This window comes from Oncorhynchus clarkii, unplaced genomic scaffold (assembly GCF_045791955.1).
Source record: "Oncorhynchus clarkii lewisi isolate Uvic-CL-2024 unplaced genomic scaffold, UVic_Ocla_1.0 unplaced_contig_11072_pilon_pilon, whole genome shotgun sequence".
NCBI lineage: Eukaryota > Metazoa > Chordata > Actinopteri > Salmoniformes > Salmonidae > Oncorhynchus > Oncorhynchus clarkii.
The window spans coordinates 156,425-284,979 of NW_027257930.1; the positions used below are offsets into that span (position 1 = coordinate 156,425).

The 128,555-nt window shown below is 39.9% G+C and overlaps 1 protein-coding gene across 1 annotated transcript; it reads right to left on the bottom strand.

Moving 5' to 3' along the window:
* Positions 1–26,032: 26,032 nt before the first annotated feature.
* Positions 26,033–98,909, bottom strand: LOC139393690 (NLR family CARD domain-containing protein 3-like). Its single transcript, XM_071142034.1, has 8 exons — positions 98,827–98,909; positions 98,412–98,496; positions 98,054–98,282; positions 96,148–97,912; positions 95,690–95,863; positions 27,116–27,289; positions 26,882–26,928; positions 26,033–26,571 (listed from the first exon to the last, which is right to left on the bottom strand). The coding sequence occupies exons 1-8, from the start codon at positions 98,892–98,894 to the stop codon at positions 26,033–26,035; spliced, it is 3,081 nt and encodes a 1,026-aa protein (XP_070998135.1). The 5' UTR covers positions 98,895–98,909.
* Between the last annotated feature and the right edge of the window lie 29,646 nt (positions 98,910–128,555).

Genomic DNA, 128,555 nt, shown 5'->3' on the forward strand with positions numbered 1-128,555 from the left:
CGGGGGAGTTGGCGGGACGTTTAAATTCTCTGTTCTTGGAGTGTTTGGAAAACCTTTCATACAAAAAGACAGAATACTGTCTGTTTCATCGGTTCCTCCGGTGTCGTTCAGAGTCCCTAATGCATCCATGTCACCCGTTGTGTCAGTTGTCCATCATACCTAAAAAATAAAATAAAATAAATTAAATAATAATAATCAAAATAAAATCGTTGTCCCCCCTGTTTAAAACACAAATAACTCGTGTTTAATATTACAATAATATCACGATAATATTCAAAAAAAACTTAAAATATATTTTTCACTTACCTCCAGAAATATCCATTAGGAGGGCTTCACAGACTATGTTATCTGTCCTGGGACTGCTGCCTGGTGTCTTACGAAGTCGTTCAGAGTGCCCACTTAGATTAGAGGGCTTCACAGACTATGTTATCTGTCCTGGGACTGCTGCCTGGTGTCTTACGAAGTCGTTCAGAGTGCCCACTTAGATTAGAGGGCTTCACAGACTATGTTATCTGTCCTGGGACTGCTGCCTGGTGTCTTACGAAGTCGTTCAGAGTGCCCACTTAGATTAGAGGGCTTCACAGACTATGTTATCTGTCCTGGGACTGCTGCCTGGTGTCTTACGAAGTCGTTCAGAGTGCCCACTTAGATTAGAGGGCTTCACAGACTATGTTATCTGTCCTGGGACTGCTGCCTGGTGTCTTACGAAGTCGTTCAGAGTGCCCACTTAGATTAGAGGGCTTCACAGACTATGTTATCTGTCCTGGGACTGCTGCCTGGTGTCTTACGAAGTCGTTCAGAGTGCCCACTTAGATTAGAGGGCTTCACAGACTATGTTATCTGTCCTGGGACTGCTGCCTGGTGTCTTACGAAGTCGTTCAGAGTGCCCACTTAGATTAGAGGGCTTCACAGACTATGTTATCTGTCCTGGGACTGCTGCCTGGTGTCTTACGAAGTCGTTCAGAGTGCCCACTTAGATTAGAGGGCTTCACAGACTATGTTATCTGTCCTGGGACTGCTGCCTGGTGTCTTACGAAGTCGTTCAGAGTGCCCACTTAGATTAGAGGGCTTCACAGACTATGTTATCTGTCCTGGGACTGCTGCCTGGTGTCTTACGAAGTCGTTCAGAGTGCCCACTTAGATTAGAGGGCTTCACAGACTATGTTATCTGTCCTGGGACTGCTGCCTGGTGTCTTAAGAAGTCGTTCAGAGTGCCCACTTAGATTAGAGGGCTTCACAGACTATGTTATCTGTCCTGGGACTGCTGCCTGGTGTCTTACGAAGTCGTTCAGAGTGCCCACTTAGATTAGAGGGCTTCACAGACTATGTTATCTGTCCTGGGACTGCTGCCTGGTGTCTTACGAAGTCGTTCAGAGTGCCCACTTAGATTAGAGGGCTTCACAGACTATGTTATCTGTCCTGGGACTGCTGCCTGGTGTCTTACGAAGTCGTTCAGAGTGCCCACTTAGATTAGAGGGCTTCACAGACTATGTTATCTGTCCTGGGACTGCTGCCTGGTGTCTTACGAAGTCGTTCAGAGTGCCCACTTAGATTAGAGGGCTTCACAGACTATGTTATCTGTCCTGGGACTGCTGCCTGGTGTCTTACGAAGTCGTTCAGAGTGCCCACTTAGATTAGAGGGCTTCACAGACTATGTTATCTGTCCTGGGACTGCTGCCTGGTGTCTTACGAAGTCGTTCAGAGTGCCCACTTAGATTAGAGGGCTTCACAGACTATGTTATCTGTCCTGGGACTGCTGCCTGGTGTCTTACGAAGTCGTTCAGAGTGCCCACTTAGATTAGAGGGCTTCACAGACTATGTTATCTGTCCTGGGACTGCTGCCTGGTGTCTTACGAAGTCGTTCAGAGTGCCCACTTAGATTAGAGGGCTTCACAGACTATGTTATCTGTCCTGGGACTGCTGCCTGGTGTCTTACGAAGTCGTTCAGAGTGCCCACTTAGATTAGAGGGCTTCACAGACTATGTTATCTGTCCTGGGACTGCTGCCTGGTGTCTTACGAAGTCGTTCAGAGTGCCCACTTAGATTAGAGGGCTTCACAGACTATGTTATCTGTCCTGGGACTGCTGCCTGGTGTCTTACGAAGTCGTTCAGAGTGCCCACTTAGATTAGAGGGCTTCACAGACTATGTTATCTGTCCTGGGACTGCTGCCTGGTGTCTTACGAAGTCGTTCAGAGTGCACACTTAGATTAGAGGGCTTCACAGACTATGTTATCTGTCCTGGGACTGCTGCCTTGTGTCTTACGAAGTCGTTCAGAGTGCCCACTTAGATTAGAGGGCTTCACAGACTATGTTATCTGTCCTGGGACTGCTGCCTGGTGTCTTACGAAGTCGTTCAGAGTGCCCACTTAGATTAGAGGGCTTCACAGACTATGTTATCTGTCCTGGGACTGCTGCCTGGTGTCTTACGAAGTCGTTCAGAGTGCCCACTTAGATTAGAGGGCTTCACAGACTATGTTATCTGTCCTGGGACTGCTGCCTGGTGTCTTACGAAGTCGTTCAGAGTGCCCACTTAGATTAGAGGGCTTCACAGACTATGTTATCTGTCCTGGGACTGCTGCCTGGTGTCTTACGAAGTCGTTCAGAGTGCCCACTTAGATTAGAGGGCTTCACAGACTATGTTATCTGTCCTGGGACTGCTGCCTGGTGTCTTACGAAGTCGTTCAGAGTGCCCACTTAGATTAGAGGGCTTCACAGACTATGTTATCTGTCCTGGGACTGCTGCCTGGTGTCTTACGAAGTCGTTCAGAGTGCCCACTTAGATTAGAGGGCTTCACAGACTATGTTATCTGTCCTGGGACTGCTGCCTGGTGTCTTACGAAGTCGTTCAGAGTGCCCACTTAGATTAGAGGGCTTCACAGACTATGTTATCTGTCCTGGGACTGCTGCCTGGTGTCTTACGAAGTCGTTCAGAGTGCCCACTTAGATTAGAGGGCTTCACAGACTATGTTATCTGTCCTGGGACTGCTGCCTGGTGTCTTACGAAGTCGTTCAGAGTGCCCACTTAGATTAGAGGGCTTCACAGACTATGTTATCTGTCCTGGGACTGCTGCCTGGTGTCTTACGAAGTCGTTCAGAGTGCCCACTTAGATTAGAGGGCTTCACAGACTATGTTATCTGTCCTGGGACTGCTGCCTGGTGTCTTACGAAGTCGTTCAGAGTGCCCACTTAGATTAGAGGGCTTCACAGACTATGTTATCTGTCCTGGGACTGCTGCCTGGTGTCTTACGAAGTCGTTCAGAGTGCCCACTTAGATTAGAGGGCTTCACAGACTATGTTATCTGTCCTGGGACTGCTGCCTGGTGTCTTACGAAGTCGTTCAGAGTGCCCACTTAGATTAGAGGGCTTCACAGACTATGTTATCTGTCCTGGGACTGCTGCCTGGTGTCTTACGACGTCGTTCAGAGTGCCCACTTAGATTAGAGGGCTTCACAGACTATGTTATCTGTCCTGGGACTGCTGCCTGGTGTCTTACGAAGTCGTTCAGAGTGCCCACTTAGATTAGAGGGCTTCACAGACTATGTTATCTGTCCTGGGACTGCTGCCTGGTGTCTTACGACGTCGTTCAGAGTGCCCACTTAGATTAGAGGGCTTCACAGACTATGTTATCTGTCCTGGGACTGCTGCCTGGTGTCTTACGACGTCGTTCAGAGTGCCCACTTAGATTAGAGGGCTTCACAGACTATGTTATCTGTCCTGGGACTGCTGCCTGGTGTCTTACGAAGTCGTTCAGAGTGCCCACTTAGATTAGAGGGCTTCACAGACTATGTTATCTGTCCTGGGACTGCTGCCTGGTGTCTTACGAAGTCGTTCAGAGTGCCCACTTAGATTAGAGGGCTTCACAGACTATGTTATCTGTCCTGGGACTGCTGCCTGGTGTCTTACGAAGTCGTTCAGAGTGCCCACTTAGATTAGAGGGCTTCACAGACTATGTTATCTGTCCTGGGACTGCTGCCTGGTGTCTTACGAAGTCGTTCAGAGTGCCCACTTAGATTAGAGGGCTTCACAGACTATGTTATCTGTCCTGGGACTGCTGCCTGGTGTCTTACGAAGTCGTTCAGAGTGCCCACTTAGATTAGAGGGCTTCACAGACTATGTTATCTGTCCTGGGACTGCTGCCTGGTGTCTTACGAAGTCGTTCAGAGTGCCCACTTAGATTAGAGGGCTTCACAGACTATGTTATCTGTCCTGGGACTGCTGCCTGGTGTCTTACGAAGTCGTTCAGAGTGCCCACTTAGATTAGAGGGCTTCACAGACTATGTTATCTGTCCTGGGACTGCTGCCTGGTGTCTTACGAAGTCGTTCAGAGTGCCCACTTAGATTAGAGGGCTTCACAGACTATGTTATCTGTCCTGGGACTGCTGCCTGGTGTCTTACGAAGTCGTTCAGAGTGCCCACTTAGATTAGAGGGCTTCACAGACTATGTTATCTGTCCTGGGACTGCTGCCTGGTGTCTTACGAAGTCGTTCAGAGTGCCCACTTAGATTAGAGGGCTTCACAGACTATGTTATCTGTCCTGGGACTGCTGCCTGGTGTCTTACGAAGTCGTTCAGAGTGCCCACTTAGATTAGAGGGCTTCACAGACTATGTTATCTGTCCTGGGACTGCTGCCTGGTGTCTTACGAAGTCGTTCAGAGTGCACACTTAGATTAGAGGGCTTCACAGACTATGTTATCTGTCCTGGGACTGCTGCCTGGTGTCTTACGAAGTCGTTCAGAGTGCCCACTTAGATTAGAGGGCTTCACAGACTATGTTATCTGTCCTGGGACTGCTGCCTGGTGTCTTACGAAGTCGTTCAGAGTGCCCACTTAGATTAGAGGGCTTCACAGACTATGTTATCTGTCCTGGGACTGCTGCCTGGTGTCTTACGAAGTCGTTCAGAGTGCCCACTTAGATTAGAGGGCTTCACAGACTATGTTATCTGTCCTGGGACTGCTGCCTGGTGTCTTACGAAGTCGTTCAGAGTGCCCACTTAGATTAGAGGGCTTCACAGACTATGTTATCTGTCCTGGGACTGCTGCCTGGTGTCTTACGAAGTCGTTCAGAGTGCCCACTTAGATTAGAGGGCTTCACAGACTATGTTATCTGTCCTGGGACTGCTGCCTGGTGTCTTACGAAGTCGTTCAGAGTGCCCACTTAGATTAGAGGGCTTCACAGACTATGTTATCTGTCCTGGGACTGCTGCCTGGTGTCTTACGAAGTCGTTCAGAGTGCCCACTTAGATTAGAGGGCTTCACAGACTATGTTATCTGTCCTGGGACTGCTGCCTGGTGTCTTACGAAGTCGTTCAGAGTGCCCACTTAGATTAGAGGGCTTCACAGACTATGTTATCTGTCCTGGGACTGCTGCCTGGTGTCTTACGAAGTCGTTCAGAGTGCCCACTTAGATTAGAGGGCTTCACAGACTATGTTATCTGTCCTGGGACTGCTGCCTGGTGTCTTACGAAGTCGTTCAGAGTGCCCACTTAGATTAGAGGGCTTCACAGACTATGTTATCTGTCCTGGGACTGCTGCCTGGTGTCTTACGAAGTCGTTCAGAGTGCCCACTTAGATTAGAGGGCTTCACAGACTATGTTATCTGTCCTGGGACTGCTGCCTGGTGTCTTACGAAGTCGTTCAGAGTGCCCACTTAGATTAGAGGGCTTCACAGACTATGTTATCTGTCCTGGGACTGCTGCCTGGTGTCTTACGACGTCGTTCAGAGTGCCCACTCAGATTAGAGGGCTTCACAGACTATGTTATCTGTCCTGGGACTGCTGCCTGGTGTCTTACGAAGTCGTTCAGAGTGCCCACTTAGATTAGAGGGCTTCACAGACTATGTTATCTGTCCTGGGACTGCTGCCTGGTGTCTTACGAAGTCGTTCAGAGTGCCCACTTAGATTAGAGGGCTTCACAGACTATGTTATCTGTCCTGGGACTGCTGCCTGGTGTCTTACGAAGTCGTTCAGAGTGCCCACTTAGATTAGAGGGCTTCACAGACTATGTTATCTGTCCTGGGACTGCTGCCTGGTGTCTTACGAAGTCGTTCAGAGTGCCCACTTAGATTAGAGGGCTTCACAGACTATGTTATCTGTCCTGGGACTGCTGCCTGGTGTCTTACGAAGTCGTTCAGAGTGCCCACTTAGATTAGAGGGCTTCACAGACTATGTTATCTGTCCTGGGACTGCTGCCTGGTGTCTTACGAAGTCGTTCAGAGTGCCCACTTAGATTAGAGGGCTTCACAGACTATGTTATCTGTCCTGGGACTGCTGCCTGGTGTCTTACGAAGTCGTTCAGAGTGCCCACTTAGATTAGAGGGCTTCACAGACTATGTTATCTGTCCTGGGACTGCTGCCTGGTGTCTTACGAAGTCGTTCAGAGTGCCCACTTAGATTAGAGGGCTTCACAGACTATGTTATCTGTCCTGGGACTGCTGCCTGGTGTCTTACGAAGTCGTTCAGAGTGCCCACTTAGATTAGAGGGCTTCACAGACTATGTTATCTGTCCTGGGACTGCTGCCTGGTGTCTTACGAAGTCGTTCAGAGTGCCCACTTAGATTAGAGGGCTTCACAGACTATGTTATCTGTCCTGGGACTGCTGCCTGGTGTCTTACGAAGTCGTTCAGAGTGCCCACTTAGATTAGAGGGCTTCACAGACTATGTTATCTGTCCTGGGACTGCTGCCTGGTGTCTTACGAAGTCGTTCAGAGTGCCCACTTAGATTAGAGGGCTTCACAGACTATGTTATCTGTCCTGGGACTGCTGCCTGGTGTCTTACGAAGTCGTTCAGAGTGCCCACTTAGATTAGAGGGCTTCACAGACTATGTTATCTGTCCTGGGACTGCTGCCTGGTGTCTTACGAAGTCGTTCAGAGTGCACACTTAGATTAGAGGGCTTCACAGACTATGTTATCTGTCCTGGGACTGCTGCCTGGTGTCTTACGAAGTCGTTCAGAGTGCCCACTTAGATTAGAGGGCTTCACAGACTATGTTATCTGTCCTGGGACTGCTGCCTGGTGTCTTACGAAGTCGTTCAGAGTGCCCACTTAGATGAGAGGGCTTCACAGACTATGTTATCTGTCCTGGGACTGCTGCCTGGTGTCTTACGACGTCGTTCAGAGTGCCCACTTAGATTAGAGGGCTTCACAGACTATGTTATCTGTCCTGGGACTGCTGCCTGGTGTCTTACGAAGTCGTTCAGAGTGCCCACTTAGATTAGAGGGCTTCACAGACTATGTTATCTGTCCTGGGACTGCTGCCTGGTGTCTTACGAAGTCGTTCAGAGTGCCCACTTAGATTAGAGGGCTTCACAGACTATGTTATCTGTCCTGGGACTGCTGCCTGGTGTCTTACGAAGTCGTTCAGAGTGCCCACTTAGATTAGAGGGCTTCACAGACTATGTTATCTGTCCTGGGACTGCTGCCTGGTGTCTTACGAAGTCGTTCAGAGTGCCCACTTAGATTAGAGGGCTTCACAGACTATGTTATCTGTCCTGGGACTGCTGCCTGGTGTCTTACGAAGTCGTTCAGAGTGCCCACTTAGATTAGAGGGCTTCACAGACTATGTTATCTGTCCTGGGACTGCTGCCTGGTGTCTTACGAAGTCGTTCAGAGTGCCCACTTAGATTAGAGGGCTTCACAGACTATGTTATCTGTCCTGGGACTGCTGCCTGGTGTCTTACGAAGTCGTTCAGAGTGCCCACTTAGATTAGAGGGCTTCACAGACTATGTTATCTGTCCTGTGACTGCTGCCTGGTGTCTTACGAAGTCGTTCAGAGTGCCCACTTAGATTAGAGGGCTTCACAGACTATGTTATCTGTCCTGGGACTGCTGCCTGGTGTCTTACGAAGTCGTTCAGAGTGCCCACTTAGATTAGAGGGCTTCACAGACTATGTTATCTGTCCTGGGACTGCTGCCTGGTGTCTTACGAAGTCGTTCAGAGTGCCCACTTAGATTAGAGGGCTTCACAGACTATGTTATCTGTCCTGGGACTGCTGCCTGGTGTCTTACGAAGTCGTTCAGAGTGCCCACTTAGATTAGAGGGCTTCACAGACTATGTTATCTGTCCTGGGACTGCTGCCTGGTGTCTTACGAAGTCGTTCAGAGTGCCCACTTAGATTAGAGGGCTTCACAGACTATGTTATCTGTCCTGGGACTGCTGCCTGGTGTCTTACGAAGTCGTTCAGAGTGCCCACTTAGATTAGAGGGCTTCACAGACTATGTTATCTGTCCTGGGACTGCTGCCTGGTGTCTTACGAAGTCGTTCAGAGTGCCCACTTAGATTAGAGGGCTTCACAGACTATGTTATCTGTCCTGGGACTGCTGCCTGGTGTCTTACGAAGTCGTTCAGAGTGCCCACTTAGATTAGAGGGCTTCACAGACTATGTTATCTGTCCTGGGACTGCTGCCTGGTGTCTTACGAAGTCGTTCAGAGTGCCCACTTAGATTAGAGGGCTTCACAGACTATGTTATCTGTCCTGGGACTGCTGCCTGGTGTCTTACGAAGTCGTTCAGAGTGCCCACTTAGATTAGAGGGCTTCACAGACTATGTTATCTGTCCTGGGACTGCTGCCTGGTGTCTTACGAAGTCGTTCAGAGTGCACACTTAGATTAGAGGGCTTCACAGACTATGTTATCTGTCCTGGGACTGCTGCCTGGTGTCTTACGAAGTCGTTCAGAGTGCACACTTAGATTAGAGGGCTTCACAGACTATGTTATCTGTCCTGGGACTGCTGCCTGGTGTCTTACGAAGTCGTTCAGAGTGCCCACTTAGATTAGAGGGCTTCACAGACTATGTTATCTGTCCTGGGACTGCTGCCTGGTGTCTTACGAAGTCGTTCAGAGTGCCCACTTAGATTAGAGGGCTTCACAGACTATGTTATCTGTCCTGGGACTGCTGCCTGGTGTCTTACGAAGTCGTTCAGAGTGCCCACTTAGATTAGAGGGCTTCACAGACTATGTTATCTGTCCTGGGACTGCTGCCTGGTGTCTTAAGAAGTCGTTCAGAGTGCCCACTTAGATTAGAGGGCTTCACAGACTATGTTATCTGTCCTGGGACTGCTGCCTGGTGTCTTACGAAGTCGTTCAGAGTGCCCACTTAGATTAGAGGGCTTCACAGACTATGTTATCTGTCCTGGGACTGCTGCCTGGTGTCTTACGAAGTCGTTCAGAGTGCCCACTTAGATTAGAGGGCTTCACAGACTATGTTATCTGTCCTGGGACTGCTGCCTGGTGTCTTACGAAGTCGTTCAGAGTGCCCACTTAGATTAGAGGGCTTCACAGACTATGTTATCTGTCCTGGGACTGCTGCCTGGTGTCTTACGAAGTCGTTCAGAGTGCCCACTTAGATTAGAGGGCTTCACAGACTATGTTATCTGTCCTGGGACTGCTGCCTGGTGTCTTACGAAGTCGTTCAGAGTGCCCACTTAGATTAGAGGGCTTCACAGACTATGTTATCTGTCCTGGGACTGCTGCCTGGTGTCTTACGAAGTCGTTCAGAGTGCCCACTTAGATTAGAGGGCTTCACAGACTATGTTATCTGTCCTGGGACTGCTGCCTGGTGTCTTAAGAAGTCGTTCAGAGTGCCCACTTAGATTAGAGGGCTTCACAGACTATGTTATCTGTCCTGGGACTGCTGCCTGGTGTCTTACGAAGTCGTTCAGAGTGCACACTTTTCTTTTTTTAATATATAAATTGAAAGATCAGTGTAATCTGTGTGGGTAGCTGGACAGGTAGGATGGCTGACAGTGAAGGTGAACAGGTGATCACGTGTCAGGTGACAGAGGAATGGATGAGACTGAGGCAGGAATTCCTTTAACCATAAAGTGGTATATTTACTGAGTAGTCTGTGCTGCATCACAAAGGAAACAAATAACATGTATCCAATCAAATTCATAATCAAAGATCAAATCATATCATTCATTATTAACATAATTTAGGGAATTCAAAAGTCCAGTTCATTAAGAAGTCAATAGTAATCATCCGCGAGTCATTTAGGCTCGTAACTATTTATCATAAATCATGAAAGAATACAAACAGTGAATACAATACAATCTATAATCCCCATTATCAAAGTCAATCAGTTAGCAAACAATGACGTTTCTCATTTCACTCTTTCAATTGTCTTCATGTGTACATATAATTCATTTCAATACATATGAACCATATCGATTGCATAATTGGCCTATGAGGATCCGTAGGGCCGTGATCATTGACAATTCACATTACACAATATGTTTGAAGCTGCGCTCCAAGCCGCGCTCCGCGGTAATAACTATTAACAATAACTGATGGCCCATCTCCGGATCGCAACAGATAGTTCAGATGAAAGGTAACAGAGTCGGTGGCCTTACGTGGATTCATGGACGCACAGAACTTCTGGATCAGATGGAGTTAAGGAAGAGAAAGCAGCGAGATCAGGCGATGGCAATTTCCTCCTTTTATGGAGTTGAGATCTCTATCGGACATTTCCACCTGACCTAATTAAACGCCCCTGGCCCAGCTGAGTAAATGGACATGAATTAAAGTATTATTCCACCAACTCCATGGGCCTTTTCTACATAAATATTCTTGGGTATGTGATTATTTGGACTTACGCCTAAAATGGTGTGATCGTGAAGGGCTACGTAAAGGACAGGGCGCAGTTTGCTTCTGAGAATCCACGTCTAACAGTCGCTTCCCAATCACTTATGTCCAGTAGCCTTCAGAAATATCCATTAGGAGGGATTCACTTATTCACATCTCTTTTTAAATCTGTCCTGGCAGCTAAATATTCGGGGCTGTGGGTTTGCGCTAAAGCTGTGGTAACATAGTGTTAAAGTATATGCTCCGCGTTCTGTCCCTAACTAGGAGGTGTTTCGAGACATTTTTTGTTTTATAATGGTTACATGTTCAGTACACACCCCTGCATTCTATATTATAAAGTAGGCTGTTGGTCTTTGAGGTCCGTTATGTCAATTTGCCTTTATACATCTCATTGACCTACTGTCAACTCCCTCAGTTGTAAACATCTACAATAATCATTAGACGTACGGGTCAGAGTTATCATCCCCCGTGTCGGGGTTTGTACAGAGTTGTTTAAATCTGCTCTTTGCTCCCCCCTTACATGGGTAATAATCTCCAAGCTGCTCTAAACGGTGATGTTTTTGGTGTCTCTAGGTTCATCTCTAGACTGTTGAATGAGGCCTGTTACAACTTTCTTTCAGAACCTTTAAAGGGAGTTTGTGAAACCATTCAGTCGTGGATGTATGTAAAACATATTTAACACGTATTGCAGGTTACAGAAGCCTCCTGTTGTACTATGAATCCCCACTCATCCCTGTTAGATCTTGATGTGTTGGCTCTCTATGTATGTACATGTTACAGAAGCCTCCTGTTGTACTATGAATCCTCCTCATCCCTGTTAGATCTTGATGTGTTGGCTCTCTATGTATGTACATGTTACAGAAGCCTCCTGTTGTACTATGAATCCCCACTCATCCCTGTTAGATCTTGATGTGTTGGCTCTCTATGTATGTACATGTTACAGAAGCCTCCTGTTGTACTATGAATCCCCCTCATCCCTGTTAGATCTTGATGTGTTGGCTCTCTATGTATGTACATGTTACAGAAGCCTCCTGTTGTACTATGAATCCCCACTCATCCCTGTTAGATCTTGATGTGTTGGCTCTCTATGTATGTACATGTTACAGAAGCCTCCTGTTGTACTATGAATCCCTCCTCATCCCTGTTAGATCTTGATGTGTTGGCTCTCTATGTATGTACATGTTACAGAAGCCTCCTGTTGTACTATGAATCCCCCTCATCCCTGTTAGATCTTGATGTGTTGGCTCTCTATGTATGTACATGTTACAGAAGCCTCCTGTTGTACTATGAATCCCCACTCATCCCTGTTAGATCTTGATGTGTTGGCTCTCTATGTATGTACATGTTACAGAAGCCTCCTGTTGTACTATGAATCCCTCCTCATCCCTGTTAGATCTTGATGTGTTGGCTCTCTATGTATGTACATGTTACAGAAGCCTCCTGTTGTACTATGAATCCCTCCTCATCCCTGTTAGATCTTGATGTGTTGGCTCTCTATGTATGTACATGTTTATAATCCACATAGTGTGAATATTGTTTTCCATAAAGTTAATAACCCCCCTAAACCCCCTCTTCCCCTATCGTTAAAGCGTGAGATACATTTTTAAAACCCGTGATTTAATTCAAAATATTTAGTACCTACATTTTAACACATGTTATAATTCCAAAATGTTTACTATTTCTTACAGATAAAGGGTCCGGTTAGCCCTGACCATTATCCGTTTCCAATTCACCAACTCAAAGACGCTTGCCCGCTCCATCATAACTCCGTAAGTTTTCCCTCCCTGTGTAGATCAACCGTCCTGCATGTAAATCCTGGGTATGCCCACATCATTAATTAATAAGATGTGTAGAAAACTGTTTAGCCATAGTTAAAGGCCTTTCATAAAGAGGCTGTCATGATTGCCTGTGCCACACGTTTAACACGTATTGCTTGTTACCGAATACTACTGTTGTACATTTAATATCCCCTAGCAGATTTCGTTGCATTTGCACAAATTCTGTCCTGTTACTGTGGTCTTTTTAAAAGTCAATAAATATGTGTGTAAAGTGTACATGTTTGTTTCACTGTAGATTTGTTTAAGCCCTCCTAGAAACACCTAATTTCATCCCACAGCATTAATTAATGAGCTGTGTAGAAGCTGTTTAGCCATAGTTAAAGGCCTTTCATAAAGCGGCTGTCATGATGAACCTGAATCTGAAATTACCTTTAGGATCTTTTCTTTGGGGTTCTAATCTCCCCAGGTGTACAGGCCCTGAAAATCCTTAGGCTGGAGCAATCTGGAAGCTCTGTGCCTGTACATATAAAGAGAACTAAATAGGAAACTAGGCTGAGAAACATTATTTAGATGGCTGTTTAATTGTTGTTTAATTAAAGCTTGAAATGGACACAATGCCAAGGGACCTTGTTTCTAACACACACACACACACACACACAGACACACACACACACACACACACACACACACACACACACACACACACACACACACACACACACACACACACACACACACACACACACATTCCTGCTTCATAGATAACAACCATAAGGGCAATAAAACTGGGGGTGGGGGACATACACGTTCCAAAAGTTCAAACACTCAACCCCCCCAGTTCAACCAGGCCCCTAGACATCAATCACCATGACTACTTCAAAGGATGCCATATAGATATAAAATAACACACACCCTCTTAACACGTGACCACAGGAACAGGATGGCCTGGCCGGAGGCCCATATTTGGACATGTGTACGTCATCATGACACAGGGTCATAAATCAATTACTTTGACCCGTGCCGTCTACTTTATTCTCTCTGGCATCCTATGACTGTGCCACGTTGAAAGTCACTTAGATTTTCATTAAGGCCATTCTATGCTAATGTTTGTCTATGGAGACTGTATGGCTGTGTGCTCGATTTTATACACCTGACAGGTGTGGCTGAAATAGCCGAATCCACAAATTTGAAGGGGTGTCCACATACTTTTGTATATATATATATATATTATGTTGTTGTAAGTAACCTTTATTTAACTAAGCAAGTCATTTAATTAAGAAAAAAATATTTATTACAATGACGGTCTACCGGGGAACAGTGGGTTAACTGCCTTGTTCAGGGGAACAGTGGGTTAACTGCCTTGTTCAGGGGAACAGTGGGTTAACTGCCTTGTTCAGGGGAACAGTGGGTTAACTGCCTTGTTCAGGGGAACAGTGGGTTAACTGCCTTGTTCAGGGGAACAGTGGGTTAACTGCCTCGTCCAGGGGAACAGTGGGTTAACCGCCTTGTTCAGGGGAACAGTGGGTTAACCGCCTTGTTCAGGGGAACAGTGGGTTAACTGCCTTGTTCAGGGGAACAGTGGGTTAACTGCCTTGTTCAGGGGAACAGTGGGTTAACTGCCTTGTTCAGGGGAACAGTGGGTTAACTGCCTTGTTCAGGGGAACAGTGGGTTAACTGCCTTGTTCAGGGGAACAGTGGGTTAACTGCCTTGTTCAGGGGAACAGTGGGTTAACTGCCTTGTTCAGGGGAACAGTGGGTTAACTGCCTCGTCCAGGGGAACAGTGGGTTAACTGCCTTGTTCAGGGGAACAGTGGGTTAACTGCCTTGTTCAGGGGAACAGTGGGTTAACTGCCTTGTTCAGGGGAACAGTGGGTTAACTGCCTTGTTCAGGGGAACAGTGGGTTAACTGCCTTGTTTAGGGGAACAGTGGGTTAACTGCCTTGTTCAGGGGAACAGTGGGTTAACTGCCTTGTTCAGGGGAACACTGGGTTAACTGCCTTGTTCAGGGAAACAGTTGGTTAAAACTTGTTAAGGATATGGCAGACATATGCCCCCTTTGGAGGGATTGGGTACCCCTAGTAAACTGAAAAAAAAATCTGTCAAAAATTGCTAATATATGCATATAATAATTATTATTGGATAGAAAACACTCTAAAGCTTCTAAAACCGTTGGAATTATGTCTGTAAGTATAGCAGAACTCACAGGGCAGGCATTCTTCCAAACTAGTTTTTGTGGTCATGAAAGTTGGAGCAACTTTGACGTCATCGCCCCCACCCTTCCCAACCAGCTATGATTCTGGGGAGACTTTGTCTTCCACTAGATGTCCTCATTCAGTAGAGCTTTTAATCGTTCAAATCCCGCAAAAATTGGCCCTATGGGAGTGATTTGAGTAAGTGCCACGAGAAAAAAACCTGTGCGTTAGGGCGCGAATTGGTCACGGCCATTCCTTTGTTCCAGCACTCAAGAGAAGGACAGACGATGGCCGATTGAATTGAAATTTGTTTTGTGTGTTAAAAACATCATAAAGCTTGCTTCTGCACTTAGTCTGACCTGTTTAGTCGACATATAATATGTAATTTTGAAGTTTTGATGCGCAACTTTTCCGGACCAGAGGACATTTTGGGTGCATTTCAGCTGATGTTATTAGCAGTAGCTAATACAAAGACGCAAGACTTGAAACCAAACTATGTATTGGGTAAGTATGAAGCCTTCCACAACATTCTGAACGAAGACCATCAAAGGTAAGGGAATATTTATGCTTAAATCTGTGTTTCTGTCGACTCCAACATTACTGAGAAATGTAGCTTGTATCTGAGCGCCGTCTCAGCATATTGAATAGTGTGCGATTTCTGTAACGTTAAAAATAAATGTAACAAAGCGGTTGCATAAAGAAGCAGTGTATCTTTCTAACTATATGTAGAACATGTATATTTAGTCAAAGTTTATGATGTCTATTTACGTTATCTTGCCGCGCTACCTAGATTTCCTGCGGACATTTTTGAGTAATTTCTGACCATGAACTCAATGTAAATGGACATTTATGGATATAAATGGCATATTATTGAAAAAAAAAAAATGTACTGTGTAACATGTCCTATTACTGTCATCTGATGAAGATTTTCAAAAGGTTAGTGAATGATTTATTTTTTAATCCTGCGTTTTTTTGATAGCATGTTTTGGCTATTCAAATGAGCTGTGTCTGGTGGTGGTTTGACATAAATATGTACTATGTTTTCGCCGTAAAACATTTTAGAAATCTGACTTGCTGGCTAGATGAACAAGGTGTTTATCTTTAATTTGAGCCATTGGACTTGTTAATGTGTGGAGGTTAAATATTTTTAAGAATATTTTTGCGTTCCATGCGCCACCGTTTCAGCTGAACGTGGGAGGGTTGATTCCCAATTGGGAACCAATATCGTAGACAGGTTAAAAATCCTTCTTTAAAACTTCTCTAGGATAGGGGGCAGCATTTTCACTTTGGATGAATAGCGTGCCCAGAGTGAACTGCCTCCTTCTCTGTCCCAGATGCTAATATATGCATATTATTATTACTATTGGATATAAAACACTCGTTTTATATATACGTTTCTAAACCTGTTTGAATGATGTCTGTGAGTATAACAGAACTCATATTGCAGGCAAACACCTGAGAAAAAATCCAAACAGGAAGTGAGTATTCTGAGGCTGGTCGATTTTCAACTCATTGCCTATTCAAATCCCAGTAAGATATGGATCTGTTTGCACTGCCTACACCTTCCACTAGATGTCAACAGTTTGTAGAACGTTGAATGAAGCCTCTACTGTGATGTGGGGCTGGATGGGAGGTGTTTGAGTCAGTGGTCTGGCAGAGAGCCAGTTCCTGATCATGCGCATTCCACATGATATCGCCTTACTTCTGTAGACACAAAGGAATTCTCCGGTTGGAACGTTATTGAATATTTATGATAACAACATCTTGAAGATTGATTCTCTACTTAGTTTGAGAAGTTTAGTCGACCAGTAATATAACTTTATGAAGTTTTCGCCTGGACCTGCGCAAGCGTTTGGACATGTGTAGCAAAAGTAGCTACTTGTACATAATTAATGGCCATTATCGAAAAAACAAACAATTTATTGTGGAACTAGGATTCCTGTGAGTGCATTATGATGAAGATCATCAAAGGTAAGGGAATATTTATGATGTAATTTCGTATTTCTGTTGACTCCAACATGGCGGAGAAATGTTGTTTATATCTGAGCGCCGTCTCAGATTATTGCATGGTTTGCTTTTTCCGTAAAGTTTTTTTGAAATCTGACACAGCGGTTGCATTAACTTTTTATGGCTGCAATCCCGATATCGGGATAAGTGTCATCAACAACCGCTGAATAGCATAGCGCTACGTACAATAAATATTACTACAAATATTTATATTAATGAAATCACAAGTGCAATATAGGAAAACACAGTTTAGCCTTTTGTTAATCCACCTGTCGTGTCAGATTTTGAAATTATACAGCGAAAGCAATCCCAGCGTTTGTGTAAGTTTATCGATCGCACGATAAAACATTAGTTACAGTTAGCATCAGGTAGATCGATCACGAAAATCAGAAAAGCAATCAAATTAAAAATTTACCTTAGATGATCTTCGGATGTTCACTCACGAGACTCCCAGTTACACAACATTTTTCAAAATAAAAGCCTGAAACTATGTATGAAGACTGTTGACAGCTTTGGGGAAGCGATAGGAAAAGGAAACCGGTTCATATCCATAACAATGGAGCAAAGGGAGGCTTTGGAAAATAGAAGCCACTTCCTGTTTAGATTTTCCTCAGGGTTTCTACTGCAATATCAGTTCTGTATAACTCACAGACAATACTCACAGACAATATTTTGACCGTTTTGGAAACTTTAGAGTGTTTTCTATCCAATAACAATAATATAATGCATATATTAGCAACTGAGACTGAGGAGCTGGCCGTTTACAATGGGCACCTTTTCATCCAAGCTACTCAATACTGCCCCTGCAGCCATAAAAAGTTCACCTTTCTCCTCCCTTTCATCTACAATTGACAAATAAGGAATCATAGCTTTCACCTGGATTCACCTGGTCAGTCTGTCATGGAAAGAAAGGTGTCCTTATTGTTTTATACATTCATGGATTTTGTTATGTAGCCTATTGTTTTATCTTTATTCAACCTGCCATCTACCCACCTGGGGGCTGAGGGTTATGAGAGAACCCCCACATCACTAGCTTCTCTTTATACAACCTGCAATCTACCCACCTGGGGACTGAGGGTTATGAGAGAACCCCCACATCACTAGCTTCTCTTTATTCAACCTGCCATCTACCCACCTGGGGACTGAGGGTTATGAGGGTTATGAGAGAACCCCCACATCACTAGCTTCTCTTTATTCAACCTGCCATCTACCCACCTGGGGACTGAGGGTAATGAGAGAACCCCCACATCACTAGCTTCTCTTTATTCAACCTGACAACTACCCACCTGGGGACTGAGGGTTATGAGGGTTATGAGAGAACCCCCACATCACTAGCTTCTCTTTATTCAACCTGCCATCTACCCACCTGGGGACTGAGGGTTATGAGAGAACCCCCACATCACTAGCTTCTCTTTATTCAACCTGCCATCTACCCACCTGGGGACTGAGGGTTATGAGAGAACCCACACATCACTAGCTTCTCTTTATTCAACCTGCCATCTACCCACCTGGGGACTGAGGGTTATGAGAGAACCCCCACATCACTAGCTTCTCTTTATTCAACCTGTCATCTACCCACCTGGGGACTGAGGGTTATGAGAGAACCCCCACATCACTAGCTTCTCTTTATTCAACCTGCCATCTACCACCTGGAGACTGAGGGTTATGAGAGAAACCCCACATCACTAGCTTCTCTTTATTCAACCTGTCATCTACCCACCTGGGGACTGAGGGTTATGAGAGAACCCCCACATCACTAGCTTCTCTTTATTCAACCTGCCATCTACCCACCTGGGGACTGAGGGTTATGAGAGAACCCCCACATCACTAGCTTCTCTTTATACAACCTGTCATCTACCCACCTGGGGACTGAGGGTTATGAGAGAACCCCCACATCACTAGCTTCTCTTTATTCAACCTGCCATCTACCACCTGGAGACTGAGGGTTATGAGAGAAACCCCACATCACTAGCTTCTCTTTATTCAACCTGTCATCTACCCACCTGGGGACTGAGGGTTATGAGAGAACCCCCACATCACTAGCTTCTCTTTATTCAACCTGCCATCTACCCACCTGGGGACTGAGGGTTATGAGAGAACCCCCACATCACTAGCTTCTCTTTATACAACCTGTCATCTACCCACCTGGGGACTGAGGGTTATGAGAGAACCCCCACATCACTAGCTTCTCTTTATTCAACCTGCCATCTACCCACCTGGGGACTGAGGGTTATGAGAGAACCCCCACATCACTAGCTTCTCTTTATTCAACCTGCCATCTACCACCTGGAGACTGAGGGTTATGAGAGAACCCCCACATCACTAGCTTCTCTTTATTCAACCTGCCATCTACCCACCTGGGGACTGAGGGTTATGAGAGAACCCCCACATCACTAGCTTCTCTTTATTCAACCTGCCATCTACCCACCTGGGGACTGAGGGTTATGAGAGAACCCCCACATCACTAGCTTCTCTTTATTCAACCTGCCATCTACCCACCTGGGGACTGAGGGTTATGAGAGAACCCCCACATCACTAGCTTCCCTTTATTCAACCTGCCATCTACCCACCTGGGGACTGAGGGTTATGAGAGAACCCCCACATCACTAGCTTCCCTTTATTCAACCTGCCATCTACCCACCTGGGGACTGAGGGTTATGAGAGAACCCCCACATCACTAGCTTCTCTTTATTCAACCTGCCATCTACCCACCTGGGGACTGAGGGTTATGAGAGTACCCCCACATCACTAGCTTCTCTTTATTCAACCTGCCATCTACCCACCTGGGGACTGAGGGTTATGAGAGAACCCCCACATCACTAGCTTCTCTTTATTCAACCTGCCATCTACCCACCTGGGGACTGAGGGTTATGAGAGAACCCCTACATCACTAGCTTCTCTTTATTCAACCTGTCATCTACCCACCTGGGGACTGAGGGTTATGAGAGAACCCCACATCACTAGCTTCTCTTTATTCAACCTGTCATCTACCCACCTGGGGACTGAGGGTTATGAGAGAACCCCCACATCACTAGCTTCTCTTTATTCAACCTGCCATCTACCCACCTGGGGACTGAGGGTTATGAGAGTACCCCCACATCACTAGCTTCTCTTTATTCAACCTGCCATCTACCCACCTGGGGACTGAGGGTTATGAGAGAACCCCCACATCACTAGCTTCTCTTTATTCAACCTGCCATCTACCCACCTGGGGACTGAGGGTTATGAGAGAACCCCCACATCACTAGCTTCTCTTTATTCAACCTGCCATCTACCCACCTGGGGACTGAGGGTTATGAGAGAACCCCACATCACTAGCTTCTCTTTATTCAACCTGCCATCTACCCACCTGGGGACTGAGGGTTATGAGAGAACCCACACATCACTAGCGTGTATGTTCTGCAGCCTTGTAAAGATAAGGAGGGGATGACTGGGAGGCAGGTTGGCATTTACTGTCATGAATCTTGCCCTGGAGGCAGTTCAGCAAAGAGGTCACTAGTTGGCACAGGCACAAAGTAATACAATCAGATTTTAATTCTAACCTTAACCCTGACCACACTGCTAATCCTTCTCTTAAATTAAGACCATAAAACAACATTATTTTCCACAGCCAATTTTGACTTTGTAGCTGGCATGTCTAGAGGAAATCACACAGTTCTGGCTCCAGGTCAAGATTCATGACAAACATCAACCTGTGACTGGCAGAGGCAATGAAGAATCGAACCCAACTGTTTTCACAATGAACAGGCTTTTTCTTGATTCAATTATGTTTAATTATGAAAAGTACAATATATCCTTGTATACAAGTACAACTATGGAGCGTATGTCCATATATAACACACAACAAATGATCACATTGGTATTTTAACAGTGTTATTGTTAGAGTTTAAATGTTTAAACAGAGGATCCATCTAAAACAGTATAAAACAAGATGATAAACAGAGGATCCATCTAAAACAGTATAAAACAAGATGATAAACAGAGGATCCATCTAAAACAGTATAAAACAAGATGATAAACAGAGGATCCATCTAAAACAGTATAAAACAAGATGATAAACAGAGGATCCATCTAAAACAGTATAAAACAAGATGATAAACAGAGGATCCATCTAAAACAGTATAAAACAAGTGCAGTATGTTCTGAGAATGTTACTTTAACGTCAACCCATAACGTCACACTATAACTTCATGGGAGTCTTGTGGAAAGACTGCATGTTGTTTTGGGTGGATTGAGTGACGTCTTCATCAACATTTGCAGAATATTCCTGTAATATTTTCACCTCTTGTCAGACGCCAACAGTCTAGTCGGCTGCAGACATTCATAAGGAGTTCTAGTAGTTTATTTGCCATTTGCAGGTATTAAAAGTAATACATACATTGTAATTCCTTGTTGGAGCTCTCTCACATATAGGACAGTACATACCAGAGGAGGCTGGTGAGGGGAGGACGGCTCATAATAATGTCTGGAACAGAGTGAATGAAATGGAACACATGGAAACCACGTGTTTGATACCATTCCACTTATTCCCCTCCAGCCATTACAAGCCTGTCCTCCCCAATTAAGGTCCCACCAACCTCCTGTGGTACAAACACAAACAGTAAAATGTATCATAAAAAATGCAAAGTGGTAAAATCAGTGAAAAAGCTGTTCTGTGTTTGTGTTGGTGTGTGTGTGTGTGTCCAGTGTGTGTGTGTGTGTCCAGTGAGTGTGTTTCCTGTGTGTTTGTGTCCAGTGTGTGTATGTCCAGTGTGTGAGTGTGTATGTGTGTGTGTGTGTTTGTGTTGGTGTGTGTGTCCAGTGAGTGTGTTTCCTGTGTGTTTGTGTCCAGTGTGTGTGTGTCAAGTGTGTGTGTGTCCTGTGTGTGATTGTGTGTGTGTCCGCTGTGTGTGTGTGTGTTTGTGCTGGTGTGTGTGTCCAGTGTGTGAGTGTGTGTCCAGTGTGTGAGTGTGTGTCCAGTGTGTGTGTGTGTGTCTCAGTGTGTGTGTGTGTGTTTGTGTTGGTGTGTGTGTCCAGTGAGTGTGTTTCCTGTGTGTTTGTGTCCAGTGTGTGTATGTCCAGTGTGTGAGTGTGTATGTGTGTGTGTGTGTTTGTGTTGGTGTGTGTGTCCAGTGAGTGTGTTTCCTGTGTGTTTGTGTCCAGTGTGTGTGTGTCAAGTGTGTGTGTGTCCTGTGTGTGATTGTGTGTGTGTCCGCTGTGTGTGTGTGTGTTTGTGCTGGTGTGTGTGTCTCAGTGTGTGAGTGTGTGTCCAGTGTGTGAGTGTGTGTCCAGTGTGTGTGTGTGTGTCTCAGTGTGTGTGTGTGTGTTTGTGTTGGTGTGTGTGTCCAGTGAGTGTGTTTCCTGTGTGTTTGTGTCCAGTGTGTGTGTGTCAAGTGTGTGTGTGTCCTGTGTGTGATTGTGTGTGTGTCCGCTGTGTGTGTGTGTGTTTGTGCTGGTGTGTGTGTCCAGTGTGTGAGTGTGTGTCCAGTGTGTGAGTGTGTGTCCAGTGTGTGTGTGTGTGTCCAGTGTGTGTGTGTCCAGTGTATGTGTGTCCAGTGTGTGTGTGTCCAGTGTGTGTGTGTCCAGTGTGTGTGTGTCTGTCTCAGTGTGTGTGTGTGTGTCTCAGTGTGTGTGTGTGTGTGTCCAGTGTGTGTGTGTGTCTGTCCAGTGAGTGTGTTTCCTGTGTGTTTGTGTCCAGTGTGTGTATGTCCAGTGTGTGAGTGTGTATGTGTGTGTGTGTGTTTGTGTTGGTGTGTGTGTCCAGTGAGTGTGTTTCCTGTGTGTTTGTGTCCAGTGTGTGTGTGTCAAGTGTGTGTGTGTCCTGTGTGTGATTGTGTGTGTGTCCGCTGTGTGTGTGTGTGTTTGTGCTGGTGTGTGTGTCCAGTGTGTGAGTGTGTGTCCAGTGTGTGAGTGTGTGTCCAGTGTGTGTGTGTGTGTCCAGTGTGTGTGTGTCCAGTGTGTGTGTGTCCAGTGTGTGTGTGTCCAGTGTGTGTGTGTCCAGTGTGTGTGTGTCTGTCTCAGTGTGTGTGTGTGTGTCTCAGTGTGTGTGTGTGTGTGTCCAGTGTGTGTGTGTGTCTGTCCAGTGAGTGTGTTTCCTGTGTGTTTGTGTCCAGTGTGTGTATGTCCAGTGTGTGAGTGTGTATGTGTGTGTGTGTGTTTGTGTTGGTGTGTGTGTCCAGTGAGTGTGTTTCCTGTGTGTTTGTGTCCAGTGTGTGTGTGTCAAGTGTGTGTGTGTCCTGTGTGTGATTGTGTGTGTGTCCGCTGTGTGTGTGTGTGTTTGTGCTGGTGTGTGTGTCCAGTGTGTGAGTGTGTGTCCAGTGTGTGAGTGTGTGTCCAGTGTGTGTGTGTGTGTCCAGTGTGTGTGTGTCCAGTGTGTGTGTGTCCAGTGTGTGTGTGTCCAGTGTGTGTGTGTCCAGTGTGTGTGTGTCTGTCTCAGTGTGTGTGTGTGTGTCTCAGTGTGTGTGTGTGTGTGTCCAGTGTGTGTGTGTGTCTGTCCAGTGAGTGTGTTTCCTGTGTGTTTGTGTCCAGTGTGTGTATGTCCAGTGTGTGAGTGTGTATGTGTGTGTGTGTGTGTGTGTGTCCCATATATGTGTGTCCAGTGTGTGTTTGTGTGTGTGTGTCCAGTGTGTGTGTGTCCTGTCTATGTTTCCAGAGTGTGTGTGTGTGTGTATGTTTGTGTGTGTCCAGTGTGTGTGTGTCCATTGTGTGTCCATCCAGTGTGTGAGTTTGTATGTGTGTGTGTGTGTGTGTGTGTCCATTGTGTGTGTGTCCAGTGTGTGTGTGTGTGTGTGTGTGTGTGTGTGTCCAGTGTGTGTCCCATATGTGTGTGTTTGTGTGTGTGTGTGTCCAGTGTGTGTGTGTCCTGTCTATGTTTCCAGAGTGTGTGTGTGTGTATGTTTGTGTGTCCAGTGTGTGTGTGTGTGTCATAGTGTTTGTGTGTGTGTGTCCAGTATCTGTGTGTGTTTGTGTGTCCAGTGTGTGTCCAGTGTCTGTGTATGTGTGTGTGTGTGTGTGTCTCAGTGTGTGTGTGTGTGTCTCAGTGTGTGTGTGTGTGTCCAGTGTGTGTGTGTGTGTCTGTCCAGTGTGTGTTTGTGTGTGTGTTTGTGCTGGTGTGTGTGTCCAGTGTGTGTCCATTGTATGTGTGTCCAGTGTGTGTGTCTCAGTGTGTGTGTGTGTGTCCAGTGTGTGTGTGTGTCCAGTGAGTGTGTTTCCTGTGTGTTTGTGTCCAGTGTGTGTATGTCCAGTGTGTGAGTGTGTATGTGTGTGTGTGTGTGTGTGTGTCCCATATGTGTGTGTCCAGTGTGTGTTTGTGTGTGTGTGTCCAGTGTGTGTGTCCTGTCTATGTTTCCAGAGTGTGTGTGTGTGTGTATGTTTGTGTGTGTCCAGTGTGTGTGTCCATTGTGTTACCGTCCAGTGTGTGTGTGTGTGTGTGTGTGTGTGTGTCCATTGTGTGTGTGTCCAGTGTGTGAGTGTGTGTGTGTGTGTGTGTGTGTCCAGTGTGTGTCCCATATGTGTGTGTGTGTGTGTCCTGTCTATGTTTCCAGAGTGTGTGTGTATGTTTGTGTGTCCAGTGTGTGTGTGTGTCATAGTGTTGGTGTGTGTGTTTGTGTGTCCAGTGTGTGTCCAGTGTTTGTGTATGTGACCTGTGTGTGCGTGTTTGTGTCCAGTGTGTTTGTGTGTCCAGTGTTTGTATGTGTGTGTGTGTCCAGTGTTTGTGTGTGTGTGTCCCCTGAGTGTTCAGTGTGTGTTTGTGTGTGTCTGTTTTCTGTGTGTGTGTCCTGTATGTGTGTATGTCCAGTGTGTGTGTCCAGTGTGTGAGTGTGTGTGTTATGTGTGTGTGTCCAGTGTGTGTGTCCAGTGTGTGTGCGTCAGTGTGTGTCTTTGTGTCTTTGTGTTTTTCCAGTGTGTGTGTGTTCTGTGTGTGTATCTGTCCAGTGTGTGTTTGTGTGTGTGTGTGTGTTTGTCCTGTGTATGTGTCCTGTGTATGTGTCCAGTGTGTGTGTGTGTGTGTGTGTGTGTGTGTGTGTGTGTGTGTTTGTGTGTGTGTGTGTTTCAAATGTATGTGTGTGTGTGTCCTAGTGTTTGTGTGTCCTAGTGTTTGTGTGTGTCTTGTGTGTGTGTGTGTGTGTGTGTCCAGTATCTGTGTGTGTGTTTTCTGTGTGTGTGTGTCCTGTGTGTGTGTGTGTGTTTCCAATGTGTGTGTCCAGTGTGTGTGTGTGTGTGTGTGTGTCCAGTGTGTGTGTCCATTGTGTTACCGTCCAGTGTGTGTGTGTGTGTGTGTGTGTGTCCATTGTGTGTGTGTCCAGTGTGTGAGTGTGTGTGTGTGTGTGTGTGTGTCCAGTGTGTGTCCCATATGTGTGTGTGTGTGTGTCCTGTCTATGTTTCCAGAGTGTGTGTGTATGTTTGTGTGTCCAGTGTGTGTGTGTGTCATAGTGTTGGTGTGTGTGTTTGTGTGTCCAGTGTGTGTCCAGTGTTTGTGTATGTGACCTGTGTGTGCGTGTTTGTGTCCAGTGTGTTTGTGTGTCCAGTGTTTGTATGTGTGTGTGTTTCCAGTGTGTTTGTGTGTCCAGTGTTTGTGTGTGTGTGTCCCCTGAGTGTTCAGTGTGTGTTTGTGTGTGTCTGTTTTCTGTGTGTGTGTCCTGTATGTGTGTATGTCCAGTGTGTGTGTCCAGTGTGTGAGTGTGTGTTTTATGTGTGTGTGTCCAGTGTGTGTGTCCAGTGTGTGTGCGTCAGTGTGTGTCTTTGTGTCTTTGTGTTTTTCCAGTGTGTGTGTGTTCTGTGTGTGTATCTGTCCAGTGTGTGTTTGTGTGTGTGTGTGTGTTTGTCCTGTGTATGTGTCCTGTGTATGTGTCCAGTGTGTGTGTGTGTGTGTGTGTGTGTGTGTGTGTGTGTTTGTGTGTGTGTGTGTTTCAAATGTATGTGTGTGTGTGTCCTAGTGTTTGTGTGTCCTAGTGTTTGTGTGTGTCCTGTGTGTGTGTGTGTGTGTCCAGTATCTGTGTGTGTGTTTTCTGTGTGTGTGTGTCCTGTGTGTGTGTGTGTGTGTTTCCAATGTGTGTGTCCAGTGTGTGTGTGTGTGTGTGTGTGTCCAGTTTGTGTTTGTGTCCAGTGTTTTTCAGTCCAGTGTGTGTGTGTGTGTCTGTCCAGTGTGTGTCCAGTGTGTTTCAGTCCAGTGTGTGTGTGTGTCCTGTGTGTTTCAGTCCAGTGTGTGTGTGTGTGTGTGTGTGTGTCTGTCCAGTGTGTGTGTCCAGTTTGTTTCAGTCAAGTGTGTGTTTGTGTGTGTGTGTGTCTGTCCAGTGTGTGTGTCCAGTGTGTTTCAGTCAAGTGTGTGTGTGTGTGTGTGTGTGTGTGTGTGTGTGTCTGTCCAGTGTGTGTGTCCAGTGTGTTTCAGTCAAGTATGTGTGTGTGTGTGTGTGTGTCTGTCCAGTGTGTGTCCAGTGTGTTTCAGTGTGTGTGTGTGTGTGTGTGTGTGTGTGTATATTATTATTATTTATTTATTATTTACAGACACAGAGACACCGAGTCGCCATCAAAAGAAACCCCAAACCCAGGATAGATGGGCTCAGTGAATGTGGAGGTGAATGTGATCAGGTGGGTCAGTGTGTCAGAGGAGGCTCTATAGAAGGACAGAGTGCCGGCTGGCCAGTCCAGATACATTCCTACTCTGTGGGAGCTGGAGGAGGGGACGTCTATGGTAGTGAGATTATTATTGTGATAGGCAGAGTAACTGTTGTCATTGCAGACCAGACTCCAGGACTTGTCATTGTATCCAAGACAACAGTCCTCACCCCATCCTCTTCCTCTCCTGTTGATTCCTTTATATGTCACTCCTATAACAGCCCCTTCCCCAATCCACTCTCCCTCCCAGTAACAGCGCCCAGTCAGACCCTCTCTACACAGCACCTGTTTCCAGTCCTCAAATCTCTCTGGGTGATCAGGATACGGCTGCTTCTCTCTCCTACATGTCACCTTTCTGTTCTCCTCAGACAGAGAGAGGCGTCTGTTTACTGTGTTTGGGTCCAGGGTGAGATCACAGACATCTGATGGATGAAACCAGACACAATATTAGAAATCATCATCATTCACATTAGAATGTTAATTCACTTTTCACTAATTAATTTAATGTAGATGTTTCTAGGTATCAAAAGGAGAAGTTAAGGTAACTTGAGACTTGTTGAATGATCATATGTTATACTGTAAGGTAATATAAAACACACTTATTACCATTAATTACACACACACACACACACACACACACACACACACACACACACACACACACACACACTTTGGCTTAACTTGAATTAAGACTTATTCTTAGTCATATTCTTCACATCAGTCAACACTCACATTTTCTAAGCCCAGGTTTTATTCTGTTCTCTCCACCATGTTCCACACTGTAGCGGTAAGCAGAAGAACAGACAGTCATTGAGGGATACACCTGAACTCACACACTGGACACACAAGCACACACACAACATTGTCCAGATAATTCTGTCCAAGTGGTGGTCAGAATGTTTGTCTTAACCAGCCTGATAAGTTCAACATGTCTGATATGAACATTGACATTAACCCTCTACATACTTGAGTTTCTCCAGTCTGCAGTGTGGATCCTCCAGTCCAGCAGAGAGCAGTCTGACTCCTGAGTCTCCTGGGTGATTGTAGCTCAGGTCCAGCTCTCTCAGGTGTGAGGGGTTTGACCTCAGAGCTGAGACCAGAGAAGCACAGCCTTCCTCTGTGACTAGACAGCCTGACAGCCTGCAAAGAGTCAAATCATATTAAAATCACACTGCTATTCTTTGGTGGTGAAAATAGTGGCAGTATATTTTTTCAACATTTTCAGATACATCAGTGTCCTGAAACCTTCCATATCTATTCATCATCAGAGATTACAACAAAACATGCTAACCTCTCACCATTATCAATAACAGAGACTACAACAAAACATGCTAACCTCTCACCATTACCAATAACAGAGACTACAACAAAACATGCTAACCTCTCACCATTACCAATAACAGAGGCTACAACAAAACATACTAACCTCTCACCATTACCAATAACAGAGGCTACAACAAAACATGCTAACCTCTCACCATTACCAATAACAGAGGATACAACACAACACTCTAACATCACACCATTACCAATAACAGAGGCTACAACAAAACATGCTAACCTTTCACCATTACCAATAACAGAGGATACAACAAAACATGAAAACCTCTCACCATAACCAATAACAGAGGCTACAACAAAACATGCTGACCTCTCACCATTACCAATAACAGAGGCTACAACAAAGCATACTAACCTCTCACCATTACCAATAACAGACTACAACAAAACATGCTAACCTCTCACCATTACCAATAACAGAGGCTACAACAAAACATGCTAACCTCTCACCATTACCAATAACAGAGGATACAAAAAAACATACTAACCTCTCACCATTACCAATAACAGAGGCTACAACAAAACATGCTAACCTCTCACCATTACCAATAGCAGACTACAACAAAACATGCTAACCTCTCAACATTACCAATAACAGAGGCTACAACAAAACATGCTAACCTCTCACCATTACCAATAACAGAGGCTACAACAAACATGCTAACCTCTCACCTTTACCAATAACAGAGATTACAACAAAACATGCTAACCTCTCACCATTATCAATAACAGAGGATACAACAAAACATGCTAACCTCTCACTATTACCAATAACAGAGGATACAACAAAACATGCTAACCTCTCACCATTACCAATAACAGAGGCTACAACAAAACATACTAACCTCTCACCATTACCAATAACAGAGGCTACAACAAAACATGATAACCTCTCACCATTACCAATAACAGAGGATACAACACAACACTCTAACCTCACACCATTACCAATAACAGAGGCTACAACAAAACATGCTAACCTTTCACCATTACCAATAACAGAGGATACAACAAAACATGAAAACCTCTCACCATAACCAATAACAGAGGCTACAACAAAACATGCTGACCTCTCACCATTACCAATAACAGAGGCTACAACAAAGCATACTAACCTCTCACCATTACCAATAACAGAGGCTACAACAAAACATGCTAACCTCTCACCATTACCAATAACAGAGGCTACAACAAAACATGCTAACCTCTCATAATTACCAATAACAGAGGCTACAACAAAACATGCTAACCTTTCACCATTACCAATAACAGAGGATACAACAAAACATGAAAACCTCTCACCATAACCAATAACAGAGGCTACAACAAAACATGCTGACCTCTCACCATTACCAATAACAGAGGCTACAACAAAGCATACTAACCTCTCACCATTACCAATAACAGAGGCTACAACAAAACATACTAACCTCTCACAATTACCAATAACAGACTACAACAAAACATGCTAACCTCTCACCATTACCAATAACAGAGGCTACAACAAAACATGCTAACCTCTCACCATTACCAATAACAGAGGCTACAACAAAACATGCTAACCTCTCACCTTTACCAATAACAGAGATTACAACAAAACATGCTAACCTCTCACCATTATCAATAACAGAGACTACAACAAAACATGCTAACCTCTCACCATTACCAATAACAGAGACTACAACAAAACATGCTAACCTCTCACCATTACCAATAACAGAGGCTACAACAAAACATACTAACCTCTCACCATTACCAATAACAGAGGCTACAACAAAACATGCTAACCTCTCACCATTACCAATAACAGAGGATACAACACAACACTCTAACATCACACCATTACCAATAACAGAGGCTACAACAAAACATGCTAACCTTTCACCATTACCAATAACAGAGGATACAACAAAACATGAAAACCTCTCACCATAACCAATAACAGAGGCTACAACAAAACATGCTGACCTCTCACCATTACCAATAACAGAGTCTACAACAAAGCATACTAACCTCTCACCATTACCAATAACAGACTACAACAAAACATGCTAACCTCTCACCATTACCAATAACAGAGGCTACAACAAAACATGCTAACCTCTCACCATTACCAATAACAGAGGATACAAAAAAACATACTAACCTCTCACCATTACCAATAACAGAGGCTACAACAAAACATTCTAACCTCTCACCATTACCAATAGCAGACTACAACAAAACATGCTAACCTCTCAACATTACCAATAACAGAGGCTACAACAAAACATGCTAACCTCTCACCATTACCAATAACAGAGGCTACAACAAACATGCTAACCTCTCACCTTTACCAATAACAGAGATTACAACAAAACATGCTAACCTCTCACCATTATCAATAACAGAGGATACAACAAAACATGCTAACCTCTCACTATTACCAATAACAGAGGATACAACAAAACATGCTAACCTCTCACCATTACCAATAACAGAGGCTACAACAAAACATACTAACCTCTCACCATTACCAATAACAGAGGCTACAACAAAACATGATAACCTCTCACCATTACCAATAACAGAGGATACAACACAACACTCTAACCTCACACCATTACCAATAACAGAGGCTACAACAAAACATGCTAACCTTTCACCATTACCAATAACAGAGGATACAACAAAACATGAAAACCTCTCACCATTACCAATAACAGAGACCACAATAAAACATGCTAACCTCTCACCATTATCAATAACAGAGACTACAACAAAACATGCTAACATCTCACCATTACCAATAACAGAGACTACAACAAAACATGCTAACCTCTCACCATTACCAATAACAGAGGCTACAACAAAACATACTAACCTCTCACCATTACCAATAACAGAGGCTACAACAAAACATGCTAACCTCTCACCATTACCAATAACAGAGGATACAACACAACACTCTAACATCACACCATTACCAATAACAGAGGCTACAACAAAACATGCTAACCTTTCACCATTACCAATAACAGAGGATACAACAAAACATGAAAACCTCTCACCATAACCAATAACAGAGGCTACAACAAAACATGCTGACCTCTCACCATTACCAATAACAGAGGCTACAACAAAGCATACTAACCTCTCACCATTACCAATAACAGACTACAACAAAACATGCTAACCTCTCACCATTACCAATAACAGAGGCTACAACAAAACATGCTAACCTCTCACCATTACCAATAACAGAGGATACAAAAAAACATACTAACCTCTCACCATTACCAATAACAGAGGCTACAACAAAACATGCTAACCTCTCACCATTACCAATAGCAGACTACAACAAAACATGCTAACCTCTCAACATTACCAATAACAGAGGCTACAACAAAACATGCTAACCTCTCACCATTACCAATAACAGAGGCTACAACAAACATGCTAACCTCTCACCTTTACCAATAACAGAGATTACAACAAAACATGCTAACCTCTCACCATTATCAATAACAGAGGATACAACAAAATATGCTAACCTCTCACTATTACCAATAACAGAGGATACAACAAAACATGCTAACCTCTCACCATTACCAATAACAGAGGCTACAACAAAACATACTAACCTCTCACCATTACCAATAACAGAGGCTACAACAAAACATGATAACCTCTCACCATTACCAATAACAGAGGATACAACACAACACTCTAACCTCACACCATTACCAATAACAGAGGCTACAACAAAACATGCTAACCTTTCACCATTACCAATAACAGAGGATACAACAAAACATGAAAACCTCTCACCATAACCAATAACAGAGGCTACAACAAAACATGCTGACCTCTCACCATTACCAATAACAGAGGCTACAACAAAGCATACTAACCTCTCACCATTACCAATAACAGAGGCTACAACAAAACATGCTAACCTCTCACCATTACCAATAACAGAGGCTACAACAAAACATGCTAACCTCTCATCATTACCAATAACAGAGGCTACAACAAAACATGCTAACCTTTCACCATTACCAATAACAGAGGATACAACAAAACATGAAAACCTCTCACCATAACCAATAACAGAGGCTACAACAAAACATGCTGACCTCTCACCATTACCAATAACAGAGGCTACAACAAAGCATACTAACCTCTCACCATTACCAATAACAGAGGCTACAACAAAACATACTAACCTCTCACAATTACCAATAACAGACTACAACAAAACATGCTAACCTCTCACCATTACCAATAACAGAGGCTACAACAAAACATGCTAACCTCTCACCATTACCAATAACAGAGGCTACAACAAAACATGCTAACCTCTCACCTTTACCAATAACAGAGAATACAACAAAACATGCTAACCTCTCACCATTATCAATAACAGAGACTACAACAAAACATGCTAACCTCTCACCATTACCAATAACAGAGACTACAACAAAACATGCTAACCTCTCACCATTACCAATAACAGAGGCTACAACAAAACATACTAACCTCTCACCATTACCAATAACAGAGGCTACAACAAAACATGCTAACCTCTCACCATTACCAATAACAGAGGATACAACACAACACTCTAACATCACACCATTACCAATAACAGAGGCTACAACAAAACATGCTAACCTTTCACCATTACCAATAACAGAGGATACAACAAAACATGAAAACCTCTCACCATAACCAATAACAGAGGCTACAACAAAACATGCTGACCTCTCACCATTACCAATAACAGAGGCTACAACAAAGCATACTAACCTCTCACCATTACCAATAACAGACTACAACAAAACATGCTAACCTCTCACCATTACCAATAACAGAGGCTACAACAAAACACGCTAACCTCTCACCATTACCAATAACAGAGGATACAAAAAAACATACTAACCTCTCACCATTACCAATAACAGAGGCTACAACAAAACATGCTAACCTCTCACCATTACCAATAGCAGACTACAACAAAACATGCTAACCTCTCAACATTACCAATAACAGAGGCTACAACAAAACATGCTAACCTCTCACCATTACCAATAACAGAGGCTACAACAAACATGCTAACCTCTCACCTTTACCAATAACAGAGATTACAACAAAACATGCTAACCTCTCACCATTATCAATAACAGAGGATACAACAAAACATGCTAACCTCTCACTATTACCAATAACAGAGGATACAACAAAACATGCTAACCTCTCACCATTACCAATAACAGAGGCTACAACAAAACATACTAACCTCTCACCATTACCAATAACAGAGGCTACAACAAAACATACTAACCTCTCACCATTACCAATAACAGAGGATACAACACAACACTCTAACCTCACACCATTACCAATAACAGAGGCTACAACAAAACATGCTAACCTCTCACCATTACCAATAACAGAGGATACAAAAAAACATACTAACCTCTCACCATTACCAATAACAGAGGCTACAACAAAACATGCTAACCTCTCACCATTACCAATAGCAGACTACAACAAAACATGCTAACCTCTCAACATTACCAATAACAGAGGCTACAACAAAACATGCTAACCTCTCACCATTACCAATAACAGAGGCTACAACAAACATGCTAACCTCTCACCTTTACCAATAACAGAGATTACAACAAAACATGCTAACCTCTCACCATTATCAATAACAGAGGATACAACAAAACATGCTAACCTCTCACTATTACCAATAACAGAGGATACAACAAAACATGCTAACCTCTCACCATTACCAATAACAGAGGCTACAACAAAACATACTAACCTCTCACCATTACCAATAACAGAGGCTACAACAAAACATGATAACCTCTCACCATTACCAATAACAGAGGATACAACACAACACTCTAACCTCACACCATTACCAATAACAGAGGCTACAACAAAACATGCTAACCTTTCACCATTACCAATAACAGAGGATACAACAAAACATGAAAACCTCTCACCATAACCAATAACAGAGGCTACAACAAAACATGCTGACCTCTCACCATTACCAATAACAGAGGCTACAACAAAGCATACTAACCTCTCACCATTACCAATAACAGAGGCTACAACAAAACATGCTAACCTCTCACCATTACCAATAACAGAGGCTACAACAAAACATGCTAACCTCTCATAATTACCAATAACAGAGGCTACAACAAAACATGCTAACCTTTCACCATTACCAATAACAGAGGATACAACAAAACATGAAAACCTCTCACCATAACCAATAACAGAGGCTACAACAAAACATGCTGACCTCTCACCATTACCAATAACAGAGGCTACAACAAAGCATACTAACCTCTCACCATTACCAATAACAGAGGCTACAACAAAACATACTAACCTCTCACAATTACCAATAACAGACTACAACAAAACATGCTAACCTCTCACCATTACCAATAACAGAGGCTACAACAAAACATGCTAACCTCTCACCATTACCAATAACAGAGGCTACAACAAAACATGCTAACCTCTCACCTTTACCAATAACAGAGATTACAACAAAACATGCTAACCTCTCACCATTATCAATAACAGAGACTACAACAAAACATGCTAACCTCTCACCATTACCAATAACAGAGACTACAACAAAACATGCTAACCTCTCACCATTACCAATAACAGAGGCTACAACAAAACATACTAACCTCTCACCATTACCAATAACAGAGGCTACAACAAAACATGCTAACCTCTCACCATTACCAATAACAGAGGATACAACACAACACTCTAACATCACACCATTACCAATAACAGAGGCTACAACAAAACATGCTAACCTTTCACCATTACCAATAACAGAGGATACAACAAAACATGAAAACCTCTCACCATAACCAATAACAGAGGCTACAACAAAACATGCTGACCTCTCACCATTACCAATAACAGAGGCTACAACAAAGCATACTAACCTCTCACCATTACCAATAACAGACTACAACAAAACATGCTAACCTCTCACCATTACCAATAACAGAGGCTACAACAAAACATGCTAACCTCTCACCATTACCAATAACAGAGGATACAAAAAAACATACTAACCTCTCACCATTACCAATAACAGAGGCTACAACAAAACATGCTAACCTCTCACCATTACCAATAGCAGACTACAACAAAACATGCTAACCTCTCAACATTACCAATAACAGAGGCTACAACAAAACATGCTAACCTCTCACCATTACCAATAACAGAGGCTACAACAAACATGCTAACCTCTCACCTTTACCAATAACAGAGATTACAACAAAACATGCTAACCTCTCACCATTATCAATAACAGAGGATACAACAAAACATGCTAACCTCTCACTATTACCAATAACAGAGGATACAACAAAACATGCTAACCTCTCACCATTACCAATAACAGAGGCTACAACAAAACATACTAACCTCTCACCATTACCAATAACAGAGGCTACAACAAAACATGATAACCTCTCACCATTACCAATAACAGAGGATACAACACAACACTCTAACCTCACACCATTACCAATAACAGAGGCTACAACAAAACATGCTAACCTTTCACCATTACCAATAACAGAGGATACAACAAAACATGAAAACCTCTCACCATAACCAATAACAGAGGCTACAACAAAACATGCTGACCTCTCACCATTACCAATAACAGAGGCTACAACAAAGCATACTAACCTCTCACCATTACCAATAACAGAGGCTACAACAAAACATGCTAACCTCTCACCATTACCAATAACAGAGGCTACAACAAAACATGCTAACCTCTCATAATTACCAATAACAGAGGCTACAACAAAACATGCTAACCTTTCACCATTACCAATAACAGAGGATACAACAAAACATGAAAACCTCTCACCATAACCAATAACAGAGGCTACAACAAAACATGCTGACCTCTCACCATTACCAATAACAGAGGCTACAACAAAGCATACTAACCTCTCACCATTACCAATAACAGAGGCTACAACAAAACATACTAACCTCTCACAATTACCAATAACAGACTACAACAAAACATGCTAACCTCTCACCATTACCAATAACAGAGGCTACAACAAAACATGCTAACCTCTCACCATTACCAATAACAGAGGCTACAACAAAACATGCTAACCTCTCACCTTTACCAATAACAGAGATTACAACAAAACATGCTAACCTCTCACCATTATCAATAACAGAGACTACAACAAAACATGCTAACCTCTCACCATTACCAATAACAGAGACTACAACAAAACATGCTAACCTCTCACCATTACCAATAACAGAGGCTACAACAAAACATACTAACCTCTCACCATTACCAATAACAGAGGCTACAACAAAACATGCTAACCTCTCACCATTACCAATAACAGAGGATACAACACAACACTCTAACATCACACCATTACCAATAACAGAGGCTACAACAAAACATGCTAACCTTTCACCATTACCAATAACAGAGGATACAACAAAACATGAAAACCTCTCACCATAACCAATAACAGAGGCTACAACAAAACATGCTGACCTCTCACCATTACCAATAACAGAGGCTACAACAAAGCATACTAACCTCTCACCATTACCAATAACAGACTACAACAAAACATGCTAACCTCTCACCATTACCAATAACAGAGGCTACAACAAAACATGCTAACCTCTCACCATTACCAATAACAGAGGATACAAAAAAACATACTAACCTCTCACCATTACCAATAACAGAGGCTACAACAAAACATGCTAACCTCTCACCATTACCAATAGCAGACTACAACAAAACATGCTAACCTCTCAACATTACCAATAACAGAGGCTACAACAAAACATGCTAACCTCTCACCATTACCAATAACAGAGGCTACAACAAACATGCTAACCTCTCACCTTTACCAATAACAGAGATTACAACAAAACATGCTAACCTCTCACCATTATCAATAACAGAGGATACAACAAAACATGCTAACCTCTCACTATTACCAATAACAGAGGATACAACAAAACATGCTAACCTCTCACCATTACCAATAACAGAGGCTACAACAAAACATACTAACCTCTCACCATTACCAATAACAGAGGCTACAACAAAACATGATAACCTCTCACCATTACCAATAACAGAGGATACAACACAACACTCTAACCTCACACCATTACCAATAACAGAGGCTACAACAAAACATGCTAACCTTTCACCATTACCAATAACAGAGGATACAACAAAACATGAAAACCTCTCACCATTACCAATAACAGAGACCACAATAAAACATGCTAACCTCTCACCATTATCAATAACAGAGACTACAACAAAACATGCTAACATCTCACCATTACCAATAACAGAGACTACAACAAAACATGCTAACCTCTCACCATTACCAATAACAGAGGCTACAACAAAACATACTAACCTCTCACCATTACCAATAACAGAGGCTACAACAAAACATGCTAACCTCTCACCATTACCAATAACAGAGGATACAACACAACACTCTAACATCACACCATTACCAATAACAGAGGCTACAACAAAACATGCTAACCTTTCACCATTACCAATAACAGAGGATACAACAAAACATGAAAACCTCTCACCATAACCAATAACAGAGGCTACAACAAAACATGCTGACCTCTCACCATTACCAATAACAGAGGCTACAACAAAGCATACTAACCTCTCACCATTACCAATAACAGACTACAACAAAACATGCTAACCTCTCACCATTACCAATAACAGAGGCTACAACAAAACATGCTAACCTCTCACCATTACCAATAACAGAGGATACAAAAAAACATACTAACCTCTCACCATTACCAATAACAGAGGCTACAACAAAACATGCTAACCTCTCACCATTACCAATAGCAGACTACAACAAAACATGCTAACCTCTCAACATTACCAATAACAGAGGCTACAACAAAACATGCTAACCTCTCACCATTACCAATAACAGAGGCTACAACAAACATGCTAACCTCTCACCTTTACCAATAACAGAGATTACAACAAAACATGCTAACCTCTCACCATTATCAATAACAGAGGATACAACAAAATATGCTAACCTCTCACTATTACCAATAACAGAGGATACAACAAAACATGCTAACCTCTCACCATTACCAATAACAGAGGCTACAACAAAACATACTAACCTCTCACCATTACCAATAACAGAGGCTACAACAAAACATGATAACCTCTCACCATTACCAATAACAGAGGATACAACACAACACTCTAACCTCACACCATTACCAATAACAGAGGCTACAACAAAACATGCTAACCTTTCACCATTACCAATAACAGAGGATACAACAAAACATGAAAACCTCTCACCATAACCAATAACAGAGGCTACAACAAAACATGCTGACCTCTCACCATTACCAATAACAGAGGCTACAACAAAGCATACTAACCTCTCACCATTACCAATAACAGAGGCTACAACAAAACATGCTAACCTCTCACCATTACCAATAACAGAGGCTACAACAAAACATGCTGACCTCTCATCATTACCAATAACAGAGGCTACAACAAAACATGCTAACCTTTCACCATTACCAATAACAGAGGATACAACAAAACATGAAAACCTCTCACCATAACCAATAACAGAGGCTACAACAAAACATGCTGACCTCTCACCATTACCAATAACAGAGGCTACAACAAAGCATACTAACCTCTCACCATTACCAATAACAGAGGCTACAACAAAACATACTAACCTCTCACAATTACCAATAACAGACTACAACAAAACATGCTAACCTCTCACCATTACCAATAACAGAGGCTACAACAAAACATGCTAACCTCTCACCATTACCAATAACAGAGGCTACAACAAAACATGCTAACCTCTCACCTTTACCAATAACAGAGAATACAACAAAACATGCTAACCTCTCACCATTATCAATAACAGAGACTACAACAAAACATGCTAACCTCTCACCATTACCAATAACAGAGACTACAACAAAACATGCTAACCTCTCACCATTACCAATAACAGAGGCTACAACAAAACATACTAACCTCTCACCATTACCAATAACAGAGGCTACAACAAAACATGCTAACCTCTCACCATTACCAATAACAGAGGATACAACACAACACTCTAACATCACACCATTACCAATAACAGAGGCTACAACAAAACATGCTAACCTTTCACCATTACCAATAACAGAGGATACAACAAAACATGAAAACCTCTCACCATAACCAATAACAGAGGCTACAACAAAACATGCTGACCTCTCACCATTACCAATAACAGAGGCTACAACAAAGCATACTAACCTCTCACCATTACCAATAACAGACTACAACAAAACATGCTAACCTCTCACCATTACCAATAACAGAGGCTACAACAAAACACGCTAACCTCTCACCATTACCAATAACAGAGGATACAAAAAAACATACTAACCTCTCACCATTACCAATAACAGAGGCTACAACAAAACATGCTAACCTCTCACCATTACCAATAGCAGACTACAACAAAACATGCTAACCTCTCAACATTACCAATAACAGAGGCTACAACAAAACATGCTAACCTCTCACCATTACCAATAACAGAGGCTACAACAAACATGCTAACCTCTCACCTTTACCAATAACAGAGATTACAACAAAACATGCTAACCTCTCACCATTATCAATAACAGAGGATACAACAAAACATGCTAACCTCTCACTATTACCAATAACAGAGGATACAACAAAACATGCTAACCTCTCACCATTACCAATAACAGAGGCTACAACAAAACATACTAACCTCTCACCATTACCAATAACAGAGGCTACAACAAAACATACTAACCTCTCACCATTACCAATAACAGAGGATACAACACAACACTCTAACCTCACACCATTACCAATAACAGAGGCTACAACAAAACATGCTAACCTTTCACCATTACCAATAACAGAGGATACAACAAAACATGAAAACCTCTCACCATTACCAATAACAGAGACCACAATAAAACATGCTAACCTCTCACCATTATCAATAACAGAGACTACAACAAAACATGCTAACCTCTCACCATTACCAATAACAGAGACTACAACAAAACATGCTAACCTCTCACCATTACCAATAACAGAGGCTACAACAAAACATACTAACCTCTCACCATTACCAATAACAGAGGCTACAACAAAACATGCTAACCTCTCACCATTACCAATAACAGAGGATACAACACAACACTCTAACATCACACCATTACCAATAACAGAGGCTACAACAAAACATGCTAACCTTTCACCATTACCAATAACAGAGGATACAACAAAACATGAAAACCTCTCACCATAACCAATAACAGAGGCTACAACAAAACATGCTGACCTCTCACCATTACCAATAACAGAGGCTACAACAAAGCATACTAACCTCTCACCATTACCAATAACAGACTACAACAAAACATGCTAACCTCTCACCATTACCAATAACAGAGGCTACAACAAAACATGCTAACCTCTCACCATTACCAATAACAGAGGATACAAAAAAACATACTAACCTCTCACCATTACCAATAACAGAGGCTACAACAAAACATGCTAACCTCTCACCATTACCAATAGCAGACTACAACAAAACATGCTAACCTCTCAACATTACCAATAACAGAGGCTACAACAAAACATGCTAACCTCTCACCATTACCAATAACAGAGGATACAAAAAAACATACTAACCTCTCACCATTACCAATAACAGAGGATACAACACAACACTCTAACCTCACACCATTACCAATAACAGAGGCTACAACAAAACATGCTAACCTTTCACCATTACCAATAACAGAGGATACAACAAAACATGAAAACCTCTCACCATAACCAATAACAGAGGCTACAACAAAACATGCTGACCTCTCACCATTACCAATAACAGAGGCTACAACAAAGCATACTAACCTCTCACCATTACCAATAACAGAGGCTACAACAAAACATACTAACCTCTCACAATTACCAATAACAGACTACAACAAAACATGCTAACCTCTCACCATTACCAATAACAGAGGCTACAACAAAACATGCTAACCTCTCACCATTACCAATAACAGAGGCTACAACAAAACATGCTAACCTCTCACCTTTACCAATAACAGAGATTACAACAAAACATGCTAACCTCTCACCATTATCAATAACAGAGACTACAACAAAACATGCTAACCTCTCACCATTACCAATAACAGAGACTACAACAAAACATGCTAACCTCTCACCATTACCAATAACAGAGGCTACAACAAAACATACTAACCTCTCACCATTACCAATAACAGAGGCTACAACAAAACATGCTAACCTCTCACCATTACCAATAACAGAGGATACAACACAACACTCTAACATCACACCATTACCAATAACAGAGGCTACAACAAAACATGCTAACCTCTCACCATTACCAATAGCAGACTACAACAAAACATGCTAACCTCTCAACATTACCAATAACAGAGGCTACAACAAAACATGCTAACCTCTCACCATTACCAATAACAGAGGCTACAACAAACATGCTAACCTCTCACCTTTACCAATAACAGAGATTACAACAAAACATGCTAACCTCTCACCATTATCAATAACAGAGGATACAACAAAACATGCTAACCTCTCACTATTACCAATAACAGAGGATACAACAAAACATGCTAACCTCTCACCATAACCAATAACAGAGGCTACAACAAAACATGCTGACCTCTCACCATTACCAATAACAGAGGCTACAACAAAGCATACTAACCTCTCACCATTACCAATAACAGACTACAACAAAACATGCTAACCTCTCACCATTACCAATAACAGAGGCTACAACAAAACATGCTAACCTCTCACCATTACCAATAACAGAGGATACAAAAAAACATACTAACCTCTCACCATTACCAATAACAGAGGCTACAACAAAACATGCTAACCTCTCACCATTACCAATAGCAGACTACAACAAAACATGCTAACCTCTCAACATTACCAATAACAGAGGCTACAACAAAACATGCTAACCTCTCACCATTACCAATAACAGAGGATACAAAAAAACATACTAACCTCTCACCATTACCAATAACAGAGGATACAACACAACACTCTAACCTCACACCATTACCAATAACAGAGGCTACAACAAAACATGCTAACCTTTCACCATTACCAATAACAGAGGATACAACAAAACATGAAAACCTCTCACCATAACCAATAACAGAGGCTACAACAAAACATGCTGACCTCTCACCATTACCAATAACAGAGGCTACAACAAAGCATACTAACCTCTCACCATTACCAATAACAGAGGCTACAATAAAACATGCTAACCTCTCACCATTACCAATAACAGAGGCTACAACAAAACATGCTAACCTCTCATCATTACCAATAACAGAGGCTACAACAAAACATGCTAACCTTTCACCAATACCAATAACAGAGGATACAACAAAACATGAAAACCTCTCACCATAACCAATAACAGAGGCTACAACAAAATATGCTGACCTCTCACCATTACCAATAACAGAGGCTACAACAAAGCATACTAACCTCTCACCATTACCAATAACAGAGGCTACAACAAAACATACTAACCTCTCACAATTACCAATAACAGACTACAACAAAACATGCTAACCTCTCACCATTACCAATAACAGAGGCTACAACAAAACATGCTAACCTCTCACCATTACCAATAACAGAGGCTACAACAAAACATGCTAACCTCTCACCATTACCAATAACAGAGGATACAAAAAAACATACTAACCTCTCACCATTACCAATAACAGAGGATACAACACAACACTCTAACCTCACACCATTACCAATAACAGAGGCTACAACAAAACATGCTAACCTCTCACCATTACCAATAACAGAGGCTACAACAAAACATGCTAACCTCTCATCATTACCAATAACAGAGGCTACAACAAAACATGCTAACCTTTCACCAATACCAATAACAGAGGATACAACAAAACATGAAAACCTCTCACCATAACCAATAACAGAGGCTACAACAAAATATGCTGACCTCTCACCATTACCAATAACAGAGGCTACAACAAAGCATACTAACCTCTCACCATTACCAATAACAGAGGCTACAACAAAACATACTAACCTCTCACAATTACCAATAACAGACTACAACAAAACATGCTAACCTCTCACCATTACCAATAACAGAGGCTACAACAAAACATGCTAACCTCTCACCATTACCAATAACAGAGGCTACAACAAAACATGCTAACCTCTCACCTTTACCAATAACAGAGATTACAACAAAACATGCTAACCTCTCACCATTATCAATAACAGAGACTACAACAAAACATGCTAACCTCTCACCATTACCAATAACAGAGACTACAACAAAACATGCTAACCTCTCACCATTACCAATAACAGAGGCTACAACAAAACATACTAACCTCTCACCATTACCAATAACAGAGGCTACAACAAAACATGCTAACCTCTCACCATTACCAATAACAGAGGATACAACACAACACTCTAACATCACACCATTACCAATAACAGAGGCTACAACAAAACATGCTAACCTTTCACCATTACCAATAACAGAGGATACAACAAAACATGCTAACCTCTCACCGTTACCAATAACAGAGGCTACAACAAAACATGCTGACCTCTCACCATTACCAATAACAGAGGCTACAACAAAGCATACTAACCTCTCACCATTACCAATAACAGACTACAACAAAACATGCTAACCTCTCACCATTACCAATAACAGAGGCTACAACAAAACATGCTAACCTCTCACCATTACCAATAACAGAGGATACAAAAAAACATACTAACCTCTCACCATTACCAATAACAGAGGCTACAACAAAACATGCTAACCTCTCACCATTACCAATAGCAGACTACAACAAAACATGCTAACCTCTCAACATTACCAATAACAGAGGCTACAACAAAACATGCTAACCTCTCACCATTACCAATAACAGAGGCTACAACAAACATGCTAACCTCTCACCTTTACCAATAACAGAGATTACAACAAAACATGCTAACCTCTCACCATTATCAATAACAGAGGATACAACAAAACATGCTAACCTCTCACTATTACCAATAACAGAGGATACAACAAAACATGCTAACCTCTCACCATTACCAATAACAGAGGCTACAACAAAACATACTAACCTCTCACCATTACCAATAACAGAGGCTACAACAAAACATGATAACCTCTCACCATTACCAATAACAGAGGATACAACACAACACTCTAACCTCACACCATTACCAATAACAGAGGATACAACAAAACATGAAAACCTCTCACCATTACCAATAACAGAGACCACAATAAAACATGCTAACCTCTCACCATTATCAATAACAGAGACTACAACAAAACATGCTAACCTCTCACCATTACCAATAACAGAGACTACAACAAAACATGCTAACCTCTCACCATTACCAATAACAGAGGCTACAACAAAACATGCTAACCTCTCACCATTACCAATAACAGAGGCTACAACAAAACATACTAACCTCTCACCATTACCAATAACAGAGGCTACAACAAAACATGCTAACCTCTCACCATTACCAATAACAGAGGATACAACACAACACTCTAACATCACACCATTACCAATAACAGAGGCTACAACAAAACATGCTAACCTTTCACCATTACCAATAACAGAGGATACAACAAAACATGAAAACCTCTCACCATAACCAATAACAGAGGCTACAACAAAACATGCTGACCTCTCACCATTACCAATAACAGAGGCTACAACAAAGCATACTAACCTCTCACCATTACCAATAACAGACTACAACAAAACATGCTAACCTCTCACCATTACCAATAACAGAGGCTACAACAAAACATGCTAACCTCTCACCATTACCAATAACAGAGGATACAAAAAAACATACTAACCTCTCACCATTACCAATAACAGAGGCTACAACAAAACATGCTAACCTCTCACCATTACCAATAGCAGACTACAACAAAACATGCTAACCTCTCAACATTACCAATAACAGAGGCTACAACAAAACATGCTAACCTCTCACCATTACCAATAACAGAGGCTACAACAAACATGCTAACCTCTCACCTTTACCAATAACAGAGATTACAACAAAACATGCTAACCTCTCACCATTATCAATAACAGAGGATACAACAAAACATGCTAACCTCTCACTATTACCAATAACAGAGGATACAACAAAACATGCTAACCTCTCACCATTACCAATAACAGAGGCTACAACAAAACATGATAACCTCTCACCATTACCAATAACAGAGGATACAACACAACACTCTAACCTCACACCATTACCAATAACAGAGGCTACAACAAAACATGCTAACCTTTCACCATTACCAATAACAGAGGATACAACAAAACATGAAAACCTCTCACCATAACCAATAACAGAGGCTACAACAAAACATGCTGACCTCTCACCATTACCAATAACAGAGGCTACAACAAAGCATACTAACCTCTCACCATTACCAATAACAGACTACAACAAAACATGCTAACCTCTCACCATTACCAATAACAGAGGCTACAACAAAACATGCTAACCTCTCACCATTACCAATAACAGAGGATACAAAAAAACATACTAACCTCTCACCATTACCAATAACAGAGGCTACAACAAAACATACTAACCTCTCACAATTACCAATAACAGACTACAACAAAACATGCTAACCTCTCACCATTACCAATAACAGAGGCTACAACAAAACATGAAAACCTCTCACCATTACCAATAACAGAGGCTACAACAAAACATGCTAACCTCTCACCATTACCAATAACAGAGGATACAACAAAACATGCTAACCTCTCACTATTACCAATAACAGAGGATACAACAAAACATGCTAACCTCTCACCATTACCAATAACAGAGACTACAACAAAACATACTAAACTCTCACCATTACCAATAACAGAGGCTACAACAAAACACGCTAACCTCTCACCATTATCAATAACAGAGGCTTCAACAAAACATGCTAACCTCTCACCATTACCAATAACAGAGACTACAACAAAACATGCTAACCTCTCACCATTATCAATAACAGAGACTACAACAAAACATGCTAACCTCTCACCATTATCAATAACAGAGACTACAACAAAACATGCTAACCTCTCACCATTACCAATAACAGAGACTACAACAAAACATGCTAACCTCTCACCATTACCAATAACAGAGACTACAACAAAAACATACTAACCTCTCACCATTACCAATAACAGAGGCTACAAACAAAAAGACTAACCTCTCACCATAACCAATAACAGAGGCTACAACAAAACATGCTAACCTCGCACCATTCCCAATAACAGAGGCAACAACAAAACATACTAACCTCTCACCATTACCAATAACAGAGGCTACAACAAAACATACTAACCTCTCACCATTACCAATAACAGAGGATACAACACAACACTCTAACCTCTCACCATTACCAATAACAGAGGCTACAACAAAACATACTAACCTCTCACCATTACCAATAACAGAGGATACAACAAAACATGCTAACCTCTCACCATTACCAATAACAGAGGCTACAACAAAACATGCTAACCTCTCACCATTACCAATAACAGAGACTACAACAAAAACATACTAACCTCTCACCATTACCAATAACAGAGGCTACAACAAAACATGCTAAACTCTCACCATTACCAATAACAGAGGCTACAACAAAACATGAAAACCTCTCACCATTACCAATAACAGAGGCTACAACAAAACATGCTAACCTCTCACCATTACCAATAACGGAGGATACAACAAAACATGCTAACCTCTCACCATTACCAATAACAGAGGATACAACAAAACATGCTAGCCTCTCACCATTACCAATAACAGAGACTACAACAAAAACATACTAACCTCTCACCATTACCAATAACAGAGGCTACAAAAAAAAGACTAACCTCTCACCATAACCAATAACAGAGGCTACAACAAAACATGCTAACCTCTCACCATTACCAATAACAGAGGCTACAACAAAACATACTAACCTCTCACCATTACCAATAACAGAGGCTACAACAAAACATACTAACCTCTCACCATTACCAATAACAGAGGATACAACACAAAACTCTAACCTCTCACCATTACCAATAACAGAGGCTACAACAAAACATGCTAACCTCTCACCATTACCAATAACAGAGGATACAACAAAACATGCTAACCTCTCACCATTACCAATAACAGAGGATACAACAAAACATGCTAACCTCTCACCATTACCAATAACAGAGGCTACAACAAAACATGCTAACCTCTCACCATTACCAATAACAGAGGCTACAACAAAACATGAAAACCTCTCACCATTACCAATAACAGAGGATACAACAAAACATGCTAACCTCTCACCATTACCAATAACAGAGGCTACAACAAAACATGCTAACCTCTCACCATTATCAATAACAGAGACTACAACAAAACATGCTCAGCTCTCACCATTACCAATAACAGAGGATACAACAAAACATGAAAACCTCTCACCATTACCAAAAACAGAGGATACAACAAAACATGCTAACCTCTCACCATTAGCAATAACAGAGGATACAACAAAACATACTAACCTCTCACCATTACCAATAACAGAGGCTACAACAAAACATGCTAACCTCTCACCATTACCAATAACAGAGGCTACAACAAAACATGAAAACCTCTCACCATTACCAATAACAGAGGATACAACAAAACATGAAACCTCTCACCATTACCAATAACTTAGGATACAACAAAATATGCTAACCTCTCACCATTACCAATAACAGAGGATACAACAAAACATGCTAACCTCTCACCATTACCAATAACAGAGCCTACAACAAAACATGCTAACCTCTCACCATTACCAATAACAGAGGATACAACAAAACATGAAAACCTCTCACCATTACCAGTAACAGAGGATACAACAAAACATGCTAACCTCTCACCATTACCAATAACAGAGGATACAACAAAACATGCTAACCTCTCACCATTACCAATAACAGAGATTACAACAAAACATGCTAACCTCTCACCATTACCAATAACAGAGGATACAACAAAACATGCTAACCTCTCACCATTACCAATAACAGAGCCTACAACAAAACATGCTAACCTCTCACCATTACCAATAACAGAGGATACAACAAAACATGCTAACCTCTCACCATTACCAATAACAGAGGATACAACAAAACATGAAACCTCTCACCATTACCAATAACTTAGGATACAACAAAACATGCTAACCTCTCACCATTACCAATAACAGAGGCTACAACAAAACATGAAAACCTCTCACCATTACCTATAACAGAGGATACAACAAAACATGAAACCTCTCACCATTACCAATAACAGAAGATACAACAAAACATGCTAACCTCTCACCATTACCAATAACAGAGGCTACAACAAAACATGCTAACCTCTCACCATTACCAATAACAGAGGATACAACAAAACATGAAACCTCTCACCATTACCAATAACAGAGGATACAACAAAACATGCAAACCTCTCACCATTACCAATACCAGAGGCTACAACAAAACATGCTAACCTCTCACCATTACCAATAACAGAGGCTACAACAAAACATGCTAACCTCTCACCATTACCAATAACAGAGGATACAACAAAACATGCTAACGTCTCACCATTACCAATAACAGAGGCTACAACAAAACATGCTAACCTCTCACCATTACCAATAACAGAGACCACAATAAAACATGCTAACCTCTCACCATTATCAATAACAGAGACTACAACAAAACATGCTAACCTCTCACCATTACCAATAACAGAGCCTACAACAAAACATGCTAACCTCTCACCATTACCAATAACAGAGGATACAACAAAACATGCTAACCTCTCACCATTACCAATAACAGAGGATACAACAAAACATGCTAACCTCTCACCATTACCAATAACAGAGACTACAACAAAACATGCTAACCTCTCACCTTTACCAATAACAGAGATTACAACAAAACATGCTAACCTCTCACCATTACCAATAACAGAGGATACAACAAAACATGCTAACCTCTCACTATTACCAATAACAGAGGATACAACAAAACATGCTAACCTCTCACCATTACCAATAACAGAGACTACAACAAAACATACTAAACTCTCACCATTACCAATAACAGAGGCTACAACAAAACACGCTAACCTCTCACCATTATCAATAACAGAGGCTACAACAAAACATGCTAATCTCTCACCATTACCAATAACAGAGACTACAACAAAACATGCTAACCTCTCACCATTACCAATAACAGAGGCTACAACAAAACATACTAACCTCTCACCATTACCAATAACAGAGGCTACAACAAAACATACTAACCTCTCACCATTACCAATAACAGAGGATACAACACAACACTCTAACCTCTCACCATTACCAATAACAGAGGCTACAACAAAACATACTAACCTCTCACCATTACCAATAACAGAGGATACAACAAAACATGCTAACCTCTCACCATTACCAATAACAGAGGCTACAACAAAACATGCTAACCTCTCACCATTACCAATAACGGAGGATACAACAAAACATGCTAACCTCTCACCATTACCAATAACAGAGGATACAACAAAACATGCTAACCTCTCACCATTACCAATAACAGAGACTACAACAAAAACATACTAACCTCTCACCATTACCAATAACAGAGGCTACAAAAAAAAGACTAACCTCTCACCATAACCAATAACAGAGGCTACAACAAAACATGCTAACCTCTCACCATTACCAATAACAGAGGCTACAACAAAACATACTAACCTCTCACCATTACCAATAACAGAGGCTACAACAAAACATACTAACCTCTCACCATTACCAATAACAGAGGATACAACACAACACTCTAACCTCTCACCATTACCAATAACAGAGGCTACAACAAAACATGCTAACCTCTCACCATTACCAATAACAGAGGATACAACAAAACATGCTAACCTCTCACCATTACCAATAACAGAGGATACAACAAAACATGCTAACCTCTCACCATTACCAATAACAGAGGCTACAACAAAACATGCTAACCTCTCACCATTACCAATAACAGAGGCTACAACAAAACATGAAAACCTCTCACCATTACCAATAACAGAGGATACAACAAAACATGCTAACCTCTCACCATTACCAATAACAGAGGATACAACAAAACATGAAAACCTCTCACCATTACCAAAAACAGAGGATACAACAAAACATGCTAACCTCTCACCATTAGCAATAACAGAGGATACAACAAAACATACTAACCTCTCACCATTACCAATAACAGAGGCTACAACAAAACATGCTAACCTCTCACCATTACCAATAACAGAGGCTACAACAAAACATGAAAACCTCTCACCATTACCAATAACAGAGGATACAACAAAACATGAAACCTCTCACCATTACCAATAACTTAGGATACAACAAAATATGCTAACCTCTCACCATTACCAATAACAGAGGATACAACAAAACATGAAAACCTCTCACCATTACCAAAAACAGAGGATACAACAAAACATGCTAACCTCTCACCATTAGCAATAACAGAGGATACAACAAAACATACTAACCTCTCACCATTACCAATAACAGAGGCTACAACAAAACATGAAACCTCTCACCATTACCAAAAACAGAGACCACAATAAAACATGCTAACCTCTCACCATTATCAATAACAGAGGCTACAACAAAACATGCTAACCTCTCACCATTACCAATAACAGAGGCTACAACAAAACATGAAAACCTCTCACCATTACCAATAACAGAGGATACAACAAAACATGAAACCTCTCACCATTACCAATAACTTAGGATACAACAAAACATGAAAACCTCTCACCATTACCAATAACAGAGGATACAACAAAACATGAAACCTCTCACCATTACCAATAACTTAGGATACAACAAAATATGCTAACCTCTCACCATTACCAATAACAGAGGATACAACAAAACATGAAAACCTCTCACCATTACCAAAAACAGAGGATACAACAAAACATGCTAACCTCTCACCATTAGCAATAACAGAGGATACAACAAAACATGCTAACCTCTCACCATTACCAATAACAGAGGCTACAACAAAACATGCTAACATCTCACCATTACCAAAAACAGAGACCACAATAAAACATGCTAACCTCTCACCATTATCAATAACAGAGGCTACAACAAAACATGCTAACCTCTCACCATTACCAATAACAGAGGCTACAACAAAACATGAAAACCTCTCACCATTACCAATAACAGAGGATACAACAAAACATGAAACCTCTCACCATTACCAATAACTTAGGATACAACAAAATATGCTAACCTCTCACCATTACCAATAACAGAGGATACAACAAAACATGCTAACCTCTCACCATTACCAATAACAGAGCCTACAACAAAACATGCTAACCTCTCACCATTACCAATAACAGAGGATACAACAAAACATGCTAACCTCTCACCATTACCAATAACAGAGGATACAACAAAACATGAAACCTCTCACCATTACCAATAACTTAGGATACAACAAAACATGCTAACCTCTCACCATTACCAATAACAGAGGCTACAACAAAACATGCAAACCTCTCACCATTACCAATACCAGAGGCTACAACAAAACATGCTAACCTCTCACCATTACCAATAACAGAGGCTACAACAAAACATGCTAACGTCTCACCATTACCAATAACAGAGGCTACAACAAAACATGCTAACCTCTCACCATTACCAATAACAGAGACCACAATAAAACATGCTAACCTCTCACCATTATCAATAACAGAGACTACAACAAAACATGCTAACCTCTCACCATTACCAATAACAGAGCCTACAACAAAACATGCTAACCTCTCACCATTACCAATAACAGAGGATACAACAAAACATGCTAACCTCTCACCATTACCAATAACAGAGGATACAACAAAACATGCTAACCTCTCACCATTACCAATAACAGAGACTACAACAAAACATGCTAACCTCTCACCTTTACCAATAACAGAGATTACAACAAAACATGCTAACCTCTCACCATTACCAATAACAGAGGATACAACAAAACATGCTAACCTCTCACTATTACCAATAACAGAGGATACAACAAAACATGCTAACCTCTCACCATTACCAATAGCAGAGACTACAACAAAACATACTAAACTCTCACCATTACCAATGACAGAGGCTACAACAAAACACGCTAACCTCTCACCATTATCAATAACAGAGGCTACAACAAAACATGCTAATCTCTCACCATTACCAATAACAGAGACTACAACAAAACATGCTAACCTCTCACCATTACCAATAACAGAGGCTACAACAAAACATACTAACCTCTCACCATTACCAATAACAGAGGCTACAACAAAACATACTAACCTCTCACCATTACCAATAACAGAGGATACAACACAACACTCTAACCTCTCACCATTACCAATAACAGAGGCTACAACAAAACATACTAACCTCTCACCATTACCAATAACAGAGGATACAACAAAACATGCTAACCTCTCACCATTACCAATAACAGAGGCTACAACAAAACATGCTAACCTCTCACCATTACCAATAACAGAGACTACAACAAAAACATACTAACCTCTCACCATTACCAATAACAGAGGCTACAACAAAACATGCTAACCTCTCACCATTACCAATAACAGAGGCTACAACAAAACATGAAAACCTCTCACCATTACCAATAACAGAGGCTACAACAAAACATGCTAACCTCTCACCATTACCAATAACGGAGGATACAACAAAACATGCTAACCTCTCACCATTACCAATAACAGAGGCTACAACAAAACATACTAACCTCTCACCATTACCAATAACAGAGGCTACAACAAAACATACTAACCTCTCACCATTACCAATAACAGAGGATACAACACAACACTCTAACCTCTCACCATTACCAATAACAGAGGCTACAACAAAACATACTAACCTCTCACCATTACCAATAACAGAGGATACAACAAAACATGCTAACCTCTCACCATTACCAATAACAGAGGCTACAACAAAACATGCTAACCTCTCACCATTACCAATAACAGAGACTACAACAAAAACATACTAACCTCTCACCATTACCAATAACAGAGGCTACAACAAAACATGCTAACCTCTCACCATTGCCAATAACAGAGGCTACAACAAAACATGAAAACCTCTCACCATTACCAATAACAGAGGCTACAACAAAACATGCTAACCTCTCACCATTACCAATAACGGAGGATACAACAAAACATGCTAACCTCTCACCATTACCAATAACAGAGGATACAACAAAACATGCTAACCTCTCACCATTACCAATAACAGAGACTACAACAAAAACATACTAACCTCTCACCATTACCAATAACAGAGGCTACAAAAAAAAAGACTAACCTCTCACCATAACCAATAACAGAGGCTACAACAAAACATGCTAACCTCTCACCATTACCAATAACAGAGGCTACAACAAAACATGCTAACCTCTCACCATTACCAATAACAGAGGATACAACAAAACATGCTAACCTCTCACCATTACCAATAACAGAGGATACAACAAAACATGCTAACCTCTCACCATTACCAATAACAGAGGCTACAACAAAACATGCTAACCTCTCACCATTACCAATAACAGAGGCTACAACAAAACATGAAAACCTCTCACCATTACCAATAACAGAGGATACAACAAAACATGCTAACCTCTCACCATTACCAATAACAGAGGATACAACAAAACATGAAAACCTCTCACCATTACCAATAACTTAGGATACAACAAAATATGCTAACCTCTCACCATTACCAATAACAGAGGATACAACAAAACATGCTAACCTCTCACCATTACCAATAACAGAGCCTACAACAAAACATGCTAACCTCTCACCATTACCAATAACAGAGGATACAACAAAACATGCTAACCTCTCACCATTACCAGTAACAGAGGATACAACAAAACATGCTAACCTCTCACCATTACCAATAACAGAGGATACAACAAAACATGCTAACCTCTCACCATTACCAATAACAGAGGCTACAACAAAACATGCTAACCTCTCACCATTACCAAAAACAGAGACCACAATAAAACATGCTAACCTCTCACCATTATCAATAACAGAGGCTACAACAAAACATGCTAACCTCTCACCATTACCAATAACAGAGGATACAACAAAACATGCTAACCTCTCACCATTACCAATAACAGAGGCTACAACAAAACATGCTAACCTCTCACCATTACCAATAACAGAGGCTACAACAAAACATGAAAACCTCTCACCATTACCAATAACAGAGGATACAACAAAACATGCTAACCTCTCACCATTACCAATAACAGAGGATACAACAAAACATGAAAACCTCTCACCATTACCAATAACTTAGGATACAACAAAATATGCTAACCTCTCACCATTACCAATAACAGAGGATACAACAAAACATGCTAACCTCTCACCATTACCAATAACAGAGCCTACAACAAAACATGCTAACCTCTCACCATTACCAATAACAGAGGATACAACAAAACATGCTAACCTCTCACCATTACCAGTAACAGAGGATACAACAAAACATGCTAACCTCTCACCATTACCAATAACAGAGGATACAACAAAACATGCTAACCTCTCACCATTACCAATAACAGAGGCTACAACAAAACATGCTAACCTCTCACCATTACCAAAAACAGAGACCACAATAAAACATGCTAACCTCTCACCATTATCAATAACAGAGGCTACAACAAAACATGCTAACCTCTCACCATTACCAATAACAGAGGCTACAACAAAACATGAAAACCTCTCACCATTACCAATAACAGAGGATACAACAAAACATGAAACCTCTCACCATTACCAATAACTTAGGATACAACAAAATATGCTAACCTCTCACCATTACCAATAACAGAAGATACAACAAAACATACTAACCTCTCACCATTACCAATAACAGAGGATACAACACAACACTCTAACCTCTCACCATTACCAATAACAGAGGCTACAACAAAACATACTAACCTCTCACCATTACCAATAACAGAGGATACAACAAAACATGCTAACCTCTCACCATTACCAATAACAGAGGCTACAACAAAACATGCTAACCTCTCACCATTACCAATAACAGAGACTACAACAAAAACATACTAACCTCTCACCATTACCAATAACAGAGGCTACAACAAAACATGAAAACCTCTCACCATTACCAATAACAGAGGCTACAACAAAACATGAAAACCTCTCACCATTACCAATAACAGAGGCTACAACAAAACATGCTAACCTCTCACCATTACCAATAACGGAGGATACAACAAAACATGCTAACCTCTCACCATTACCAATAACAGAGGATACAACAAAACATGCTAACCTCTCACCATTACCAATAACAGAGACTACAACAAAAACATACTAACCTCTCACCATTACCAATAACAGAGGCTACAAAAAAAAAGACTAACCTCTCACCATAACCAATAACAGAGGCTACAACAAAACATGCTAACCTCTCACCATTACCAATAACAGAGGCTACAACAAAACATGCTAACCTCTCACCATTACCAATAACAGAGGATACAACAAAACATGCTAACCTCTCACCATTACCAATAACAGAGGATACAACAAAACATGCTAACCTCTCACCATTACCAATAACAGAGGCTACAACAAAACATGCTAACCTCTCACCATTACCAATAACAGAGGCTACAACAAAACATGAAAACCTCTCACCATTACCAATAACAGAGGATACAACAAAACATGCTAACCTCTCACCATTACCAATAACAGAGGATACAACAAAACATGAAAACCTCTCACCATTACCAATAACTTAGGATACAACAAAATATGCTAACCTCTCACCATTACCAATAACAGAGGATACAACAAAACATGCTAACCTCTCACCATTACCAATAACAGAGCCTACAACAAAACATGCTAACCTCTCACCATTACCAATAACAGAGGATACAACAAAACATGCTAACCTCTCACCATTACCAGTAACAGAGGATACAACAAAACATGCTAACCTCTCACCATTACCAATAACAGAGGATACAACAAAACATGCTAACCTCTCACCATTACCAATAACAGAGGCTACAACAAAACATGCTAACCTCTCACCATTACCAAAAACAGAGACCACAATAAAACATGCTAACCTCTCACCATTATCAATAACAGAGGCTACAACAAAACATGCTAACCTCTCACCATTACCAATAACAGAGGCTACAACAAAACATGAAAACCTCTCACCATTACCAATAACAGAGGATACAACAAAACATGAAACCTCTCACCATTACCAATAACTTAGGATACAACAAAATATGCTAACCTCTCACCATTACCAATAACAGAAGATACAACAAAACATGCTAACCTCTCACCATTACCAATAACAGAGCCTACAACAAAACATGCTAACCTCTCACCATTACCAATAACAGAGGATACAACAAAACATGCTAACCTCTCACCATTACCAATAACAGAGGATACAACAAAACATGAAACCTCTCACCATTACCAATAACTTAGGATACAACAAAACATGCTAACCTCTCACCATTACCAATAACAGAGGCTACAACAAAACATGAAAACCTCTCACCATTACCTATAACAGAGGATACAACAAAACATGAAACCTCTCACCATTACCAATAACAGAAGATACAACAAAACATGCTAACCTCTCACCATTACCAATAACAGAGGCTACAACAAAACATGCTAACCTCTCACCATTACCAATAACAGAGGATACAACAAAACATGAAACCTCTCACCATTACCAATAACAGAGGATACAACAAAACATGCAAACCTCTCACCATTACCAATACCAGAGGCTACAACAAAACATGCTAACCTCTCACCATTACCAATAACAGAGGCTACAACAAAACATGCTAACCTCTCACCATTACCAATAACAGAGGATACAACAAAACATGCTAACGTCTCACCATTACCAATAACAGAGGCTACAACAAAACATGCTAACCTCTCACCATTACCAATAACAGAGACCACAATAAAACATGCTAACCTCTCACCATTATCAATAACAGAGACTACAACAAAACATGCTAACCTCTCACCATTACCAATAACAGAGCCTACAACAAAACATGCTAACCTCTCACCATTACCAATAACAGAGGATACAACAAAACATGCTAACCTCTCACCATTACCAATAACAGAGGATACAACAAAACATGCTAACCTCTCACCATTACCAATAACAGAGACTACAACAAAACATGCTAACCTCTCACCTTTACCAATAACAGAGATTACAACAAAACATGCTAACCTCTCACCATTACCAATAACAGAGGATACAACAAAACATGCTAACCTCTCACTATTACCAATAACAGAGGATACAACAAAACATGCTAACCTCTCACCATTACCAATAACAGAGACTAAAACAAAACATACTAAACTCTCACCATTACCAATAACAGAGGCTACAACAAAACACGCTAACCTCTCACCATTATCAATAACAGAGGCTACAACAAAACATGCTAATCTCTCACCATTACCAATAACAGAGACTACAACAAAACATGCTAACCTCTCACCATTACCAATAACAGAGGCTACAACAAAACATACTAACCTCTCACCATTACCAATAACAGAGGCTACAACAAAACATACTAACCTCTCACCATTACCAATAACAGAGGATACAACACAACACTCTAACCTCTCACCATTACCAATAACAGAGGCTACAACAAAACATACTAACCTCTCACCATTACCAATAACAGAGGATACAACAAAACATGCTAACCTCTCACCATTACCAATAACAGAGGCTACAACAAAACATGCTAACCTCTCACCATTACCAATAACAGAGACTACAACAAAAACATACTAACCTCTCACCATTACCAATAACAGAGGCTACAACAAAACATGCTAACCTCTCACCATTACCAATAACAGAGGCTACAACAAAACATGAAAACCTCTCACCATTACCAATAACAGAGGCTACAACAAAACATGCTAACCTCTCACCATTACCAATAACGGAGGATACAACAAAACATGCTAACCTCTCACCATTACCAATAACAGAGGCTACAACAAAACATACTAACCTCTCACCATTACCAATAACAGAGGCTACAACAAAACATACTAACCTCTCACCATTACCAATAACAGAGGATACAACACAACACTCTAACCTCTCACCATTACCAATAACAGAGGCTACAACAAAACATACTAACCTCTCACCATTACCAATAACAGAGGATACAACAAAACATGCTAACCTCTCACCATTACCAATAACAGAGGCTACAACAAAACATGCTAACCTCTCACCATTACCAATAACAGAGACTACAACAAAAACATACTAACCTCTCACCATTACCAATAACAGAGGCTACAACAAAACATGAAAACCTCTCACCATTACCAATAACAGAGGCTACAACAAAACATGCTAACCTCTCACCATTACCAATAACGGAGGATACAACAAAACATGCTAACCTCTCACCATTACCAATAACAGAGGATACAACAAAACATGCTAACCTCTCACCATTACCAATAACAGAGACTACAACAAAAACATACTAACCTCTCACCATTACCAATAACAGAGGCTACAAAAAAAAAGACTAACCTCTCACCATAACCAATAACAGAGGCTACAACAAAACATGCTAACCTCTCACCATTACCAATAACAGAGGCTACAACAAAACATACTAACCTCTCACCATTACCAATAACAGAGGCTACAACAAAACATACTAACCTCTCACCATTACCAATAACAGAGGATACAACACAACACTCTAACCTCTCACCATTACCAATAACAGAGGCTACAACAAAACATGCTAACCTCTCACCATTACCAATAACAGAGGATACAACAAAGCATGCTAACCTCTCACCATTACCAATAACAGAGGATACAACAAAACATGCTAACCTCTCACCATTACCAATAACAGAGGCTACAACAAAACATGCTAACCTCTCACCATTACCAATAACAGAGGCTACAACAAAACATGAAAACCTCTCACCATTACCAATAACAGAGGATACAACAAAACATGCTAACCTCTCACCATTACCAATAACAGAGGCTACAACAAAACATGCTAACCTCTCACCATTATCAATAACAGAGACTACAACAAAACATGCTAAGCTCTCACCATTACCAATAACAGAGGATACAACAAAACATGAAAACCTCTCACCATTACCAAAAACAGAGGATACAACAAAACATGCTAACCTCTCACCATTAGCAATAACAGAGGATACAACAAAACATACTAACCTCTCACCATTACCAATAACAGAGGCTACAACAAAACATGCTAACCTCTCACCATTACCAATAACAGAGGCTACAACAAAACATGAAAACCTCTCACCATTACCAATAACAGAGGATACAACAAAACATGAAACCTCTCACCATTACCAATAACTTAGGATACAACAAAATATGCTAACCTCTCACCATTACCAATAACAGAGGATACAACAAAACATGCTAACCTCTCACCATTACCAATAACAGAGCCTACAACAAAACATGCTAACCTCTCACCATTACCAATAACAGAGCATACAACAAAACATGCTAACCTCTCACCATTACCAGTAACAGAGGATACAACAAAACATGCTAACCTCTCACCATTACCAATAACAGAGGATACAACAAAACATGCTAACCTCTCACCATTACCAATAACAGAGGCTACAACAAAACATGCTAACCTCTCACCATTACCAAAAACAGAGACCACAATAAAACATGCTAACCTCTCACCATTATCAATAACAGAGGCTACAACAAAACATGCTAACCTCTCACCATTACCAATAACAGACGCTACAACAAAACATGAAAACCTCTCACCATTACCAATAACAGAGGATACAACAAAACATGAAACCTCTCACCATTACCAATAACTTAGGATACAACAAAATATGCTAACCTCTCACCATTACCAATAACAGAGGATACAACAAAACATGCTAACCTCTCACCATTACCAATAACAGAGCCTACAACAAAACATGCTAACCTCTCACCATTACCAATAACAGAGGATACAACAAAACATGCTAACCTCTCACCATTACCAATAACAGAGGATACAACAAAACATGAAACCTCTCACCATTACCAATAACTTAGGATACAACAAAACATGCTAACCTCTCACCATTACCAATAACAGAGGCTACAACAAAACATGAAAACCTCTCACCATTACCTATAACAGAGGATACAACAAAACATGAAACCTCTCACCATTACCAATAACAGAAGATACAACAAAACATGCTAACCTCTCACCATTACCAATAACAGAGGCTACAACAAAACATGCTAACCTCTCACCATTACCAATAACAGAGGATACAACAAAACATGCTAACGTCTCACCATTACCAATAACAGAGGCTACAACAAAACATGCTAACCTCTCACCATTACCAATAACAGAGACCACAATAAAACATGCTAACCTCTCACCATTATCAATAACAGAGACTACAACAAAACATGCTAACCTCTCACCATTACCAATAACAGAGCCTACAACAAAACATGCTAACCTCTCACCATTACCAATAACAGAGGATACAACAAAACATGCTAACCTCTCACCATTACCAATAACAGAGACTACAACAAAAACATACTAACCTCTCACCATTACCAATAACAGAGGCTACAACAAAACATGCTAACCTCTCACCATTACCAATAACAGAGGCTACAACAAAACATGAAAACCTCTCACCATTACCAATAACAGAGGATACAACACAACATGCTAACCTCTCACCATTACCAATAACAGAGGCTACAACAAAACATACTAACCTCTCACCATTACCAATAACAGAGGATACAACAAAACATGCTAACCTCTCACCATTACCAATAACAGAGGCTACAACAAAACATGCTAACCTCTCACCATTACCAATAACAGAGACTACAACAAAAACATACTAACCTCTCACCATTACCAATAACAGAGGCTACAACAAAACATGCTAACCTCTCACCATTACCAATAACAGAGGCTACAACAAAACATGAAAACCTCTCACCATTACCAATAACAGAGGCTACAACAAAACATGCTAACCTCTCACCATTACCAATAACGGAGGATACAACAAAACATGCTAACCTCTCACCATTACCAATAACAGAGGATACAACAAAACATGCTAACCTCTCACCATTACCAATAACAGAGACTACAACAAAAACATACTAACCTCTCACCATTACCAATAACAGAGGCTACAAAAAAAAAGACTAACCTCTCACCATAACCAATAACAGAGGCTACAACAAAACATGCTAACCTCTCACCATTACCAATAACAGAGGCTACAACAAAACATACTAACCTCTCACCATTACCAATAACAGAGGCTACAACAAAACATACTAACCTCTCACCATTACCAATAACAGAGGATACAACACAACACTCTAACCTCTCACCATTACCAATAACAGAGGCTACAACAAAACATGCTAACCTCTCACCATTACCAATAACAGAGGATACAACAAAACATGCTAACCTCTCACCATTACCAATAACAGAGGATACAACAAAACATGCTAACCTCTCACCATTACCAATAACAGAGGCTACAACAAAACATGCTAACCTCTCACCATTACCAATAACAGAGGCTACAACAAAACATGAAAACCTCTCACCATTACCAATAACAGAGGATACAACAAAACATGCTAACCTCTCACCATTATCAATAACAGAGACTACAACAAAACATGCTAAGCTCTCACCATTACCAATAACAGAGGATACAACAAAACATGAAAACCTCTCACCATTACCAAAAACAGAGGATACAACAAAACATGCTAACCTCTCACCATTACCAATAACAGAGGCTACAACAAAACATGCTAACCTCTCACCATTACCAATAACAGAGGCTACAACAAAACATGAAAACCTCTCACCATTACCAATAACAGAGGATACAACAAAACATGAAACCTCTCACCATTACCAATAACTTAGGATACAACAAAATATGCTAACCTCTCACCATTACCAATAACAGAGGATACAACAAAACATGCTAACCTCTCACCATTACCAATAACAGAGCCTACAACAAAACATGCTAACCTCTCACCATTACCAATAACAGAGCATACAACAAAACATGCTAACCTCTCACCATTACCAGTAACAGAGGATACAACAAAACATGCTAACCTCTCACCATTACCAATAACAGAGGATACAACAAAACATGCTAACCTCTCACCATTACCAATAACAGAGGCTACAACAAAACATGCTAACCTCTCACCATTACCAAAAACAGAGACCACAATAAAACATGCTAACCTCTCACCATTATCAATAACAGAGGCTACAACAAAACATGCTAACCTCTCACCATTACCAATAACAGAGGCTACAACAAAACATGAAAACCTCTCACCATTACCAATAACAGAGGATACAACAAAACATGAAACCTCTCACCATTACCAATAACTTAGGATACAACAAAATATGCTAACCTCTCACCATTACCAATAACAGAGGATACAACAAAACATGCTAACCTCTCACCATTACCAATAACAGAGCCTACAACAAAACATGCTAACCTCTCACCATTACCAATAACAGAGGATACAACAAAACATGCTAACCTCTCACCATTACCAACAACAGAGGATACAACAAAACATGAAACCTCTCACCATTACCAATAACTTAGGATACAACAAAACATGCTAACCTCTCACCATTACCAATAACAGAGGCTACAACAAAACATGAAAACCTCTCACCATTACCTATAACAGAGGATACAACAAAACATGAAACCTCTCACCATTACCAATAACAGAAGATACAACAAAACATGCTAACCTCTCACCATTACCAATAACAGAGGCTACAACAAAACATGCTAACCTCTCACCATTACCAATAACAGAGGATACAACAAAACATGCTAACGTCTCACCATTACCAATAACAGAGGCTACAACAAAACATGCTAACCTCTCACCATTACCAATAACAGAGACCACAATAAAACATGCTAACCTCTCACCATTATCAATAACAGAGACTACAACAAAACATGCTAACCTCTCACCATTACCAATAACAGAGCCTACAACAAAACATGCTAACCTCTCACCATTACCAATAACAGAGGATACAACAAAACATGCTAACCTCTCACCATTACCAATAACAGAGGATACAACAAAACATGCTAACCTCTCACCATTACCAATAACAGAGACTACAACAAAACATGCTAACCTCTCACCTTTACCAATAACAGAGATTACAACAAAACATGCTAACCTCTCACCATTACAAATAACAGAGGATACAACAAAACATGCTAACCTCTCACTATTACCAATAACAGAGGATACAACAAAACATGCTAACCTCTCACCATTACCAATAACAGAGACTACAACAAAACATACTAAACTCTCACCATTACCAATAACAGAGGCTACAACAAAACACGCTAACCTCTCACCATTATCAATAACAGAGGCTACAACAAAACATGCTAATCTCTCACCATTACCAATAACAGAGACTACAACAAAACATGCTAACCTCTCACCATTACCAATAACAGAGGCTACAACAAAACATACTAACCTCTCACCATTACCAATAACAGAGGCTACAACAAAACATACTAACCTCTCACCATTACCAATAACAGAGGATACAACACAACACTCTAACCTCTCACCATTACCAATAACAGAGGCTACAACAAAACATACTAACCTCTCACCATTACCAATAACAGAGGATACAACAAAACATGCTAACCTCTCACCATTACCAATAACAGAGGCTACAACAAAACATGCTAACCTCTCACCATTACCAATAACAGAGACTACAACAAAAACATACTAACCTCTCACCATTACCAATAACAGAGGCTACAACAAAACATGCTAACCTCTCACCATTACCAATAACAGAGGCTACAACAAAACATGAAAACCTCTCACCATTACCAATAACAGAGGCTACAACAAAACATGCTAACCTCTCACCATTACCAATAACGGAGGATACAACAAAACATGCTAACCTCTCACCATTACCAATAACAGAGGATACAACAAAACATGCTAACCTCTCACCATTACCAATAACAGAGACTACAACAAAAACATACTAACCTCTCACCATTACCAATAACAGAGGCTACAAAAAAAAAGACTAACCTCTCACCATAACCAATAACAGAGGCTACAACAAAACATGCTAACCTCTCACCATTACCAATAACAGAGGCTACAACAAAACATACTAACCTCTCACCATTACCAATAACAGAGGCTACAACAAAACATACTAACCTCTCACCATTACCAATAACAGAGGATACAACAAAACATGCTAACCTCTCACCATTACCAATAACAGAGGATACAACAAAACATGAAACCTCTCACCATTACCAATAACTTAGGATACAACAAAATATGCTAACCTCTCACCATTACCAATAACAGAGGCTACAACAAAACATGAAAACCTCTCACCATTACCTATAACAGAGGATACAACAAAACATGAAACCTCTCACCATTACCAATAACAGAAGATACAACAAAACATGCTAACCTCTCACCATTACCAATAACAGAGGCTACAACAAAACATGCTAACCTCTCACCATTACCAATAACAGAGGATACAACAAAACATGCTAACCTCTCACCATTACCAATAACAGAGGATACAACAAAACATGCTAACCTCTCACCATTACCAATAACAGAGGCTACAACAAAACATGCTAACCTCTCACCATTACCAATAACAGAGGCTACAACAAAACATGAAAACCTCTCACCATTACCAATAACAGAGGATACAACAAAACATGCTAACCTCTCACCATTACCAAAAACAGAGGCTACAACAAAACATGCTAACCTCTCACCATTATCAATAACAGAGACTACAACAAAACATGCTAAGCTCTCACCATTACCAATAACAGAGGATACAACAAAACATGAAAACCTCTCACCATTACCAAAAACAGAGGATACAACAAAACATGCTAACCTCTCACCATTAGCAATAACAGAGGATACAACAAAACATGCTAACCTCTCACCATTACCAATAACAGAGGATACAACAAAACATGCTAACGTCTCACCATTACCAATAACAGAGGCTACAACAAAACATGCTAACCTCTCACCATTACCAATAACAGAGACCACAATAAAACATGCTAACCTCTCACCATTATAAATAACAGAGACTACAACAAAACATGCTAACCTCTCACCATTACCAATAACAGAGCCTACAACAAAACATGCTAACCTCTCACCATTACCAATAACAGAGGATACAACAAAACATGCTAACCTCTCACCATTACCAATAACAGAGGATACAACAAAACATGCTAACCTCTCACCATTACCAATAACAGAGACTACAACAAAACATGCTAACCTCTCACCTTTACCAATAACAGAGATTACAACAAGACATGCTAACCTCTCACCATTACAAATAACAGAGGATACAACAAAACATGCTAACCTCTCACTATTACCAATAACAGAGGATACAACAAAACATGCTAACCTCTCACCATTACCAATAACAGAGACTACAACAAAACATACTAAACTCTCACCATTACCAATAACAGAGGCTACAACAAAACACGCTAACCTCTCACCATTATCAATAACAGAGGCTACAACAAAACATACTAACCTCTCACCATTACCAATAACAGAGGATACAACAAAACATGCTAACCTCTCACCATTACCAATAACAGAGGCTACAACAAAACATGCTAACCTCTCACCATTACCAATAACAGAGACTACAACAAAAACATACTAACCTCTCACCATTACCAATAACAGAGGCTACAACAAAACATGCTAACCTCTCACCATTACCAATAACAGAGGCTACAACAAAACATGAAAACCTCTCACCATTACCAATAACAGAGGCTACAACAAAACATGCTAACCTCTCACCATTACCAATAACGGAGGATACAACAAAACATGCTAACCTCTCACCATTACCAATAACAGAGGATACAACAAAACATGCTAACCTCTCACCATTACCAATAACAGAGACTACAACAAAAACATACTAACCTCTCACCATTACCAATAACAGAGGCTACAAAAAAAAAGACTAACCTCTCACCATAACCAATAACAGAGGCTACAACAAAACATGCTAACCTCTCACCATTACCAATAACAGAGGCTACAACAAAACATACTAACCTCTCACCATTACCAATAACAGAGGCTACAACAAAACATACTAACCTCTCACCATTACCAATAACAAAGGATACAACAAAACATGCTAACCTCTCACCATTACCAATAACAGAGGATACAACAAAACATGAAACCTCTCACCATTACCAATAACTTAGGATACAACAAAATATGCTAACCTCTCACCATTACCAATAACAGAGGCTACAACAAAACATGAAAACCTCTCACCATTACCTATAACAGAGGATACAACAAAACATGAAACCTCTCACCATTACCAATAACAGAAGATACAACAAAACATGCTAACCTCTCACCATTACCAATAACAGAGGCTACAACAAAACATGCTAACCTCTCACCATTACCAATAACAGAGGATACAACAAAACATGCTAACCTCTCACCATTACCAATAACAGAGGATACAACAAAACATGCTAACCTCTCACCATTACCAATAACAGAGGCTACAACAAAACATGCTAACCTCTCACCATTACCAATAACAGAGGCTACAACAAAACATGAAAACCTCTCACCATTACCAATAACAGAGGATACAACAAAACATGCTAACCTCTCACCATTACCAAAAACAGAGGCTACAACAAAACATGCTAACCTCTCACCATTATCAATAACAGAGACTACAACAAAACATGCTAAGCTCTCACCATTACCAATAACAGAGGATACAACAAAACATGAAAACCTCTCACCATTACCAAAAACAGAGGATACAACAAAACATGCTAACCTCTCACCATTAGCAATAACAGAGGATACAACAAAACATGCTAACCTCTCACCATTACCAATAACAGAGGATACAACAAAACATGCTAACGTCTCACCATTACCAATAACAGAGGCTACAACAAAACATGCTAACCTCTCACCATTACCAATAACAGAGACCACAATAAAACATGCTAACCTCTCACCATTATAAATAACAGAGACTACAACAAAACATGCTAACCTCTCACCATTACCAATAACAGAGCCTACAACAAAACATGCTAACCTCTCACCATTACCAATAACAGAGGATACAACAAAACATGCTAACCTCTCACCATTACCAATAACAGAGGATACAACAAAACATGCTAACCTCTCACCATTACCAATAACAGAGACTACAACAAAACATGCTAACCTCTCACCTTTACCAATAACAGAGATTACAACAAGACATGCTAACCTCTCACCATTACAAATAACAGAGGATACAACAAAACATGCTAACCTCTCACTATTACCAATAACAGAGGATACAACAAAACATGCTAACCTCTCACCATTACCAATAACAGAGACTACAACAAAACATACTAAACTCTCACCATTACCAATAACAGAGGCTACAACAAAACACGCTAACCTCTCACCATTATCAATAACAGAGGCTACAACAAAACATGCTAATCTCTCACCATTACCAATAACAGAGACTACAACAAAACATGCTAACCTCTCACCATTACCAATAACAGAGGCTACAACAAAACATACTAACCTCTCACCATTACCAATAACAGAGGCTACAACAAAACATACTAACCTCTCACCATTACCAATAACAGAGGATACAACACAACACTCTAACCTCTCACCATTACCAATAACAGAGGCTACAACAAAACATACTAACCTCTCACCATTACCAATAACAGAGGATACAACAAAACATGCTAACCTCTCACCATTACCAATAACAGAGGCTACAACAAAACATGCTAACCTCTCACCATTACCAATAACAGAGACTACAACAAAAACATACTAACCTCTCACCATTACCAATAACAGAGGCTACAACAAAACATGCTAACCTCTCACCATTACCAATAACAGAGGCTACAACAAAACATGAAAACCTCTCACCATTACCAATAACAGAGGCTACAACAAAACATGCTAACCTCTCACCATTACCAATAACGGAGGATACAACAAAACATGCTAACCTCTCACCATTACCAATAACAGAGGCTACAACAAAACATGCTAACCTCTCACCATTACCAATAACAGAGGCTACAACAAAACATGCTAACCTCTCACCATTACCAATAACAGAGGCTACAACAAAACATGAAAACCTCTCACCATTACCAATAACAGAGGATACAACAAAACATGCTAACCTCTCACCATTATCAATAACAGAGACTACAACAAAACATGCTAAGCTCTCACCATTACCAATAACAGAGGATACAACAAAACATGAAAACCTCTCACCATTACCAATAACAGAGGATACAACAAAACATGCTAACCTCTCACCATTACCAATAACAGAGGCTACAACAAAACATGCTAACCTCTCACCATTACCAATAACAGAGGCTACAACAAAACATGCTAAGCTCTCACCATTACCAATAACAGAGGATACAACAAAACATGAAAACCTCTCACCATTACCAATAACAGAGGCTACAACAAAACATGCTAACCTCTCACCATTACCAATAACAGAGGATACAACAAAACATGCTAACCTCTCACCATTACCAATAACAGAGGATACAACAAAACATGCTAACCTCTCACCATTACCAATAACAGAGGCTACAACAAAACATGCTAACCTCTCACCATTACCAATAACAGAGGCTACAACAAAACATGAAAACCTCTCACCATTACCAATAACAGAGGATACAACAAAACATGCTAACCTCTCACCATTATCAATAACAGAGACTACAACAAAACATGCTAAGCTCTCACCATTACCAATAACAGAGGATACAACAAAACATGAAAACCTCTCACCATTACCAAAAACAGAGGATACAACAAAACATGCTAACCTCTCACCATTAGCAATAACAGAGGATATAACAAAACATACTAACCTCTCACCATTACCAATAACAGAGGCTACAACAAAACATGCTAACCTCTCACCATTACCAATAACAGAGGCTACAACAAAACATGAAAACCTCTCACCATTACCAATAACAGAGGATACAACAAAACATGAAACCTCTCACCATTACCAATAACTTAGGATACAACAAAATATGCTAACCTCTCACCATTACCAATAACAGAGGATACAACAAAACATGCTAACCTCTCACCATTACCAATAACAGAGCCTACAACAAAACATGCTAACCTCTCACCATTACCAATAACAGAGGATACAACAAAACATGCTAACCTCTCACCATTACCAGTAACAGAGGATACAACAAAACATGCTAACCTCTCACCATTACCAATAACAGAGACCACAATAAAACATGCTAACCTCTCACCATTATCAATAACAGAGGCTACAACAAAACATGCTAACCTCTCACCATTACCAATAACAGAGGCTACAACAAAACATGAAAACCTCTCACCATTACCAATAACAGAGGATACAACAAAACATGAAACCTCTCACCATTACCAATAACTTAGGATACAACAAAATATGCTAACCTCTCACCATTACCAATAACAGAGGATACAACAAAACATGCTAACCTCTCACCATTACCAATAACAGAGCCTACAACAAAACATGCTAACCTCTCACCATTACCAATAACAGAGGATACAACAAAACATGCTAACCTCTCACCATTACCAATAACAGAGGATACAACAAAACATGAAACCTCTCACCATTACCAATAACTTAGGATACAACAAAACATGCTAACCTCTCACCATTACCAATAACAGAGGCTACAACAAAACATGAAAACCTCTCACAATTACCTATAACAGAGGATACAACAAAAATGAAACCTCTCACCATTACCAATAACAGAAGATACAACAAAACATGCTAACCTCTCACCATTACCAATAACAGAGGCTACAACAAAACATGCTAACCTCTCACCATTACCAATAACAGAGGATACAACAAAACATGAAACCTCTCACCATTACCAATAACAGAGGATACAACAAAACATGCAAACCTCTCACCATTACCAATACCAGAGGCTACAACAAAACATGCTAACCTCTCACCATTACCAATAACAGAGGCTACAACAAAACATGCTAACCTCTCACCATTACCAATAACAGAGGATACAACAAAACATGCTAACGTCTCACCATTACCAATAACAGAGGCTACAACAAAACATGCTATCCTCTCACCATTACCAATAACAGAGACCACAATAAAACATGCTAACCTCTCACCATTATCAATAACAGAGACTACAACAAAACATGCTAACCTCTCACCATTACCAATAACAGAGGCTACAACAAAACATGCTAACCTCTCACCATTACCAATAACAGAGGCTACAACAAAACATGAAAACCTCTCACCATTACCAATAACAGAGGATACAACAAAACATGAAACCTCTCACCATTACCAATAACTTAGGATACAACAAAATATGCTAACCTCTCACCATTACCAATAACAGAGGATACAACAAAACATGCTAACCTCTCACCATTACCAATAACAGAGCCTACAACAAAACATGCTAACCTCTCACCATTACCAATAACAGAGGATACAACAAAACATGCTAACCTCTCACCATTACCAGTAACAGAGGATACAACAAAACATGCTAACCTCTCACCATTACCAATAACAGAGGATACAACAAAACATGCTAACCTCTCACCATTACCAATAACAGAGGCTACAACAAAACATGCTAACCTCTCACCATTACCAATAACAGAGACCACAATAAAACATGCTAACCTCTCACCATTATCAATAACAGAGGCTACAACAAAACATGCTAACCTCTCACCATTACCAATAACAGAGGCTACAACAAAACATGAAAACCTCTCACCATTACCAATAACAGAGGATACAACAAAACATGAAACCTCTCACCATTACCAATAACTTAGGATACAACAAAATATGCTAACCTCTCACCATTACCAATAACAGAGGATACAACAAAACATGCTAACCTCTCACCATTACCAATAACAGAGCCTACAACAAAACATGCTAACCTCTCACCATTACCAATAACAGAGGATACAACAAAACATGCTAACCTCTCACCATTACCAATAACAGAGGATACAACAAAACATGAAACCTCTCACCATTACCAATAACTTAGGATACAACAAAACATGCTAACCTCTCACCATTACCAATAACAGAGGCTACAACAAAACATGAAAACCTCTCACAATTACCTATAACAGAGGATACAACAAAAATGAAACCTCTCACCATTACCAATAACAGAAGATACAACAAAACATGCTAACCTCTCACCATTACCAATAACAGAGGCTACAACAAAACATGCTAACCTCTCACCATTACCAATAACAGAGGATACAACAAAACATGAAACCTCTCACCATTACCAATAACAGAGGATACAACAAAACATGCAAACCTCTCACCATTACCAATACCAGAGGCTACAACAAAACATGCTAACCTCTCACCATTACCAATAACAGAGGCTACAACAAAACATGCTAACCTCTCACCATTACCAATAACAGAGGATACAACAAAACATGCTAACGTCTCACCATTACCAATAACAGAGGCTACAACAAAACATGCTAACCTCTCACCATTACCAATAACAGAGACCACAATAAAACATGCTAACCTCTCACCATTATCAATAACAGAGACTACAACAAAACATGCTAACCTCTCACCATTACCAATAACAGAGCCTACAACAAAACATGCTAACCTCTCACCATTACCAATAACAGAGGATACAACAAAACATGCTAACCTCTCACCATTACCAATAACAGAGGATACAACAAAACATGCTAACCTCTCACCATTACCAATAACAGAGACTACAACAAAACATGCTAACCTCTCACCATTACCAATAACAGAGGCTACAACAAAACATACTAACCTCTCACCATTATCAATAACAGAGACTACAACAAAACATACTAACCTCTCACCATTGCCAATAACAGAGACTACAACAAAACATACTAACCTCTCACCATTACCAATAACAGAGGCTACAACAAAACACGCTAACCTCTCACCATTACCAATAACAGAGGCGACAACAAAACATGCTAACCTCTCACCATTACCAATAACAGAGACTACAACAAAACATGCTAACCTCTCACCATTACCAATAACAGAGGCTACAACAAAACATGCTAACCTCTCACCATTACCAATAACAGAGGATACAACAAACCATGATAACCTCTCACCATTACCAATAACAGAGGCTACAACAAAACATGCTAACCTCTCACCATTACCAATAACAGACGATACAACAAAACATACTAACCTCTCACCATTACCAATAACAGAGGATACAACAAAATATGCTAACCTCTCACCATTACCAATAACAGAGGATACAACAAAACATGCTAACCTCTCACCATTACCAATAACAGAGCCTACAACAAAACATGCTAACCTCTCACCATTACCAATAACAGAGGATACAACAAAACATGCTAACCTCTCACCATTACCAGTAACAGAGGATACAACAAAACATGCTAACCTCTCACCATTACCAATAACAGAGGCTACAACTAAACATGCTAACCTCTCACCATTACCAATAACAGAGGCTACAACAAAACAGGAAAACCTCTCACCATTACCAATACAGAGGATACAACAAAACATGAAACCTCTCACCATTACCAATAACAGAGGATACAACAAAACATGCTAACCTCTCACCATTACCAATAACAGAGGCTACAACAAAACATGCTAACCTCTCACCATTACCAATAACAGAGGATACAACAAAACCTGCTAACCTCTCACCATTACCAATAACAGAGGATACAACAAAACCTGCTAACCTCTCACCATTACCAATAACACAGGCTACAACAAAACATGCTAACCTCTCACCATTACCAATAACAGAGGCTACAACAAAACATACTAACCTCTCACCATTACCAATAACAGAGGATACAACAAAACATGCTAACCTCTCACCATTACCAATAACAGAGGATACAACAAAACATGCTAACCTCTCACCATTACCAATAACAGAGACTACAACAAAACATACTAACCTCTCACCATTACCAATAACAGAAGCTACAACAAAACATACTAACCTCTCACAATTATCAATAACAGAGACCACAACAAAACATACTAACCTCTCACCATTACCAATAACAGAGACTACAACAAAACATACTAACCTCTCACCATCACGAATAACAGAGGCTACAACAAAACATGCTAACCTCTCACCATTATCAATAACAGAGGATACAACAAAACATGCTAACCTCTCACCATTACCAATAGCAGAGCCTACAACAAAACATGCTAACCACTCACCATTACAAATAACAGAGGCTAAAACAAAACATGCTAACCTCTCACCATTACCAATAACAGAGGATACAACAAAACCTGCTAACCTCTCACCATTACAAATAACAGAGGCTACAACAAAACATGCTAACCTCTCACCATTACCAATAACAGAGGCTACAACAAAACATACTAACCTCTCACCATTACCAATAACAGAGGCTACAACAAAACATGCTAACCTCTCACCATTACCAATAACAGAGACTACAACAAAACATGCTAACCTCTCACCATTACCAATAACAGAGGCTACAACAAAACATGAAAACCTCTCACCATTACCAATAACAGAGGCTACAACAAAACATGAAAACCTCTCACCATTACCAAAAACAGAGGATACAACAAAACATGCTAACCTCTCACCATTACCAATAACAGAGGCTACAACAAAACATGAAAACCTCTCACCATTACCAATAACAGAGACTACAACAAAACATGCTAACCTCTCACCATTACCAATAACAGAGGCTACAACAAAACATGCTAACCTCTCACCATTACCAATAACAGAGGATACAACAAACCATGATAACCTCTCACCATTACCAATAACAGAGGCTACAACAAAACATGCTAACCTCTCACCATTACCAATAACAGAGGATACAACAAAACATACTAACCTCTCACCATTACCAATAACAGAGGATACAACAAAATATGCTAACCTCTCACCATTACCAATAACAGAGGATACAACAAAACATGCTAACCTCTCACCATTACCAATAACAGAGCCTACAACAAAACATGCTAACCTCTCACCATTACCAATAACAGAGGATACAACAAAACATGCTAACCTCTCACCATTACCAGTAACAGAGGATACAACAAAACATGCTAACCTCTCACCATTACCAATAACAGAGGCTACAACTAAACATGCTAACCTCTCACCATTACCAATAACAGAGGCTACAACAAAACAGGAAAACCTCTCACCATTACCAATACAGAGGATACAACAAAACATGAAACCTCTCACCATTACCAATAACAGAGGATACAATAAAACATGCTAACCTCTCACCATTACCAATAACAGAGGCTACAACAAAACATGCTAACCTCTCACCATTACCAATAACAGAGGATACAACAAAACCTGCTAACCTCTCACCATTACCAATAACAGAGGATACAACAAACCCTGCTAACCTCTCACCATTACCAATAACACAGGCTACAACAAAACATGCTAACCTCTCACCATTACCAATAACAGAGGCTACAACAAAACATACTAACCTCTCACCATTACCAATAACAGAGGATACAACAAAACATGCTAACCTCTCACCATTACCAATAACAGAGGATACAACAAAACATGCTAACCTCTCACCATTACCAATAACAGAGACTACAACAAAACATACTAACCTCTCACCATTACCAATAACAGAAGCTACAACAAAACATACTAACCTCTCACAATTATCAATAACAGAGACCACAACAAAACATACTAACCTCTCACCATTACCAATAACAGAGACTACAACAAAACATACTAACCTCTCACCATCACGAATAACAGAGGCTACAACAAAACATGCTAACCTCTCACCATTATCAATAACAGAGGATACAACAAAACATGCTAACCTCTCACCATTACCAATAACAGAGCCTACAACAAAACATGCTAACCACTCACCATTACAAATAACAGAGGCTAAAACAAAACATGCTAACCTCTCACCATTACCAATAACAGAGGATACAACAAAACCTGCTAACCTCTCACCATTACAAATAACAGAGGCTACAACAAAACATGCTAACCTCTCACCATTACCAATAACAGAGGCTACAACAAAACATACTAACCTCTCACCATTACCAATAACAGAGGCTACAACAAAACATGCTAACCTCTCACCATTACCAATAACAGAGACTACAACAAAACATGCTAACCTCTCACCATTACCAATAACAGAGGCTACAACAAAACATGAAAACCTCTCACCATTACCAATAACAGAGGCTACAACAAAACATGAAAACCTCTCACCATTACCAAAAACAGAGGATACAACAAAACATGCTAACATCTCACCATTACCAATAACAGAGGCTACAACAAAACATGAAAACCTCTCACCATTACCAATAACAGAGGATACAACAAAACATGAAACCTCTCACCATTACCAATAACTTAGGATACAACAAAATATGCTAACCTCTCACCATTACCAATAACAGAGGATACAACAAAACATGCTAACCTCTCACTATTACCAATAACAGAGCCTACAACAAAACATGCTAACCTCTCACCATTACCAATAACAGAGGATACAACAAAACATGCTAACCTCTCACCATTACCAGTAACAGAGGATACAACAAAACATGCTAACCTCTCACCATTACCAATAACAGAGGCTACAACAAAACATGAAAACCTCTCACCATTACCAATAACAGAGGATACAACAAAACATGAAACCTCTCACCATTACCTATAACAGAGGATACAACAAAACATGAAACCTCTCACCATTACCAATAACAGAAGATACAACAAAACATGCTAACCTCTCACCATTACCAATAACAGAGGCTACAACAAAACATGCTAACCTCTCACCATTACCAATAACAGAGGATACAACAAAACATGAAACCTCTCACCATTACCAATAACAGAGGATACAACAAAACATGCTAACCTCTCACCATTACCAATACCAGAGGCTACAACAAAACATGATAACCTCTCACCATTACCAATAACAGTGGCTACAACAAAACATGCTAACCTCTCACCATTACCAATAACAGAGGATACAACAAAACATGCTAACGTCTCACCATTACCAATAACAGAGGCTACAACAAAACATGCTAACCTCTCACCATTACCAATAACAGAGGATACAACAAAACATGCTAACCTCTCACCATTATCAATAACAGAGGCTACAACAAAACATGCTAACCTCTCACCATTACCAATAACAGAGGATACAACAAAACATGCTAACCTCTCACCATTATCAATAACAGAGGCTACAACAAAACATGCTAACCTCTCACCATTACCAATAACAGAGACCACAATAAAACATGCTAACCTCTCACCATTATCAATAACAGAGACTACAACAAAACATGCTAACCTCTCACCATTACCAATAACAGAGCCTACAACAAAACATGCTAACCTCTCACCATTACCAATAACAGAGGATACAACAAAACATGCTAACCTCTCACCATTACCAATAACAGAGGATACAACAAAACATGCTAACCTCTCAGCATTACCAATAACAGAGGATACAACAAAACATGCTAACCTCTCACCTTTATCAATAACAGAGGATACAACAAAACATGCTAACCTCTCACCATTACCAATAACAGAGCCTACAACACAACCTGCTAACCTCTCACCATTACAAATAACAGAGGCTACAACAAAACATGCTAACCTCTCACCATTACCAATAACAGAGGCTACAACAAAACATACTAACCTCTCACCATTACCAATAACAGAGGCTACAACAAAACATGCTAACCTCTCACCATTACCAATTACAGAGACTACAACAAAACATGCTAACCTCTCACCATTACCAAAAACAGAGGATACAACAAAACATGCTAACCTCTCACCATTACCAATAACAGAGGCTACAACAAAACATGCTAACCTCTCACCATTACCAATAACAGAGGATACAACAAAACATGAAACCTCTCACCATTACGAATAACAGAGGATACAACAAAACATGCTAACCTCTCACCATTACCAATACCAGAGGCTACAACAAAACATGATAATCTCTCACCATTAACAATAACAGAGGCTACAACAAAACATGCTAACCTCTCACCATTACCAATAACAGAGGATACAACAAAACATGCTAACGTCTCACCATTACCAATAACAGAGGCTACAACAAAACATGCTAACCTCTCACCATTACCAATAACAGAGACCACAATAAAACATGCTAACCTCTCACCATTATCAATAACAGAGACTACAACAAAACATGCTAACCTCTCACCATTACCAATAACAGAGGATACAACAAAACATGAAACCTCTCACCATTACCAATAACAGAAGATACAACAAAACATGCTAACCTCTCACCATTACCAATAACAGAGGCTACAACAAAACATGCTAACCTCTCACCATTACCAATAACAGAGGATACAACAAAACATGAAAACCTCTGACCATTACCAATAACAGAGGCTACAACAAAACATGAAAACCTCTCACCATTACCAATAACAGAGGATACAAGAAAACATGCTAACCTCTCACCATTACCAATAACAGAGGCTACAACAAAACATACTAACCTCTCACCATTACCAATAACAGAGGCTACAACAAAACATGCTAACCTCTCACCATTACCAATAACAGGCTACAACAAAACATACTAACCTCTCACCATTATCAATAACAGAGGATACAACAAAACATACTAACCTCTCACCATTACCAATAACAGGGGATACAACAAAACATGCTAACCTCTCACCATTACCAATATCAGAGGATACAACAAAACATGCTAACCTCTCACCATTACCAATAACAGAGGCTACAACAAAACATGCTAACCTCTCACCATTACCAATAACAGAGGATACAACCAAACATACTAACCTCTCACCATTACCAATAACAGAGGATACAACAAAACATGCTAACCTCTCACCATTACCAATAACAGAGGATACAACAAAACATGCTAACCTCTCACCTGTACCAATAACAGAGACTACAACAAAACATGCTAACCTCTCACCATTACCAATAACAGAGGATACAACAAAACATACTAACCTCTCACCATTACCAATATCAGAGGATACAACAAAACATGCTAACCTCTCACCATTACCAATAACAGAGGCTACAACAAAACATGCTAACCTCTCACCATTACCAATAACAGAGGATGCAACAAAACATGCTAACCTCTCACCATTACCAATAAGAGGCTACAACAAAACATGCTAACCTCTCACCATTACCAATAAGAGGCTACAACAAAACATGCTAACCTCTCACCATTACCAATAATAGAGGCTACAACAAAACATGCTAACCTCTCACCATTACTAATAACAGAGGCTACAGCAAAACATGCTAACCTCTCACCATTACCAATAACAGAGGATACAATAAGACATGCTAACCTCTCACCATTACCAATAACAGAGGATACAACAAAACATGCTAACCTCTCACCATTACCAATAACAGAGGATACAACAAAACATACTAACCTCTCACCATTACCAATAACAGAGGATACAACAAAACATGCTAACCTCTGACCATTACCAATAACAGAGGATACAACAAAACATGCTAACCTCTCACCATTACCAATAACAGAGGATACAACAAAACATACTAACCTCTCACCATTACCAATATCAGAGGATACAACAAAACATGCTAACCTCTCACCATTACCAATAACAGAGGCTACAACAAAACATGCTAACCTCTCACCATTACCAATAACAGAGGATACAACAAAACATGCTAACCTCTCACCATTACTAATAACAGAGGCTACAGCAAAACATGCTAAGCTCTCACCATTACCAATAACAGAGGATACAACAAGACATGCTAACCTCTCACCATTACCAATAACAGAGGATACAACAAAACATGCTAACCTCTCACCATTACCAATAACAGAGGATACAACAAAACATACTAACCTCTCACCATTACCAATAACAGAGGATACAACAAAACATGCTAACCTCTCACCATTACCAATAACAGAGGATACAACAAAACATGCTAACCTCTCACCTGTACCAATAACAGAGACTACAACAAAACATGCTAACCTCTCACCATTACCAATAACAGAGGATACAACAAAACATACTAACCTCTCACCATTACCAATAACAGAGGATACAACAAAACATGCTAACCTCTCACCATTTCTAATAACAGAGGCTACAGCAAAACATGCTAACCTCTCACCATTACCAATAACAGAGGATACAACAAGACATGCTAACCTCTCACCATTACCAATTACAGAGGATACAACAAAAAATGCTAACCTCTCACCATTACCAATAACAGAGGATACAACAAAACATACTAACCTCTCACCATTACCAATAACAGAGGATACAACAAAACATGCTAACCTCTCACCATTACCAATAACAGAGGCTACAACAAAACATGCTAACCTCTCACCATTACCAATAACAGAGGATACAACAAAACATGCTAACCTCTCACCATTACCAATAACAGAGGCTACAACAAAACATGCTAACCTCTCACCATTACCAATAACAGAGGATACAACAAAACATACTAACCTCTCACCATTACCAATAACAGAGGATACAACAAAACATGCTAACCTCTCACCATTACCAATAACAGAGGATACAACAAAACATGCTAACCTCTCACCATTACCAATAACAGAGACTACAACAAAACATGCTGACCTCTCACCATTACCAATAAAAGAGGCTACAACAAAACATGCTAACCTCTCACCATTACCAATAACAGAGGATACAACACAACATGCTAACCTCTCACCATTACCAATAACAGAGGCTACAACAAAACATGCTAACCTCTCACCATTACCAATAACAGAGGCTACAACAAAACATACTAACCTCTCACCATTACCAATAACAGAGGATACAAAAAAACATGAAAACCTCTCACCATTACCAATAACAGAGGATACAACAAAACATGCTAACCTCTCACCATTACCAATAACAGAGGATACAACAAAACATGCTAACCTCTCACCATTACCAATAACAGAGGATACAACAAAACATGCTAACCTCTCACCATTACCAATAACAGAGGATACAACAAAACATGCTAACCTCTCACCATTACTAATAACAGAGGCTACAGCAAAACATGCTAACCTCTCACCATTACCAATAACAGAGGATACAACAAGACATGCTAACCTCTCACCATTACCAATAACAGAGGATACAACAAAACATGCTAACCTCTCACCATTACCAATAACAGAGGATACAACAAAACATACTAACCTCTCACCATTACCAATAACAGAGGATACAACAAAACATGCTAACCTCTCACCATTACCAATAACAGAGGATACAACAAAACATACTAACCTCTCACCATTACCAATAACAGAGGATACAACAAAACATACTAACCTCTCACCATTACCAATAACAGAGGATACAACAAAACATGCTAACCTCTCACCATTACTAATAACAGAGGCTACAGCAAAACATGCTAACCTCTCACCATTACCAATAACAGAGGATACAACAAGACATGCTAACCTCTCACCATTACCAATTACAGAGGATACAACAAAAAATGCTAACCTCTCACCATTACCAAAACAGAGGATACAACAAAACATACTAACCTCTCACCATTACCAATAACAGAGGATACAACAAAACATGCTAACCTCTCACCATTACCAATAACAGAGGATACAACAAAACATGCTAACCTCTCACCTTTACCAATAACAGAGGATACAACAAGACATGCTAACCTCTCACCATTACCAATTACAGAGGATACAACAAAAAATGCTAACCTCTCACCATTACCAAAAACAGAGGATACAACAAAACATACTAACCTCTCACCATTACCAATAACAGAGGATACAACAAAACATGCTAACCTCTCACCATTACCAATAACAGAGGATACAACAAAACATGCTAACCTCTCACCTTTACCAATAACAGAGGATACAACAAAACATACTAACCTCTCACCATTACCAATAACAGAGGATACAACAAAACATACTAACCTCTCACCATTACCAATAACAGAGGATACAACAAAACATGCTAACCTCTCACCATTACTAATAACAGAGGCTACAGCAAAACATGCTAACCTCTCACCATTACCAATAACAGAGGATACAACAAGACATGCTAACCTCTCACCATTACCAATTACAGAGGATACAACAAAAAATGCTAACCTCTCACCATTACCAATAACAGAGGATACAACAAAACATACTAACCTCTCACCATTACCAATAACAGAGGATACAACAAAACATGCTAACCTCTCACCATTACCAATAACAGAGGATACAACAAAACATGCTAACCTCTCACCTTTACCAATAACAGAGACTACAACAACATGATAACCTCTCACCATTACCAATAACAGAGGATACAACAAAACATGCTAACCTCTCACCATTACCAATAACAGAGGATACAACAAAACATGCTAACCTCTCACCATTACCAATAACAGAGGATACAACAAAACATGCTAACCTCTCACCATTACCAATAACAGAGGCTACAACAAAACATGCTAACCTCTCACCATTACCAATAACAGAGGCTACAACAAAACATGAAAACCTCTCACCATTACCAATAACAGAGGATACAACAAAACATGCTAACCTCTCACCATTACTAATAACAGAGGCTACAACAAAACATGCTAACCTCTCACCATTACCAATAACAGAGACTACAACAAAACATGCTAACCTCTCACCATTACCAATAACAGAGGATGCAACAAAACATGCTAACCTCTCACCATTACCAATAAGAGGCTACAACAAAACATGCTAACCTCTCACCATTACCAATAAGAGGCTACAACAAAACATGCTAACCTCTCACCATTACCAATAATAGAGGCTACAACAAAACATGAAAACCTCTCACCATTACCAATAACAGAGGATACAACAAAACATGCTAACCTCTCACCATTACCAATAACAGAGGATACAACAAAACATGCTAACCTCTCACCATTACCAAAAACAGAGGCTACAACAAAACATGAAAACCTCTCACCATTACCAATAACAGAGGATACAACAAAACATGCTAACCTCTCACCATTACCAATAACAGAGGATACAACAAAACATGCTAACCTCTCACCATTACCAATAACAGAGGCTACAACAAAACATGCTAACCTCTCACCATTACCAATAACAGAGGCTACAACAAAACATGCTAACCTCTTGCCATTACCAATAACAGAGTATACAACAAAACATGCTAACCTCTCACCATTACCAATAACAGAGAATACAACAAAACATACTAACCTCTCACCATTACCAATAACAGAGGCTACAACAAAACATACTAACCTCTCACCATTACCAATAACAGAGGATACAACAAAACATCACTAACCTCTCACCATTACCAATAACAGAGGATACAACAAAACATGCTAACCTCTCACCATTACCAATAACAGAGGATACAACTAAATATACTAACCTCTCACCATTACCAATAACAGAGACTACAACAAAACATGCTAACCTCTCACCATTACCAATAACAGAGGATACAACAAAACATGCTAACCTCTCACCATTACCAATAACAGAGGATACAACAAAACATGCTAACCTCTCACCATTACCAATAAGAGGCTACAACAAAAAATGCTAACCTCTCACCATTACCAATAAGAGGCTACAACAAAAAATGCTAACCTCTCACCATTACTAATAATAGAGGCTACAACAAAACATGAAAACCTCTCACCATTACCAATAACAGAGGATACAACAAAACATGCTAACCTCTCACCATTACCAAAAACAGAGGCTACAACAAAACATGCTAACCTCTCACCATTACCAATAACAGAGGCTACAACAAAACATGCTAACCTCTCACCATTACCAATAACAGAGGCTACAACAAAACATACTAACCTCTCGCCATTACCAATAACAGAGGATACAACAAAACATGCTAACCTCTCACCATTACCAATAACAGAGGCTACAACAAAACATGCTAACCTCTCACCATTACCAATAACAGAGGCCACAACAAAACATGCTAACCTCTCACCATTACCAATAACAGAGGCTACAACAAAACATGCTAACCTCTCACCATTACCAATAACAGAGGCTACAACAAAACATACTAACCTCTCGCCATTACCAATAACAGAGGATACAACAAAACATGCTAACCTCTCACCATTACCAATAACAGAGGCTACAACAAAAACATACTAACCTCTCACCATTACCAAAAAAAGAGACCACAACAAAACATGCTAACCTCTCACCATTACCAATAACAGAGGATACAACAAAACATGCTAACCTCTCACCATTACCAATAAGAGGCTACAACAAAAAATGCTAACCTCTCACCATTACCAATAAGAGGCTACAACAAAAAATGCTAACCTCTCACCATTACTAATAATAGAGGCTACAACAAAACATGAAAACCTCTCACCATTACCAATAACAGAGGATACAACAAAACATGCTAACCTCTCACCATTACCAATAACAGAGGCTACAACAAAACATGCTAACCTCTCACCATTACCAATAACAGAGGATACAACAAAACATGCTAACCTCTCACCATTACTAATAACAGAGGCTACAGCAAAACATGCTAAGCTCTCACCATTACCAATAACAGAGGATACAACAAGACATGCTAACCTCTCACCATTACCAATAACAGAGGATACAACAAAACATGCTAACCTCTCACCATTACCAATAACAGAGGATACAACAAAACATACTAACCTCTCACCATTACCAATAACAGAGGATACAACAAAACATGCTAACCTCTCACCATTACCAATAACAGAGGATACAACAAAACATGCTAACCTCTCACCTGTACCAATAACAGAGACTACAACAAAACATGCTAACCTCTCACCATTACCAATAACAGAGGATACAACAAAACATACTAACCTCTCACCATTACCAATAACAGAGGATACAACAAAACATAATAACCTCTCACCATTTCTAATAACAGAGGCTACAGCAAAACATGCTAACCTCTCACCATTACCAATAACAGAGGATACAACAAGACATGCTAACCTCTCACCATTACCAATTACAGAGGATACAACAAAAAATGCTAACCTCTCACCATTACCAATAACAGAGGATACAACAAAACATACTAACCTCTCACCATTACCAATAACAGAGGATACAACAAAACATGCTAACCTCTCACCATTACCAATAACAGAGGATACAACAAAACATGCTAACCTCTCACCTTTACCAATAACAGAGACTACAACAAAACATGATAACCTCTCACCATTACCAATAACAGAGGATACAACAAAACATGCTAACCTCTCACCATTACCAATAACAGAGGATACAACAAAACATGCTAACCTCTCACCATTACCAATAACAGAGGCTACAACAAAACATGCTAACCACTCACCATTACCAATAACAGAGGATACAACAAAACATACTAACCTCTCACCATTACCAATAACAGAGGATACAACAAAACATGCTAACCTCTCACCATTACCAATAACAGAGGATACAACAAAACATGCTAACCTCTCACCATTACCAATAACAGAGACTACAACAAAACATGCTGACCTCTCACCATTACCAATAAAAGAGGCTACAACAAAACATGCTAACCTCTCACCATTACCAATAACAGAGGATACAACACAACATGCTAACCTCTCACCATTACCAATAACAGAGGCTACAACAAAACATGCTAACCTCTCACCATTACCAATAACAGAGGCTACAACAAAACATACTAACCTCTCACCATTACCAATAACAGAGGATACAACAAAACATGAAAACCTCTCACCATTACCAATAACAGAGGATACAACAAAACATGCTAACCTCTCACCGTTACCAATAACAGAGGATACAACAAAACATGCTAACCTCTCACCATTACCAATAACAGAGGATACAACAAAACATGCTAACCTCTCACCATTACCAATAACAGAGGATACAACAAAACATGCTAACCTCTCACCATTACTAATAACAGAGGCTACAGCAAAACATGCTAACCTCTCACCATTACCAATAACAGAGGATACAACAAGACATGCTAACCTCTCACCATTACCAATAACAGAGGATACAACAAAACATGCTAACCTCTCACCATTACCAATAACAGAGGATACAACAAAACATACTAACCTCTCACCATTACCAATAACAGAGGATACAACAAAACATGCTAACCTCTCACCATTACCAATAACAGAGGATACAACAAAACATACTAACCTCTCACCATTACCAATAACAGAGGATACAACAAAACATACTAACCTCTCACCATTACCAATAACAGAGGATACAACAAAACATGCTAACCTCTCACCATTACTAATAACAGAGGCTACAGCAAAACATGCTAACCTCTCACCATTACCAATAACAGAGGATACAACAAGACATGCTAACCTCTCACCATTACCAATTACAGAGGATACAACAAAAAATGCTAACCTCTCACCATTACCAAAAACAGAGGATACAACAAAACATACTAACCTCTCACCATTACCAATAACAGAGGAAACAACAAAACATGCTAACCTCTCACCATTACCAATAACAGAGGATACAACAAAACATGCTAACCTCTCACCTTTACCAATAACTGAGGATACAACAAGACATGCTAACCTCTCACCATTACCAATTACAGAGGATACAACAAAAAATGCTAACCTCTCACCATTACCAAAAACAGAGGATACAACAAAACATACTAACCTCTCACCATTACCAATAACAGAGGATACAACAAAACATGCTAACCTCTCACCATTACTAATAACAGAGGCTACAGCAAAACATGCTAACCTCTCACCATTACCAATAACAGAGGATACAACAAGACATGCTAACCTCTCACCATTACCAATAACAGAGGATACAACAAAACATGCTAACCTCTCACCATTACCAATAACAGAGGATACAACAAAACATACTAACCTCTCACCATTACCAATAACAGAGGATACAACAAAACATGCTAACCTCTCACCATTACCAATAACAGAGGATACAACAAAACATACTAACCTCTCACCATTACCAATAACAGAGGATACAACAAAACATACTAACCTCTCACCATTACCAATAACAGAGGATACAACAAAACATGCTAACCTCTCACCATTACTAATAACAGAGGCTACAGCAAAACATGCTAACCTCTCACCATTACCAATAACAGAGGATACAACAAGACATGCTAACCTCTCACCATTACCAATTACAGAGGATACAACAAAAAATGCTAACCTCTCACCATTACCAATAACAGAGGATACAACAAAACATACTAACCTCTCACCATTACCAATAACAGAGGATACAACAAAACATGCTAACCTCTCACCATTACCAATAACAGAGGATACAACAAAACATGCTAACCTCTCACCTTTACCAATAACAGAGACTACAACAACATGATAACCTCTCACCATTACCAATAACAGAGGATACAACAAAACATGCTAACCTCTCACCATTACCAATAACAGAGGATACAACAAAACATGCTAACCTCTCACCATTACCAATAACAGAGGCTACAACAAAACATGCTAACCTCTCACCATTACCAATAACAGAGGCTACAACAAAACATGAAAACCTCTCACCATTACCAATAACAGAGGATACAACAAAACATGCTAACCTCTCACCATTACTAATAACAGAGGCTACAACAAAACATGCTAACCTCTCACCATTACCAATAACAGAGACTACAACAAAACATGCTAACCTCTCACCATTACCAATAACAGAGGATGCAACAAAACATGCTAACCTCTCACCATTACCAATAAGAGGCTACAACAAAACATGCTAACCTCTCACCATTACCAATAAGAGGCTACAACAAAACATGCTAACCTCTCACCATTACCAATAATAGAGGCTACAACAAAACATGAAAACCTCTCACCATTACCAATAACAGAGGATACAACAAAACATGCTAACCTCTCACCATTACCAATAACAGAGGATACAACAAAACATGCTAACCTCTCACCATTACCAAAAACAGAGGCTACAACAAAACATGAAAACCTCTCACCATTACCAATAACAGAGGATACAACAAAACATGCTAACCTCTCACCATTACCAATAACAGAGGCTACAACAAAACATGCTAACCTCTCACCATTACCAATAACAGAGGCTACAACAAAACATGCTAACCTCTTGCCATTACCAATAACAGAGTATACAACAAAACATGCTAACCTCTCACCATTACCAATAACAGAGGCTACAACAAAACATACTAACCTCTCACCATTACCAATAACAGAGGCTACAACAAAACATACTAACCTCTCACCATTACCAATAACAGAGGATACAACAAAACATCACTAACCTCTCACCATTACCAATAACAGAGGATACAACAAAACATGCTAACCTCTCACCATTACCAATAAGAGGCTACAACAAAAAATGCTAACCTCTCACCATTACTAATAATAGAGGCTACAACAAAACATGAAAACCTATCACCATTACCAATAACAGAGGATACAACAAAACATGCTAACCTCTCACCATTACCAAAAACAGAGGCTACAACAAAACATGCTAACCTCTCACCATTACCAATAACAGAGGCTACAACAAAACATGCTAACCTCTCACCATTACCAATAACAGAGGCTACAACAAAACATACTAACCTCTCGCCATTACCAATAACAGAGGATACAACAAAAAATGCTAACCTCTCACCATTACCAATAACAGAGGATACAACAAAACATACTAACCTCTCACCATTACCAATAACAGAGGATACAACAAAACATGCTAACCTCTCACCATTACCAATAACAGAGGATACAACAAAACATGCTAACCTCTCACCTTTACCAATAACAGAGACTACAACAAAACATGATAACCTCTCACCATTACCAATAACAGAGGATACAACAAAACATGCTAACCTCTCACCATTACCAATAACAGAGGATACAACAAAACATGCTAACCTCTCACCATTACCAATAACAGAGGCTACAACAAAACATGCTAACCTCTCACCATTACCAATAACAGAGGCTACAACAAAACATGAAAACCTCTCACCATTACCAATAACAGAGGATACAACAAAACATGCTAACCTCTCACCATTACTAATAACAGAGGCTACAACAAAACATGCTAACCTCTCACCATTACCAATAACAGAGACTACAACAAAACATGCTAACCTCTCACCATTACCAATAACAGAGGATGCAACAAAACATGCTAACCTCTCACCATTACCAATAAGAGGCTACAACAAAACATGCTAACCTCTCACCATTACCAATAAGAGGCTACAACAAAACATGCTAACCTCTCACCATTACCAATAATAGAGGCTACAACAAAACATGAAAACCTCTCACCATTACCAATAACAGAGGATACAACAAAACATGCTAACCTCTCACCATTACCAATAACAGAGGATACAACAAAACATGCTAACCTCTCACCATTACCAAAAACAGAGGCTACAACAAAACATGAAAACCTCTCACCATTACCAATAACAGAGGATACAACAAAACATGCTAACCTCTCACCATTACCAATAACAGAGGATACAACAAAACATGCTAACCTCTCACCATTACCAATAACAGAGGCTACAACAAAACATGCTAACCTCTCACCATTACCAATAACAGAGGCTACAACAAAACATGCTAACCTCTTGCCATTACCAATAACAGAGTATACAACAAAACATGCTAACCTCTCACCATTACCAATAACAGAGAATACAACAAAACATACTAACCTCTCACCATTACCAATAACAGAGGCTACAACAAAACATACTAACCTCTCACCATTACCAATAACAGAGGATACAACAAAACATCACTAACCTCTCACCATTACCAATAACAGAGGATACAACAAAACATGCTAACCTCTCACCATTACCAATAACAGAGGATACAACTAAATATACTAACCTCTCACCATTACCAATAACAGAGACTACAACAAAACATGCTAACCTCTCACCATTACCAATAACAGAGGATACAACAAAACATGCTAACCTCTCACCATTACCAATAACAGAGGATACAACAAAACATGCTAACCTCTCACCATTACCAATAAGAGGCTACAACAAAAAATGCTAACCTCTCACCATTACCAATAAGAGGCTACAACAAAAAATGCTAACCTCTCACCATTACTAATAATAGAGGCTACAACAAAACATGAAAACCTCTCACCATTACCAATAACAGAGGATACAACAAAACATGCTAACCTCTCACCATTACCAAAAACAGAGGCTACAACAAAACATGCTAACCTCTCACCATTACCAATAACAGAGGCTACAACAAAACATGCTAACCTCTCACCATTACCAATAACAGAGGCTACAACAAAACATACTAACCTCTCGCCATTACCAATAACAGAGGATACAACAAAACATGCTAACCTCTCACCATTACCAATAACAGAGGCTACAACAAAACATGCTAACCTCTCACCATTACCAATAACAGAGGCTACAACAAAACATACTAACCTCTCGCCATTACCAATAACAGAGGATACAACAAAACATGCTAACCTCTCACCATTACCAATAACAGAGGCTACAACAAAAACATACTAACCTCTCACCATTACCAAAAAAAGAGACCACAACAAAACATGCTAACCTCTCACCATTACCAATAACAGAGGATACAACAAAACATGCTAACCTCTCACCATTACCAATAAGAGGCTACAACAAAAAATGCTAACCTCTCACCATTACCAATAAGAGGCTACAACAAAAAATGCTAACCTCTCACCATTACTAATAATAGAGGCTACAACAAAACATGAAAACCTCTCACCATTACCAATAACAGAGGATACAACAAAACATGCTAACCTCTCACCATTACCAAAAACAGAGGCTACAACAAAACATGCTAACCTCTCACCATTACCAATAACAGAGGCTACAACAAAACATGCTAACCTCTCACCATTACCAATAACAGAGGCTACAACAAAACATACTAACCTCTCGCCATTACCAATAACAGAGGCTACAACAAAACATGCTAACCTCTCACCATTACCAATAACAGAGGCTACAACAAAACATGCTAACCTCTCACCATTACCAATAACAGAGGCTACAACAAAACATGCTAACCTCTCACCATTACCAATAACAGAGGCTACAACAAAACATGCTAACCTCTCACCATTACCAATAACAGAGGCTACAACAAAACATACTAACCTCTCGCCATTACCAATAACAGAGGATACAACAAAACATGCTAACCTCTCACCATTACCAATAACAGAGGCTACAACAAAAACATACTAACCTCTCACCATTACCAAAAAAAGAGACCACAACAAAACATGCTAACCTCTCACCATTACCAATAACAGAGGCTACAACAAAACATGCTAACCTCTTACCATTACCAATAACAGAGGCTACAACAAAACATGCTAACCTCTCACCATTACCATTAACAGAGGCTACAACAAAACATGCTAACCTCTCACCATTACCAATAACAGAGGATACAACAAAACATACTAACCTCTCACCATTACCAATAACAGAGGATACAACCAAACATGCTAACCTCTCACCATTACCAATTACAGAGGATACAACAACAAAACATACTAACCTCTCACCATTACCAATAACAGAGGATACAACCAAACATGCTAACCTCTCACCATTACCAATAACAGAGGATACAACAAAACATGCTAACCTCTCACCATTACCACTAACAGAGGCTACAACAAAACATACTAACCTCTCACCATTACCAATAACAGAGGATACAACAAAATATACTAACCTCTCACCATTACCAATAACAGAGGATACAGCAAAACATGCTAACCTCTCACCATTACCAGTAACAGAGACTACAACAAAACATACTAACCTCTCACCATTACCAATAACAGAGGCTACAACAAAAACATACTAACCTCTCACCATTACCAAAAAGAGAGACTACAACAAAACATGCTAACCTCTCACCATTACCAATAGCAGAGGCTACAACAAAACATGCTAACCTCTCACCATTACCAATAACAGAGGCTACAACAAAACATGCTAACCTCTCACCATTACCAATAACAGAGGCTACAACAAAACATGCTAACCTCTCACCATTACCAATAACAGAGGATACAACAAAACATACTAACCTCTCACCATTACCAATAACAGAGGATACAACAAAACATGCTAACCTCTCACCATTATCAATAACAGAGGATACAACAAAACATGCTAACCTCTCACCATTACCAATAACGGAGGATACAACAAAACATACTAACCTCTCACCATTACCAATAACAGAGGCTACAACAAAACATACTAACCTCTCACCATTACCAATAACAGAGGCTACAACAAAACATGCTAACCTCTCACCATTACCAATAACAGAGACTACAACAAAACATGCTAACCTCTCACCATTACCAATAACAGAGGATACAACAAAACATGCTAACCTCTCACCATTACCAATTACAGAGGATACAACAACAAAACATACTAACCTCTCACCATTACCAATAACAGAGGATACAACCAAACATGCTAACCTCTCACCATTACCAATAACAGAGGATACAACAAAACATGCTAACCTCTCACCATGACCATTAACAGAGGCTACAACAAAACATATTAACCTCTCACCATTACCAATAACAGAGGATACAACAAAATATACTAACCTCTCACCATTACCAATAACAGAGGATACAACAAAACATGCTAACCTCTCACCATTACCAATAACAGAGACTACAACAAAACATACTAACCTCTCACCATTACCAATAACAGAGGCTACAACAAAAACATACTAACCTCTCACCATTACCAAAAACAGAGACTACAACTAAACATGCTAACCTCTCACCATTACCAATAACAGAGGCTACAACAAAACATGCTAACCTCTTACCATTACCAATAACAGAGGCTACAACAAAACATGCTAACCTCTCACCATTACCAATAACAGAGGCTACAACAAAACATGCTAACCTCTCACCATTACCAATAACAGAGGCTACAACAAAATATGCTGACCTCTCACCATTACCAATTAATAGAGGTTACAACAAAACATGCTAATCTCTCACCATTACCAATAACAGAGGATACAACAAAACATGCTAACCTCTCACCATTACCAATAACAGAGGCTACAACAAAAACATACTAACCTCTCACCATTACCAAACAGAGCCTACAACAAAACATGCTAACCTCTCACCATTACCAATAACAGAGGCTACAACAAAAACATACTAACCTCTCACCATTACCAAAAACAGAGACTACAACAAAACATACTAACCTCTCACCATTACCAATAACAGAGGCTACAACAAAACATGCTAACCTCTCACCATTACCAATAACAGAGGATACAACAAAACATGAAAACCTCTCACCATTACCAATAACAGTGGATACAACAAAACATACTAACCTCACACCATTACCAATAACAGAGGCTACAACAAAACATACTAACATCTCACCATTACCAATAACAGAGGCTACAACAAAACATGCTAACCTCTCACCATTAATAATAGCAGAGGCTACAACAAAACATGCTAACCTCTCACCATTAATAATAACAGAGGCTACAACAAAACATGCTAACCTCTCACCATTAATAATAACAGAGGCTACAACAAAACATGCTAACCTCTCACCATTAATAATAACAGAGGCTACAACAAAACATGCTAACCTCTCACCATTACCAATAAGAGGCTACAACAAAACATGCTAACCTCTCACCATTACCAATAACAGAGGCTACAACAAAACATGCTAACCTCTCACCATTACCAATAACAGAGACTACAACAAAACATACTAACCTCTCACCATCAACCTCAAATAAAAGGTGACATTTGTACTGTCTCCTAATATGAAACATTACATCTCAAACCCAAAATGCTGGAGAATAGCACCACATTTAAAATTTTAAGCTTCACTGTCCAAACACATATGGTGTTTACTATGTGTGCCTGGTAAACACATGTGGATCTGGTGAACAGTCATCACTTGTTGACCAACTACAGGAATACTGACCTCAGAGTCTCCAGTTTACAGTGGGGATTCCCCAGTCCAGCAGAGAGCAGCTTCACTCCTGAATCCTTCAGGTCATTGTTACTCAGGTCCAGCTCTCTCAGGTGTGAGGGGTTTGACTCCAGAGCTGGGACCAGAGAAGCACAGCCTTCCTCTGTGACTAGACAGCCTGACAGCCTGCAAAGAGTCAAATAATTTTAAAATCACACTGCTATTCTTTGGTGGTGAAAATAGTGGCAGTATATTTTTTCAACATATTCAGATATGTCAGTGTCCTGAAACCTTCCATATCTATTCATAAATGAATGTATCATTATTAGAAATTACAAATGATCAAAGTATTGCCTGCAGATAGAAACATGTATAGTACAAATATTATAGTAGACTGACCAGACCAGTTTAAAAAGCAGAATCAGTCAGAAGACAGACAGTGAGGAATCAGATTTAGATTGTATTGAGTATACAGACCACACCATATCTATTTAGACAGTGAGGTATCAGATTTAGATTGTATTGAGTATACAGTCCACACCATATCTATTTTGACAGTGAAGCTAACATTTCAAATGTGTCTCTATTCTCCAACATTTTGGATTTGAGGTCAAATGTTTCATTTGAGGTGACAGTTTATAATGTCACCTTTAATTTGAGGGTATTTTAAGACATATGTGTTTCACTATTAAAAATGAAAACAATTTATATTTCCAGTCTCCCCATTTGAAGAAGTCTTAAGTATTCTGAACAATTCAATCATAGTGTATTAAAATAGTCAAAAATTTAGTTTTTTGTCATAAACTCGTTGGTTGCATTTGCAGTTTGTTTTGGTTGTGTTTTGCCCAATAATAAAATGGTGGATGATGAGTGGAGTACTTTTCTGTCTAAGAGAGTAGATAACATGTTTCTAAACAATAATAAATTAATCCTGATGATACCTTGATTAAGAAAAATCATGAAAGAATCATGAATAATAATGAGTGAGAAAGTTACCAATAACAGAGACTACAACAACACATGCTAACCTCTCACCATTACCAATAACAGAGGCTACAACAAAACATACTAACCTCTCACCATTACCAATAACAGAGGCTACAACAAAACATGCTAACCTCTCACCATTACCAATACCAGAGACTACAACAAAACATGCTAACCTCTCACCATTACCAATAACAGAGGCTACAACAAAACATGCTAACCTCTCACCATTACCAATAACAGAGGCTACAACAAAACATGTTAACTTCTCACCATTGCCAATAACAGAGGCTACAACAAAACATGCTAACCTCTCACCATTACCAATAACAGAGGCTACAACAAAACATGCTAACCTCTCACCATTACCAATAACAGAGGTTACAACAAAACATGCTAACCTCTCACCATTACCATTACCAATAACAGAGGGGATCTTTGTGCCTCTGTAACTTTCTCATTCATCATTATTCACGATTCATTCCTGATTATTCATCATCATAGTAGCATCCACATGAATGTAGAAGTGTTCAGAAACATCTTCTATTCTTACTGACAAAACAAGTGAAGTGACTCCAAAATGACAGGACATTATTCACCATTCAGTTTCTATTAGGAAAAACATCCAAAACACAACCAAGACAAACTGAATTCAGCAAGTTAGTAGAATCACAAGCTTGATGTAATCACTGCAGGCATGGAATATGGGACCAAATACTAAACTTCTGATTACTTTAATACACTATAAGTGAATATAACCAAATAATTACGACTTTTCAAATGGGAGAACTACATACATAAAGTACTTTCATATCTGATAATACTGACCTCAGAGTCTCCAGTTTACAGTGGGGATTCCCCAGTCCATCAGAGAGCAGCTTCACTCCTGAATCCTTCAGGTCATTGTTACTCAGATCCAGCTCTCTCAGGTGTGAGGGGTTTGACCTCAGAGCTGAGACCAGAGAAGCACAGCCTTCCTCTGTGACTCCACAGCCTGACAGCCTGACAAAGAGATCATCATGACTTCACAAACACACTGTTAATTTAACGAGTAGTGTAGAAGGACAATGGCAGATGCATTTGGTTTATTCTCTCAAACAACATAAAGATTCATCCTCTGTCTTCTAGAATCGTATGGTCATAATGGTATACTAATGTGAAAATCAATGAATTTATTCAATATGTTATTCAATATAATATTATACACATATTATAATACATATTTTTCTCTAAACTGAATATTTCTTCCTGATGATTAGTTCTTAAATGTCATTTTATTTACTCACAGAACAGCTCTGGAGGCTTTGACCACTGGCAGCAGCCTCAGAAGACCTTCCTCTGATCTGGAGTATTTCTTCAGGTCAAACACATCCAGCTCCTTTTCTGAAGTCAGCAACACAAAGACCAGAGCTGACCACTGTGCAGGTGACAGGTTGGGTTTTGAGACACTTCCTGAGCTCAGGAAGCTTTGGATCTCCTCCACTAGAGAATGGTCATTCAGTTCATTCAGACAGTGGAACAGATTGATGCTCCTCTCTGGAGAGGGATTCTTCCTGATCTTCTCCTTGATGTACTTGACTGTTTCTTCATGGCTCTGTGAGCTGCTTCTTGTCTTTGTCAGGAGACCTTGTAAGTGCTTCTGATTGGACTCCAGTGAGAGGCCCAGAAGGAAGCGGAGGAAAAGGTCCAGGTTTCCTGTCTCACTTTGTAAGGCTTTATCCACAGCACTCTTGTAGAAAGTAACTTCAGGCTCGTCGTTTGTTTGCAGTTTGTCCATAAGATTCTCATTGTTGTTGATGAATGAGAGGAACACATATACAGCAGCCAGAAACTCCTGAATGCTCAGATGTACGAAGCAGTACACCTTGTCCTGGTACAGCACACATTCCTCTTTAAAGAGCTGTGTGCACAATCCTGAGTACACTGAGGCTTCACTGACATCAATGCCAGCCTCTTTCAGGTCTTCTTCATAGAAAATCAGATTGCCCTTCACAAGCTGTTGAAAAGCCAGTTTTCCCAGTGACAGAATGCTCTCTTTATTCCAGTGTGGACCTGTCTCTTCTTTCCCAAGATACTTTTCATTCTTCTGTTTGGTATGAAAATCCACAAGGTGTGTGTACATCTCAGTCAGAGTCTTGGGCATCTCTTCTCTCTTATGTTTCAGCATGTGTTCAAGGACTGTTGCAGAAATCCAACAGAAGACTGGAATGTGGCACATGATGTGGAGGCTCCTTGATGTCTTTATGTGTGAGATGATTCTGCTGGCCAGGTCCTCATTACTGAATCTCTTCCTGAAGTATTCCTCCTTCTGTGGGTCATTGAACCCTCGTACCTCTGTCACCTGGTCAACACACCCTGAAGGGATCTTATTGGCTGCTGCAGGCCGGGTAGTTATCCAGAGGAGAGCAGAGGGAAGCAGATTTCCCTTGATGAGATTTGTCAGCAGAACATCCACTGAGGTTGACTCTGTGACGTCACAACAGATCTTGTTCTTCTGGAAGTCTAGGGGCAGTCGGCACTCATCCAGACCATCAAAGATGAACAGAACTTTGTACTTGTCGTAGTTGGAGATTCCTGATTGTTTGGTTTCCATTGAGAAGTGATTAAGAAGTTCAATGAAAGTGTGTTTGTCCTCTTTCATCAAATTCAGCTCCCGAAAAGGGAATGAAAATACAAATTGGACATCCTGATTTGCTTTTCCTTCAGCCCAGTCCAGAATGAACTTCTGCACAGAGACTGTTTTTCCAATGCCAGCGACTCCCTTTGTCAGCACAGTTCTGATAAGTTTGTCTTGTCCAGTTAAGGGTTTGAAGATGTTGTTACATTTGATTGCAGTCTCTGGTCTTGCTTGTTTCCTGGTTGATGTCTCAATCTGTCTCAGCTCATGTTCATTATTGACCTCTCCTGTTCCACCCTCTGTGATGTAGAGCTCTGTGTAGATCTTATTGAGAAGTGTTGGGTTTCCTTGTTTAGCGATCCCCTCAAATACACATTGAAACTTCTTCTTTAGATTAGATTTGAGTTCACGTTGGCAAATCACAGCAAGCTCATCTGAATCTAGAAATAACACAGAGGATATTAATATTACGTCTGTTTTAATACCTACAGTATTGAAGGACTGTTATAAAGTTTTACATTATAATAATTTATTTATTATAAAACACCATTCATCATGAGGCAGACAGCTCTTACATTTCTCCAGTGTGTCAGCAAGCTCCTTCTGGTTCATTTTCCTCAGGACGTGCAGTGTGATCTTCAGAGCCCCCTCTCTGGCACTGCTCTCCTGCTTCTCATCTTCAGAATCCACCACTTCCTTATCCTGCTTCTGACTCTCAAAGCCTTCTGGGAGTTCTGGACTAAGAATCCTCTTGAACATCTTTAGCTCGTTCTTCACAAATGTCATAATTTTCTCTTCAAGCAACTGAAATAAATAAAGTAAATAAGTTAAGCAAGAGACTAAATGCTTTCTCATTAACACATTAATGAATGATTGACAGATCAACTTTACTTGAGGTAAACAAAAACAAATGTACATAACAGGACCACATACACTGAATATGTAGTCCAGGTCTGTTTGATGACTCTGGGAAGACTGACCACTGAGAATCTCTGCCTCTGATCTCTCCTGTCGGTTTCTGTGGACAAAACATGAGATTACATCTCCTCATCCAGGGAGTTCACACACACACACACACACACACACACACACACACACACACACACACACACACACACACACACACACATACACACACACACACACACACATACACACACACACACGCACACACACACACACACGGAGGGAATGTTGTGTTTGTTTAATATTGTTTTACGACTATGAAATTGGATAAAATGATTAGCCTATGGATTATGAAAACAACAATAAATGGGAAAATGGGAGGAGAAATGACTAGAGACAGTGTTGTTTAACTCACTGACCAGGACCCATGAGTTCTTCTTACCTTTGTTCAGTAGAAAAGTCTCCCTCTCTAAATTGTAAAGGATGTTCCATAGACCAGTCACTCTTCATGGACACACAGCTGGGTAAAGGGGAGGCTGGTCTCTCCTGCTTGATTGGGCTTCAACACAACAGAGACAAACATTACATCTCTCATCTACTCTGAGCTCAGATGGGGAAACATAAGAAGAGCTATATATCAATTTTCAGAAATGTTCATAAATTTAAGCTTTTATTGTTTAAAGAAGTTATGTTTATGTTAAGTTATGTTTTTTTGCTAAATGAGGAGATGACACGTGGGTACCTGCTTCTATTAACCAATGAGGAGATGGCACGTGGGTACCTGCTTCTATTAACCAATGAGGAGATGACACGTGGGTACCTGCTTCTATTAACCAATGAGGAGATGGCACGTGGGTACCTGCTTCTATAAACCAATGAGGAGATGGCACGTGGGTACCTGCTTCTATAAACCAATGAGGAGATGGCACGTGGGTACCTGCTTCTATAAACCAATGAGGAGATGGCACGTGGGAACTGCTTCTTTAAACCAATGAGGAGTTGCAGCGTCACAAATAGAACTGACTACCAGACGCTCGTTGCAGTGCGCGAGCAGTGTGTCATTTTTAATAACAAAATTAATTTAGCGACGCGAGCGTTGTATTCAGTCTGTCAGCCCCGCTAAAAGGCTGGTGTCGTTACTCTAACTTCTCCGGGGGCATGTTGAGGTACATTTACTAACCGGGAGGGTTGAATGATGTAATTTATTGGAGGGCTGGAAGACGCACTCTCGAGGTTGTTTACTCGCAATATCAGATATTAAGATGATTTTTATAATGAATGTATACTGAGGTTGAGGTTCTGACTAGTGATTATTTACCCGGGGTTCAATACCTGCTATTGAGGCGCCCTGAAAATAATATTCAAAAGTTCGGTCCTTGGACACAGAGGGTTTAAACACTAAAGTTACCGTCCATCTAGTGAAGAGAGGAGGGGTTAAACACTAAAGTTACCGTCCATCTAGTGAAGAGAGGAGGGGTTAAACACTAAAGTTACCGTCCATCTAGTGAAGAGAGGAGAACCGGACAGAGGTAGCCAGCATCCGTCAACGAGAGAGGGAGAAGCCCTCCACCGGGATTTAACAGGTGGAAGAAACAACCGGGGAGCTCCATCGGTCCACAAGAAATGCAGGCAGCCGGTGATGATGTAGTGGTAGCTATGGTAACTAGGATGCTGCTGGTAGAGTGGCTAGCTAACTTACCGAGCTGTACCGACTGGCTAGGATAACTAGGATGCTGCTGGTAGAGTAGCTAGCTAGCTTACCGAGCTGTACCGACTAGCTAGGATAACTAGGATGCTGCTGGTAGAGTAGCTAGCTAACTTATCTCTCGTCTCGATGATGAATCCGGTGAACCACAAAATGAAACAAGGATAGAGAGTGAAAAGGATCTGGCTACACTCACACTGTCCCTGACCGTAAAGAAAAAAGCAAATTGAACAATAAACTTCGGTGTCTCAACACTGTAACAAACTCCGTCGTTATTCCCCAAGATCACCTCAGTCCACTCTGCACGTAACCGGACAAAATCCTTGGCGCCACACCGAACGGGGACGCGGACAGTTCTGTACGGGGACGCGGACAGTTCTGTACGGGGACGCGGACAGTTCTGTACGGGGACGCAGACAGTTCTGTACGGGGACGCGGACAGTTCTGTACGGGGACGAGGACAGTTCTGTACGGGGACGCGGACAGTTCTGTACGGGGACGCGGACAGTTCCAGAACGCGGACATGATCAGTGCAACACAATCAACTAAACCCAGTCTTTACAGTGGGTTACATTAGTAATATTCATTTTTTATTATTATGTAAAACAAACATTCTATGTTTTTTTTATAACAATATGTTGAGATCTGGGTCCATATCGCCAATTTTTCAGAGGAGAAAATTGGTCATTTAAGTGCTGAGAATAAAGACATTTTACACTTATGGGTATAAGTGGGTGGGTAACTATGCATGAAGTCTCTCGTCCCACCTAGTCAGCAGATATTTAGGACACCTCGTGAGCTGTCCTAAGTAGTTAAGAGTTAACAGCAGCTGTCCTAAGTAGTTAAGAGTTAACAGCAGGTGTCCTAAGTAGTTAAGAGTTAACAGCAGGTGTCCTAAGTAGTTAAGAGTTAACATCAGGTGTCCTAAGTAGTTAAGAGTTAACAGCAGGTGTCCTAAGTAGTTAAGAGTTAACAGCAGGTGTCCTAAGTAGTTAAGAGTTAACAGCAGGTGTCCTAAGTAGTTAAGAGTTAACAGCAGGTGTCCTAAGTAGTTAAGAGTTAACAGCAGGTGTCCTAAGTAGTTTTAAGAGTTAACAGCAGCTGTCCTAAGTAGTTAAGAGTTAACAGCAGCTGTCCTAAGTAGTTAAGAGTTAACAGCAGCTGTCCTAAGTAGTTAAGAGTTAACAGCAGCTGTCCTAAGTAGTTAAGAGTTAACAGCAGGTGTCCTAAGTAGTTAAGAGTTAACAGCAGGTGTCCTAAGTAGTTAAGAGTTAACAGCAGGTGTCTTGATAATACTATAGAATAATGCAGTGAGTCAGTGGTTCCTGAGCCACATGTAATTGCTTTGTAGTAGTTAAAATAATGTTTGATATTTCTATATGATCAATCCATTAATAATATATGTATTGTGCTTTTGGCAATGATTTATGTATAATAATTACAATAAGTCACACCATTTATGTCTGCACAGCATTTTGTCTACATTTTGACAGATTAACTCAGGTTTTCGCCCAGCGGCTAAGGAGTTGGTGCTGTGGCCAAAAGGTGGCTGGTTCTAATCCCAGGCCGGGTGCTGGAATAAATGGGTGGACTTGTTCTGACCACTGGAGGGCTGCTGGGTTCCCATCCTCAAAACATTAACCTTTCGTTGATCAGAACTCTAGAGGTTCTTCTTCACTGAACCAAAATATATATATATATATATATATATATATATATATATATATATATATATATATATATATATATAATGTTTTAGTGGTTCTAAACATTAAGGAAGTGATAGAAGCCTTTTTGGTTCTAGAAGGAACCTTCTGTTCTAAGAGTGTATAATAATAAACACGTTGTTCTTCTGATTATTTAATTATCTACATCATGTTATTTGAGAGTGTATAATACATATATATATAATGTTTTAGTGGTTCCATATATTAAGGAAGTGATAGAAGCCTTTTTGGTTCTAGAAGGAACCTTCTGTTCTAAGAGTGTATAATAACAAACACGTTGTTCTGATTATTTAATTATCTACATCATGTTATTTCAAGTTCTCCCTTTGGAGCACAACATCATGTTGTTAAATAATAATCCTAAATTGGGCATGGATATAAATGGTAATAAAAGGCATCTAGGGTGTAATACGTGTTCAATGAATATGAACATTGTATTCAACGTTGTAGGCAACATTATTGGCAAGGGACTTGATACCTACTATGCCAAAGATATTTAGAGTTGTTAAACGGGTGTGAAGAGTGTGTTGATATAACGGTTATATTGTCTAAAAGATGCATTCCATTATATTAGGTAATAATTAAGAGTAGGCAAAGTGGTCGTGTCATGTGAAAATTCTATCAAATGTTTAACATTACAACGAGTACAGTCAGGGTGCAGTACCTCCCCAGACCCCGGATTGAGAACCCCTGCAGTACCTCCCCAGACCCTGGATTGAGAACCCCTGCAGTACCACTGCCGACCCCGGATTGAGAACCCATGCAGTACCACCCCAGAACCCGGATTGAGAACCCCTGCAGTACCTCCACAGACACCGGATTGAGAACCCCTGCAGTACCTCCACAGACCCCGGATTGAGAACCCCTGCAGTACCTCCACAGAACCCCTGATTTAGCAGATGCTCTTATCCAGAGTGATTTACAGTAAGTGCTTTCATCATAATTAAGATAGCTACGTGAGTGTATATATATATAGATATTTTAGTTAGATTTGTTAAAAATCTGAGAACAGTAATATTGAAGCATATATAAGCAACCATTTCTGATTAAAAAACAAATGTGAACATTTTGGAAATAAACTCATAAGAATGATATCAAAAATTGTCATCTCACCTCTTAGCTTTGGTGTCATGTTCCCCAGAGAGACTCATTTTAGAGGCAGGGCCCCCCTCCTTTCTCTCCCCAGAGAGACTCATTTTAGAGGCAGGGCCCCCCTCCTTTCTCTCCCCAGAGAGACTCATTTTAGAGGCAGGGCCCCCCTCCTTTCTCTCCCCAGAGAGACTCATTTTAAAGCACTGACCCCTAAACAGAGATCCAAAATGTTGGTTGTGGTTAACACAGTAATTATTTAATGTCAATTGTTATCATTTATTATTTTTCTCTTATAAAACATTTACTAACAGACATATAAACAATCATATGATTTAATGCATCACATGAACATGTAGTTGTGACATTTCATCCATGTAAAAATAATAAGTCACTGTTTGTTAAGGTAGTTATAGACAGTACAGCAACAACAATAATAATAATAATAATAATAATAATAATAATAATAATAATAATAATAATAAGTCACTGTTTGTTAAGGTAGTTATAGACAGTACAGTAACACAAGGTCATGTCTCACACTTATTTTTATTCATTAAAAGTGGCTGTTTATTGTCTTTCAATCTGTTATTTTCTAAATGTATCTGAGAATACAGACAGAAAGGCTAAAACGGACATGATTGATCTGAGGGGGAAATCTTTGATCCATTCAGAAAGTTTATTTGCAACAAGTTAGAGATTTTATATTATGTAAAGTAGACTAGGTTATAATGTATAGTAGTGGGTTGGTAGTGATATGTAGATGTTATATCATGTAAAGTAGTCTAGGTTATAATGTATAATAGCAGTTTGTTAGAAATATGCAGATCAAGGTCTACCTCAGCTATAGCCTACATATCATAGATGACCAGCCTAAACCTGTTCAGATAAGTTCACATAATGTTATAGTCCTACCAGTAGCAGGACAGAGAATGTACTGTATATAACCTACATATCATAGATGACCAGTCTAAACCTGTTCAGATCAGTTCACATAATGTTATAGTCCTACCAGTAGCAGGACAGAGAATGTACTGTATATAACCTACATATCATAGATGACCAGTCTAAACCTGTTCAGATCAGTTCACATAATGTTATAGTCCTTCCAGTAGCAGGACAGAGAATGTACTGTATATAAACTACATATCATAGATGACCAGTCTAAACCTGTTCAGATCAGTTCACATAATGTTATAGTCCTTCCAGTAGCAGGACAGAGAATGTACTGTATATAACCTACATATCATAGATGACCAGTCTAAACCTGTTCAGGTCAGTTCACATAACGTTACAGGCCTACCAGTAGCAGGACAGAGAATGTAGCTTAGGCCTGATATTTTTTACAACATTTTCAACGGAGGCCATCAGGTCGGTCAGCATGATAAGCAGTGATGTATTTTTTTTAGGTGAGGGAGCACAGCAAACTATGTAAATGACGTCATAATGTCTTCAATCAAAGTTTGTACCGACAGATGTATATCTATTGAATAGCCTTTCATTACAGGTCTCTCCAACCCTGTTTCTGGAGCGCTACCCTCCGTTAGGGTTTCTCTCCAACCCTGTTCCTGGAGCGATACCCTCCGGTAGGGTTTCAATCCAACCCTGTTCCTGGAGCGATACCCTCCGGTAGGGTTTCTCTCCAACCCTGTTTCTGGAGCGCTACCCTCCGGTAGGGTTTCACTCCAACCCTGTTCCCGGAGCGCTACCCTCCGGCAGGGTTTCACTCCAACCCTGTTCCTGGAGCGCTACCCTCCGGCAGGGTTTCACTCCAACCCTGTTCCTGGAGCGCTACCCTCCGGTAATGTTTCACTCCAATCCCAGTTGTAAATAGCATGATTTATCTTATAAACAAACTCATTATTTTAAATCAGGACTGCTAGTTTTGAATAGTAATGAAAACCTACAGGATGGTATCTCTCCAGGAACAGGATCGGAGAGCCCTGTTTTAGAAGATGGATAAAACTCACCCTTTTTTTTTTACTATTCAGCTTCAGCTAACCGTCCTAAAATCTTATTAGAAATGTATATTTTTTGTAACAGTGACGTTACCATTCACCTGGTCATTAAATATAATTTATTTAGAATTTATCAGAATATTTTCTTCGTGTATTCTCAAACTGAAAGTTCTCCCTCGCACTACACACATGATGATCAGTGATCATAGATCAAACCTAATCTCGACTAATAAATGTCTGATGATGACCTAACTTTATAATAGTTTGTATGTTGCCTCTAGACTTACCAGAATCTGCTCGTCTTTCCTTCAAATCAATACTTTTACCCGATTTCTAATGTTGCCGAGAAATGTGCGCCACAGTTTCAACATCCATTTTGTAAGTGCATTCGCCTGCAAACTTACTTTCAACTTCATGAGGAAATTACATAACCAGAATTCCTAAACCCAGACGCAACATCCCGAGTCTACCCGGACCGCTGGGAAGAAGACTGTAGGAAGTCGACCGATGCCGTGATTTGGGGTTTGAGAAGTCAGAAGTGTAAAATGATTCCTTAGTTGTACATTTTCTCGAAATCTAAAAGCAAAACCTAGATTTGAGCCAATGTATTAAGTATTTGAACATGTTATTACTCCAACTTCGTGAAAGTAACAAACTGGCACGTTATTATTTTAGTCAAAAATGACTTGATATCGAAGGAATGGCTTTAACGGCCTGCACATGCGCAGTTCGGCGTGAGGCGACCGTTATACCCGATAATGTGTTTCTGCGCATGAGTTTAGCAAAGCAACGTTGCCGTGATATGTGCGTCTGTGTCTAGTTAGTATAAATGTATGTGCATATTAAGCTATATTACACTTTTGAGGCGGCAGGTAACCTAGTGGTTTTAGCGTTGGGCCAGTAACAGGAGCTGACAAGGTAAACATCTGTTGTTCTGCCCTGAACAAGGCAGTTAACCCACTGTTCCCCTGAACGAGGCCGTTAACCCACTGTTCCCCTGAACGAGGCCGTTAACCCACTGTTCCCCTGAACGAGGCCGTTAACCCCACTGTTCCCCTGAACGAGGCAGTTAACCCACTGTTCCCCTGAACGAGGCAGTTAATCCACTCTTCCCCTGAACGAGGCAGTTAACCCACTGTTCCCCTGAACGAGGCCGTTAACCCACTGTTCCCCTGAACGAGGCCGTTAACCCACTGTTCCCCTGAACGAGGCCGTTAACCCACTGTTCCCCTGAACGAGGCCGTTAACCCCACTGTTCCCCTGAACGAGGCAGTTAACCCACTGTTCCCCTGAACGAGGCAGTTAACCCACTGTTCCCCTGAACGAGGCAGTTAACCCACTGTTCCCCTGAACGAGGCAGTTAACCCACTGTTCCACGTTAGACCGTCATTGTAATAAATGATTTCTTCTTAACTGACTTGCCTGCTTAAATAAAGGTTACTTAATTTTTTAATATATATATACACACATATAAACTAAGTATGTGGACACCCCTTCACATTTGTGGATTTGGCTCTTTCAGCCACACCTGTTGCTGACAGGTGTATACAATCGAGCACACTGCCATGCAATCTCCATAGACAAACATTAGCAGTAGAATGGCCTTAATAAAAATCTCAGTGACTTTCAACGTGGCACAGTCATAGGATGCCACCTTTCCACAAAGTCAGTTCATCACATTTCTGCCCTGCTAGAGATTCCCCAGTCAACTCTAAATGCTGTTATTGTGAAGTTGAAACATCTAGGAGAAACAACGTCTCAGGCGCAAAGTGGTAGGCCACACAAGCTCACAGAATGGGGCTGCTGAGGGCTGAAGCACGTCTGTCCTCGGTTGTAACACTCACTATTGAGTTCCAAACTCGGTAGTGAGCCTCAGACCAGGCACATCAAGCTGAAGGACGAGCACAGTCAGAATGTATTTCAAATTGCTCCTTTTGAGCATCTGTAAATACTAAATAAATACCTATTCTGCATTTGAAATAATACCACTTCCGATCGAGAAATCAAACGTGTCCGTGGCAAAATATCATGTGTACTGTAATTAAAAAATCTAATCAAATCAAATTGTATTTGTCACATGCACCAAATACAACAGGTTTAGACCTTACAGGGAAAGCCTTACTTACAAGCCCTTAACATACAGGTGTAAACCTTACAGGGAAAGCCTTACTTACAAGCCCTTAACCAACAGCTTTACAGGGAAAGCCTTACTTACAAGCCCTTAACCAACAGGTGTAGTAGACCTTACAGGGAAAGCCTTACTTACAAGCCCTTAACCAACAGGTGTGAACCTTACAGGGAAAGCACTACTTACAAGCCCTTAACCAACAGGTGTAGTAGACCTTACAGGGAAAGCCTTACTTACAAGCCCTTAACCAACAGGTGTAGTAGACCTTACAGGGAAAGCCTTACTTACAAGATGACAGAAACAGATGAGTAAAAAATAGAAAATAAAAGTAACACATTATTAAACAGCAGCAGTAAAATAACAATGTAGAGGCTATATACAGGGGGTACCGGTACAGAGTCAATGGGGAGGCTATATACAGGGGGTACCGGTACAGAGTCAATGTGGAGGCTATATACAGGGGGTACCGGTACAGAGTCAATGTGGAGGCTATATACAGGGGGTACCGGTACAGAGTCAATGTGGAGGCTATATACAGGGTATTACGGTACAGAGTCAATGTGGAGGCTATATACAGGGTATTACGGTACAGAGTCAATGAGGAGGCTATATACAGGGTATTACGGTACAGAGTCAATGTGGAGGCTATATACAGGGTATTACGGTACAGAGTCAATGTGGAGGCTATATACAGGGTATTACGGTACAGAGTCAATGTGGAGGCTATATACAGGGTATTACGGTACAGAGTCAATGTGGAGGCTATATACAGGGGGTACTGGTACAGAGTCAATGTGGAGGCTATATACAGGGGGTACCAGTACAGAGTCAATGTGGAGGCTATATACAGGGGGTACCGGTACAGAGTCAATGGGGAGGCTATATACAGGGGGTACCGGTACAGAGTCAATGTGGAGGCTATATACAGGGGGTACCGGTACAGAGTCAATGTGGAGGCTATATACAGGGGGTACCGGTACAGAGTCAATGTGGAGGCTATATACAGGGTATTACGGTACAGAGTCAATGTGGAGGCTATATACAGGGTATTACGGTACAGAGTCAATGAGGAGGCTATATACAGGGTATTACGGTACAGAGTCAATGTGGAGGCTATATACAGGGTATTACGGTACAGAGTCAATGTGGAGGCTATATACAGGGTATTACGGTACAGAGTCAATGTGGAGGCTATATACAGGGTATTACGGTACAGAGTCAATGTGGAGGCTATATACAGGGGGTACTGGTACAGAGTCAATGTGGAGGCTATATACAGGGGGTACCAGTACAGAGTCAATGTGGAGGCTATATACAGGGGGTACCGGTACAGAGTCAATGTGGAGGCTATATACAGGAGGTACTGGTACAGAGTCAATGTGGAGGCTATATACAGGGGGTACCAGTACAGAGTCAATGTGGAGGCTATATACAGGGTATTACGGTACAGAGTCAATGTGGAGGCTATATACAGGGGATACCGGTACAGAGAGAATGTGGAGGCTATATACAGGGGGTACCGGTACAGAGTGAATGTGGAGGCTATATACAGGGGGTACCGGTACAGAGTCAATGTGGAGGCTATATACAGGGGGTACCGGTACAGAGTCAATGTGGAGGCTATATACAGGGGGTACCGGTACAGAGTCAATGTGGAGGCTATATACAGGGTATTACGGTAAAGAGTCAATGTGGAGGCTATATACAGGGTATTACGGTACAGAGTCAATGTGGAGGCTATATACAGGGTATTACGATACAGAGTCAATGTGGAGGCTATATACAGGGTATTACGGTACAGAGTCAAACATGGAGGCTATATACAGGGTATTACGGTACAGAGTCAATGTGGAGGCTATATACAGGGTATTACGGTACAGAGTCAATGTGGAGGCTATATACAGGGGGTACCAGTACAGAGTCAATGTGGAGGCTATATACAGGGGTACCGGTACAGAGTCAATGTGGAGGCTATATACAGGGGGTACCGGTACAGAGTCAATGTGGAGGCTATATACAGGTGGTACCGGTACAGAGTAAATATGGAGGCTATATACGACTCCAGCGTGTTGAAGTCATTTCCGGTCACAACTTGCAGACTTGTTTTCGAGTTGCTGTGCGTTTTGTTGCCAACCTATTTTGCTACCTGACAACTTTACGGTTTTTACTTTTTAATTACCGTTCATATATATATATATTTTTTTCCTCAACTTTTTCACTCCGGACGCTTTATCTGGACACGATTCGTAAGGACCTCCAACAGCCGAAGCTAAGTAGTAACATTAACATGATGCCTTCTAATTGCAGTCGCTGTACTCGCCTTACGGCGAGGATAGCTGTGCTACAAGCCCAGCTTCAGACGCAATCGCTAGGCAAGGGTAATTTCAGTGTAGGAAAGGATGAAACAGCGTCTGTGCCACCAGTAAGTACAGATAGTAGTATAAATCCCCTCGCACAGTCCCTGCAGCCGGACAACTTTCTCACGGTTTCTGGAAGGAAATGCTGTAGGAACGCTCAACCTGTGTCACTCATTCAGCCGACAGAAACTTTCAACCGGTTTTCCCCATTAAGCAGCGGGTCGGAGTCAGAGGCCGAGTCTTCTCTGGTCTCTACTCCTCTCGTTACGGGGTTTGAGACGCCGAAGCTTCCCACCATTAGCTCTGACAAATTGAAAACTCTAGTCATTGGCGACTCCATTACCCGCAGTATTAGACTTAAAACGAACCATCCAGCGATCATACACTGTTTACCAGGGGGCAGGGCTACCGACGTTAAGGCTAATCTGAAGATGGTGCTGGCTAAAGCTAAAACTGGCGAGTGTAGAGAGTATAGAGATATTGTTATCCATGTCGGTACCAACGATGTTAGGATGAAACAGTCAGAGATCACCAAGCGCAACATAGCTTCTGCGTGTAAATCAGCTAGAAAGATGTGTCGGCATCGAGTAATTGTCTCTGGCCCCCTCCCAGTTAGGGGGAGTGATGAGCTCTACAGCAGTCTCACAACTCAATCGCTGGTTGAAAACTGTTTTCTGCCCCTCCCAAAAGATAGAATTTGTAGATAATTGGCCCTCTTTCTGGGACTCACCCACAAACAGGACCAAGCCTGACCTGCTGAGGAGTGACGGACTCCATCCTAGCTGGAGGGGTGCTCTCATCTTATCTACCAACAAAGACAGGGCTCTAACTCCTCTAGCTCCACAATGAAATAGGGTGCAGGCCAGGCAGCAGGCTGTTAGCCAGCCTGCCAGCATAGTGGAGTCTGCCACTAGCACAGTCAGTGTAGTCAGCTCAGCTATCACCATTGAGACCGTGTCTGTGCCTCGACCTAGGTTGGGCAAAACTAAACATGGCGGTGTTCGCCTTAGCAATCTCACTAGGATAAAGACCATTCCTGTCAGTATTGAAAGAGATCATGATACCTCACATCTCAAAATAGGGCTACTTAATGTTAGATCCCTTACTTCAAAGGCAATTATAGTCAATGAACTAATCACTGATCATAATCTTGATGTGATTGGCCTGACTGAAACGTGGCTTAAGCCTGATGAATTTACTGTGTTAAATGAGGCCTCACCTCCTGGCTACACTAGTGACCATATCCCACGTGCATCCCGCAAAGGCGGAGGTGTTACTAACATTTACGATAGCAAATTTCAATTTACAAAAAAATAAATTACGTTTTCGTCTTTTGAGCTTCTAGTCATGAAATCTATGCAGCCTACTCAATCACTTTTTATAGCTACTGTTTACAGGCCTCCTGGGCCATATACAGCGTTCCTCACTGAGTTCCCTGAATTCCTATCGGACCTTGTAGTCATAGAAGATAATATTCTAATCTTTGGTGACTTTAATATTCAAATGGAAAAGTCCACAGACCCACTCCAAATGGCTTTCGGAGCCATCATCGACTCAGTGGGTTTTGTCCAACCCCAAGTGTCCCCACAGTGACCCCACAGTGACCCCACAGTGAACCCACAGTGACCCCACAGTGCCCCCACAGTGCCCCCACAGTGCCCCCACAGTGCCCCCACAGTGCCCCCACAGTGACCCCAAGTGTCCCCCACAGTGACCCCACAGTGTCCACACAGTGACCCCACAGTGTCGACACAGTGTCTCCACAGCACCCCCACAGTGACCCCACAGTGAGCCCACAGCACCCCCACAGTGCCCCCACAGCACACCCACAGTGCCCCCACAGCACCCCCACAGCACCCCCACAGTGCCCCCACAGCACCCCCACAGCGCCCCCACAGTGCCCCCACAGCACCCCCACAGTGCCCCCACAGCGCCCCCACAGCGCCCCCACAGCGACCCCACAGTGCCCCCACAGTGCCCCCACAGCACCCCCACAGTGCCCCCACAGCACCCCCACAGTGCCCCGACAGCACCCCCACAGCGCCCCCACAGCGACCCCACAGCGACCCCACAGCGACCCCACAGTGCCCCCACAGTGCCCCCACAGTGCGTTGTTGAACATCCTAAAGGTTTCAGATCAGTGGTTTCCAGCCTGGTGCTCCGCATTTTTTTATATATTTTAAATTAAAATACAACATTGTAACTATTGGGAACTAATGGTAATATAAGCAATTGGATGGTTTCATTCCAAAACACTATATATACATTTTCAGAAAGGCTGGTAAATTAGCTTTTATCGTTTAAAGAAATTATGAAAAAGTTTGGTGTTTTTTTCCACTATCTAATCACGGCACGGGATTGTTCGATGACAGACATGTATTTGTTTAAAATCTATCACTTGATGGTTTCCTTTCAAAGAGACAAATAATCATGTTTTTTCTGCTGAATGCTACAGTATATCTGCTAGGTTTTACACAGTAATAATATATATCTGTCTCACTCTAGGTGAAATCAGTAGTACTGCTAGGTTTTACACAGTAATAATATATATCTGCCTCACTCTCAGAAATCAGTAGTACTGCTAGGTTTTACACAGTAATAATATATATCTGCCTCACTCTCAGTGAAATCAGTAGTACTGCTAGGTTTTACACAGTAATAATATATATCTGCCTCACTCTCAGAGAAATCAGTAGTACTGCTAGGTTTTACACAGTAATAATATATATCTGCCTCACTCTCAGAGAAATCAGTAGTACTGCTAGGTTTTACACAGTAATAATATATATCTGCCTCACTCTCAGTGAAATCAGTAGTACTGCTAGGTTTTACACAGTAATAATATATATCTGCCTCACTCTCAGAGAAATCAGTAGTACTGCTAGGTTTTATACAGTAATAATATATATCTGCCTCACTCTCAGAGAAATCAGTAGTACTGCTAGGTTTTACACATTAATAATATATATCTGCCTCACTCTCAGTGAAATCAGTAGTACTGCTAGGTTATACACAGTAATAATATATATCTGCCTCACTCTCAGAGAAATCAGTAGTACTGCTAGGTTTTACACATTAATAATATATATCTGCCTCACTCTCAGAGAAATCAGTAGTACTGCTAGGTTTTATACAGTAATAATATATATCTGCCTCACTCTCAGAGAAATCAGTAGTACTGCTAGGTTTTACACATTAATAATATATATCTGCCTCACTCTCAGTGAAATCAGTAGTACTGCTAGGTTATACACAGTAATAATATATATCTGCCTCACTCTCAGAGAAATCAGTAGTACTGCTAGGTTTTATACAGTAATAATATATATCTGCCTCACTCTCAGAGAAATCAGTAGTACTGCTAGGTTTTACACAGTAATAATATATATCTGCCTCACTCTCAGAGAAATCAGTAGAACTGCTAGGTTTTACACAGTAATAATATATGTCTGCCTCACTCTCAGAGAAATCAGTAGTTTTGGTAGGTTTTACACAGTAATAATATATATCTGCCTCACTCTCAGAGAAATCAGTAGTACTGCTAGGTTTTACACAGTAATAATATATATCTGTCTCACTCTCAGTGAAATCAGTAGTACTGCTAGGTTTTACACAGTAATAATATATATCTGTCTCACTCTCAGTGAAATCAGTAGTACTGCTAGGTTTTATACAGTAATAATATATATCTGCCTCACTCTCAGAGAAATCAGTAGTACTGCTAGGTTTTACACAGTAATGATATATATCTGTCTCACTCTCAGTGAAATCAGTAGTACTGCTAGGTTTTACACAGTAATAATATATATCTGTCTCACTCTCAGTGAAATCAGTAGTACTGCTAGGTTTTACACAGTAATAATATATATCTGTCTCACTCTCAGTGAAATCAGTAGTACTGCTAGGTTTTACACTGTAATAATATATATCTGTCTCATTCTCAGTGAAATCAGTAGTACTGCTAGGTTTTATACAGTAATAATATATATCTGCCTCACTCTCAGAGAAATCAGTAGAACTGCTAGGTTTTACACAGTAATAATATATATCTGCCTCACTATCAGAGAAATCAGTAGTACTGCTAGGTTTTACACAGTAATAATATATATCTGCCTGACTCTCAGATTAATCAGTAGTTTTGCTAGGTTTTAAACAGTAATAATATATATCTGCCTCACTCTCAGAGAAATCAGTAGTACTGCTAGGTTTTACACAGTAATAATATATATCTGTCTCACTCTCAGTGAAATCAGTAGTACTGCTAGGTTTTACACAGTAATAATATATATATGTCTCACTCTCAGTGAAATCAGTAGTACTGCTAGGTTTTATACAGTAATAATATATATCTGCCTCACTCTCAGAGAAATCAGTAGTACTGCTAGGTTTTACACAGTAATAATATATATCTGTCTCACTCTCAGTGAAATCAGTAGTACTGCTAGGTTTTACACAGTAATAATATATATCTGCCTCACTCTCAGTGAAATCAGTAGTACTGCTAGGTTTTACACAGTAATAATATATATCTGTCTCACTCTCAGTGAAATCAGTAGTACTGCTAGGTTTTACACAGTAATAATATATATCTGTCTCATTCTCAGTGAAATCAGTAGTACTGCTAGGTTTTATGAAGTAATAATATATATCTGCCTCACTCTCAGAGAAATCAGTAGTACTGCTAGGTTTTACACAGTAATAATATATATCTGTCTCACTCTCAGTGAAATCAGTAGTACTGCTAGGTTTTACACAGTAATAATATATATCTGTCTCACTCTCAGTGAAATCAGTAGTACTGCTAGGTTTTACACAGTAATAATATATATCTGCCTCACTCTCAGTGAAATCAGTAGTACTGCTAGGTTTTACACAGTAATAATATATATCTGTCTCACTCTCAGTGAAATCAGTAGTACTGCTAGGTTTTACACAGTAATAATATATATCTGTCTCACTCAGTGAAATCAGTAGTACTGCTAGGTTTTATACAGTAATAATATATATCTGCCTCACTCTCAGAGAAATCAGTAGTACTGCTAGGTTTTACACAGTAATAATATATATCTGTCTCACTCTCAGTGAAATCAGTAGTACTGCTAGGTTTTACACAGTAATAATATATATCTGTCTCACTCAGTGAAATCAGTAGTACTGCTAGGTTTTATACAGTAATAATATATATCTGCCTCACTCTCAGAGAAATCAGTAGTACTGCTAGGTTTTACACAGTAATAATATATATCTGTCTCACTCTCAGTGAAATCAGTAGTACTGCTAGGTTTTACACAGTAATAATATATATCTGTCTCACTCAGTGAAATCAGTAGTACTGCTAGGTTTTATACAGTAATAATATATATCTGCCTCACTCTCAGAGAAATCAGTAGTACTGCTAGGTTTTACACAGTAATAATATATATCTGTCTCACTCTCAGTGAAATCAGTAGTACTGCTAGGTTTTACACAGTAATAATATATATCTGTCTCACTCTCAGTGAAATCAGTAGTACTGCTAGGTTTTACACAGTAATAATATATATCTGTCTCACTCTCAGTGAAATCAGTAGTACTGCTAGGTTTTACACAGTAATAATATATATCTGCCTCACTCTCAGTGAAATCAGTAGTACTGCTAGGTTTTACACAGTAATAATATATATCTGTCTCACTCTCAGTGAAATCAGTAGTACTGCTAGGTTTTACACAGCAATAATATATATCTGTCTCATTCTCAGTGAAATCAGTAGTACTGCTAGGTTTTATACAGTAATAATATATATCTGCCTCACTCTCAGAGAAATCAGTAGAACTGCTAGGTTTTACACAGTAATAATATATATCTGCCTCACTCTCAGAGAAATCAGTAGTACTGCTAGGTTTTACACAGTAATAATATATATCTGTCTCACTCTCAGTGAAATCAGTAGTACTGCTAGGTTTTACACAGTAATAATATATATCTGTCTCACTCTCAGTGAAATCAGTAGTACTGCTAGGTTTTATACAGTAATAATATATATCTGCCTTACTCTCAGAGAAATCAGTAGTACTGCTAGGTTTTACACAGTGATAATATATATCTGTCTCACTCTCAGTGAAATCAGTAGTACTGCTAGGTTTTACACAGTAATAATATATATCTGTCTCACTCTCAGTGAAATCAGTAGTACTGCTAGGTTTTACACAGTAATAATATATATCTGCCTCACTCTCAGTGAAATCAGTAGTACTGCTAGGTTTTACACAGTAATAATATATATCTGTCTCACTCTCAGTGAAATCAGTAGTACTGCTAGGTTTTACACAGTAATAATATATATCTGTCTCATTCTCAGTGAAATCAGTAGTACTGCTAGGTTTTATAAAGTAATAATATATATCTGCCTCACTCTCAGAGAAATCAGTAGTACTGCTAGGTTATACACAGTAATAATATATATCTGCCTCAATCTCAGAGAAATCATTAGTACTGCTAGGTATTACACAGTAATAATATATATCTGCCTCACTCTCAGTGAAATCAGTAGTACTGCTAGGTATTACACAGTAATAATATATATCTGCCTCACTCTCAGAGAAATCAGTAGTACTGCTAGGTTTTACACAGTAATAATATATATCTGCCTCACTCAGTGAAATCAGTAGTACTGCTAGGTTTTACACATTAATAATATATATCTGTCTCATTCTCAGTGAAATCAGTAGTACTGCTAGGTTTTACACAGTAATAATATATATCTGTCTCACTCTCAGAGAAATCAGTAGTACTGCTAGGTTTTACACAGTAATAATATATACACAGTAATAGTTTTACCTGTCTCACTCTCAGAGAAATCAGTAGTACTGCTAGGTTTTACACAGTAATAATATATATCTGCCTCACTCTCAGAGAAATCAGTAGTACTGCTAGGTTTTATACAGTAATAATATATATCTGCCTCACTCTCAGTGAAATCAGTAGTACTGCTAGGTTTTACACAGTAATAATATATATCTGTCTCACTCTCAGAGAAATCAGTAGTACTGCTAGGTTTTACACAGTAATAATATATATCTGCCTCACTCTCAGAGAAATCAGTAGTACTGCTAGGTTTTACACAGTAATAATATATATCTGCCTCACTCTCAGTGAAATCAGTAGTACTGCTAGATTTTACACAGTAATAATATATATCTGTCTCACTCTCAGAGAAATCAGTAGTACTGCTAGGTTTTACACAGTAATAATATATATCTGTCTCACTCTCAGAGAAATCAGTAGTACTGCTAGATTTTACACAGTAATAATATATATCTGTCTCACTCTCAGTGAAATCAGTAGTACTGCTAGGTTTTATACAGTAATAATATATATCTGCCTTACTCTCAGAGAAATCAGTAGTACTGCTAGGTTTTACACAGTGATAATATATATCTGTCTCACTCTCAGTGAAATCAGTAGTACTGCTAGGTTTTACACAGTAATAATATATATCTGTCTCACTCTCAGTGAAATCAGTAGTACTGCTAGGTTTTACACAGTAATAATATATATCTGCCTCACTCTCAGTGAAATCAGTAGTACTGCTAGGTTTTACACAGTAATAATATATATCTGTCTCACTCTCAGTGAAATCAGTAGTACTGCTAGGTTTTACACAGTAATAATATATATCTGTCTCATTCTCAGTGAAATCAGTAGTACTGCTAGGTTTTATAAAGTAATAATATATATCTGCCTCACTCTCAGAGAAATCAGTAGTACTGCTAGGTTATACACAGTAATAATATATATCTGCCTCAATCTCAGAGAAATCATTAGTACTGCTAGGTATTACACAGTAATAATATATATCTGCCTCACTCTCAGTGAAATCAGTAGTACTGCTAGGTATTACACAGTAATAATATATATCTGCCTCACTCTCAGAGAAATCAGTAGTACTGCTAGGTTTTACACAGTAATAATATATATCTGCCTCACTCAGTGAAATCAGTAGTACTGCTAGGTTTTACACATTAATAATATATATCTGTCTCATTCTCAGTGAAATCAGTAGTACTGCTAGGTTTTACACAGTAATAATATATATCTGTCTCACTCTCAGAGAAATCAGTAGTACTGCTAGGTTTTACACAGTAATAATATATACCTGTCTCACTCTCAGAGAAATCAGTAGTACTGCTAGGTTTTACACAGTAATAATATATATCTGCCTCACTCTCAGAGAAATCAGTAGTACTGCTAGGTTTTATACAGTAATAATATATATCTGCCTCACTCTCAGTGAAATCAGTAGTACTGCTAGGTTTTACACAGTAATAATATATATCTGTCTCACTCTCAGAGAAATCAGTAGTACTGCTAGGTTTTACACAGTAATAATATATATCTGCCTCACTCTCAGAGAAATCAGTAGTACTGCTAGGTTTTACACAGTAATAATATATATCTGCCTCACTCTCAGTGAAATCAGTAGTACTGCTAGATTTTACACAGTAATAATATATATCTGTCTCACTCTCAGAGAAATCAGTAGTACTGCTAGGTTTTACACAGTAATAATATATATCTGTCTCACTCTCAGAGAAATCAGTAGTACTGCTAGATTTTACACAGTAATAATATATATCTGTCTCACTCTCAGAGAAATCAGTTGTACTGCTAGGTTTTACACAGTAATAATATATATCTGCCTCACTCTCAGTGAAATCAGTAGTACTGCTAGGTTTTACACAGTAATAATATATATCTGCCTCACTCTCAGAGAAATCAGTAGTACTGCTAGGTTTTACACAGTAATAATATATATCTGCCCCACTCTCAGAGAAATCAGTAGTACTGCTAGGTTTTACACAGTAATAATATATATCTGCCTCACTCTCAGAGAAATCAGTAGTACTGCTAGGTACGATAGGATCAATTACACCTAGCGGTCTGAATGAGTGTTTTTAACTGGTACGATAGGATCAATTACACCTAGCGGTCTGAATGAGCGTTTTTAACTGGTACGATAGGATCAATTACACCTAGCGGTCTGAATGAGCGTTTTTAACTGGTAAGATAGGATCAATTGAAGGGCATAGCACTTGTTTACAGGGTTCTCAAGGAGTTGGAAGAAGGAGGCACCATGAAACAAAAAACAATAAATAAAGTTTGTGTGGTTTTTATTATATTTAACAGATGCTTATTTAGAATAGTTTTATTCCTTTCATTTTTATGTATTTCAATTTGTTTTAACAACTCAGCACTTGATCTTATAGCACTTTCATAGATATATGGGCTTTTAACTGTGTTGGTTTATGTACTAATAAAGCTTCTATCCCTTGACCCCTTGTATATTTTAACATCTTAGTCCCTTCATGGTCCTAGATAACCACTCAGACTATCATTTTTAGAAGCAATATGAACCTACTTACATTTGTTAAGGTTTTTAGGAGTCAGTCTAGTGTATTTTAACAATATAATTTATTCAGATTGGAGGGGAACACAACAATAGACCTGTGCATCACAAGACAAATCAGTCTCTTTTTAACCCTACTCAAATTCAAAACCTAACCCTAACCCTAAACCAACCCTAACCCAACACTTACCCTAACCCAACCCTAACCCAACACTTACACTAACCCAACCCTAAACCAACTCTAACCCAACCCTAACCCAACACTTACCCTAACCCGACCCTAAACCAACCCTAACCCAACCAAACCCTAACCCAACACTTACCCTAACCCAACCCTAAACCAACGCTAACCCAACCCAACCCTAAACCAACGCTAACCCAACCCTAACCCAACCCAACCCTAACCCAACCTTAAACCAACCCTAACCCAACCAAACCCCAACCCCACCCCAACCCTAACCCAACCCAACCCTAACCCTAACCCTAACCTAACCCTAACCCAACCTAACCCAACCCTAACCCAACCCAACACTAACCCAACCCTACCCTACCCTACCCTAACCCTAACCCATCCCTAACCCAACCCAACCCTAGCTCCAAGCAGCAGCACTGTGGCAATGACTTATAAGTGTGCGTTCTCTAATTCTCTCTTTCTCTCTTTCTCTCTCTCGGAGGACCTGAGCCCTAGGACCATGCCCCAGGACTACCTGACATGATGACTCCTTGTTGTCCCCAGTCCACCTGGCTGTGCTGCTGCTCCAGTTTCAACTGTTCTGCCTTATTATTATTCGACCATGCTGGTCATTTATGAACATTTGAACATCTTGTCCATGTTCTGTTATAATCTCCACCCGGCACAGCCAGAAGAGGACTGGCCACCCCACATATGCTCTCTCTAATTCTCTCTTTCTTTCTCTCTCTCGGAGGACCTGAGCCCTAGGACCATGCCCCAGGAATACCAGACATGATGACTCCTTGCTGTCCCCAGTCCACCTGACCGTGCTGCTGCTCCAGTTTCAACTATTCTGCCTTATTATTATTCGACCATGCTGGTCATTTATGAACATTTGAACATCTTGGCCATGTTCTCTTATAATTTCCACCCAGCACAGCCAGCAGAGGACTGGCCACCCCACATAGCCTGGTTCCTCTCTAGGTTTCTTCCTAGGTTTTGGCCTTTCTAGGGAGTTTTTCCTAGCCACCGTGCTTCTACACCTGCATTGCTTGCTGTTTGGGGTTTTAGGCTGGGTTTCTGTACAGCACTTTGAGATATCAGCTGATGTACGAAGGGCTATATAAATACATTTGATTTGATTTGATTATACCAAGTTGTTTGAGTGAATGTAACAATAGGAGAGGGGGATATATATAATATAACCTACTATATTTAATACACCATAAACTAGTGAATGTAACAATAGGAGAGGGGGATATAATAATATAGCCTACTATATTTAATACACCATAAACTAGTGAATGTAACAATAGGAGAGGGGGATATATATAATATAGCCTACTATATTTAATACACCATTAACTAGTGAATGTAACAATAGGAGAGGGGGATATATATAATATAGCCTACTATATTTAATACACCATTAACTAGTGAATGTAACAATAGGAGAGGGGGATATATATAATATAACCTACTATATTTAATACACCATTAACTAGTGAATGTAACAATAGGAGAGGGGGATATATATAATATAACCTACTATATTTAATACACCATTAACTAGTGAATGTAACAATAGGAGAGGGGGATATATATAATATAACCTACTATATTTAATACACCATTAACTAGTGAATGTAACAATAGGAGAGGGGGATATATATAATATAGCCTACTATATTTAATACACCATTAACTAGTGAATGTAACAATAGGAGAGGGGGATATATATAATATAGCCTACTATATTTAATACACCATTAACTAGTGAATGTAACAATAGGAGAGGGGGATATATATAATATAGCCTACTATATTTAATACACCATTAACTAGTGAATGTAACAATAGGAGAGGGGGATATATATAATATAACCTACTATATTTAATACACCATTAACTAGTGAATGTAACAATAGGAGAGGGGGATATATATAATATAGCCTACTATATTTAATACACCATTAACTAGTGAATGTAACAATAGGAGAGGGGGATATATATAATATAACCTACTATATTTAATACACCATTAACTAGTGAATGTAACAATAGGAGAGGGGGATATATATAATATAGCCTACTATATTTAATACGCCATAAACTAGTGAATGTAACAATAGGAGAGGGGGATATATATAATATAGCCTACTATATTTAATACACCATTAACTAGTGAATGTAACAATAGGAGAGGGGGATATATATAATATAGCCTACTATATTTAATACACCATTAACTAGTGAATGTAACAATAGGAGAGGGGGATATATATAATATAGCCTACTATATTTAATACACCATTAACTAGTGAATGTAACAATAGGAGAGGGGGATATATATAATATAGCCTACTATATTTAATACGCCATAAACTATTGTTTTTTAACAGTTTCACTAATTCATTTTAATTAACTTAATAATTATGACACACCCCTCTCTATTGTCATTGGTTTAGTAATTATGACACACCCCTCACTATTGTCATTGGTTGCACTACTTGCACTGTTTGTCTACATAACCTGGTTCAAGTTTTCATGACATCACCCTGAAGAAAACACAGTGATGCTGAAACGTTGGTAAAAACCCAATAAATTACTGGGAGTTTATATATGGAGTTTATATATGGAGTTTATATATGGAGTGTGGGACTCTATTTATTTTAATAGTTTATAGTTTATTCATCGTTAGTCAGCACCTCCACACAAAATATTGTTTATTGGTGTGTGCCAGCTTAATGTTATTTATTGTCCCAGACCACAACAACATCTCCGAGTTCTTTATTTGATTGGAATGTTCCGTCAACAGGGAAATGAAGACCAGTTTGATCCAGTTCGATACATTGTTCCCATAATGGAGCCAAATTAGTAGAATGCTGGAGCTCATCTTTCAGCACCTCTATGACTTTATTAAACTTCTCTTCCTCTAGTCCCACTTTAAAGGGAGAATCTGGTCCGTCTGTCTTCATTTCAGTAGTTATTATTCTGAAACCTCTCCTGACGGTGATACCCACTTCCCCAGAGAATAGTTATGGTATTGGGTACCCACTTACCCAGAGAATAGTTATGGTATTGATAGCCACTTCTCCAGAGAATAGTTATGGTATTGATACCCACCTCCCCAGAGAAAAGTTATGGTATTGATACCCACTTCCCCAGAGAATAGTTATGGTATTGATACCTACTTCGCCAGAGAATAGTTATGGTATTGATACCCACTTCCCCAGAGAATAGTTATGATATTGATACCCACTTCCCCAGATAATAGTTATGGTTTTTGTGCCTTTTAATTGGTAACGGCACTTAATACCTTGTATTAGAACCAAAACTATAGTGTCTGTTAATGTTTTACTGGAGAATATGGGAGACCTAATGGCTTCCAGTTTTACACCTCACATATCACTGTTGTTGATAACAACAGTTATTCACATTTGTCTTCCTATTTCCACAAATTGTCACAAATGTTATTTGGCACTTAATATGCTCTTATTATAGTCATTTCTTTATTTCACCTTTTGAGATGGAAAACTGTTTTTTTATTTTAGTTACTAATTTGAATGTGTTCTTTATGACAGAATGTTAGAATGTGTTCTTTATGACATAATGTTAGAATGTGTTCTTTATGACAGAATGTTAGAATGTGTTCTTTATGACAGAATGTTAGAATGTGTTCTTTATGACAGAATGTTAGAATGTGTTCTTTATGACAGAATGTTAGAATGTGTTCTTTATGACAGAATGTTAGAATGTGTTCTTTATGACAGAATGTTAGAATGTGTTCTTTATGACAGAATGTTAGAATGTGTTCTTTATGACAGAATGTTAGAATGTGTTCTTTATGACAGAATGTTAGAATGTGTTCTTTATGACAGAATGTTAGAATGTGTTCTTTATGACATAATGTTAGAATGTGTTCTTTATGACAGAATGTTAGAATGTGTTCTTTATGACAGAATGTTAGAATGTGTTCTTTATGACAGAATGTTAGAATGTGTTCTTTATGACAGAATGTTAGAATGTGTTCTTTATGACAGAATGTTAGAATGTGTTCTTTATGACAGAATGTTAGAATGTGTTCTTTATGACAGAATGTTAGAATGTGTTCTTTATGACAGAATGTTAGAATGTGTTCTTTATGACAGAATGTTAGAATGTGTTCTTTATGACAGAATGTTAGAATGTGTTCTTTATGACAGAATGTTAGAATGTGTTCTTTATAACAGAATGTTAGAATGTGTTCTTTATGACAGAATGTTAGAATGTGTTCTTTATGACAGAATGTTAGAATGTGTTCTTTATAACAGAATGTTAGAATGTGTTCTTTATGACATAATGTTAGAATGTGTTCTTTATGACAGAATGTTAGAATGTGTTCTTTATGACAGAATGTTAGAATGTGTTCTTTATGACAGAATGTTAGAATGTGTTCTTTATGACAGAATGTTAGAATGTGTTCTTTATGACAGAATGTTAGAATGTGTTCTTTATGACATGATGTTAGAATGTGTTCTTTATGACAGAATGTTAGAATGTGTTCTTTATGACAGAATGTTAGAATGTGTTCTTTATGACAGAATGTTAGAATGTGTTCTTTATGACAGAATGTTAAAATGAGGGGATGTTTTAGTTATGAATATAAACTGGTAATAATCTAGTGGCCAATCTTCATTGTAAAAAGCCCAACATGTTTCTGATAAGATTTCAGTTTGACTTGGATGGATATTTGATGTGGTTGAAAAACTATCAGCTTTTATGATGCTGATAAAGAGGCACCTTAACAGACAGCCTCTAACTGAGCAGTGTAGTCTATAGGTTATACACTGAGTGGACTAGATATTACTCTAACTGAGCAGTGTAGTCTATAGGTTATACACTGAGTGGACTAGATATTACTCTAACTGAGCAGTGTAGCCTATAGGTTATACACTGAGTGGACTAGATATTACTCTAACTGAGCAGTGTAGTCTATAGGTTATACACTGAGTGGACTAGATATTACTCTAACTGAGCAGTGTAGTCTATAGGTTATACACTGAGTGGACTAGATATTACTCTAACTGAGCAGTGTAGTCTATAGGTTATACACTGAGTGGACTAGATATTACTCTAACTGAGCAGTGTAGTCTATAGGTTATACACTGAGTGGACTAGATATTACTCTAACTGAGCAGTGTAGTCTATAGGTTATACACTGAGTGGACTAGATATTACTCTAACTGAGCAGTGTAGTCTATAGGTTATACACTGAGTGGACTAGATATTACTCTAACTGAGCAGTGTAGTCTATAGGTTATACACTGAGTGGACTAGATATTACTCTAACTGAGAAGTGTAGCCTATAGGTTATACACTGAGTGGACTAGATATTACTCTAACTGAGCAGTGTAGCCTGTAGGTTATACACTGAGTGGACTAGATATTACTCTAACTGAGCAGTGTAGTCTATAGGTTATACACTGAGTGGACTAGATATTACTCTAACTGAGCAGTGTAGCCTGTAGGTTATACACTGAGTGGACTAGAAATGAAGGACACATTCTTAACATTGAGTTCCGCAGGGATGATGACCCATGTTGACTCCAATGCTTCCCACAGTTGTCAAGTTGGCTGCATGTCCTTTGGGTGGTCGAACATGAGCGTGAAAAACCCAGCAGTGTTGCAGTTCTTGACACAAACCAGTGCGCCTGGCACCTACTACAATACCCCGTTCAAAGGCACTTAAAACTTTTGTCTTGCTCATTCACCCTCTGAATGACACACATACACAATCCATGTCTCAATTGTCTACAGGCTTAAAAATCCTTCTTTAAAACTTCTCTAGGAAAGGGGGCAGCATTTTCACTTTGGATGAATAGCGTGCCCAGAGTGAACTGCCTCCTACTCTGTCCCAGATGCTAATATATGCATATTATTATTACTATTGGATATAAAACACTCTGACGTTTCTAAACCTGTTTGAATGATGTCTGTGACTATAACAGAACCTATATTGCAGGCAAACACCTGAGAAAAAATCCAAACAGGAAGTGAGTATTCTGAGGCTGGTCGATTTTCAACTCATCGCCTATTCAAATCCCAGTAAGATATGGATCTGTTTGCACTGCCTACACCTTCCACTAGATGTCAACAGTCTGTAGAACGTTGAATGAAGCCTCTACTGTGATGTGGGGCTGGATGGGAGGTGTTTGAGTCAGTGGTCTGGCAGAGAGCCAGTTCCTGGTCATGCGCATTCCACATGATATCGCCTTACTTCTGTAGACACAAAGTAATTCTCCGGTTGGAACGTTATTGAATATTTATGATAACAACATCTTGAAGATTGATTCTCTACTTAGTTTGAGAAGTTTAGTCGACCAGTAATATAACTTTATGAAGTTTTTGCCTGGACCTGCTAAGCGTTTGGACATGTGTAGCAAAAGTAGCTACTTGTACATAATTAATGGCCATTATCGAAAAAACAAACAATTTATTGTGGAACTAGGATTCCTGTGAGTGCATTATGATGAAGATCATCAAAGGTAAGGGAATATTTATGATGTAATTTCGTATTTCTGTTGACTCCAACATGGCGGAGAAATGTTGTTTATATCTGAGCGCCGTCTCAGATTATTGCATGGTTTGCTTTTTCCGTAAAGTTTTTTTGAAATCTGACACAGCGGTTGCATTAACTTTTTATGGCTGCAATCCCGATATCGGGATAAGTGTCATCAACAACTGCTGAATAGCATAGCGCTACGTACAATAAATATTACTATAAATATTTATATTAATGAAATCACAAGTGCAATATAGGAAAACACAGCTTAGCCTTTTGTTAATCCACCTGTCGTGTCAGATTTTGAAATTATACAGCGAAAGCAATCCCAGCGTTTGTGTAAGTTTATCGATCGCATGATAAAACATTAAGTACAGTTAGCATCAGGTAGATCGATCACGAAAATCAGAAAAGCAATCAAATTAAAAATGTACCTTAGATGATCTTCGGATGTTCACTCACGAGACTCCCAGTTACACAACTTTTTTCAAAATAAAAGCCTGAAACTATGTATGAAGACTGTTGACAGCTTTGGGGAAGCGATAGGAAAAGGAAACCGGTTCATATCCATAACAATGGAGCAAAGGGAGGCTTTGGAAAATAGAAGCCACTTCCTGTTTAGATTTTCCTCAGGGTTTCTACTGCAATATCAGTTCTGTATAACTCACAGACAATACTCACAGACAATATTTTGACCGTTTTGGAAACTTTAGAGTGTTTTCTATCCAATAACAATAATATAATGCATATATTAGCAACTGAGACTGAGGAGCTGTTTACAGCTTTTCATCCAAGCTACTCAATACTGCCCCTGCAGCCATAAAAAGTTCACCTTTCTCCTACCTTTCATCTACAATTGACAAATAAGGAATCATAGCTTTCACCTGGATTCACCTGGTCAGTCTGTCATGGAAAGAAAGGTGTCCTTAATGTTTTATACATTCATGGATTTTGTTATGTAACCTATTGTTTTCTCTTTATTCAACCTGCCATCTACCCACCTGGGGACTGAGGGTTATGAGAGAACCCCCACATCACTAGCTTGCATGTTCTGCAGCCTTGTAAAGATAAGGAGGGGATGACTGGGAGGCAGGTTGGTATGTATTGTCATGAATCTTGCCCTGGAGGCAGATCAGCAAAGTGGTCACTAGCTGACACAGGCACAAAGTAATACAATCTGATTTTAATCCTAACCTTGACCCTAACCACACTGCTCAGCCTTCTCTTAAATTATAACCATAAAACAACATTATTTTTTCACAGCCAATTCTGATTTTGCAGCTGGCATATCTAGAGGAAATCACACAGTTCTGCCTCCAGGTAAAGATTCATGACAAACATCAACCTGCGACTGGAAGAAGCAATGAAGAATCAATAACAAATTTATTTTCACAATGAACAATGCCTTTTCTTGTTTCAAGTAGTTTTATGATGAAAAGTACAATATATCCTTGTTTACTTGTACAACTATGGAGCATATATATATATAATTGTACAATTTGTTATTCAACATAAAAAACAGAACAAATGATCACATTGGTATTTTAACGGTGTTATTGTTAGAGTTTAAATGTTTAAACAGAGGATCCATCTAAAACAGTATAAAACAAGATGATAAACAGAGGATCCATCTAAAACAGTATAAAACAAGATGATAAACAGAGGATCCATCTGAAACAGTATAAAACAAGATGATAAACAGAGGATCCATCTAAAACTGTATAAAACAAGATGATAAACAGAGGATCCATCTAAAACACTATAAAACAAGATGATAAACAGAGGATCCATCTAAAACACTATAAAACAAGATGATAAACAGAGGATCCATCTAAAACAGTATAAAACAAGATGATAAACAGAGGATCCATCTAAAACAGTATAAAACAAGATGATAAACAGAGGATCCATCTAAAACAGTATAAAACAAGATGATAAACAGAGGATCCATCTAAAACAAGATGATAAACAGAGGATCCATCTAAAACAGTATAAAACAAGATGATAAACAGAGGATCCATCTAAAACAGTATAAAACAAGATGATAAACAGAGGATCCATCTAAAACAGTATAAAACAAGATGATAAACAGAGGATCCATCTAAAACAGTATAAAACAAGATGATAAACAGAGGATCCATCTAAAACAGTATAAAACAAGATGATAAACAGAGGATCCATCTAAAACAGTATAAAACAAGATGATAAACAGAGGATCCATCTAAAACAGTATAAAACAAGATGATAAACAGAGGATCCATCTAAAACAGTATAAAACAAGATGATAAACAGAGGATCCATCTAAAACAGTATAAAACAAGATGATAAACAGAGGATGCATATAAAACAGAATAAAACAAGTGCAGTATGTTCTGAGAATGTTACTTTAACGTCAACTCATAACGTCACACTATAACTTTATGGGAGTCTTGTGGAAAGACTGCATGTTGTTTTGGGTGTGTGTGTCCAGTGTGTGTGTGTGTGCGTGTGTGTGTGTGTGTGTGTTTGTTTTGTTTGTGTGTTTGTCCAGTGTGTGTAAGTGTGTGTGTGTCCAGTGTGTGTGTCCAGTGTGTGTCTGTGTGTGTGTGTGTGTCAAGTGTGTGTGTGTGTGTGTGTCCAGTGTGTGTGTGTGTGTGTGTGTGTCCAGTGTGTGTGTGTGTGTTTGTGTGTGTGTGTGTGTGTGCGTGTGTGTGCGTGTGTGTGTACAGTGTGTACAGTGTGTGTTCGTGTGTATGTGTGTGTCCAGTGTGTGTGTGTGTGTGTGTGTGTGTGTGTGTGTGTGTGTGTGTGTGTGTGTGTGTGTGTGTGTGTGTGTGTCACGCCCTGGTCTAAGTATTTTGTGTTTATCTTCATTTATTTGGTCAGGCCAGGGTGTGGCATGGGTTTTTGTATGTGGTGTGTTGGTTTTGGGATTGTAGCTTAGTGGGGTGTTCTAGTTAAGTCTATGGCTGTCTGAAGTGGTTCTCAATCAGAGGCATGTGTTTATCGTTGTCTCTGATTGGGAACCATATTTAGGCAGCCATATTCTTTGAGTGTTTCGTGGGTGATTGTCCTTAGTGTCCTGATGTCCTTGTTCTATGTTTATTTGCACCAGTATTAGGCTGT

Excerpts from the sequence above, each read along its gene's own strand:
- LOC139393690 (XM_071142034.1), bottom strand. The coding sequence starts at position 98,894 with ATGAAGAGTGACTGGTCTATGGAACATCCTTTACAATTTAGAGAGGGA. Across the intron at positions 98,497-98,826 it reads GACTTTTCTACTGAACAAAG|AAACCGACAGGAGAGATCAG; the intron begins GTAAGAAGAACT and ends TTTTGTCCACAG. Across the intron at positions 95,864-96,147 it reads AAAGCCTCCAGAGCTGTTCT|GCTGTCAGGCTGTGGAGTCA; the intron begins GTGAGTAAATAA and ends TCTCTTTGTCAG.